At 34.8% G+C, this 127,802-nt stretch overlaps 18 protein-coding genes and 1 pseudogene across 22 annotated transcripts; 11 read left to right on the forward strand and 8 right to left on the reverse strand.

Moving 5' to 3' along the window:
* Window positions 1-1,334: 1,334 nt before the first annotated feature.
* Window positions 1,335-3,135, forward strand: LOC145635740 (peptidyl-prolyl cis-trans isomerase CYP28, chloroplastic-like). The gene is made up of 2 exons (XM_081687083.1): window positions 1,335-2,266; window positions 2,733-3,135. The coding sequence occupies exons 1-2, from the start codon at window positions 1,504-1,506 to the stop codon at window positions 2,939-2,941; spliced, it is 972 nt and encodes a 323-aa protein (XP_081543209.1). The 5' UTR covers window positions 1,335-1,503; the 3' UTR covers window positions 2,942-3,135.
* Window positions 3,136-3,782: 647 nt separating this feature from the next.
* On the reverse strand, window positions 3,783-4,208 carry LOC145636578 (uncharacterized). The gene has a single exon (XM_081688156.1). It carries the CDS (start codon window positions 4,206-4,208, stop codon window positions 3,783-3,785), a length of 426 nt encoding a protein of 141 aa, XP_081544282.1.
* A 699-nt stretch (window positions 4,209-4,907) lies between these two features.
* Window positions 4,908-12,202, reverse strand: LOC145635739 (RAF-like serine/threonine-protein kinase 24). 2 transcript variants are annotated; one of them, XM_081687082.1, is made up of 10 exons: window positions 11,777-12,202; window positions 8,921-11,536; window positions 8,657-8,835; window positions 8,473-8,541; window positions 8,240-8,392; window positions 7,989-8,152; window positions 7,716-7,863; window positions 5,837-5,959; window positions 5,664-5,751; window positions 4,908-5,236 (listed from the first exon to the last, which is right to left on the reverse strand). In XM_081687082.1, the coding sequence occupies exons 2-10, from the start codon at window positions 11,484-11,486 to the stop codon at window positions 5,034-5,036; spliced, it is 3,693 nt and encodes a 1,230-aa protein (XP_081543208.1). In that variant the 5' UTR covers window positions 11,487-11,536; window positions 11,777-12,202; the 3' UTR covers window positions 4,908-5,033. The 2 variants fall into 2 exon arrangements, with proteins under 2 accessions (XP_081543208.1, XP_081543207.1); XM_081687081.1 differs by having other exon boundaries at window positions 8,657-8,841; window positions 11,777-12,201.
* A 9,449-nt stretch (window positions 12,203-21,651) lies between these two features.
* LOC145634413 (putative inactive purple acid phosphatase 29) lies at window positions 21,652-23,203 on the reverse strand. Its single transcript, XM_081685833.1, has 3 exons — window positions 22,915-23,203; window positions 21,905-22,774; window positions 21,652-21,801 (listed from the first exon to the last, which is right to left on the reverse strand). The coding sequence occupies exons 1-3, from the start codon at window positions 23,201-23,203 to the stop codon at window positions 21,755-21,757; spliced, it is 1,206 nt and encodes a 401-aa protein (XP_081541959.1). The 3' UTR covers window positions 21,652-21,754.
* A 1,694-nt stretch (window positions 23,204-24,897) lies between these two features.
* Window positions 24,898-27,390, reverse strand: LOC145635741 (putative inactive purple acid phosphatase 29). Its single transcript, XM_081687084.1, has 3 exons — window positions 26,950-27,390; window positions 25,344-26,216; window positions 24,898-25,252 (listed from the first exon to the last, which is right to left on the reverse strand). Exons 1-3 carry the CDS (start codon window positions 27,263-27,265, stop codon window positions 25,206-25,208), a joined length of 1,236 nt encoding a protein of 411 aa, XP_081543210.1. The 5' UTR covers window positions 27,266-27,390; the 3' UTR covers window positions 24,898-25,205.
* A 5,896-nt stretch (window positions 27,391-33,286) lies between these two features.
* LOC145636579 (anthocyanin 3'-O-beta-glucosyltransferase-like) lies at window positions 33,287-36,268 on the forward strand. The gene is made up of 2 exons (XM_081688157.1): window positions 33,287-33,771; window positions 35,025-36,268. Exons 1-2 carry the CDS (start codon window positions 33,287-33,289, stop codon window positions 36,040-36,042), a joined length of 1,503 nt encoding a protein of 500 aa, XP_081544283.1. The 3' UTR covers window positions 36,043-36,268.
* A 4,617-nt stretch (window positions 36,269-40,885) lies between these two features.
* LOC145635742 (anthocyanin 3'-O-beta-glucosyltransferase-like) lies at window positions 40,886-45,588 on the forward strand. Its single transcript, XM_081687085.1, has 5 exons — window positions 40,886-41,399; window positions 41,536-43,085; window positions 44,606-44,757; window positions 44,845-44,975; window positions 45,061-45,588. Exons 1-2 carry the CDS (start codon window positions 40,915-40,917, stop codon window positions 42,560-42,562), a joined length of 1,512 nt encoding a protein of 503 aa, XP_081543211.1. The 5' UTR covers window positions 40,886-40,914; the 3' UTR covers window positions 42,563-43,085; window positions 44,606-44,757; window positions 44,845-44,975; window positions 45,061-45,588.
* Window positions 44,599-45,375, forward strand: LOC145636580 (uncharacterized). Its single transcript, XM_081688158.1, has 4 exons — window positions 44,599-44,757; window positions 44,845-44,975; window positions 45,061-45,205; window positions 45,325-45,375. Exons 1-4 carry the CDS (start codon window positions 44,599-44,601, stop codon window positions 45,373-45,375), a joined length of 486 nt encoding a protein of 161 aa, XP_081544284.1.
* A 2,058-nt stretch (window positions 45,589-47,646) lies between the features above and the next one.
* Window positions 47,647-49,678, forward strand: LOC145634414 (uncharacterized). Its single transcript, XM_081685834.1, has 5 exons — window positions 47,647-47,981; window positions 48,082-48,819; window positions 48,914-48,993; window positions 49,083-49,154; window positions 49,273-49,678. Exons 1-5 carry the CDS (start codon window positions 47,649-47,651, stop codon window positions 49,478-49,480), a joined length of 1,431 nt encoding a protein of 476 aa, XP_081541960.1. The 5' UTR covers window positions 47,647-47,648; the 3' UTR covers window positions 49,481-49,678.
* A 98-nt stretch (window positions 49,679-49,776) lies between these two features.
* On the reverse strand, window positions 49,777-54,610 carry LOC145635743 (uncharacterized). Of its 2 annotated transcripts, XM_081687087.1 has the most exons (7): window positions 54,272-54,610; window positions 53,053-53,302; window positions 52,331-52,965; window positions 51,862-52,023; window positions 50,538-50,680; window positions 50,325-50,435; window positions 49,777-50,177 (listed from the first exon to the last, which is right to left on the reverse strand). In XM_081687087.1, the coding sequence occupies exons 1-7, from the start codon at window positions 54,395-54,397 to the stop codon at window positions 50,096-50,098; spliced, it is 1,509 nt and encodes a 502-aa protein (XP_081543213.1). In that variant the 5' UTR covers window positions 54,398-54,610; the 3' UTR covers window positions 49,777-50,095. The 2 variants fall into 2 exon arrangements, with proteins under 2 accessions (XP_081543213.1, XP_081543212.1); XM_081687086.1 differs by having other exon boundaries at window positions 52,331-53,302.
* Window positions 54,611-58,014: 3,404 nt separating this feature from the next.
* LOC145635744 (transmembrane 9 superfamily member 11 pseudogene) lies at window positions 58,015-60,701 on the forward strand (annotated as a pseudogene).
* A 1,226-nt stretch (window positions 60,702-61,927) lies between these two features.
* LOC145635745 (adenylate kinase 5, chloroplastic-like) lies at window positions 61,928-68,377 on the forward strand. The gene is made up of 19 exons (XM_081687088.1): window positions 61,928-62,216; window positions 62,301-62,402; window positions 63,980-64,108; window positions 64,202-64,336; window positions 64,526-64,672; window positions 65,424-65,498; window positions 65,595-65,688; window positions 65,917-65,966; window positions 66,096-66,222; window positions 66,411-66,448; window positions 66,518-66,598; window positions 66,674-66,812; window positions 66,957-67,036; window positions 67,146-67,211; window positions 67,315-67,344; window positions 67,436-67,545; window positions 67,672-67,809; window positions 67,941-67,967; window positions 68,058-68,377. Exons 1-19 carry the CDS (start codon window positions 61,971-61,973, stop codon window positions 68,083-68,085), a joined length of 1,842 nt encoding a protein of 613 aa, XP_081543214.1. The 5' UTR covers window positions 61,928-61,970; the 3' UTR covers window positions 68,086-68,377.
* A 2,499-nt stretch (window positions 68,378-70,876) lies between these two features.
* Window positions 70,877-74,517, forward strand: LOC145635746 (sugar transport protein 7-like). Its single transcript, XM_081687089.1, has 4 exons — window positions 70,877-71,254; window positions 72,506-72,825; window positions 73,108-73,734; window positions 73,937-74,517. The coding sequence occupies exons 1-4, from the start codon at window positions 71,110-71,112 to the stop codon at window positions 74,366-74,368; spliced, it is 1,524 nt and encodes a 507-aa protein (XP_081543215.1). The 5' UTR covers window positions 70,877-71,109; the 3' UTR covers window positions 74,369-74,517.
* Window positions 74,518-76,440: 1,923 nt separating this feature from the next.
* LOC145636581 (uncharacterized) lies at window positions 76,441-76,911 on the reverse strand. Its single transcript, XM_081688159.1, has one exon. The coding sequence runs from the start codon at window positions 76,909-76,911 to the stop codon at window positions 76,441-76,443; it is 471 nt and encodes a 156-aa protein (XP_081544285.1).
* A 4,862-nt stretch (window positions 76,912-81,773) lies between these two features.
* Window positions 81,774-105,328, forward strand: LOC145635747 (protein ENHANCED DISEASE RESISTANCE 2-like). Of its 3 annotated transcripts, none has more exons than XM_081687090.1 (22): window positions 81,774-82,329; window positions 83,203-83,277; window positions 83,416-83,469; window positions 84,146-84,211; window positions 84,510-84,568; window positions 85,920-85,996; window positions 87,345-87,467; window positions 88,365-88,399; window positions 89,760-89,860; window positions 90,023-90,118; window positions 92,381-92,445; window positions 92,636-92,707; window positions 95,421-95,594; window positions 96,058-96,251; window positions 96,329-96,392; window positions 97,101-97,276; window positions 100,045-100,146; window positions 100,418-100,465; window positions 101,331-101,474; window positions 101,590-101,685; window positions 102,211-102,312; window positions 105,034-105,328. In XM_081687090.1, the coding sequence occupies exons 1-22, from the start codon at window positions 82,105-82,107 to the stop codon at window positions 105,118-105,120; spliced, it is 2,235 nt and encodes a 744-aa protein (XP_081543216.1). In that variant the 5' UTR covers window positions 81,774-82,104; the 3' UTR covers window positions 105,121-105,328. The 3 variants fall into 3 exon arrangements, with proteins under 3 accessions (XP_081543216.1, XP_081543217.1, XP_081543218.1); XM_081687091.1 differs by having other exon boundaries at window positions 83,203-83,265; XM_081687092.1 differs by lacking the exon at window positions 83,203-83,277.
* A 523-nt stretch (window positions 105,329-105,851) lies between these two features.
* LOC145634415 (uncharacterized) lies at window positions 105,852-106,987 on the reverse strand. The gene is made up of 2 exons (XM_081685835.1): window positions 106,243-106,987; window positions 105,852-106,134 (listed from the first exon to the last, which is right to left on the reverse strand). Exons 1-2 carry the CDS (start codon window positions 106,861-106,863, stop codon window positions 106,075-106,077), a joined length of 681 nt encoding a protein of 226 aa, XP_081541961.1. The 5' UTR covers window positions 106,864-106,987; the 3' UTR covers window positions 105,852-106,074.
* Window positions 106,988-107,474: 487 nt separating this feature from the next.
* Window positions 107,475-109,156, reverse strand: LOC145636582 (two-component response regulator ARR10-like). Its single transcript, XM_081688160.1, has 3 exons — window positions 109,042-109,156; window positions 108,396-108,548; window positions 107,475-107,887 (listed from the first exon to the last, which is right to left on the reverse strand). The coding sequence occupies exons 1-3, from the start codon at window positions 109,154-109,156 to the stop codon at window positions 107,475-107,477; spliced, it is 681 nt and encodes a 226-aa protein (XP_081544286.1).
* Window positions 109,157-110,896: 1,740 nt separating this feature from the next.
* Window positions 110,897-111,957, forward strand: LOC145634416 (uncharacterized). The gene is made up of 3 exons (XM_081685837.1): window positions 110,897-111,233; window positions 111,423-111,446; window positions 111,527-111,957. The coding sequence occupies exons 1-3, from the start codon at window positions 111,017-111,019 to the stop codon at window positions 111,826-111,828; spliced, it is 543 nt and encodes a 180-aa protein (XP_081541963.1). The 5' UTR covers window positions 110,897-111,016; the 3' UTR covers window positions 111,829-111,957.
* A 7,421-nt stretch (window positions 111,958-119,378) lies between these two features.
* On the forward strand, window positions 119,379-122,771 carry LOC145634417 (uncharacterized). Its single transcript, XM_081685838.1, has 2 exons — window positions 119,379-122,109; window positions 122,206-122,771. Exons 1-2 carry the CDS (start codon window positions 119,631-119,633, stop codon window positions 122,499-122,501), a joined length of 2,775 nt encoding a protein of 924 aa, XP_081541964.1. The 5' UTR covers window positions 119,379-119,630; the 3' UTR covers window positions 122,502-122,771.
* The last annotated feature ends 5,031 nt before the right edge of the window (window positions 122,772-127,802 follow it).

Genomic DNA, 127,802 nt, shown 5'->3' on the forward strand with positions numbered 1-127,802 from the left:
TGGACTAACTCAACCAAAAGCTTAAGCTGATGGTTGAGGCCCAGGAATATGTTTTATACTCTATCACTCCCCCTCACATGAAAGACCCGCGAATTAATTCCACTTTGAAGGAGAGGTGGATGAGATTCGAACCCGTGACCTTTATGTCACGCTGGCTCCGATACCATGTTAAAGGACCAACTCAACCAAAAGCTTAAGCTGGTTGAGGCCCAGGAATATGTTTTATAAACTCGGCAACTGTTAGCTATGTTCTAGGCTATATTCTAGGCTAGGATTAGGCTCAAGATATACACTTGCTAAACTGATTATATACAATAATACAAAGTCAATGAATATATTTCTAATATATTCTAACATAAAATTCACTTGAAATTCAAACTTAAACCTAGTTCGGAGAAATACCTATTCAACATTTCAATTGCAGAGAACTTATACTACAGAGAACTATATAGAGATTCAATTTACCAATAACAAATAAGAAATTCAAATCACAACACACCTAAATACATTTCTATGAAAAACATATTATATATATTCAATGATTCTCCAGAAATTACCTTAAAAATCGTTTCAGATTTTACGTCTCGATATGAAGAATTTCTGTTGCAGCTGTTCCTCGTCGAAAATGAAACAAAGATGCCCGATTTCCACCACAATCTTCGACCCCAAACTGGAGAATTTATCTTCCACGCAAATCTGGAGAATTTCTGTCAAAGCTGCTCCTCCACCCCTATCACCACCCCTAACAATTTTTCAGTTTAACTTTACCAACCCTTGGTAACTATAGGAATTACCGCCTATGGTAAAGTTAACAGCCATATTAACTCCGTCAAGTTACATATAAAATGCTTGAGCAGCTGGACGCTTACAGGGATCCACGTGAAAACACGTCACGTTTAGTAAAACCACTCACACCGACGATTTGACCATATTACCCTCGTGAGATACGAATTCTGTTTCTCACGAGGAGAAACAGAGAATTACCCATTATATATGGATGCATGTTTCTTAGCTTCAACAATTAAGATATCAATTTTGATTACAACAGTATGTAGCTATAAATCTTATAACGTGTAACCTGCAAAATGATTCATCTACTTCAAATTCTTGCTTTTTGGGTGCACGGTCAATTAATCTATTATATTAAACCAAAATTTTAATTGATATGTTTAAAAAGATTTTATCGATTTAATTTTTTAGTGTTAGCTCCAACTTGTAAAATCTTTTTGAATGAGACCAGCCAGATCTGGCCATTATAAATGCCACCTTTTTTTTTTCTTCATATTTCTAGATTCTTTAGGAAGAACCAAAGAAAAAGAGAAAAAAGCAAACGAAAATAGTAAAGTGGGAGGCATTTTTGGTACACTAGTTTAATACAAAATCTAAATAGAAATAGGGCCTACTTATCTTAAGTGAAAGGCTAGCAAAAGCTTAGAGCTCCAATCACCAATCTTTCCCTTTCTCTCCCCCACTCCAATACACAAATGTAAAGCTAATACAACAATGTTCAGTTTCTATTCTCCAAGATTTCTTCCTCATGTATTGCCTCCCCAACATCAACAACATAGGAATCTTACTTCTACTAATACTACCATTTCCTCTTCTTTGTCATCTCCTCATCACCAACGTAACACTACTATCCCAACCCCATACCGCGATGCTCAAACCACTCGCCGCTCCATCCTCCTCCTCTCCACCGCCCTCTCTCTTCCTACACCACCCTCCTCGGCTGCCAATGCTCCTCCACTAGACACCACCATCACGGACCGGGTCTTCTTAGACTTTAGTGTTTGTCCAAACTACTTTCGAAACCCAACTCAAGGCCAGGCCCAAGATGAACCTCTATGCGCCGATTCTGAGCTCATGGGCCGTGTTGTATTGGGCCTCTATGGGAAGTTTGTTCCCATCACCGTCTCCAATTTCAAGGCCATGTGCGTTGGGCCTATGGGGTACAAGAATACATTGGTTCATAAGATCCTCCCTGGCCAATTCTTAGTGGCAGGCCGGCAAGGGAGGAAAGATAAAGGCGAGGTGGTTCCACCTTCTTCTGGCCTAGTCCGGAACACAGAGACGGTTGACTCTCGGGCTTTTATGTTGGAGCATTCGAGGCCTGGTGTTCTTTCCTTGTGCTTGTCCGAAAACGATGATGAAGATGATATTAAGCTAGACCCAAATTATCACAATGTGGAATTCTTGATTACCACTGGACCCGGCCCGTGTCCGGAGCTTGATGGTAGGAACATCGTCTTTGGGAGTGTCCTTGAAGGTATGTTTTACTTTAACCGATTTTTGTTTTGCTTACTTAAAGCTAGCTAATAAACGGAAATGTACAAGTATCATACTACGGGTAGTAGTTTCTAGGAAGCATAAAGCATTAAAGCCTAACATGTTGTTTTCATATATATGATTCTTACGCAACATTAGCAATTAAAATAGACGACCATATACACTATCAGCTATATAACGCGTATAGGAAAGTAAAAATGAACAAAGGAAGTATATAGTAGGAGATGATCAAGAGATATATAGCATAAAAATAATCCTGTTACCTCCCCGCTCAACACGAGTGCTCGATCTTACCAGGGTATTTCCCATTCTTAGCCTTTCAATTCTCTCCTAAATGGACATTATTATACATGGTTTAAAAAGAAAAGAACTTGTAACAAAAAAAAAAAGTGTATTTGTTAAAAAAAAAAAAAGGATGTAGTTTGATGTTGGAAAATTGGAAGCAGGGATGGATATAGTGAGAGCAATATCATCTGCACCAACATACAAACCAGCTGAAAGGATAAGGCAATTGAATGACTTGGCAGGATTTCTTGGAGACGAAAGAGCCCAAATTGCTCGAACTTTTTGGAATCGTCCTCTTAAGTCTATTTATATCAGTGATTGTGGTGAACTCAAAGTTACTAAACCTTCACTCACTCCTTCCCTCCCATAATCTCACTTCCCTTTACTTGAGCTGATTTCAATACTATTTTATTGGACTGTAATGTTGGTGAGAGGAAGGCATAGTTTATACAAAGATGTGAATACATTGAGCTACCTATATATGGTTTGTTTGCCATTCATTACAGTGTAAATGAACTTTCAAATAGTTAAGTGGTATTTAATTCTCACTATATTGGACTGTGATGTCGTGTGTCTTATTCTTATATACCGTGATCAGTCTGAAGTATGCAAGTATCAGATAGACTATGGTGTATACTCTATATGACAGTGTCTTATGTAATTGATAAGGAAAGTTTGCATACATCTAGTTTACCCTGTTCCCGTTCACTCGTTCAGGGCAGGACCTTGATTAGTAGGAAAACGGTAGGATGATGATGTCAACGCGATACAACTATCTAATGTACAGTTTTGGATATATTTGCTAATTGCTTACCAGTCCAAGTCGTTGAACAGAAGTTAAAAGTCTACCCACTCTTGCTTATTTCATTTGTCCATTGCTTTAGATTAATTATTACAAACTAGTCAACATTTTGCAAATTTGACTAAACCTAATCAATACCAGAGAGGGGAACAATAATGCAAGGGCAGTTATGGGAATCAATTCTTATGGGTATTATCTATGTCATCGCCTTCAATCATTTGATTCATTTCTTAGTTTAAAAGCATGCTGCAAGAAAACAATGATTTCGTATGTAATAGGCATGAAATTCAAACATTGATAGAAGTGAAAGTCTTCCCAGCAACATAATATAGGCAAATTCCTGAATCCCCAAATCAAATTAATTAATTTTGAGCATATACATCATTCACAGAAGTCAACAAAACATCAATTAAGTAGATGATCTAGGCTTGTCATGAAGAACAACCGGGGGAGCAAACCTAGACGAGAAACCAAGGTTACCATCTTTATCATCGTCGTAATTGCCATTATCGAAATTAAGAGTATAATCAAAAGAGTTGTATTGAAAATCATTCCTCTTCTTGTTATTAAAGTAGCCACCAATTTTCCTAAGGAAATTCTTCCACTTGGGTCCGGCAACCAACTCTGACACCTCTCTTAACTTCTTTACCTGTCTCATCACCCATGACTCCCTCTCTTCCCGCCTTTCGGGCAGAAGATGCAGTCGATCACCGCTGTTTGTTGTATGATTATGGCTCGTAAACACCCCAAAACTTCGAAAGCAACCACATCCTTGTTCCTCTGACTCGAGCTCGCCAGCCTGCATCAAGAAAGCATTTTCTTGAGGTGTAGCCATCAAAGGATAAGAAGGAAGAAAATAAGAGAGAATATTGAGGTAGGATGAATGGAGAAGTTAAGTTTTTATATAAAAATTAGCGGAGAAGGAAAGAAAGAAGGGAGAGGAAGCATCAAAGAAAATGGCAACTTCAAGTCTAAAATGGCAAACGCGGGAGGGTTTTCATTTTTTCAAAGGGATGCTGACTTTGACTTGTGGTTTACGTGCTACAATTAAATTTTATAACTCTACAACTTGGTGAGTAATTTTGAAAGCAAAATTGGACATAATTTCTCCGAAAATGATAATTATTTTCCTGGTGCTGTCTGAGTGTTTTTATCCCTCAGGGCTGCTATTGTATGCACACGGCTTTACACGAGGATAACCGGGTATAACATGGCATAATACACAATCAGTCTTTTTCTTTCTTGCATTATGAGCCTAACACTTGATCACATATCCCTTTTCACGTTGCAAAAAAAAAAAAAAAAAAAAAAAAAAAAATGGAGACAGATACCTTAAACCCCCCAAACATGAGGCTATGTGTGCTATCCACAAATTAATAAAAAAAAAAAAAATCGGAAGGGGGGATAAATCAAAAATATATATAAAAAAAAAAAAAAAAAGAAAGAAAGAAAATGTAGTAAATCAATGCCTATTCAACAATTCTATTTTCTTCTCCTTTTTTCTATTTTTTTTTTTTTTTTTTTTTTTTGGTGGGGTGGGGTGGGGTGGGGTGATCCATATGGACCATATCCATAAGACTATAATGCCATGTTTCCGGAGACAAATATACATAATCCAACCATGCATCACCTAAATGACAACCAAAAAGATAAAAACCAACTAGGTGTTTGTTCTTGTAGTTGTAACTGGCGTTTGCCCCTTTGCTGGAATCTTGGCAGCCATACAGCGCAACTCATTAGCAATTTCAGTGAAGTTCGGCCTCTGTGATGGGTCTGCAGCCCAGCATCTCTCCATCAGTGATCTCCAATCTGGGTCACAATTCACTGGGACTGGTGGCCTCAAGGTGTTGCTCACAATTCCTCCTAATTTCATGTTACAAAACAAAATGGAGTCAGATATACCTACATTATTCAAACTCAAAACCCTTTCCAGATATAACTTTTCACAAGTGAAAATAATCTATGGCCTACCGAATTTTATTTTTTCTCTAGCAAACTTAAATTTGATGTCACAAATAGTTCCCTTCACGAGAGTCCTCTAACTATAATAATACACAAGAAAATTTTGAAACACTACGGAAGGCCAACCGAAATGGCTTGGACCTCATTACTTCTACTATCATCTACCATAAGCAAATGAGTAATTAAGTCACTCAATATCATTTTTTTGTCATGTTTCTCCTGCAAGTTATTGTCATCCTGACAGAAAGAGTTACCAATAACTCACAGAGAAAAAAAATCTACGAAACCATGCAACATTACTCACAGAGAAAAGATTTTTAAGAATTACCAATAATAGCCCCATAGTGCAGGTCAGCATATGGCTCTTCTCCAGTAAGAAGCTCCCACAAAACAATACCAAAAGAGAACACGTCAACCTAGACATGACAAATCTTAAAAATTAGCACTAGATTACTGCTGCCAGAAATTAATTAAAATCATTTGGTTATAGAAAATGACAACCTTCTCAGAGACCAGACTGCTGCTGCCACTCAGCAGCTCAGGTGCCATCCAAGGAAGGGTACCTCGTACTCCCCCTGATATTAATGTTTGACATTTCACTTTGGATAGACCTAAATCCCCGACCTGCAATCAAAGAGGGAGTCATATATTACTTCATAGTGCTAAATCAAAATCTCATTCTAGTTCAGCATACAGCAGCATGAGATACATCAAATTTTCCGTACTGTCCAGTAAAACCTTTCGTCCTCCAGTAGAAAAAAAAAAAAAAAAAAAAAACAATTAAACAAGACATGCCAACGAGGCAATGTTATGGTACAGCTATAGCTCTTAAGTCCTTAGATAACTGAATGGAACACAACCCAAGAGATGTTTTGTTTTTCAGCGTAAACTGTTCCCTGTAGCAACTTTACTTATTACCTATAGAGATTGTTAGCAGAGTAAGTCACAATGATGGAGCGCTCAGTGGCGCCACCAACCCAGCCAAAAAAAAAATAAAACAAATAAAACCTGCACCACGTCCAAGATCCCCACACTCTACTCTTCCCCACCCCTTCCCCCTAAACACACACACACACAAAATAGAAAGTCATATTAGTTAACATATTCCATATATTTTTTCTATTTGACATACGATGTCAAGTCAGCTATAACCAATTCAAAAGAAGAATCCTATCACTGCGAACCATGCATGACAAATTTGGTATAGTAAACCAATCATTTGTTGGAAAAGGATGTTTCAATAGTAAACCACACACCACCAAAAAAAAAAAATTATTTAGACCTTAACTTATGAAGCGGGGCGGGGGGATCATGATGAGGAATATAGCTTTCAGTGCTCCAAGCCACGGATAGTACACTGAACTGTGAAGCTATGGCAGATCACAAAGGCACCGCTAAGCAAATCTAGAAATGGAAACAAGAATGTTGATACAGTTTTTGTGTGTGATACTACTAATTAAGATTAGCTCTTTCCTAATAGTTTTACAAGGAACTCCAGACTTGCAATGTCATTAGAATAATAGAAGATGTCACATCACTAATAAGGAAAGCATAAAAGACTATAAAATCACAATTGTGAAGCAGCATCAACAAATCTTTCTTACTCTTATGCATAAACTCAATTTTCAACCAAAGAGTAACCTTGCATTATTTCAAGAAGTCAGGTTCGGACTTGAAATATAGAATCTCAGATGCCAAAGTCAACTGTTTACGAATAACTTACAAAAATCATTAGGTACAAGTGACCTCTGCATGCAGTCTTAGATAGCGTAAAATATTAGGGCTCAATGGCTCATGCTCTAATCATTATTTCTCAATCTAATTGCACATTATATATTTGACACCGACCTTTGAAATGCAACTGTGTTACGATAAATTGATAACAAGCATTTTTAATAGGCCATGTTTGACACGGAGCTCATAATACTTTCCGCTTGTCAAGTTCCATAGCACAAAGTAACAAGTTACAACAGACAAACAAGCTATAAAAAGCATAGAATTTTTATTTACTTATTTTTTTTTTTTTAAAAAAAAAGTGTATGCTCTTTCACTCACACACACACACACATTCCCCCCAAAGGCCCAAACCTGTATTACGAGATGAAGGAAAGAAAAGAGGAAAAGAGTTCTATATAAGGGTGGAAATATTAGAATCCATATAGCAAACATGAATGTATTCTTAGTTTCTTACTTTTGAGCTTTGTCACTTGACATTTTCCCAAATTCCCAAGCTCCAACACCAGGAAAGAAGAATAGATTGACACAAACAAAGACCCATAATTACTTTTACAACCTTGATCATAGATTTATAGTACAATCAACAAGAATATGCTAATCTAGAACAAATTTCTCATCGTGAACTCAGCGATAAGTAACTGACCTTGCATATGGGTCTATGTGGATCTCGAAGATTGACAAGCAAGTTGTCACTCTTAAGGTCAAAGTGCACTATATTTTTTGAGTGTAGATATTCCATTCCAAATGCTACATCCATAGCAATCAAATGCCGCTTCCTCTTGTCAAGGTTCCTGAAATGAATATAGTGTCAATATGTTGATCGGAGGATTGCGTGTGAGGAAGAAGCACAAGATGCCCAACAATATTACTAGTAGCAAATAACACAGGCTTAGAGTAGTAATGTCAGTACACTTACTTTTCATTCTTCTGCAAAGCAGTTCTAAGAGAACCATTAACCATGAACTCAGTAACTGTAGCCACAGATTCACCAGGACCATCAAGCACAACACCATAGAAAGCTACCACATTTGGATGGTGCAAGTCAGCTAGTTTAATGGCTTCATTCCAAAAGTCATCTCTCTGGAAAAAAAAAAGGTATTAAACTAAGCAAATGGAACAATACAAGAACATAATAACACATGACAAGAGTGATGAATCGCCTATTACCATGCGTTCTTGTTCGGGAGGCTTTCCAGCAAAACACCTGTCATTGATTCGTTTAATAGCAACATCAGTTCCTCTCCATTTTCCGTGATAAACAGTGCCAAAGGTGCCAGAACCAAGTTCCCGCAACTCTTCAAGATCGCCATTCTTAATAATCTGTGACATATCAGTAGCAAGATAAGTTTTCTAGTGGAATATTAACACCGCAAACAATGATATACTACTAAATGATTCACCTGTAAACGACCAAGGCCATCTGAGAGTGGAAACCCAAAGTTAGCCTTATCAGATTTAATATTCATGGCCTGTTGTAAAAGGAAGGAACACATACACATAGGACAAATGTTAACAGGGAAGAAAAGGTAATGATAATATTTGTACCCTTATCCTTTCTGTAACAAAATTCTACATATAAATCACCTCCATCTTAGTCTGTAGAGCAGCATCACTATTAGTCTGACCTTCAATCATATGGATCACTTCAGAAAAACTTGTTTCTTGTGATGAAAAGTCAACATTTGATGGCACAGAAGAGTGGAGAACTGAAGCCGCAACCCCCTCAGCCGTTGCTTGCAGCTGTTGTTTGATCCGCTCTTCAGCTGAGCCTTCAATAAACACTTAAGGGTCAACAAATGAATAATATAGACACAAAATTGGCTTAGATAAGTAGGCTAAATATCTAACCTTTGCCTGATTGAACTTGTTCAGTTGTCGATTGAACATCAACAAAATTTGCATCTGCACTTAATTCTCCATTTTGACGATTATCAGCAGTAGATGTCTCTCTTTTTGTAGCACTTTTACTAGGTTTAGGAGGGGGGAACTGAGTCTCATGCCGCATATTCCAAGGGTCTTGGTTACTAAACAATGAGTTCACAGAATCATTCCCAACGGCACCCCAGTTATGGGGGGATGTTGAAGACTGCATATTACTGTTTGAAGCAACAGTCTCAGGATATCTTGTAGCATCAGGTCTCAGATCACTACTGGGTGATATTTCATTACACTGATATTGAACTTCAGCAACGGAAGATGGCAAAATTTCACTTTGGTTCATCTGGCTTGCCTCCTGAAGTAGTGCAGGTCTAATGAAGGAAGAACTTGCCAATGGCTCTCTCCCTAATGTGTGAGAAGGCACCTGCTCCGAAAATTCATCTTCCCGAAGTTGATCAATATGGGACTTGCCCTGTTCATTACTAGGAAGAACATCAGCAGGTTTCCCTTGGAGATTCTCTTTTCTGAGATCCATTGGTCTAATTTGATCATTTGAGATAGCAGGCCTTATGGCATCATCCCTAAATGCCAAGCTCGAAACTTTTCCAGAATAGTCTACTGTCGTTTCAGGAACAAAATGTTCAGGAGCATGGTAAGCAACACCAGTGGGAGCAGTATTGTCACCATTGACAGGTTGACTCACTAAATGCTGCTGGATACCATCTTCAGGACATGACATGGGGGCGCTGAAAGGAGTCTGCGCATCACTTACTAACCCCATCAATCCCTGATTCTGTGCAGCTGCATGCAATCTATTAAGATCATCCAGACGAAGGCTTTGATAAATCAGGTTTGTATCAGAAACATTGGTTGTGTGACTATTGTTCTGGTCATGTACAACAGTGTCAGAATGTGCATGAGGCAGTGCCTTTTGGCACATATAGCAATCTGCTGTTGTAGGGACTACCTGTTGATGCGTCACCCATCCCTTTGAGAAGGTTGCATGGTCTTGTGGAGGGACTTGGGGCCACCCGTAACCTCCACCAACCGGGGCTTGATATGCATTATTATAGTTAGGTTGTGAAGACTGTACAATTGGCTGACGAATATTGGGATTCATGCTCATATGAGAATTAGTGGGAGCCATTGTCATCTGTACTGCACCAGGTACAAACTGTTGGTTCAATAAATGTGGGGAATCACGATATTGTGGATGAATGAGTATGGGTCTCGGAGTACCCATAACTTGGGGATTTGCATAAACCACATGTGAAGCACCACGGCTCAATGCATCTTGGCGAGGATCTATATACCCACCTAAATAGGGGGGAGTGTGAGGTTGAAAATTCATGCCTGGTTGCTGAAAATCATATCCCAGGGGCTGTTGTTGCCCATGTGCAGGTACAGGAACTACTCTCTCCACCTCAATCTCTGGCTGTGAAATTGCTGAGTGAGGAACTATCAAGGAAGGGGCAGAAACATCCAATCTAGGTGTATTATCATAAGAACCAGCAGAATCACTTTGAGGAGAGAACATGCTGGCAGATGGCGGTCCACTGACATCGTGACCAATTGCTGTCTCAAAGACCTCTGACCCACTAACATCAGAATTCTGAGTTGAAGCTACACTTGCAATGCTTTCCTTCCTTGTGATACCACCAACAATACCTTCTGCGACTCCATTGACGGCATCCACATATCTCTGCCCAGTATCTTGCAACCCCTGCAGGTGCACCACACCAGAAGGATCCAGCTCCGAAGCAGAGAACAAAAACACCCTTAGCTTGGCAGACCCATCAGGAGACCTCTCTTGCAACTTCTCAAACTCCTCCATCATATTATCAAGATCATCAGAGCAAGAAACCGAAACTAAGGCATCAAGATCTTCATCAGGGAGCTGATACTTGATCACCACAGGTTGCTCACATGTATCCGCCATCTTCTGAACCAACTCCCCAAAAGTTACATCCCTCCTAACACTAATAATCCTAGTTTGGCCACCAACATATCTAAGCATTCCATCACTAGGACGAGGGAGTATCTTCCCCCCAAAACTACACAAGAATTTAACTTTCTTCCCTGATACAGAATCATCCCCTCCATCCACATTCACTTGATCAAGACCCTTATGGGTTACATTTCCACTCCCACTCCCACTCCTACCCCCACCAACTCGGGCCCCCAAATTTGGGTTGTAGGCATACCCTGACGAGCTAATGCTAGCACTACTACTAGGAGGTGGCGGGCCCATGGGAGACTGCATTCGCGGGGCCCACCAGGTAGCGGGGCCCAGATTCGGCCCACCTGAATTTACAAACCCCGTGCCTGGGATCCCAGCACCAGAACTATCAGTGAAGAATACCGGCATTGAAGGAGGACTAGCTACGTCGACTCGGGTCATGTTTGGGTAAAATCCATCAGGGGGCCTACCTGAGGTGGTGACAGGTGATGGGGCAATGCGGGTTTCATCGGCAACACTACGAACTACATTTAAGGGTCTTAGATCTGCTGACATCGAGTTCTGATCAAATGCCATCTTTATTACACTAGATTTACACAAATCACCAGAATTTTCCCCAAATTAACCTACATGAGAAAATTTATGGCGAATTTTATTAATTAAATTAAATGCTAAAATTTTGAACTTTATCAAATTAATTAAAATAATAGTTCAGAGGGTATGTAAATCAACAATTGCCAGCTGAATTAAACCAAAAACTAACATCCAAAAGGGTATCTAATATTAATAATACTAGTAAGCAAGAAAATCCAAAAAGAAAAAGAAAAAAAACCCAGAAATTAATAAAGAAAGACGTAGGAGAATACCCAATTTGATGAGACAAAGGATGAGATATCAAATTAACAGCAACCGGCACCGCTTTGATTCTTGAATCCTTTCTGTCTCTTCTTGTTGTTCTTCCTCTTCCTCCTCTACTTCTATTTTCTGGGTTCTAATAAGATTTCAGTTCTTTGGGTAATTCTTAATTCTAAATTAATGTTAAAAATACCCTTTATTTAAAAATTAAAAATATGTCGAGAAAGAGGAAAGAAATTGGAAAAAGAAAATGAATTCGAATTTGTAGGAAAATTGAGTATGAGAAGAGGGTGTCGAAGGTAGTTAGGTTTTAAGGTAGGCAGAAAAAATAGAGAGAAGAATGAGGAGTGTTATTGGAAAATGAAGGCACGTGGATGGCTTAATGTACTTGTCTAATTGGTAATTACTCTTTATATCCTCTCTTTTAACTTCTTTTGGACTCTCTTTGTGGACCCAACTTTCTTAGTATTCAGCCCTATGACTTTTACTACTTTTGTCAATTCTAATTTCATTTCATTTTGCTATGTTTATCATCTACTATTGCTTTCATGCTCAAAACACCCACCATCATTTCTGCTCTTCAACAAAATTCCATTACTTTTTATCTCCTTGATCATATAATTATGTGTTGTATACATACACCCTCCGTTACATATTACTCGTAACAAAAGAATAATTTATGTCTCATAAATAATACTCTTTTGTTGCGAGTAATATGTAACGGAGAGAGTATTATGTATATTAGTCGTTCCATAAATATTACATAGTATTTCATATACATATAATGTTTGTCTTTTATTCCGTATAAATATTTCACAAAGATTGAATTATATGGGAATATATATAGGTAAATGTAAATTACAAACTTATAGTAATGTATATTATCGGATACATTCATTTTCTATTAAAGGTGTGCTCTATTGATATGAACTTATTTCACCAAAATCGATTTGACTTAATTTTTTTGTCATGTTTACACCTTATTGGGTCATATATATGAATCCTATTTAGGAGCGATTAACCATTTTTAAAGTTTATTAAGCATACAATGCTAGTTAATTCATACAAATCTACATCAATTTAAATTGAATTCTTGTCGTAAATAAATTAAAAAAAAAACATTTGATGAGTTTAATATTCTTTCTATTTCCCCTAACTTTGTGCATGTTTTACTTTGATTCATTCTAACTCTTACTCCAATTTAATCTACAATTACTTACCAAAAAATAATAGTAGTGACTAGTTGATCTAATATGGCGCGCTGGGCCAAATCTTTGTCATCGTATCTATTTACGAAGCAACTCAAGCTAGGCTCATTTTCTGGGGTCGAGTCAACTTTAACGTATCTAGCATACCTTTTTACTAATTGAGTTATATTGGAGTAGTAACTAGTAAGCACATGTGAAAGGTCCAACTTTCACATTGACCAATTGACCTTGGAGTCTTGGACTCACCTTGGTTCTTATTACAAGTAGTTAATACGGGAGTAACAATTTACTTTGTTTTTTTTCATCTTTGATGAAATTGAATTTTTACTACCTAAATATAATTGCACAAACTCTTGCCACACCAAGAGGAAGAAATTAAAATAAAGTGTAGCTAATTCATAGACAATAATAAAAGAAATGACCCACACGCATAATAATTATGCAAATATGGGTACGTACATGTATTAATTAAGATGTGCGGATAAATATATTGAGGTTTCTTTTTGAACTTTCCAACTGAAAGCTCATAATAGTGACTGATCGATAGCAACACTATGTTTTTTTTCACCAAACCAAATAAAAACAAAACCTAAAATATCTTCCATTTTCTCTTCTTGAACCTGCAAATTTAGAATAGTAAGTACTGTTTATATATTTACTTAAAACATAAGAACATAATTAGATGGGACCTTTAATTTACGTGTGACAAACACTTCAGAAGACCAATTTGAAAGCGTTTAATAATTAATGTTTTTAATTTGTACTCATAATCTCAAGGCTTTTTATATGTTATTCTAAAAGATGCAACAATGAGGTGTTTGGTACGTAATACGTATATATAGTCCCTACCATTAATCCATTATCATTATTAATCCATGATTCAAGGAAAATAAGATGTGTTAAATTTCGAAATTATATGAAATGGATCGGATTTGGACAATCTGAACAAAGAGGAGGAGAGTTAAGTCCACAAACAAGGCTTAGAAAGTTCCATACTAAAACCAATTGGCAATAATAGGAGTTACTCCTCTAGCTTATAAAGTGGAACCACCTCTTCTGTTTCTCCAAAATGTTACTATGCTTAAGTAAACTTTGAACTATCATTGGGCGCGTAATATAGTAGTAAATTTTTCTTCTGCTTAAATAAACTTAAAACTTTTATATTATTACGTAATAGAAAATTTATTATAAACTCCAACTCCTACAAGTTTAGTCAAGCTTGTATTTATTATAATCTAGTAATGGCTCTATTAATCAGTATACGATTCTTATATACACTTGGTTCAATGGTTTATTAGAGTCAGAGTCTCTTACTTTCGTGATAAGCTTAGTTTTAGTTTTCTTAATGATGATGGTGCTAAAAATTTAAGAAACCCACAAATTTTATCTAATCCGTGAAGTTTAGCTGCCCTTTAATTTACGTCAATTTTTTTTTGTGTTTCTATCCGGTTCACCCTTAGCTTTTGGCTAATTAATTCGAATTTGAGGCTCAATTCTAAATGGTTAGATTTGAAACCTGTCTCAATTGATGTGGGAATTGAACTTGTGTTTCTCTCTACTAGTACGGCCCTAATCACCAATACACCAACAACCAATTAGTTTAAATTTACGTCATATCTCAAAAGGTCTTTAATAATAGTATAATACCACCATGCCATGGAGTATGGAACTTAGAAAATTAATGATATAAACATTATTGTCAACAAATTCTTAAAATATACTCGATGAGATGCCAAAAATTGTGAAATTAAATTTGAAACTAACAAAATAGTGTGGGTGATCATGCTGCACTAGAGTGAACAATTGTTACTTTAACTAGAAAATAATATCAAAATCTTTGTAAAAAGATCAACGTTGACTACTTTTGCAAAACGATATAAAAGTAATATGATTATTCTATGCTTAAAAGGCAAACCGCGTACTAATAATTACTGATTAGGGGGGATAAATTAAGAGCGAATTTAAATGAAGAAACAAACAACGAACTTTATCTGATCACGATATTAGATCAGTTGTTAGTTGGAACAAGATTAGGTTAGTCGTTGCACTAATTACTTAATTAGTACGTATAACATGCAGTTACCTTTCTAGGCCGACTTATATAGATATATCACATTATCACTTTTCGTTGGCTTGTGGTCATTCAATTAGTTCCCATTAAATTATCACTCGTTGAATCCAGAAAATCATATTATTATGTTACTCAAATCAAATATAAAATTATTATAACGAGTCATGGGGTGCATTAAAGAGGCTTTATCGATCTAATGTAATTGTTAAACAACCCACATATAAAGTATTCTAGAAGGGCGGATTCAGAATTTATTAATAGATCGGGCCGAAGTTATAAGGAATTTTAATTAATAAAGCCATACAGAAATATAAGTATAATAAATCCACACGAAAAAAAAAAGTGCAAATAAGGGTAATTGAACCCTTAACCTTCCCACATCTATACATCAAGGGAGTGTTCGGCAAATTATAGCTGTGAAGGAAGTTGTAGCTGTGGAGGTAGTTGTTAGCTGTGTAGGTGGCTGTTAGCTGTCAACAAGCTGTTAGCTGTGAAAATAAATAATTTATATATAAGTGTTCGGTAAAGTAGCGGTTGACTAGCTGTTACATATAAAAATCAATATTTTATTTTTAAAACTATAGATTAAATTTCCAACGGCTACCTCAAATTTCAAAAGCTAATCTTTCTAGCTTTTCATAAAAGCTACCTTCACCACTAAAAGCTACCCTAACCACTATTTTGCCAAACACTCACATTTTTTGTTAAGTAGTGATTTGACCAAGTCAAATCACTAAAAGCTACCTAAAAGCTACTCAAAAGCTAGCGCCGAACATGCCCCAAGTAACTAACCAATTAAACCAACTACAAAACTTATAGTACATATATTTTACACAAGATTTTTTATTTATATGTATCAAAATCTGGGCATAGGGGGTCAAGGCCCGGGTAGATCACCCCTAGATCCGCCTATGGTACTCCCGTATAATAATAGACTTAAACAAAATTGTGTACTTAAACCATCCCATTTGATCAAATCTTATTGACTCGCATATTTGATTTAACAGTTGTACACCAATGCACCTAGTGTACAGTACCCAAAACAAAATTTGGAGATAGGGATGACAATCTATTCCGAATCCCCCCTAGTTCGATCCGATCCAGAAAAAAAAAAATTCGAACCGAATCCGAGAAAGCATAATCCGAATCCGACTTCATTTAAAAAATGCGACTTTGAGTCGGAGGAGGATCGGTGTAGGAGTCTACTTAGAATCCGACTTCTCCGATTCGACTCCGACTTTTCTATGTACTTATATACGAAGTATATTTTATTATTCAATTCATGAATTATAGGTCTTTAAAGTTGATTATATATGGGTTGCTATTGGTAATGGGGTTAAAAAATTAAATTTAAAGTCGGAGTGGGAGGTTGAGTCGAATATCAGAGTTATAGGGTCGGAGTCGGATTTTATATAATCCGATCCATTGTCATCCCTACTTGGAGATGTAACCAATTACAAAGTCCATGAAAATAAACAAATATTGGTCCAGTACTTGAGTAGTCCAACCCCTTTCCCAAAATGTAGACCAATTTTACGGATTTCCCATTTGAATAAAGGCTGGACTCGATCTCTTCATGCTTCGATTGCTTTGACGGCCCAGCGCTCCAACATACATTAACGATGTCTTTCCAATTTTATTTATTTATTTATTTATTTTTTAAACAAGGAAATTAGTCAACCTTAACATGGATTATGATTTATGAATTGATGATTGACAATAACGACAAGTTGATATCAATAATACGTGATGACAGACATGTGAGTGGCTTCCCACTTCTTGGTACCGTTAAGGCTGTAACTTTGGAACACCAATATTCTGTAATGCATGCCCCAAGCCTTGGGAGCTGTTGGCCGGGTTCAAGCTTAAGGAGTATAATTTCACTGTAGCAAAACTTAATTTGTTTCTAATTATATATACAAGCATGTATTTTGTTTAATGTAATAATTAAGTCAAGATAATTTTTTTTTTTAAAACAAGTCAAGATAAGTTAAACTGTACAATTTAATGTACTAGGTAGGTGTAATATTTGTGTGTATGGGGCTTGAGTCAACCATACATGGAGCAAATGCAATGATACAAGGTAGCTTAATAACTTAACTCCCAACTCCAATTCTTTTTATTGTACGAGGATAAAAGTAAAAGTCAACATGCGTATATTAACTAGTTTATTGGGTTAAAATTTGAGGGAGATATCGATGCTTGATCAAGATCATATACCGTCGAACTTAGTTTCATGAGTAGTTCTTTGGTTATTCTCCATGGGCAGAAGTAAACAACATATGCCTATTTCAAGATAAGATCAATCTAATCTTCCTCAAGAATATGTTTCTTTGAATGAATAACACATTTATGTACCAAAAGGGGAATAATTTAAATTGAAGGACAAAAAACTCAATACCATTTTCACAACATATTGATGACATACCATCTATTCAGATCAAACCCATTACTAAATCATAATTCTATCCACGCAAATTGAATAAAATCCCATGTAAATGATGTAATTAAAAAATAAAATAAAAAAGTCAACACAAACATTTCATCTCCTTTTTCCTATAGATCAACAACGTAACTTTATATTGCAATATAAACCAAAACTTGTTAATAAAAAAAATTAAAAATTAAAATTAAAATTTAGCTGTACGCAGTGATGACCCTGGGCGGTGGAGGAGTGGTGAGGGTCGTAGACGTAGAAGATGTTTCATCCTGATGAGAAGTTGCGGCCTTATCGAGCGCCCCATCAGAAATGGACCTTGTTGGAGGTTCCGGAGGCGGCGAGGGTGGCAACCTAGCAGAGAAGTTTCGATAGGGATAATCATCAACAAGAGTATCATCCTCATCGAAGTTGAGAGAATAGCTAAGAGGGTCGTAACGAAAATCCGTAGATTGAGATTTCCTATGATGTTGACCACGTGGGGTGCTGGTCCCCATCCTGGTCATGAGACTGCGACACTTATGTTTTAGATTTAGAAACTCTTCAGACCTTGATGATCTCATCCCACCACTACCCCCACCCCCACCCGCAGAGGAGGTTCGGGTGAGGCGGTGATTATTGTGTTTGTGGTGGGAGGTGGGGGAGCCGTCATCGGGCAAGTGGTCGTAGTCGACGGAGTGATGCTTGAAACACCCACATAATAATGTGTGTTTAAGCTTGTGTTTAAGCGATGGAGAGCACTCCAATCGCTCATTCATTTTGGAAAACCCAATCACAATCAACAAGTTTGGGTTATCTTGGTTTATAAAGGTGTGTTGGACTTTTTCTAATGATAGCGATTGAGCTTAGGGTACCTACCACCCCGAAAGCTCTTGTTCTAAGAACCAAATAAAATAAAATACTAATTTAGTAAGTATTTTTTATAAATTTAAAAGATTTAATTTTTATCATACAATAATTTCATGAGTTTGTTATGTGAGGAGGAGCGGTGAATGTGTTGATCCTCTACTTTTAGCAAGGGTTTGTTATCCTTAGCCGATATTTATGCACAACGTTGCTTGATATTTTTTAGTACGTGCTAAAATCTTGCTTTGTAGAAAAGCAAAAATGTAATTTGTATTATATACAACCGTGTAAATGTCAAGTGTACAATGTAAAGATTTTTAACCAGTCAAAAACATTTTATTTTTCTTCTTTTACTGAGATTAAGAAGAAAAATAAGAAAGTATATATTTATAGGTCATGCATAAAATGCGAGTGATTTGTTTAGATGATTTGATTTTATTGAATGGTGAATATTATTAGCAGAAATGGATCTATGGTAATTCCAGTTGGAAAGCCAAATAATGTAGTCAGATGATGGTTTCCAAGTAGATGGGATGTTCGAGGCACAACTACTGTAAGTATGATACATTTTAATAATGCACTATGGTTTATTATGTCTTTTTTTGTCCCAATTATGAATCCATATGAAATCTTCTGTTTATTTCTTTGATCAACCATCAAATTTTAAAATCAAATACTGGCTTCCTATGTGTTCTTAGACAATTGTTATTTTGATTTGGATGCTAAGATGATCTCAATGTATTGAAATTGTTGACACATGATATACCCAACTGAAATCAACCAACAGAAGATAAAGAGAATATATGATAGAGCGGTTGGGGTTGGCAACTTAAGTCTCACATGGAAAGAATGAGAAAGATAAAAGAGAATATATGATAGATCGGTAGGGTTGTTCAATTTTGGATATTGGATCTGATCAGATCCGATATCCGAAATTCAGAGAAATTATGATACGAATACGATTCAAAATTTTCCGATATCTGGATTTTTGGATTGAATAATCGGGTTTTCGGAAAAAAAAAAAAACAATTGTTCCATATTTGGTCCAGAAACTCGATTTTTTATTCCTAGCTATCCAAAATCTTAATACTAGATTGAATACCTTATAAAATCTCAGGTCGGATCATCGAATTTTTGGATTAGATATTTTTAACACCCCTATATTAAGGCTTTTTGAGAAGGTGTTTAAAAATAAATGTGCAGGCCTAGGAGGCTAATGTGGTGTGTGCGCGGCCCAACAAGAGCAACTTTTATTATTTGTTGAATTGCATTGTAAAACCCACAGCCCCAATCGCTTCAATTGTAAATTCTTGTACAATTTTGACAGAAGTCAGGCAGGAGTAGTGTAATTCTTAGCTTGTAGAATTATGACATAAGTCGTTGTATTATATGGTACGCAACAAAGTAATTTGAAATTCATATCATCACTTAGAATAAGGGCCGGGCCGGGCCGGGGTTACATCTCATATAGTATATAGTTTTGTATAGATGTAGGCTTAAGAATTCCTATTACCAAAGTATGGATTATTATTATATCTAATGATTAAGGAACCTCAAATCTAAGTCCTTAATCATCAATACAAGAGTACATGCATTGCTTTTCTTTTTATTTGATACAATAATCAAAGTAAGGTAAAATTTTATTGACAAACTTTTAAATAAAACGGATGTTCAGTAAATTACCGAACATCCGTTATAAAGTGACAATAAAATGTGCAAAATTTATACTAAAACGCACAAAAGTTACCCTGACATATATAAAAGTTATTTATGCTTCATTGATAAATTTGACAAAAGTGACTAAATTTGACAAAAGTGACACTAAATCTGACAAAAGTGTACCCGATGTACAATAAATTACTGAAAACCGGGTGTATACAAAAGTTTTCCAATTTTATTTTTATTTTAATTTTTTGCTCAGACTAAGCTAGTCAAGCATTTGGCGTCTGCTTGCTGGACTGCATCATAGCTCCATCAACATCAGCAAATGAAATAAGCTTATTCGCTCATAATCGGTTTAAACAAAGATTGAGCTCGATCTCCACCTGCATAGAAAATTCCCAATTGTAAATGCCGGCACAAATTTGTTTCTCATGGGGCATTTTCGTGAATAAACATAATAAAAGCAAAAGGTGGTAAGCAGTTAATGTATTGCAATTGTTGACACATGGTCGTATACTCAACTGAAATCAACCATCAGAAGATAAAGAGAATATATGATAGAGTGGTTGGGGTAGGCAATTTAAGTCTCACATAAAAAGAATGAAAAAGATAAAGATAATATATGATAGTTCGGTAGGGTTGTTCAATTTTGGATATTGGATCCGATATCCGAAATTCAGAGAAATTATGATCCGAATCCGATCCAAAATTTTCAGATATCTGGATTTTTGTGAATAATCGAGTTTTCGGAAGTAAAAAAAAAAATGATCCATATCTGATCCAAAAACTCGATTGTTTTTCCAGATATCCAAAATCTTAAAACTAGATTGGATACCTTATAAAATCTTAGGTCGAATCATCGGGTTAGATATTTTTAAACACCCTTAAATTAAGGCTTTTGAGAAGATGTCCAAAAATAAATTTGTGCGGGCCTAGGAGACTAATGTAGTGTGTGTGTGGCCCAACAAGAGCGACTTTGATTATTTGATCTCCTATACAATAAATATTTGGTGAATTGCATTGTAAAACCCACAGCCCCAAGGCCCCCAATCACTTCAATTGTAAATTCTTGTACAATTTTGAATTTTTGACAGAAGTCAGGCAGGAGTAGTGTAATTCTAAGCTTGTAGAATTATGACATAAGCCTTTGTATTCTATGGTACGCAACAAAGTAATTTGAAATTCATATCATCACTTAGAATAAGGGCAGGGCAGGGGTTACATCTCATATAGTATACTTCCTCCATTCTTTATTACTTAACCCGCTTTGACTTTTACACTATTCACCACCCCTCCTTTGACCGTCTTTTGTGAATAATATATATAAGGAAAAATATATTCATGTATGATCTTTTTGGATTCGTCTCAATAAGTACTATCATAATATATAACTCTTATAATTTTTACTTTTGGAGAATTTAATTTATTGATCGTTAAAGTTTTGCATTGGCAAGCGTGATAAAAGAAACATGTCAAGTAAAAAAGAACAGAGGAAGTATAGTTTTGTAGAGGTGTAGGCTTAAGCAAACCTATTACCAAAGTATGGATTATTATTATATCTAATGATTAAGGAACCTTGAATCTAAGTCCTTAATCATCAATACAAGAGTACATACATTACTTTTCTTTTTATTTGATACAATAATCAAAGCTAAGGTAAAATTTTATTTTAATTTTTTGCTCAGACTAAGCTACTAGTCAAGCATTTGGCGTCTGCTTGCTGGACTGCATTATAGCTCCATCAGCATCAGCAAATGAAATAAGCTTATTCGCTCATAATCGGTTTAAACAAAGATTGAGCTCGATCTCCACCTGCATAGAAAATTCCCAATTGTAAATGCCGGCACAAATTTGTTTCTCATGGGAGTATTTTCGTGAATAAACATAATAAAAGCAAAAAGTGGTAAGTAGTTACCGGTAGTAGAAGCCCAAAGGACTTCAGGATCAATAAGAGTGAGACGATCATCATGAAGTCGCTTCCAGGTAACAATGTACTTAACAGGACCCCAATTACCATCTTCGGTTTTATCCAACTTAACATTGATCACCCTTGCCCTTCTGGCCCAACCAGCTAAGCCATATCCATGGTACCCGAAACCAGCTCCGTAACATAGCTGTATGTCACGAAGCTTACCACAATAGTCGTTGATATGTCCATGTCCTACAAAAGCAGCCTTAATATCCCCTGCTGCAAGCATTGTGTCATAGAACCCCGAATTGACACCGGGGCAATACACATCCTCCTGTTTTTCACCCACCATATTGGACTCGGTAATGTTGCTGTATTCGGGTATAGGAATGTGGAAGAACACCAACCCTGGAGCGGGTCCTTGTTGTGCTTCGGGTGGGCTCGTGTAAGCTTGTTGGAGTTGTTTGGAGGTGCGAAGGAACCAAGATTGCTGAGATGGATGGATCCACTCATATCCCATGTAAAAATTGGGAGGGAGGCTGTAGGTGAATTCACCGGAATCAAGGAGGTAAAGGTTTAGGACAGACTTGTTTTGGAGAGGGGAATCTTGGACACCGGCGACCTCCAAGTTGTAATTACCCCATCCCCAAATCGACTCGTCTTGTTCGAGATTGGATGGATTGAGAAGGGATAGAGTGTTTTTCAATCCAACTATATATTCCATGACTGCTTTTCTTGGAGTTCCGGTTACAAGTGTATTCACGTCGTGGTTACCTAGTACAGCAATCCATGGGATGTTGGACTCAATTGCTGCTGCAAATGCTTCATCCATTGATCTATTATAGTTATACGCATCTACTGAATGGACGTTGTCTCCTGCATATATATTCAAATCATCGGATTATTGCTACAATAAGTTACACAACTGCACACTTGGACACGTACCCGAGTTGGACAAGGTCCAATCAGACTACAATTGTATTAATGTGTGCCCAATAGATTGAATAGATACGTACCAGTGAAAACGATGAGATCAGGATTCTCGGTATGGATGAAACGACGGAGATAATGAGTGGTGTTGAGATCAGAGCAGGTTTCCATTTGAGATGGCAAGACATCTCTACAAGCAGTGTCCTTGCCATTAGCGTAGTGCATATCTGAGATTTGCAATATTTTGAATTCTCCATTTTTGTTGAACCTTAACAACTTGTCCTTGTTTTCAACTTTTATATTTGTGTTGAATGAGCTTGCATTTTGGAGCATCAATGCAAAAACTCCCACTATGAGTAAACCCAAAAAACCCATTTTTTTAGTAATAATCCCACTTAAAGACTAATTGTAGTACCCAAGCGTATACTATACTTTATATCTGCCGCTAAGTACGATTATCATACTTTAAATATGTATACAGTATACAGTACCTCAATTGGCACATGTCACATGATCCACGTTGGGCATGGTCGTTGACTAACTCTAACGATTGGTTCCGCCGACTATGAACAATCTAACTGCTCGATCTGTAACACCGAGAACAGCCTGTGCCCCGTGGTCCTCATGCGCCAAATTTTATGCATTACTAGTCCTATTTAATTATATATAGCACTGCTATTCGGGTGATTTCCCACAATAATGTAAAAACGATACATTATTTTAAAAATAAATTTCCTAAATATCGTCCACATGTGATTTTAATTTGGTTCACCATAAACTGTTAAATAACAATAGCAGTTTTTGTTTTAGAACCACTATTCGTATTAGCGGTTTTAAAAAAGACCTCCTTTTATTAGTAACAGGTCTCTTTCCCTCCTTAAATGCATTAACCCTTTATATGTGCAAAAAGAGACCACATTGTGAAATAACAGGTTTATATTCCTTTTGAGAAAAAAAAAAAAAAAACCACAAACCCACTTTACTGTGGTGTAGTTGTCCTTTTCATAATAATAAGAACGAAGAGACCTGCTTTCTGTAACAAGGGTCTCTTTTAATTTATTTATTTTTTTTAAGAAAAAAAAAAACCTCCAATAAACCCCTATTGACGTCAACAATTCCAAGCTGAACCAAGCACCGATCCTACTTGGACAGTATCCTGAGAATTTATTTTTAAACCATTGTCTTTTGGGAATTAATTTTTGATCCTCCTATTCATGATAAATTTCCACCATATTGTAATTGAATAGTTGTCTCCTTTCTTACAACAATAATATAATAATCCTCACTTACTCTCTCATGCATGGTCTCAACTTGAAATAAATAAATAAATAAAAGGAAAATGCTATACATAGCCCTAAGGGCTACATATAAGCATTTAATTTACTTTTGAAAATTGTTTAAATTTAGAAAATCCTGACAAAAACACACTAATTACACCGATTTGCGCGTGTTTTTGTCATGAATTCCTAACTTTATACATTTTCCAAGAGTAAATTCAATGCTTATATATAGCCCTAAGGGCTATGTATAGCATTACCCTAAATAAAAACCATCCAATATCTCTCATATACATTCTTTAAAAAACACCTACTTGTTCACTTGCATAATACAATACTATAACAAATAAATTCTTTTATCTATTCAAAAAAAAAAAAAAAAAAAAAAATTCTTATAACTCCAAGAATATATTTAAGTGATGCATATATTTATGAACACGGGAGGAGAGAAGGTGTTAAAATATTAATTACTCCGTACTCCGTATGAGAAAGGGTGTCGTTAATTGGAGAGAGAAACCCCATGCCCTGGTTTGGCTCATCACCATGAATATTGAAATAGACAGGCCAAGGAATTTTGCCTCTTGGCAGCAAAATGTAGAGGGGTTTGCTTTATTATTTTATTTTTTTTCATTTTATTTAGAAAATTTTGTATTTTACCACCCAATAATACACGTATTTTAAAAAACTTTAAGAAAGGTACATGGCGTTAAATTGTTAATGATGTCCCCATCACAGACTTTAAGAAACTTCAATGATATTCATATATACTACGAGTACTTGGTAATAATGTAATATACATGGTCAGAATATCCCTCCTAATAAGAAACTTCAATCCCATGCCCTGGTTAGGCTCATGACCTATATATTAAAGTACACATTTTATAAGATACTTCAAATGGAGGCCCAAAACTGCCAGTCCAAGATTACATAAAACAACAATATAAAACAGTACAAGACAAATATGAGTTTGAAGTACAAGCTAATCATAATCATAGGCCAGATTTTATTCTTGCTTCATACAGCTAGCTATATATACTAATCTCCAAATACTCCTATCTAGTTTGTAACTGCATCTACATCAACATCATCAGCAATTAATCTTATTCGCTCATAATTGGCTTGAACAAAGATTGAGCTCCATTTCCACCTGCATATATAGATAATTAAATTAAATGCAAGCCCATTGATAATTTATTTGTTACAAACATAAATTAAAAAGTGGTAAGTAATTAATTTACCAGTAGTAGAGGTCCAAAGGACTTCAGGATCAATGAGAGTGAGACGATCATCGTGAAGTCGCTTCCATGTAAGGATGGACTTAACAGGACCCCAATTATTACCATCTTTAGTTTTATCCAACTTAACATTGATCACCCTCGCCCTTCTAGCCCAACCGGCTAATCCATATCCATGGTACCCAAATCCGGCATCATAGCAAAGTTGTATGTCACAGAGCTTACCACAATAGTCATTCACATGACCATGTCCTACAAATGCAGCCTTAATATCTCCGGCTTCAAGCATTGTATCAAAGAACCCTGAATTAACACCAGGGCAAATGACATGCTCCTGTTTTACACCCACCATCTCAGATTCCTTGATTTTGTTGAATTCGGGTATAGGAATGTGGAAGAATACCAACCCTGGAGCGGGTCCTTGCTGTGCTTCGGGCGGGCTGGTGTAGGCTTGTTGGAGTTGTTTAGAGGTGCGAAGGAACCAAGATTGCTGAGAAGGTTGGATCCACTCATATCCCATGTAAAACGTAGGAGCGAGGCTGTAGGTGTAGTCACCGGTATCAAGGAGATAAAGATTAAGGACAGACTTGTTTCGAAGAGGGGAGTTTTCGACACCGGCGACTTCCAAGTTGTAATTGCCATATCCCCAAATGGACTCACCCTGTTGGAGATTGGAAGGATTGAGAAGAGACAGAGTGTTTTTCATACCAACAATGTATTCCATTACTGCTTGTCTTGAGAATCCTGTTTGCAGTACATTTACGTCGTGGTTACCAAGGATAGCAGCCCATGGTATGTTGGACTCAATTGCTGCTGCAAATACTTCATCCATTGATCTGTTATAGTTATATGCTTCCATTGAATGCACGTTGTCGCCTGCATTCATAATTAATTAATTAATACAGTACAACATATCATTATGATCAGATCGAATTTCACACTTTTCAACTTGAATATCTTTGAGTTCATTTCTCAATAAAAACTAAAAATTAATCCATACTATGTACGGAGTATCAATTTCTACATAAACTAAATACAGTATCAATAATTTGAAATTAAAATTATCCCACACATTAATGACATGAGCTTATACCGTACAGAATAGTATTATTTTAATTTATACATTAATAATTAAATAAGAATGCGTTGATATGTAATACGAAGTATATATATTTGCATTGGAACAATAATCATAATGACATGATGACATAACTACAACCTACATGATCACTTGTAGTATTTTTTTACGCTTTAATATTAAGAACAGTTATAGGCTTCATTTTGGAGCCAAATATTGTTTTATTTTTTTTTCCCACACAAAAAAGCCAAGTTTGACAATTGATCATATACAATCAAGTTGAACATGCATGATCAGCACTCAAGTATGAGTAACATAGGGCCTGTACTAATTCACTGAACTGAAATGAAAATAATCTGAAGAGAATAGCTTCATAGACTACAAGGTACAACAATACTTTTAGTTTATATACCAAAAAAAATATAAATAAAAATAAATCATGTATATATATATATATATATATATATATATATATATATATATATATATATATTTTTGAAAGAATAAATCATGTATATATACATAACATACCAGTGAAAAGAATAAGGTCAGGCTTCTCAACGTCGATGAAACGGCGGAGATAATGAGTAGTGTTGAGATCAGAGCAGGATTCCATTTGAGATGGCAAGACATCCCTACAAGGAGTGTCCTTGCCATTGGCGTAGTGCATGTCTGAGATTTGCAATATCTTGAATTCTCCATTTTTGTTGAATCTTAACAACTTGTCCTTGTTTTCAACTTTTATATTTGTGTCGAATGAGGTCGCAGTATTTTTGGGCACCAACAAGAACACTCCCACTATAACTAAACCCAGAAAACCCAATTCTTTTAGTAAACTTGAAGCCATCTCTAATTTTGTGTATGTAGTTTCTTATTAAACCGAACCTGTGTCTGTTGTTGCATATATTTGGACTTACTTGGTACTAAAATAATAATACGGAGTAGTACTTTGTACTTTTGTAGGGTATTTTTTATACAACGTATTATGTAATGATTCTTGTTTGCCACATGATGCTCGCTTATACGTAGTATCCTTGGCCCTCGTGCACCACATGCCACATAGTATGTATACCGTATACGTGACGCCTTTACATATTCCTGAAACGAAATTTTTAATAAAATTTAAAGATGTTACACACACATATTTGAGATATAGTGTGTGTGTTTTTTTTTTTAATAAGATCTAACTAAAAAAAAAATATATGTTTTCTCTTACTAATCTGATCAAAATATATTGTCACGTTGAAATGAATATTATTATAGTTTGCCTAATTTTTTTGTTGCTTTGGGTTAATGGGGCTTTCATTAATTAAATAATCTGTTAACATTAATTTAATACAAAGCAATAGCTCAAAAGTAATCTGATTGATATGTTAGTTGATGACTGATATGATAGAATTACAGTATTTAATTTGATCCCGCAATTCTATAAAATCTTACCTGCTTGACGTTGTGCCTCGTGGCTCTCGTGACACCCAAGATGAAAAAACTAAGGAAATTCTGTAAAATAATCCCAATTTTCACATCTTTAGTTTAAATAATCTCAACTCTAAAATCTTACCTGCTTGATCAACTAGTGCGTTGTGCCTCGTGGCTCTCGTGACACCCAAGATGAAAAAACAAGGAAATTCTGTTAAAATAATCTCAACTTTCACGTATTAAGTTATAATCTATCTATTAAGTATTACTAAAACAGAAATGCTGATATCATCAATTCTCTAAAGTGTCTTATGTGTCAAATTCTTATTAAAAATTTTCCCTCCAAATTCACGTATGATGTCATCATTTTTTTTTATTTTGCTCTTTCATTTTATTTGCTATAAACTAGGACCAATTAGGTATGAAAATAAAAATTCGAAACTTGTTTTGGCATCAATATTGTTGTATACTCCATACTACTTATGGATCTCCCAATAAAACAATATTTAATAGATATAGATATAATAATGCAACATTAAATATAATTTGTCTAACCATCATTTTAGTATATTTTTAGTAATTAACATAGTAAATATTATGATGTAGCATTAGATAATAACAATTTTATAAAAAAAATTAAGGATTATGTAAATGTTATTTATATATATATATATATATATATATATATATATATATATATATATATATATATATATATATATATATATATATATATATATATATATAACAATTTTTTTTTTATTTATAAAAAAGCAAGCCAAGTCATGTTAAAATTTATGAACAACAAAAGATATAAAAGAATTATTTATTATTTATCACCACCGTGCAACGCACGGGTACTAAATTAGTATTAAATAATTATTAAATAATTCGAACTTTAAATAAATAAGGAAAATTTGATTCTAATAATCCAACCTTTGAACGGTCTTTTTTTACTAATTCGATCTTTCGATTATTCCACAATAATCCAAGCTTTGGGGGGGGGGGGGTCTTCTATTATATTAGGCCAAGATGACCTGCTACCTGGTCTTTAGGTTTTTTTTTTCATTTTCAGTTTTTTTAACTAAAAAATAAAAAATAAAAAAACTGAATATCAGCCATCCCTTCCCCATTGATACCGGCAGCACCCTTTTCCGACCACTCCCTCCCCCTTCGCACTGACCTCCCTTTTCCGGCCATTCCCTTATCTCTTCCCCTTTCCCTCTCTTTCAGTCGCCGCTCCGGCCATCCCCCCCCCCCCCCCCCCACCAGCCACGCTACACCCTTCAAAAACCCAAATTCCAAATTAAAACTGAGAATTTTAAATCAAAACCCTTCGAGTACAAATTAAAACTCAGAATTTCAAATCCCATAGTAAGATCGATTGATTTTTTGTTGAAATCATAGAGTACTTAAGGAAATTCATTCTTGATCTTGCAAATCCCTTATCAAATTGGGGGTAAATTCTAGGGTTTTGAAGATTGAAGATTTCTTGCAAATGGAGGGTAATTGAAAAAGAGAAAGAAGAAGGATATAGGGCGTCGTGGGTCGAATTTCTGGGTTTGGTGGGTCGAATTTGGAAAAAATCGATGGTGGGATAGGGGTTTGCGATAATTCAGTGGTGGGTTGGGGTTTCTGGGTTCAAGGGTCGAATTTCTGGGTTCAGTGGGTCGAATTTGGAAAAAATCGATGGTGGGATAGGGGTTTGCGATAATTCAGTGGTGGGTTGGGGTTTCTGGGTTCGTGGGTCGAATTTCTGGGTTTGGGTGTCGTGTTTCAGGTGGTGGCTGGTTATTGGTTGGGGTTTGTGGGTCGCGTTTCCGGGTTTCGACTATGGTGGTGGCTGGTGGGGTGGCTTGCTGGCGGAGGTGGAGGTGTTGGGCGAAGGTCTGGTCAGAAATTGGAGCCATTCATGGAGGTGTGGAAGGGAGGATGAAGATGAAGAGGAAATGGAAAAAAAAGTTTTTTTTTAAAATTTTATTTTTAATTTTACCTTTTTTTTTTAAATTAAAAATATTTTGGACAAATGAAAATGTGACATGTGGAAGATGACTTATTATTGTAGGTTAAGTGACCTGCTTGGCCTGATAAAATAGAACACCCCCCAAAGCTTGGATTATTGTAGAATATTTGAAAGGTTGGATTAATAAAAACAAATCGCTCAAAGATTGGATTATTAAAATCAAATTTTTCAATAAATAATTATTAAATAATCCCAAATCTCAATAATTATTAAATAATCCCAACTTTAAGGTGTATTCGCTCAAAACAGGCCCATGTGACCAGGAACCTGTTAAACAGGTAATTTTTTTTTTCAAAGTTAACTGACACGTTTCATCGTGTTAATGGTTGAAAATATATTAAAAAAATTAAAAACAAAAAACCCAACCCCAAGCCCCCAACCCACGACAGTCGCGCATCCATTGTCGTCAGGTCTACCACCGACCTAGCCCAAGTTCCCAGCCTCAGCCCGCTGCAGCCAAACCCCCTCCTTCATGCGGCCATGCTGGCACCACCCTAACCAACGCCTCTTTCCCTCAAACAACCAATCCCAAAACCCTCGCTTGAAATCCTTAAAATACCATCTCCCATCGCATGAAACCCCAGCCGCCCCTCCACCACCATCGGAACCCTATTGCTAGGATTTCGATGGCGGTGGAGGGGAGGCTGATGGTTTTTATGCAGTGGGGGAGGTGTTTTAGGGATTTTGGGTGGTCGGGTGGGTGAGTTTCCAGGGGTTTTAGGCTACAAAATTGGTGGTTTTAGGGGAAGCTAAGGGAGCTACCGGCGTAATAGAGGGGATTCTGGCCGGCGCATAGATGATGAAGGGGAATCTGTTGCAGTTGTTGTGGGGAAGGTGGTTTGTGGGTGGGCGGAGTTGGGCTACTTTTTTTAAAAAAAGTTTTTCTATTTTATTTTATTTTAGGTTTTTAAACTTTTTATTTTTAATTTATTAACCAATCACATGGACATGGTGACACGTGTCACCTTAACCAATTACTAGTATAACAAGTTAGTAATCGGTTTGGGCTTGTTTTGAGCTAATACACCCCAAAGTTGGAATTATTTAAAGCGAATACGTGAAAGTTTGAGATTATTTTTAACAAATTTTCCAAAAAACAATGTGTTTTTTCCCCCCCAAATCAAAGGGATAAATTTGTGAAGTAATTAACTCTATTCACTACTTTTGGTGTACTTTATCCGTAATTATTAACAGTATATGTAAGATATTTATTACAGTAGATGAATTGTTTGAGTTATACTTCCCCCGTTTTCTTTTAGATGCAACACACCCTTTAGCGCGGTAATTAAGAAAGGTCGGGTTTACATGATATAATAACCTTTAAAATAGGATGAGTGGTTGTTAGGAGTGTAATTTAGTGGGTCATGTGCTTTAAATAAGGAAAATAGTATAGTTTTTCCTTAAAGTAACTTTCCTTTTATAGTGTGTTGCAAGTATTGTGACATTTCCTTTTTAGGGAAGTGTTGCAAGTAAAAGAAAACGGAGGAAGTATTAATATTCTTGACCAATAACTATAGCCTACAAATTAAAGAACATAAAACTCTACCATCCTTATGAAAACTTTTCGGTGCTTAAATATTTACTTCAAATTGTTAATTTGATGGCTAGTTAACTTTTAGTTAATTAGTTTGTGTTAGTGAAATTATAATAGTAGTGGCTGGGTTTAGTGGGATAATGTTAGGCATGATGTAGATAGATGATTATGACCTTATGGGATTATGTTTCCCCTCTCCCTACTCCCATCTCTTTTATTTATAATCAGCAGGTTTTGTGTGTGTTTTGTGTGTGGTTGGCCACACAGTGTGGCTAGCTAACACACAAGTAATCCCTGATCCTCTTAGTAATCATTGACTAAATAACCCTTTCGAACTAGTAACCCCTGACCTAATAACCCCTGATCGAACTAGTAACTCCTAAAGTAACCCCTAACTGAACTAGTAACTCCTTTAACATTTCCTGAAGATAAATCTTTGCTATTAGAAACATCATAGGCAGAAGTAGCCTTCATATCACCAAATCTAATGAAATTCACAAATTTTTATATATGGCTAGTCACACCATGTGACCGAAATTACTTATTCTGGGGTTATTCGGTAGGTTAGTGGTTACTTATTTAAGGGGTTACACGATCGGTCAGGAGTTAACTCTCACACAAAAGCACGCTAACTGACCTGAGTAAATTTTGAATAGAGTAACCTCTGACCGACCATATAACCCCTTGAATAAGTAATATTGATGGATGTCACAGCAGAGTTCGTAGGTAATTATACTAGGTATACTGTATGGAATAACTATGATTTCTTAATTAAGGCCCCGTTCACTTCACCTTATGTATGCTGAAATGAAATTATTTTTAATGAAACAAAATTATACTGTATTTGCTGAACTTAAATTATTTTTACTGAACTAAAATTATTTTTGTTGAACTGAAATTATGTTTACCGATTTTCTATTATGATTCTTCTTTAAGAAAACTAAATTTTACTGAATTGAACTTATTTTTACTTAAATAGGAATTATTTTTACTGCAATGAAATTAATTTTAATGAACTGAAATTATTTTTACTGCAATGAAATTAATTTTACCGAACTAAATTTATTTTTACTAAACTGAAATTAAATTTACTTTTTACTTACTCCGTCCCTTTTTTATAGTCATTTTTGGTAGAAAATCACGGGAATTTAATAAACATAAATAAGAAGTAGCAAAAGTACATTGAAAAAGTAAATTTTCATTGGGTATGCAAAAAAGTAGAGAGAAAAAGTAAGTAAAGTACATGGGAAAGTTAAATTTGCACAAATCCTTTTACAAATATGAGAGAATTTTGGTAAAAAAATATTATTAATGGTACTAAAAAAACAAATGTGACTAATATTTTGGATCACCAAAAATGACATAAGTGACTATCAAAAGGGGACGGAGGGAGTATTATTTTTTTTAAAGTGAAGTGAACATGGCCTAAATATTGATTCTCAAATACATTCAAAAAGAGGTAAATCAATAGTCAATTTTTTTTTTGACAAGTAAATAAATGAGGATGCCCCTGACATTTTCGTAAATAAACCAATAATTTTATTCAACTGTCGAGTCCACAATAATGAAAAAGTTGTTGATTTATTTACGAAAATGCTCAAACAAATTTCGTTTCTCACTATAAGAAATAGGGAATTTCCCTAAATGAATAGCCATTGACTTCGCTTCGTCACTGTCACAATCTTTTGAGGAATCATAAATGATAAATACGGAGTACGAGCTCATCTCGTCTCAGATATTATCTACAGTCGCCGTTCCTCGAGGAACACGAGCACCCAGTTTCCAGTCTTTCCACCCTTATACAAAAATAAGTCTTTCCATTACAAATAACGAGTTCAAGTCAGGTTGATATATACACGCACTAAAATTTGTAGGAAAAAAAAAAACACAAAATGGAAGAAAATGGAAGCAAAAAAAGCAGTCTTACAGCGTACTTTATCCCGTACTTAACACCAAGTCACTACTTACCTCTCTTCCAAATTGCAAAGTTGTTTGCATCCCGGGGGGTGCACGTAACATTCCTTACCACCTATCACAACTCCCTCTCTTTTCGCGATTCAATCGATTCCCTCAACAAACTTGGCCTTGACATCAACCTCGACTATGTTCACTTCCCTAGCAAGGAAGTCGGCTTGCCCGAGGGGATCGAGAACTTCAGTGCCTCTCCTAACTTGGAAATTGCCGGTAAAATCTTCCGAGCTTTTTTCATGCTTCAAGCTCCCATCGAAGCTAAGGTTCGGGCTGCTAAGCCTGACTGTATTGTCGCTGATATGCACTGTTTTTGGACCACTGAACTCGCTGCCAACCTTGGTATCCCTCGTTTGATTTACCATGTTCGAGCTGCTTTTGCCCTCTCAGCTGTTGATGCCATTGATAGGTATGTACAACCTATATAGTCATTTATTGTTGTATCGTCTATTGATTTGTGGGATGCTCCACTTTCTCATAGTAAAAAAAAATTTGGTTTTTCACATGGCATTTTCGTAAATAAACCAATAATTTTATTCAATTGTGGAGTCCACAATAATGGAAAAATTATTGATTTATTCACGAAAAAAAACAAATTTTATTTCTCTCAATATCCCATTAATTTGATTTGAGGTCAACAGGGAATTTCCCATTGATTAGAGGTCAAAGTATAGGAATTACATTTAAATATCTAAATTAATTTTTTGTCTAACATTTATTGTAGGCCATTTGACCATATTGGTATAAAAGTTAACACCCGTGTGACAAATTGGTATAAAAATTATTGCCGGCGACATATTGGTATAAAAATTAACATGTGGCGACATATTGGTATATAAGTCAACAAATTGCGACATTTACCCCTATTTTCTCGTCGGAGGATATGCGTATGATACACGCGCTTAATTTTAGTGCTAACAACTTTTATTTGACATTTTGTTTTTTGTACTTTTCTCTACGTTTTATATTAATTTAAAAAAAATATGAAGTAAAAATCCAAAAAAAAAAAAAAGGTTGAAAGCCCAAAAGTGATGAGAAAGAAGCTAGGGGAAAACGAATAGGAAAGCTTGAGCAAAGGGATATAAGCTTGAATGTATTGAAGGCGTTGGAGCCGTTAGTCATTGAAGCATCACAAGGGTAGATTCTTCTTTTTTTTTAAAAAAAAAAAAAAAACACTCATATATATGTATTTTCTTATTATATTGTTGATTTACAAAGTTGTGGATATAATACAAATGAAGTAATAATGAAAGTTAGCGTCTACTAGTAATTGGTTTTGAAATTTAATAACTAATATTGAGATTTTGTCTATTGTTTATTAGTTCTTTGGGGTTTTATCGTTTGATTGATTTATCAAAGTTATTGTATTGGAAGGGAAGAGGGAAAAACTATTATTTGGTGCTGAATAAGTATATTATGATAATAAATAAGATTGCAAAAGTAATTAAAATAAATTTTTGAAGTATACAACACGCTCTTTCATCCGAAGAAAAAGTAGGGGTAAATGTCACAATTTGTTAATTTATATACCAATATGTCGCCACATGTTAATTTTTATACCAATATGTCGCCGGCAATAATTTATATACCAATATGTCATAAGGGTGTTAACTTATATACCAATATGGTCAATTGACCTGTGTCCTGGTTTAATATATGTAGGTATACTCCTTATGAGGATGTGAAACCTGACGACGAAACCTTCCTACTACCGGGACTCCCACATCCAATATACATGACCCGCTCAGAACTTCCGCAATGGATCCAAACTCCGAGTCCCTACACCATATTTTCCAACAAAGTTAAAGAGGCTGATCGCAACTGTTATGGTGTTCTTGTTGATAGCTTCTATGAGTTGGAGAAAGACTACATAGATTACTTCCGGAACACCTTGGAACGTCGTACTTGGTGTATCGGCCCTCTTTTCCTACACCATGATCTTGTTCTCAAAAAACTCAACTCCGGCTTGGACGACAACAACAGCAAAGCAGAGGAGACCGATAAACACCCTTGTTTGGAATGGCTGGATAAAATGCCACAAGGAAAAGTTGTGTATGTAAGCTTTGGAAGCATATCAAGGTTTAGCTCAGCTCAGCTGTTTGAGATTGCTGAGGGACTTGAATCTTCAGGCCAACCATTTATTTGGGTGGTCCGAAAAACGGAGGGGGAGTCCAAGGAAGTGGCGGATAAATGGCTACCTGAGGGATTTGAGGAAAGAATTTCTGAGAAAAGTATTGGGATGCTTATACAAGGATGGGCACCCCAATTAAAGATATTGGAGCACCCGGCCATTGGTGGGTTCGTGACTCACTGTGGGTGGAACTCATCGGTAGAGTCCCTTTCCGCGGGGCTACCTGTGGTGGCCTGGCCTCTTTCTGCTGAACAGTTCTATCATCGAAAGTTATTTATCGATGTATTAAAGATCGGAGTTGGGGTTGGGAATATGAAGTGGAGCTCCATGATTGATGGACCGGATGAGTTAGTGAAGAGAGATAAGATTGAGAATGCTGTGAGGGAGTTGATGGGAGATCATGAGGAGGCTCAAGAAAGGAGGCAGCGCGCCAAGGAGTTTGGCATCGCCGCTAACAAGGCTGTTCAACAAGGTGGTTCTTCTTATGATGACTTAACTGCTGTCATTGATGAACTACAACGTCTCAAGACATCAAATGATGTTGCATGATTCCAACGTCTCAAGACATCAAGTGTGAAGCAAGTTAAAATTGTGCTCAATTATATACACAAATTAAATTTAAATAATTATGATTATGGAAATTGTGCTTGTTTTAATTTCTAAGGGCTTGTTTGGCATTGTTTTTGGTTTTCAGTTTTCTGTTTTTTTTTTAAAAAACAAAAAACCAAAAACAAGAAACAAGAAAAAGGTGTTTTCACTTTTGTGTTGTCAGTTTTCAAAATTATCATGTTTTTAATAAGTTTGAATTTGATTCAATTTATGACATGTATCATATGATTTTGAAAAACAAAAAACCAAAAAACAGAAAACCACAACAATGTCAAACGAGCCCTAAATTAGTTATTTACAAATCTTGATAATTATTGTAGATGTCAGATGACATAATCTTTCATAAAATAATAATCTTCCTTTGTTCTTTTCTAATGTAATGTTTGAAGATCAATAAAACAAAAATTATATTGGAAGTATTTTTTTTACAAGGTAATAGAGAAAGGAAGAATCAGGAAAAAATTGAAAGAGAATTTCGTAGAGAGAGAAAGAAATCTTTTATCAAATGTTAACTTAGTTTTTTATGTGATGATTGCAGCCTATTTATTTATACAGCAAATATTACAAGAGATTCTGTAACAAACTTGTAACAGAATTGTCCTAGTCAGCATAAGCATAACAAACTAATCCTAGTCAGCTTATAATTTAAATATCTATTATACATCTATAGCTCAACAGGTGAGGATCGAAGATGAGTTGAAATTCATGTTTCACTGAAACTTCAAAACTGCCACGATGACATGCAAGGATTTTAGTCAACTAGTGTGACCAATTAGTGGTTTATACACCCAGGTGTACCATACATGGTACACCTGGATTAAAGCGGAATGAACATCGAATATAGTTATAAACAACATCATGAATTTATAAAAGAACATATTACTAAAATATAAAGAACAAAGTAATTTCTGATAAATGAAATTTAAAAAAAAGTAAAAGATAATTACTAATTGAGTTTTACCAAAAATTTAATGTCAAATCATTTCAAAATATTTAGATATGAAGAATTTCTCTATCCAAAATTATTTTCACCCAAATATGATTCAAAATTTCATTTTTAAATTTCAAAAATTCAAAATTCAAAATTCAAAATTTAAGAACATATTATTCAATTGTAAAGAACATACTTGAAGAACATTGTTTGTAATATAAAGAACATATAGTTAGGACTAAAAAAATATATTGATTAGACTCCAATACATATTTGATTCCATTTTTAAAAAAATGATAAAAAAACATTCATCAGAATATGAAGAACATCATCTTCTTGAAAATATTACCAAAACAGAAAAATAGATAAAAAAAAAATATTGAAAAATTTTTCTCTTCAAAAACGACGTCAATTACACCTTTCAATTATAAGATTCATGGGAATGATTTAAATCACTTCGAAATCCAAAATTTATCATTGCTTCTCTCTCTATAAAAACTTTATTTCTCTCTTAACAAAAAAATGAAATTCTATATACCAAAAATAATATTGAATGTAAATAATAAATTAATTTCATAAATCAAGGAATATAAATCACAAACCAATACCTTAATTAAATCAAGGAGAGAATCGTTTTTTTTTTCACTCGTGTACTTTGTATTTGCACACGATGTTCTTTCCGCGTTTATATAACTCTTGTATTCTAAGTGGGTGTACCATGAGCATGGTACACTTGGGTGTATGATGAAAATTTCACTAGTGTGACTGTGTGACATAGATGTTTGGTTGGTGCATTAATTATTGGCATAGATCCAAAATCAACTACTGTAGTTAGGTCGGATATGGGTCGGGTCATTTTGTGTCCAGTTTGGCCTGAATGGGTCAAATTTGAATTTGAGATGTTTTGGTCAAAAGATAATCAAGTTAGATGGGATTTCAAGTTTAGACTTGTAGTCAAGTTTGAGTCATGTACAAACCCGCTACGTGGCCAAAATCGAGTCCGGTCAAAATTTTAACGTAAATTGAATTTTTGGACTCCAAACTCATTTATTTTTTTTTAAAATTTGGGCTAGGCTAGGACATGCCCAAAAAAGTGCCTAAAATTGGGGGTTTTTTTTTTGGGGCCAAACTTTGTTTGATTACGTCTACAAAAATCATGTACTCGTTTCTCCATTTTTTTATTTACTTGCAACACTGCGTTTTTACACGTATTTTAAATTATACAATTGACTAGGTAAATAGACAAATCTATAACCAAATCTATATCTATAGAATACTCTATATTTTTAGTATTTAAAAACACTAACCATCATCTTCAACATGCCACATGTACATTTTATTTTTCATCAATACCACATGTTACCTCATTTAACCTTTTTTTCAATCCCCTTTCTCATATTTAAAAAAAAAAAAAAAAAAAAAAAAAAAAAAACTACATTTAATTTAATTCAAAACATGCATGAATGTTACTTGGTTCACTTTTCCCCAAATTAATTTCTTCTACAATTACATTTAATTTTCACTCCTTTTTCTCCTTTTTAAACTATTCATTTTCCAATAAAAATTTACAAGTATATTATATACCTATAAATAACCCGTGCATTGCACAGGCCATAAGGCTAGTTAATAGAAATAATTTTACCATTGATAAGGAAAAAGTAAAGTGCAGATTATACGATTTAAATTGTACACGGAGTATCTAATTTCGTCAATTTATCTATTTTACTAGAAATTATCTTTTTAAATAGTGTTTCAAGAAAGTGTCTTACAAGTAAAAAAAGTACTACGACTATTTATGAAATTATGAGTGCGTAGTCCATCTCATTTTCTAAGGCCATGTTTAGTAATTGACTTTTTAATGACTTTTTGGTTAGCTTTTGGCTTTTGGCTTTTTGGTTAGCTTTTGGCTTTTGGTTTTTTTAGGTGGTCAAACAGCCAAAAAATGCGTTTGGTAATTGGCTTTTTAGTCAGCGAAAAAGCTGGCTTTTAAGACAAAATGAAAAAGCTGCTTTGAGTAGCTTTTTTGTTGGCTTTTGGCTTGTTGGTTCACAAATTATCTAATAAACAGCTAACAACCAACTATTAATTTACCAAACACTTTTATAAACAGCTAGCTTAAACAGCCAATTTCAAAAGCCATTATAAACAGCTAAACATTCCAGCTAGTCAAACAAGCCAAGTGAACCAGCCAACAGACATTTGTCAAACAAGGCCTAAAACTAAACACATCCTTAGAGCATTGCCACTAGTGGGCATTTTTTTGATTGCTCAATCTCTCTCTAACCACTTTCTCACTCCTCCTCCCCATGGGCATTTTCTTGGTCATTTTTACTCTACACCAATGGTCATAAATTATAATCCCCACCATTCTCTCTCCTATTTTTAACCCTATACCCCACCAATATTTATCTCTCCTACACATCATTAAATTTGTAATTTAGTATTTCTTAATTTTATTGTTAACAAAATGTATGTATTGATTAAATTATTTATGAATAGTACAATATTAATTATTTTTAATATTAATTTTTGCAAAATGTATTTTTTAATAAAATAATAATATTTATTCTTAACTAAATTTTTTTATTGGTTAAATTATTTATGAGTACAATATTAATTATTTGTGTCATTATTTTATGTGAAATTTCATTTTTCATTAGTACAACATTAACGATTACAACATTGGAACATAATGATCGTACACCAATCATACAAACCAAATAAATTAACGATTACAAAACTATTTATTCATTACGACCGTATTTTTGCCAAATATGCTCAACTAAATCATCTTTCAAAGAAAAATGGGTTTGGCTATCACGCAGGGTAATTCTTCTTTGAATATACGCGTCAAAATCAACGTTTGGTGGTCGGCCAACGTCAAATTCGAAAGGCTCGTTGTTATTCACTGTGGCACTTGTACTCGGACCGGACCTTGCTATATGAAGCTGAGGGCGATCTTCTTCGTAATACCTTCTCAAAACTTCGGCACGAGTGTAATTGTGTCGTTCATCCTCGACAATCATGTTGTGCATAATGATACAAGCTTTCATTATGTCGCTCAAAATGTCTTCGTCGAAAGCAAGTGAAGGTTGTCGTAATATGGCAAACCTAGCCTGTAGAACTCCAAACGCACGTTCAACGTCTTTCCGAGCTGCAGCTTGTTTATCTGCAAATAACTTGTCCTTTTTTTTTTTTTTAATTTTATAACCACAAAATAACCGTTACAAATTTATTACCGTTGCAATTAGGAGAAATTACGTGATTGGTCCAAATACCCTGACAGGACGCGTGGCAGCGCCTGATTGGGCGTGCTGACGCGCCTGTCAGGGCTGCCAGTATAATTTTTTTTTGCTTTTCGAACCCTCAAAACGCAGCGTTTTGAGGTGAAGCAAAGCGTAAGCTTCCTCAAAACGCTGCGTTTTGAGGTGTGCTTAGCAAAAAAAAATTATACTTGCAGCTTGCACGTGGGGCCCACTTCTTCTTGGTCAGTTTTTTAATTTTGCCCAAACTTTGATCAAAAACTGATTTGCCCATGGGCATTTCTCATTTTGACCATTGGTGGGGAGTTATTTTTTTTTATTAAAACCCAAAAACACCCATGGGCATTTTTCTCCCCATTGGTGAGAGTGCTCTTAGGGGAAAAAAACAGAGTACGTTACTCTGAATTGGAGATAGTACAGACTACAGAGTACTCCATAGAATTGAATGAAAAAGTTACTTTTAAGTAGTTTTTTTTTATTAAACTGTCCTAGTGTAGCAGGTCCTCGAGGAACACGAGCGGAGAGTTGCGTGCCCATCCTTGTTCACTTTCTTTCGAGTACAAATAGCATGCTCAAAATTGAAATAAATAAATTAAAAAAAAAGTTGGAGTATTAAAAATGGATTCAAATGCACGCAAAAAAAGCAGTTTAACAGCATACTTTATCCCCTACTTAACACCAAGTCACTACTTACCTCTCTTTCAAACTGCTAAGTTATTTGCATCTCGCGGGGTGCATGTTATTTTCCTTACTACTTATCACAATTCCCTCTCTTTTCGCGATTCCATCCCCTCTCTCAACCAATTAGGATTACACATCGACCTTGAGTATGTCGACTTCCCTAGCAAGGAAGTCGGCTTGCCCGAGGGGATTGAGAGCTTTAGTGCCGCTACTAACACCGATATGGCCGGTAGAGTCCTCCAAGCATTTTTCATGCTTCAAGCTCCCATTGAGGCTATGGTCCGGGCTGCTAAGCCTGACTGCATTGTCGCTGATACTCACTGTTTTTGGACCACTGCTCTCGCGGAAGACCTTGGTATCCCTCGTTTGGTACATCATGGTCAAGCTGCTTTTTCCCTCGCAGCTATTGATGCCTTTGATAGGTATGTTAGCAACAGCTAACTAAAGTAGCTAGCTATTCATTTTAACACATTTTAATTTTTTGGAGGTCCTAGTTTAATTATTTAATTATTGTCTATTAACAATGTATGTATCTATGTATGTCGTATGTATGTGTAGGTATACTCCTTATGAGAATGTGAAATCTGATGACGAACCCTTCCTATTGCCGGGCCTCCCACATCCGATCCACATGACCCGTTCAGAACATCCACCATGGATCCAAAGTTCAAATTTCTACACCACATTCTTGAACAAAATTAAAGAGGCAGATCGCAACTCTAACGGTCTTCTTGTTGATACCTTCTATGAGTTGGAGAAAGACTACATAGATTTCTACAGGACCACTTTGGACTGTCGTACCTGGTGCATTGGCCCTATTTTCCTACACCATGACCATGCTCTACACAAAATCAACTCCAAGGACAAGCTCAACCACGACAATAACAAATCGGATGAGAACAACCCAAGCAAACACCCTTGTTTGGAGTGGCTCGATAAAATGCCACGTGGAAAAGTTGTGTACGTTAGTTTTGGAAGTTTATCAAGGTTTAGCTCAGCTCAACTATTGGAGATTGCTCATGGACTTGAATCTTCGGGCCACCCATTTATATGGGTGGTCAGAAAGAAGGAGTCAGAGGAAGTAGGGGTGGAATGGTTACCCGAGGGATTTGAAGAAAGGATATCTCAGAAAAGTATTGGGATGCTTATAGAAGGATGGGCACCCCAACCACAGATATTAGAGCACCCTGCCATTGGTGGGTTCGTGACTCACTGTGGGTGGAACTCTTCGGAAGAGTCCCTCGCAGCAGGGCTACCAGTCGTGGCTTGGCCTCTCTCTGCTGAACAATTCTACAATAGAAAGTTATTTATTGATGTATTTAAGATTGGAGTTGGGGTTGGAAATATGAAGTGGAGCTCCATGATTGATGGAACGGATGAGTTAGTGAAGAGAGATAAGATTGAGAATGCTGTGAGAGAGATGATGGGTGATCATGTGGAGGCTCAGGAAAGGAGGCAGCGCGCCAAGGAGTTTGGCATCGCTGCTAAGAAGGCTGTTCAACAAGGTGGTTCATCTTATGATAGTTTAACTGCTGTCATTGATGAACTACAACGTCTCAAAAATTCATCAAAAGTTGCTGCATGATTCCATTATATTGTTAGTTGTTATTGGCCTGGGAATAATAAGAACATTGATCATGTCAAGCTTGAAGCCGGTTGATATTTGCTCGATTAGTATGCATAGTTTAAAATTAATTATGGGAATTGTGTTAGTTTTATAAATAAGTTATTTACGTATTTTGATAATCATTAGTATTTATGAGTAATTACTATTATAATGCAGGCGTACATGATTAATATTAGATGGATTTTAGTCAATAAGTGTGATGTTAGATATTTTGTTTGGGCATTAATCAGTGGTATAGGGTTTAGGGTAGCATCATTTTTCTATTTTACTAGTCTATCTACAGAGTACTAATTAACAAGGAAATAATGATTACATTGATGAATTAATATTAACTGATTGTTTAGTTGGGATTAAATTTCAGGAATAGTAGTAATGAAGAGAAAATGAATGACAATAGCCGCACTATAATTGTAAGAGAGCAGTTGAGAAGAGAGGTGTTTGGAAGAAGAAAGAAGAATGGAGAAAGAGGAGCAAAAAAGAGGTGGTTGATTGCAAAGCTATTAGGTTGCAAAGTTTATTTATTTTTAATTTTTTTATTATTATTTTTGTGATTTAGCTATCTTTATGTCTCGCCTACCGTCATCTTTATTCTTTCTTATAACAAACTTTTAATTTCTTGTAAAACACTATTATTATTAGAGCATAAGCTGCACGAGGATCTTATATTAATCAATAATGCGATTGCACCAAACAAAATAAGGATTGAACATGGGAAACAAACCATAATGTTACTCATATAGTCACATGCATTCATGCAAAAAGTGGGCAATTATCGAATTCTTCAAAGGATTACAAGCTGGTTATTCTCTCATCTTTCGGATTCATGTAAATGAAATATACTTTATTCAGTAATAATTATATATCAATTATTTAAATTATACGAGGAAGATGAAATACTATTATGAGACGGAGGGAATATTATCTTTAAAAAAGAGATGAAGTATTAAGAGATTGTACAACACATTACTAATTAGAACCTCTTTTCTCTTTAGTAAGTTTTTTAATTAGTAGGTGAGATTGTGAGATTCTTCCTCATGTGACTGATTAGATATACGTCTGATTGATGAAAATAAGAGAATGACAAGTTGTTCATTTGCACCCATTAAACAAATTTGATTAGATTGTATTGTTATGTATCATGTCACTTACCCACTTTAGAAGATCCACATGCCTCCTAAGAATGTTATTTTATTTTCCTTGACATGATGTTTTTTTGTTTTCATTTTTCCTAATAAACCCCCCCCCCCCACCCCTGCTTATAATTCTTTTGTGTGTAAACAAATTGTAATCAATATCATCGCTTTGAAAATGGACGTTGTTAAACAGAGTTAATTAAGGTGTAGTGGTGATTGGGACTACACTTGGTAGGGAGGACTCGTATTCGATCCCCCGCAACAACAATCGGGAGGGGACTGGAACCTAACCACTTAGAACTGATCCCCGAATCTGAATTAGCCCAAAAGGTGAACCGGGTGGAACACCAAAAAAAAAAAAAAAAAGCAAGTGAGAGGGACAAGGCAAGGGCAGGGCAGCAGTGAAAATGATGTAGCTAAGTGGTGGGGTGAGCGGTAGTGATTGAAAACATGAGTAAATTTAGGTTGAGGTGTGCATATATCATACGTACTTGCAAATTTGCAATCATGAAATTGGAATGAAAATTTGAGTGATCAACAATTAGGTCAAACCGTCAAAGTCATAGAGTAATCAAATAAGTAGTCGTAAGAAAATTTGAAATTCACAAATAAACCAAATCAATGATATGATTAATAAATAATGAATGAAGGAGCCATGAAGTTTCCCTGAATATTTCCTTCCTCTTTCCTTAATTATTAAAACATTTTAGGAAATATATAAAAGTGTTTCGTTCAGCAATAATTCAGATTTCAGACCAACCATTCAAAGTATTGGTCTCATCATTTTTTAATCTCTTTCTCGATCTGTGTTTATTATTTAAGAGTGAAATTAATAATTAGAAAAAAAATTTTAAAAAAAAAATGGCAGGGATGCTACCAGGAGTAGAAGCAGCAAGAAGAAGGAGAGTTCATCAAAGCAGTAGCATTAATAATAGCAATTGTTCATCTCCTTCCTCGAGACGCCTTTCTTTCTCTCTCTTCTCCACAAATACCTCTACCACCTCTGCCTCTACTTTCTTGGTAAGTTATTGGTTTTTTATAAAGTATGTATGTATGATCGAATGAATGATTAAATTAAAGGGTTATATGTGTCTCTGTACTGTGCAGGGGCATACGACAAGGAGCAGAACATCCTATGAAGATGAACACGAAGATGATCCAAAGTTAGGAGCTTTGGCTAGAGAAGCCAAGGTCAGACTTGATGCCAAACTCAGATCAACACCCTTCAAATCTACCAGGTTACTCCATTCTACTTTTATTTTCATTTACTTTTTATTAATTCATTGAAATTGTTTGTTAATATAATAATACTCCTAATTTCAGGAATAATAACTGTGAAGAGAGAATAGGAAGATTCCTGAACAATGAAAATGAAGTGACAAGAAAGAAAAAGAAGAATGGAAAGTTTAGTTGGAACTGGAAATCAGGGGATCAATTACAAGATAAAAATAAAAATGAAGAATGTGCAGTATGCTTGGATGAAATGAAAGAGGGTGATGACATCATGAATTTAGAATGCAACCATAGTTTTCATTCAAAATGTTTGATGCCTTGGCTTCAAACCAATGCCCACTGCCCCTGTTGCAGGTTCAGGATCCAACACCTTTAAACTTCATTTTTGTCACTCTTTCTATGTGAATTGAGTCATTACAATGTTCATCGGCTTCCTTGTGTGTATGTAATGTAAATACAAGATTGGTGTTAATTTTAAGTTTTTTCAGGCCAGTTGCCAACCCATATCATGTGATTCAGCTACCTCCTTATTCTCATCTACCCTCGCTTGTTTTTATTATAAATAAGTGTTGCGGTTATTATAAAAATGGAGAGGGTTAACCTCCTTATTCTCACCTACCCTCGCTTGTTTTTATTGTTAATAAGTGTTGTAGTTATTATAAAAATGGAGAGAGTAACCACTTAGTATAAGTTTTTATCAGTTTTTATTAACCACTTAGATTGACACCCCTCATCCTACGCGCTATAGCTAGAAGGTGGCAATGGATCAGAAAATCATGATCAACAATCAGGACCTCTTCTCAACTAATCAAAATTTCCATCCATCACTGTGAGCAGATAAGGCATGTTGCTTTAGAACTTCAATTAACATCAGGACACAAAAAAAAAGAAAAAAGAAAAAAAATCTATGCTCCACTATTTTCAAACATCTGGCAGGGAAGATCAGAATCCAATAGCCACCAGGACTGCCATATCAGTCTTTCCAATGCATGAGAAATTTTGGCGTTCATATCAATTTAAGTTATCAAAGTACGGGAATGCTGCTACAAAATTAAACACATAGCAATCGTCATATTGTAAAAAGAAAAAGTTAACAATGTACCTTGAGCCTGAATAATCTGGGAGAGTTTACTTGAAAGAGTGGAGGCACGCCTACTATCACGAGTAGCACCCTCCAAAGCCATGGCATCATCATCATAATCATCAGTCGTTTCAAGCTTTCTGTTAGTTTTACCAATGACACCACAACAAAATCATATACAAGTATATACACAAGAAAGGTCTATCTCACATAACATATACATCGTATGTATGTTCATAACTGGCAAAACAGAACATACCCAGGAATTTTCTTTAATTTCATATTCTTGCTGTTGAAGGTTTTGGGCAATTGGGCGCAGCAGAATCAGCTCTCTGCTTCAACTTTTACTGAAGTTCAGCTCGATATTGCAACATTTGCACACTCTCTGAGCTCACTGCCTGATCCTGCCATAGAACAATTCTCACATCATTACCCTTAACTTCTAAAATTAAAATGCAGACATGAGAAGACGCCGCTAGAAGAGATAGAAACAAGAAAAATTCTACCTGGTCTTTTATCATTCTAAGAATTTTCTGATTAACCTCCACAGATTGCTTCTGAACTGGATCAGCAGCTTCTCTTAACTTCACATACAGCATAGATATCGGAGACATTAGAACAAACGAAATCAATCAAGTTGAGGAATTAAGTTTAAGATAGAGATCACCTTAGATGGTTTATATTTCTCAGTTGATGACCCTGTGAGCTCATCAAGTTTAGCAAAAAGATCAGATTCTGAGCACTTGCAATATCACTTGTTTGGACCAACAAGGGCATCTGGAACATACATGCACATCAAATTCTTTCATCTAACCAAGAGCAAATTAGAAATTCAAATATGAGCATAGACGAGAGCTAGATTTCAGAGCACAAATAAAAACATGAACTGATAATTGACACTTAGCAGTTACACTAGACAAAAGGCATGATGCATTTACTCTAGGCAACATAAACACAAACAAACATAACCAAAATGTTGGTCAAGATTTGAGTATAGCAATTAGCAAGAAAAATAGAATCCATGAAAGGGTCAATTAATAAATTGATGGTATATCATAGTTGAATCCTAATATTAAAGGGTTGTGACATACATTATCAAACAAATTAGGTTCAATTATCACATAATTTTAGGGAACCCTGCACTCAATTAAATAAAATTAGATGAAATTGTGAAATTGATATGATGAATACTAAAAGAAACAACAACTCACCTCGAACAAATCGTTAGTAATGGAGGATGTCAAGTGCGATGTTGTTGAGTGCGCGCGCTTCAATGGAGAAGGAGAGGAGAAAGAGGACAGAGGAAGAGGAGGCGGTTACTAAAAATAAAAACTAATAATGGCCCATTTCTACCAATTACTGGGCCAAGATTACCCAATTTGGGGCCCAAACTTCAAGGACGTGGTGGGTCCCGCCAATGTGAGACCATTGCATACAACGGCTACTTCCATTTTTCACATAGCCGTTAAGTGGCCAAACTGAAATTCAAATTGGTAACAAACAGGAAACAACTTCACCAAAAATCATTCATTCATAACATCTTGTAATAGGATCAAAGATTAGATCTTGTAAAAAAAAAAAGAAAAAGAATTGAAAAATGGGATACGGTAATACATATGCACCTGCATACTATTCATCTCTTCAGGATTCCATCACTTCAATCTGCAAATCAATCCTTCCTTTCTCTTTAAACAAGCGAAGATTAACAGCAGCTGAACAGAAGCTCTCCAAACAGCAATCTGATAATCTTAAATGGCAGCAGAATTCATTCCATCAGATCCTCAATTTGATTGGTCTTCACAAAGAAGGCCTTTTACCAGATACCGAGGTTTCCGCTTTCAGAACCCATCTCCTTGATACCCTCATTGCTTCCAAAGGAGCCGATAAGGAGCAGCCCCAGATTTTGAGGGATAAGCTCCTCTTTCTCCAGGTTTCTCTTTTTCAATTCTATCATTGTTTCCGAAATTGAATTTTGTTTCCTATTACAAGATCTGAATTTGCATTCATATTAATGTTTGATGAATAAACAGGAGCTGCTGTATGCAAAATGCATATCTGCAGAGGAGTATCATGCATCAAAAAGGCCATTGCTTCAGAGATTAGCAGTACAAGGGGCTGAGCACGAGGCTAGAGACGTGATCGTTGGAGAACGAAAAGAGGCAGAATCTCCGGAGGAAGAGGAGTGGTCGGTGATCGATTTGAAAGACGATCTGAATTTGATAAACAAGGATAATTCTAGGTCCAAAAACAGATCTAAGCATGGGTTGAAACACATCAAAGATGCAGCCTCAGTTTTCGGGTTAGGGTCTTTACAGAAACTGGGAAAAACAAGGCAGCAGAAGAGCATATTTGATCAATTGCCAGTTGATAATCCAACCATTTCGAACAAAGAGAATGAACCAGTTGATGAAAACCCATTTTGGAATAGCAATAATCACAATAACACTGAAAGTGAAACTAAGTCTATTCTTATGTCAGCATCAGACTCTGATAAATTTGGTAAACAGGAATGTCATGGAAGTGGAAAAGGGAAGAAGACTGCATTCAGAAGTCTATTCCAGACAGATAAATCGGAGGAAAAAGACTCGAAATTTACGAAGAAGCAATGGGGGTTTGATGGGTTCAAAAGATGGAAGAGGACTAATGTGGAAGATGAAACAACTACTGCCCCTCTAACTGAGAGATCAAGTAATGATGGTCCTGATACTAAGCAGATCAAAAGAAAGCTTCTTTCTGATAGTTCTTCATCTGGTTTTTACATTGATAAGGTAACTGACACTAAGAGATAACATGATTGTTCTCATTACAATAAAAGTTGAAGAGTGAAACAATTTTCATACTAGATATGCTATGAATATGCAGGTTGTAGGGGATAACATAAGGAAGGAGTTGTTGCGAATTCAAACTGAACTGTCTAGCACAAATCCCAACTTTCATTTTTCGTATGTGGTGTTTTCGAAATAGGCTCCTTTGTACATTAATTTGTTGTCTTGTTCCTTGGGATTTGTTTTACTCATACTCATTGCTGTAGGAATGATGAAATGGATGTTATCTCCACAAAGCTGCCAGTTGACAAGTCTGATCTTAAGCAGTACTTTCCCAAGTAAGGCTCAAGAGCAAGCAATACTTCCTTCTGCATTACTGATATGCATGAATTATCACATGAATATATCCTATCTTAACAATAATGCTCTCTCTTCTGCGCTTGTGTGCTGATGCAGGTCCTGGTGTGAACGATATGGTGATGTCGTGTTGGATGTTGTGAAAAAGGAATTCAAAGATCATGTCGGGGAGATGGAAAATATGCGTCATGCTACCTGGGAGAGGAGGTGCACTAGCTCCAAGAGATGGACAGCTTTCAAAGATGATGAAAATTGCCATCCTAATCGCGTCTCTCCTGCAAACCATAAACCAAAGTCCATTTTCTAATGCATAACAAGATTATTATTTCTGGTCTACACAAGGCCATGTTTGTGGAAGGGTTTATCTGTACAACTCTTTATCCTATTAGTAAAATATGTATATCAACTATTTTATGGAATTCATTTGCCTCAATTTAATCTCTCTGTAATTGAGGAGGATAAGTTAGGTAACACCCTAATTATAGAAGGATTTCTGAATTTGTAATTTTCATTTGTCCTTTGAAGTGTTTTGGACCTGGTATTTCTTGAAATTCACATTTGTAGGACAAAATTCACAAAATGATGAACAAAAATAGATAAGGATTGAAGGAAGCACATATACAATAACGAATCAAAGTGAAATTAAACAGCAGAACCATTATGGCTTTTGATGTACACATTACATGACTGCAAAGGAAGATATTTGTTTACATCGGACTTCACTTTTAAACAACCAACATTATTGATAAAAACAGAAAATTAAATTGTGTACATTTGCTTATATTTACATGAAAATGTGAGTGATAAAATCGTCGATGGTATATAGTCAGACTAACATTTGATTTAGGTATAACCAAAATTTGGTATGAAAGATTTTGTCTATAATAGCTTCAAGTAATTAAGCAGTTCTTTATACAAGAATTTATGAGAGATCTTCATTTGAGCTGGATGCAGCAACCTCTGTAGCCCCTCCTCGAACATCTCCACGACAGAGTGGACATACCCTACAATGGGGCAAGTTAAACATTAAGTCAAATGGACAAGAAATACAGTATAATGAGTTGAAACTGGATGGGGGAAGAAGAGAGATTTGTGAATATATTAGAGAATTAGTGACGTTCCACTACGAAAATATGGAAGCAAGGAAATACCCATGAATCTCTTTCAGCCATTTATCAACACACGACATGTGATATGCATGGTGACAGGGAAGAACTCGTATTTTATCACCTTTCTCATACTCCACCAAACAGATATAGCACCTAAACATATCAGAAGTTTAAGAAAAGATCGTTCATCATCCCTCTCTAGTCAAAAAACAAGAAAGCCGATCAAAAAGAATATATGAAGAGACTGCAACTTACTGATCTACATCATCTCCGTGATCAGCTGTAATAGGTTTTTCATACGTTTTAATCGAAAGTGAGTCCACAACCGATTCAGGAGCAGGGACTGAAAGCATAGACAGGGAAAATGACTCTGGCTGGCGGTGAATTTCATCCAAAACCTTGTAATTTTACACAATTATATTAAAAGTATGTCAGATTGTCAGTCATAAAGAGTACATAAAGCTTCACACGTTCACACTGCAGCACATAAGTTATATTAGAACAGACAGAAAATTTGCAATTTGTTCAGCTCCAACAGTATGCCACCACTCTTGTCATTTTTTGGAAATCATGTAAAGAACCAGAACAGAACCAGGGGAACAAAGTCAAAATATCAAACAGGTGAAGAAAAAGTTCGGCAACTGATAGTGTGGTACTCTAGATTTCTTTGATATTTTGCAATGCTCATACTGCAATGGAAACTAAGGCAATATTACCAGTTTTGATATGAATAAAACTATTTACTCTCTTTCATAAGGCCCCAAGGCTTTACGAGATTTCAATCAATCACTTATTCTCTCAAAATATAATTATTTAATAAAAAAAGTACCAGTATGCTAAACTAATATCATATCGCCATTTTTTTAGACTCTTTAAATATATATTTTCTGATAACTATAGGTTCAAAGATCTTTCTCATAAATAGCATGCTAAGTCAACAATCTCCAATGACGTTCACAAACAAATTGCTTTCATAGCTCATTTTACTCTGCCAAAATTAGAAATCTGCCTCAATGAAAAATCATATATCAGCTATGAATTAGTCAAGCATCGATTTTAACAAACAGATCTCAACTCTTACAACAGAAAGACTTCCAATTACTCTAAGGTAAAAACAAAGATGCAAGGTAGCCTTACATTCATTAGTATCGACACAATGAGTGTGAGACGCATAGCATAATCTGAGAAAACAGTGGGACAGTTTGGTGCAGAACAAAATTTAACAAAAGGCAGCTCAATTTAATTAATGATGATCAGACAGAGCATAAAGTGATAAAGACAATGGGACAGCACAAATTGTTGCAGAAAAACATACTTTGTACTTTAACATTAGGCAGCTCAAACAAGTAAATGACCATATCAGCATCATCATGTAAGCAGAAAACAATTTTATTCAAAATCTTACTAACGAAGATATAAGATATCTGCAGTAAGAATATACTCCTGACCTCTCCCAACGAGTAAAACAGTAGAAAATATCAGTAGTTTTAGATGTTGACAACATGAAATGTCAACCAATAAGGAATATATAGACATATTTCAGTCGCAACAAAAAGAAAAACATTATAAACAAATATACCTCAAATAAAGCCTCAGCAAGCAGGATAATTCTAGATATACTTGAGAGTGCATTAGCCTCTTCATCCAACTCACATGTGCATGAACCATCAGAATGCAAATCAAGCGGACAAAATGTACGATGACTACTCTCTGTAGCAGTACCTCGCAATCTGTCCCAGAACTGCAAGGAGGTTGAAAACAATTGTTGAAATAACTAACAGTGGGAATCCCAATCACACTTAAGCATGTACTGAACACAAAAAATACGAAATAAACAAAAAAAAAATCGGGGTGGGGGGGGGGGGGGTGTATGATAGCATAAATATATCCTTACAGAAAATGTCTTTCATAATAAACATTAAGTAATAAACCCGAAAAATCTCCCTTTTTTGGAGGTTTGATAGTTAAATATCATTGTACAGAATTCAGAAGTCGCAAATCCAATACAAGCATGTCTTTCATGAGCAAGAGGGGATACAGATGCTCACCTCAGATCTTGAGTTCCGTCTACGATCATTTGTAAAGCGACTTCTCCGACCAAAGCGCCAAGGCTCAGCACCAACACCGTCATCAAAAAAGTCATCACCAATATCAAGAAGCCATCTGCGATGAGATCCTGCTAGATCAGAATCCTCAGTTGTAAAAAGTATGGCTGGAAAATCAGCATTTCTTCTTGAACTGCGACTTGTAAAGGCATCCCTAAACATCCTCCTGCTGTGTCTTCTTGCTTCACGGGTGCTTATTTCATTGTTGATGTTGGGAAAATGATTAGATGAGGAGATACTCACCACATCAACATGAAGTACGTTTCCTTCTGGTTGAACTTCAGCCCTATCTGACACAAAAAGCTCTAATCCTGAGGGTATCACCTCTTGAATGACTTCATCTCCACGAGCATGAGAAGCTATGCCAGGGTCAGAAATAACTGGAAATGGACCAGATTCAGTACTTTGGCTTCCAATAACCTCACTAACATCCTCAAAAATGGTGGGCTGTTCAAGCTCCACGTGCTGCAAACTAGGAGACAAGACCTCATAACTAGTCTGAGGTGCATCGTTGATAAATTCATCAATCTCATTGGTTGCATGCCTGTTGGGACTAATACTTATGTGTTGTAGGTGTCCTGCAGAAGAGGACTTTACAGAATCAGCCAATCGCTGTTGATGACATTTGCTTTCAGCATTTACATCACAAGGAACAACTTCATCACCTTCTGAAAAGCACTTCCGCTTATTAGATGATTCTACATTTGAATCATCATGAATCAAGGTGCACTCACTACTTAGAGTACTGCTCTCTGATGAGGCTATTAGTCCAGATCTAGGACTGGAATTGCTGCTAAACCCGGTTCCCGCACTAGAAGTTGGAATGGAATCATTTGTGGGGATTGAGGACTTGTTAGCTTTCTGTTGACTGTAATCCCTAGAAGTTAATACAGATCCGGCAGCACAATCTTCCCACTAAACAATGCAGCAAAAAGGTTGAGTTATCATCTCCACCGTGATATATAACACACATCTTAGTCTAGAGCATGAAGTATAGAATCAAAAGAAATATATGCAAAAAGATGTCAAAAAGATCAAGATCATAACGGCCTATGACTAAGAATAATACCATCGCCCCAGAAAGCTCACAAGGTAAAAAATTGTGAGAAGATAGAACTAAACTCCTAAATTAAAATCGGTTGTCATGTAGTAAGCCAGGACATAGCCGTACCTTTTTCTGTGCATCGGCCAGCACTACAGCAGTGAAAGAATAACGAGGCCAAACAACTGAACTCAAAGAAATAAGCTTCAAGGCATGCAGCAGATAAACATTTATCCCAAAAAAGGCTTCATGACCTTTAGGGAGAAATTTCAAATACCTCAGTTAATTCAAGGAAACTTGAAAAAAACATCATAAAATGACCAAATAAAGCAAGATGCAATAAAGAACACATTCAACATCTTCAATAGATAATCACAATATTATATTTACAGTTTTACACTACACACCATTTTGAGCTATAAACATGTTATCCTAGTATTAATAAAGCTAGAAATAGCACAATCATCCATATCTTCTAATCACAACATCCTATCAATTTTCAATCTTTCCTACAAGTATGACTTTTATACTGGATTACCCAATTCAACATCCAATCAAAATGATAAAACCAGCTTAAATTTGTACGAAAACCTCATAAAAAATTCTCGACCCACAAAACACTCCAAGAAATGGATGGTAATGGTATAAAATCCCATCAAATAAAAAACTTAAGATTACAAATTAAGGGATTCTTAAACTATAAAGTTACCATCTTTGGAATAATCTAAATAATCAAACCCACCAACATAGAGCAAAAAAAGCAACGATCTTGCTAAAACTTAAAAACAAAACAATTGAAACTCAAACAAAAGGGGGTAAAAGTAAAAATTAAAAAAAAAAACCTGAGGAGAAGGAGAAGAAGCGCCGCAAAAGAGAGAAGCAAGCCTTTGTTTGGTACGGTTGACTTTGCTGCGTCTACCAGTTGCAGCTGCCGGAGGAGAACCCAGATTACTGCTGCCTGAACCCATTTTCTTTTCTATGAGAGCTGATTTTTAGGAGAGAGAAACTAAACTAATCTAAATTATTTATTTAAATTGACAATGAAACTGCAACGAAATGAGCTGAGCACAATCTAGGAACAAGCCGGTCCCTTTTTCTTTTCTTTTTTTCTTTTTTGTGCTTTTCTTTAGATACAGTAATATTTCAGACATTTTTTATTTCAGTTTTCTTTTTTTTTTATGGGATAAGGTTTTGTGCAATTGTGCGTCTCATTTCACTTGATTGAATAAAGGGTGTAAGAATTTCAAAACATACCATTCATTACTTTGTGTGATTTTTTCTAATTTGCCTTCTAACTTTTCTTGGGTGTTAGGGACTAATTATGGTGAGAAGTTTGACTATTTAGCTTATGCTATGGCAAGAATAATACGAAGTATAATCTAGTGGAGCTTACATCGGTCTTTATTTGGTTATAATAATTTCTTGATTGGTTGAGTCATTCATTTTTTATTGATTCGTGTTTTGTAAATAATAAACGATCTTTGTCATACACATGTGAGTAAAATTCATTAATAATTATCCTAAGAAGTTTATTTAAGGATAAGAGTAATAACTTTTTAAATTACATACACTATTTAAATAGATGGTTTTAAAATAAAGATATGTACTTTGTACTTTTAACAAGCTCATTGACAAACTTACTTCAATTTAGAAATGTAGCTTCAATTATTATTAAGATGGTAACGGTGAAACAAGAAATCATAATATTGTATTCTTTATATGTAAATACTAAATAGGATTATAACACAAATGATACATGCTTAATATGCATCCCTTATTATGATAACAATCAAAATGAGTGGAACACAAATGAGACACGAAAAGTGGGACAGAGGATTTTTTTTTTTTTTTTTTTTCTCTCTCTCTCTTATTGAGTCAAGGAGTTTTTCAAAGTTTGGTAACCGCTTTCCTTTGCTTAATCCTTGCAATTACGGTGCTCTATATTATACTAATATAATTTAATATGTGTATTTATATTTTTTATGTATATTGTCATGTTATAATTACCGTATAATCTTATTTAGTGTTAAATATTAAAGAATTACCCCGTAATTGTTTTTAATATGACATAAATATCAATCATAGAAAATTTTATATTATATTTACTTAGATATAAACAAATAAATAACAATAAGAGGATACTAATGACTTTGATAAGGCTAAAAAAATAGTGGTTTCAAATGAGTAGTGACGTGGTTAGGTAATTGTCCTCTTTGTCAAATAGATTTGTACTGTATGTCCTCTTTGTAAAAAAAAATAAAAATAAAAATAAAAAAAATTTGTAGTGACGTGATTAGGTAATTGTCAAATTGAAGTAGTGAGTCCCCACGATAGTCGCGCACGAATAGAATACAAAGCATCTCATTCCTCGAAGCTGTATAAACAAGTAGAGCCACACCCACACGAATGATATTTTATTACTTCTAACCCATAATTTGATATTTATAATTATTTTTTGTTTTTTTATTGATTTTTTTATATCTTACAAATAATGCATAGAACTTGTACATACTCAGTAATATATGACGGACAGAGTTGATATATATTAGGTAATTGTAACAACTTTATTATTAATCCCTAGTCCACATCTTTTGGATTTGAGGTTAAAAAAAAAATATCAAATGAACTAACACTTTATTGCTATCATTACCTTCTTAATTATAATGCACTCAAAGTATTTCTTTTCCGTTTTTATTTTCTTGTATTAAACAATCAGCCTAAAGTATTATTGCCTTTTATTTTCTTGTATATAATAATGTATTATACACATAAATACATAATACTCCGTTCATTATTATCATTTGTAGTTGACTAAAGTTATGTAGTAGTATTTGTGAAGTCGTGATCTGCACTTAATTTAGTAACATTATTGAGCAAACATCCCAAATAACTGTACTCGTTCTTGTAATTATACAGCTATGCAACTAGTACAACTGTACAAGTAGCTTAATTGGCTATATTATCGTAAAGATCTACAAAGTGCATTATTTTGACACTTTCAAATTTCAATGGAGTTAGGTTTACAATGAGTTTGACAAAAGAGAGAGTTTAGAGTGGTCGATGTTTTTTTCTTCTAGTTTATAATTATTGTCATTATATAATTAATTTGAAAATGTCTCCTAAAATTCACACTACTTATAATTTTGAATCATCATTTCTTTTTTAAACTTTTGTTACAATAAATCATGCATTAGCCTCGCATCCGAAGGTATTAAAAATTGAATCAAATTAAGATTTTTTTTTTTTTATTTTGAATAAAATATTATAATATGTATTATAAAAAGGATCTTACTAACGAACGCCCCCGGGACGTTGGATAAACATTTAAAATATTACTTAAAATGGTATTAATTTAGGAAAGCATGACAAAATCACGCGTCGACCAATATAATTAATGTTAATTTTAATTTAATCTTTTACTTTTAGCTAGTTTATCCAACACCCCCGGAGCGTTCAGTAGCTTTTGCCTTATAAAAATCGTCCTAACCCAAAATCCCTTTAAATTTGTAATCAAACTACCATTGTGTTAATTACTTTTACTTCAATTTTATTTTTTTTTTTTTTTTTTGGAAAACATTATAGTATGTATTTAAAGTTGTAAACCATGCATAAGACCCAACTCAAACGGTGGTTATCAACTTTCTTAATACAATAATAAAAGGTGGACTATCTTTTTAAGGTCAATGTCATCAAATTGTAAAAAAAAAAAGATAAAAAAAATTGTAAAAAGCTATGAACTATTAGCCCTTCTATACTTGTATAGTTGTATGTATATATTTTGTTTTTATAGAAAATGTGGACAAAAAAAAAATGGACCATTTTTCTCAAAACTATTCTCAAGCTCATTGATTAGAACAGGATAATTACATGAGATATTGTTATACACACCCGGGTGCATTGTATATTCTTGAGTATTTTGTTATCATTTTTATGATTGTTTTTCATATAATAACCAAATAAAGAACAAAAACCAACCTCAGAGCAAGATTAGCCATAGGTCTTAAGATTCTAGATGACATTATCATTTTCTAATTTTGCGGTCTTAAGACAAGACTTTATTAATATTAAGCATTTATGAAGTTTGTCTTTATAAAATCTAAAGTGGAGTCTTGAAATTTCAAGACTCAATTTTAGACTCAATTTCACACTCAAATTTTTATTTTTATTTTAAAAAAACTTTAATAATTTAATTTATAAGTAAAAAATGAGTTTGAGCAATTGAAGAGATTAATTTTATCAAGTCTTAAGGAGTCTTAACATAATTATAAATTAGAAAAATAATTAAATTTAATCTAAATAACTGTTGTGACAATGGATTAAAGTCTTAAGATGAGACTGCACTAATCTTGCTATTAGGTTAGTTAGGTGCACGGTGCATCCAAATGTATATACTCGATGTATATACTCGATATAATAACCAGTAGAAAATGAAGATTGGTGAATGAAGAATCAATTTTCCCCAAGATGCCCTTGGATCTACTAAAGAAAATGAGGACATTTAAGTAATTGTCCAAGTCGAAACAAGTCCTAGAATGTGAAACACGTCGGTGGATCAAAGATGCAAAGACTTACGTTATAAACTGCGCCCCGACTCACTCTCCCTCGCTCTCTCTCTTTCTCTATCTCTCTCTCATCTCATCTCTGCGAATTGTATTCAGAAAATTCGCATGTTTCTCTTAACATTTCTTCCTCCATTCCCTCGTCGGTGCATTGCTGTCAAATTTCAGTCTCTCTAAAGGTCAGTTAGATCTGTTATTTTCTCCTGCATTTCTTTCTTCTCCAAATCTCTATTGCTTTCTTTTCTTTGCTTAGACTCTATTGATCTGATCGTGACCTAGGATTTCATTTTAGGGTTTACATCATTAGATCTCGAACCCCTAATCTCGCTGCTTACGAAAACCCTTATCAATTTTGATTAATTAGTTCCAATTTCTGATCTGGGTCTGCCAGATCCGACGAAATATGGGGTCTTTAGGTAAATCAATGATCTGGGTAGTTGTGATTTGCTTGATATTTGAATCTGGAAATGGGTTTTATCTCCCTGGAAGTTACCCTCACAAGTATGGAGTTGGGGATACACTTTCAGTGAAGGTGAACTCTCTGACCTCAATTGATACTGAAATGCCGTTTAGTTACTACAGCTTACCCTTTTGTAAACCCCAAGAGGGTGTTAAAGATAGTGCTGAGAATCTTGGTGAGCTTCTTATGGGTGATAGGATTGAGAACTCACCTTATAGGTTTAAGATGTACACAAATGAGACTGAGATCTTTATGTGTAAAACTAGCCCTCTTTCTGCTGATGAGTTTAAGCTCTTGAAGAAGAGGATTGATGAGATGTATCAGGTTAACTTGATCCTTGATAATCTCCCCGCCATTCGTTACACCAAGAAAGATAATTTCTTGCTGAGGTGGACGGGTTATCCTGTTGGGATTAAGGTGCAAGATGCTTATTATGTATTCAATCATTTGAAGCTTACTGTTCTTGTTCGTAAGTACGAGGAAACCAATGTGGCTCGTGTGATGGGTACTGGCGATGCTGCTGAGATGATCCCTGGAGGCAATGGTGTTGGTGGATCTGGAGAGCCTGGTTACATGGTTGTTGGTTTTGAGGTTGTGCCCTGCAGTGTTCAGCATGACATGAATGCGATTAAGGATTCTAAGATGTATGATAAGTACCCTGGGAAGATTAATTGTGATCCTGCAACCGTGTCAATGGCAATTAAGGAAAGTCAACCTATTGCTTTCACTTATGAGGTCTCATTTGTGGAAAGTGATATTAAGTGGCCATCTAGATGGGATGCTTACTTGAAAATGGAAGGTTCCAAGGTTCATTGGTTTTCTATCCTCAACTCCTTGATGGTGATCACTTTCCTTGCTGGTATTGTTCTTGTGATCTTTTTGAGGACTGTTCGCCGAGATCTTACTCGTTATGAGGAATTAGATAAGGAGGCTCAAGCTCAGATGAATGAGGAATTGTCCGGATGGAAACTTGTGGTTGGTGATGTCTTCCGGGCTCCTAGCTATCCGTCATTGCTCTGTGTTATGGTTGGTGATGGTATTCAACTTCTTGGGATGGGTGTTGTGACAATTATGTTTGCTGCTCTAGGATTTATGTCACCTGCATCTAGGGGAACTCTTCTTACAGGTATGGTGTTTTTCTACTTGGTTCTTGGTATTGCTGCTGGGTATGTGGCTGTTCGATTGTGGAGGACTATTGGTTGTGGGGATCACAAAGGATGGGTTTCTGTCTCTTGGAAGGCTGCTTGCTTTTTCCCAGGCATTGCCTTTTTGATATTGACCTTCTTGAATTTCTTGTTGTGGGGAAGTCATAGCACAGGAGCAATCCCATTCTCTCTCTATGTTATCCTTATCTTGCTCTGGTTTTGCATCTCTGTTCCTCTCACCTTAATTGGTGGTTACTTTGGCGCAAAGGCCCCTCACATTGAATACCCTGTGCGAACTAATCAAATTCCCCGGGAAATTCCACCTCAGAAATACCCTTCATGGTTGTTAGTCCTCGGTGCTGGTACCCTTCCATTTGGAACCCTCTTCATTGAGCTTTTCTTCATCATGTCTAGCCTTTGGATGGGCAGAGTTTACTACGTTTTTGGGTTTCTCTTCATTGTTCTGATCCTCCTTGTCGTTGTGTGTGCTGAAGTCTCACTTGTGCTAACATACATGCATCTCTGTGTTGAGGACTGGAAATGGTGGTGGAAGTCTTTCTTTGCCTCCGGTTCAGTGGCCATATACATTTTCCTGTACTCCATCAACTACCTCATATTTGACCTCAAGAGCTTGAGTGGACCTGTGTCTGCTACTCTCTACTTGGGATATTCGCTCTTCATGGTTTTGGCCATCATGTTAGTCACGGGAACTGTTGGATTCCTCTCCTCATTCTGGTTTGTTCACTACCTTTTCTCCTCAGTGAAGCTGGATTGAAGCAATTTGTCATGCCATTTCAAGGTTTCTTGCAGATTTTGTAGGGGTCTCTTTCCTGGTGAAAGATGGATGTTCAAACTGCTCCTTTAATAGATACTAGTCATATTACCCTTTTCAGATTTACTAAATTTCTAGGGAATTTGATGGAAGATTTGTAATAATAACCTTAAGTTTGATTTTTTTAATTACATGGAGATACCTGCATGAATTTACATAGTTTCCTTGCATATTTAGGGTCTATTTTGCTTCGTCTAGCATAACATGGGACACTTCCATGTATTTGAACTTGAAATTTAATAGAAATGAGGAAGTTGAGTTGTTTTTGTTTTAAAATTCTGTTGTATGATCGTATTTGTCTCATATGCTGGGTCTACGTATGAAGCTATAGTTTATATACATGTTGGGACAATTCTGTGTCAATTAATGTGTTGTTGTCTCCATTACCCTACTCTTGCTATTGTGTGCTTCCACAAGCGTGCATGTCTCGTGCTCTGACGTGTGGACGTGCATAATGTGCTGTGCTGTACTATGGTGGACAATTGAAGTGCTAAGCTATAAATGGATCCATCACCAATTAGCAATATTCTAGCTATCATTTGCTTGAAAATAAAACAAATTGTATCTAATACTCACAGGAACTTATGATCTATTATGCCAGAGAAGATGCACTAGAATTCCTGGTGCATTGAATTTGAATGTTGTTGGCTGAATACAAAGTAAATTAGGTTTGGCATTTACTATTACTGCTTGAGATTGTAAGTTGTGGAGCGCGTACAATTCTAGTTTTCGATTCTGCAATGTGAAATAATCAGTACTGGTCAAAAGCTTGTAAATTAATCAGATTGAATTTGTCCAACAAAAAAAGAGAATGATATGTATCTAATTCCTAATTTATCATATGCAGTAACTTGCAAGCCAAACTTGCTTTAGGACTTTCTACCTATTGAAAAAAGTAAGTTAGACTTGCAAGTTGCAAGATTGCAACCTACAATGATTAATTGCACTCAACTTTGATTGGGAAGTTGGAATCATATCTTCATCAGATGAGAGTCTGTGAATAATTTTATCTGGCTGTTAGCTTGTGAGGGAAATATTATTGCAACGAATTTAAATTAATCATGCTCAGAAGTGAATGATTGTGGGATAAATGCAGCATCTTTGCATTATATGGATTGATTAATGTGTTCTTTTCGAATTATGTGGGACCAAAAATAGTACTACCTCTGTTTCATATTTTTTGCAACTTTCCTATGTGAGAGTTGGATGGTGATAATCTTACTCTCCATTAAAGTAGCGGTATGGGGTTGGGGTTAGTGCTTTAATTCACGCGATACGTGAGAGAGTGAGAGGTAATTATCGCCAAGCAGACTCACACAGCCTCTTGGTTAAGGGTTAATTTTCTGTTATTAAGGCTGCTTGATAACAGCAATAAAATATCATGGATAGGATGAAACAAAGTATAAACAGTTAAATTATCTGGTGGTCGTTTTCAGTTAATTTTAGCCACTCCTATCCAGCTATCCTCCTCTTCTGTCCCCACCCTCTTTTTTATTGAGTAAAACACCATAGCCAAATGTATTCTGAGTTGGTGATTGATTAGCTATGTTGCTGAAATCATTACCCTGTGCTTCTCACTTGGATGCTACAAGAATTACTACTTGTCAAACTCCATCTTCTTCTTCTTCTTCTTCTTCTTCTTCTTCTTCTTCTTCCCTCTTCTATACTTGTACTTCTTCCTCCCCTTCCCACCTTTCTCTTTCCTTCTCTGTTTCTTCTATTTCAACCTCTCTTCCTATTCGAAATCTTCGTTTCCGACATGAGCCTCCTCCTAAGAAATGCATCCAAAAGGTCAGAATTTGCAGCTTTTTAGTTGCTCACTGACATTTGAGTAGCTTTTTCATCATGTTGACTCTTTTTGTATGCCTCTTACAGAAGTTGCAGGTTAATTGCGCCATCAATGAGCCTCTTAAGGTTATGATTTCGGGAGCACCAGCTTCTGGTAAAGGAACCCAATGCGAATTGATTGTCCAAAAGGTGAATCATATTCCTGCCTCCGTTCTTAAAGCATCTGTCTGAAAAAATTATTATTTTTGCAACTTTGATGGACAATTTTACTTATTTTTTTTTTTAATGAGTTGCGTGTATGTTTTAATCATTTATATTTATATTATTATTGTTAACATACAAGTATATATTTAGATTGGGGCAATTATGCTGTTTTAATTGTATTTATCAATGTATCAATCAATCAATCAATCAAAGCCTTAATCCCAAAAGTGGGGTCGGCTAACATGAACCAAATTTGATTATTCCGTGTAGTCATCAACATAAATCTTTCTCCTCCATCCCTTACGATCCAAAACTTCATCCTCACGTAAATCCATGCACTTCATATCCTTCCTCACTCCTTCCAACCAAGTCATCTTTGGTCTCCCTCTTCCTCGTTTAATCCCTCCATGGTCCCACTCTTCCACTCTTCGCACCGGTGCACCCTCGGGTCTCCGTCTTACATGTCCAAACCAACGCAGACGATTTTCCCTTAATTTATCTACAATGCCCGCCACACCTACTTTCTTGCGAATAACCTCATTTCTGATTCTATCTCTTAAAGTGTTTCCACACATCCACCTTAACATGCGCATTTCCGTAACCTCCATCTTTTTAATATGCTCTTTCTTAGAAGCCCAACATTCTGTACCATAGAGCAACACTGGTCTTATGACAGTCCTGTAGAATTTTCCCTTCAACTTTAAGGGAATGCTGCGGTCGCATAACACTCCCGTGGCCGCTCTCCATTTAAGCCACCCTGACTTAATCCTGTGGGTCACGTCTTGATCAATGTCACCATTCTTCTGGATGATCGACCCTAGGTACTTAAAACATTCACTCATGGTCAAATCCTTTCCATCCAAACTCACCACTTCATTGCTTGTCCCCCTCTGAGTGCCAAAACGACATACCAAATATTCAGTCTTACTCCGACTTAGCTTAAACCCTCTAGATTCCAACCTTTGCCTCCATTGCTCCAACTTGACATTAACCCCATCCTTAGTCTCATCCACCAAAACGATATCATCTGCGAACAGCATACACCATGGAACCTCATCTTGAATTGGTCTAGTTAATTCATCTAGAACCGTTGCAAAAAGAAAAGGGCTTAATGCAGACCCTTGATGCAATCCGATTGTAATAGGGAAATCTTTTGTCAACCCTCCGCATGTCCTCACATTTGTTGACACATCCCGATACATATCCTTAACTAGGTCTACATACCTTCGTGGGATACCTTTCTTCAACATTGCCCACCAAAGTATCTCTCTTGGCACCTTGTCATATGCCTTCTCTAAATCAATAAAGACCATATGAAGATCTTTCTTCTTTACCCTATAAAACTCCATCATTTGTCTTATCAAATGGATTGCCTCCATAGTAGATCTCCCAGGCATAAAACCAAATTGGTTATCTGAAATGCTTGTGCATGCCCTCAACCTTTGTTCAATCACCCTTTCCCACAACTTCAGAATACTACATGATAAATTCTATAATGCTACATGATCCTAACTTCAGAATACATTTTTTTTTATTTTTTTTTATGGTTGTTTCATTTATAGTTTGGACTGGTTCATATATCCACTGGAGACCTCCTGAGGGCAGAAGTGGCAGCTGCCACAGAAATTGGGATCAAAGCAAAAGAGTATATGAACACAGGCCGCCTAGTCCCCGACGAAATTGTCACAGCTGTATATGCTTTTATTCCAATTTTTAAGTCATGGATTTTTACCTGAGTTATAACTTGTTATTTAGAGAAGAGAAATCATTACACTTGTTGATAGATGGTTAGAACGCGACTTTCCCTTCAAGATGCAAAGGAGAAAGGTTGGCTTCTGGACGGGTATCCACGGACCTCAGCTCAGGCTCAGAGTCTTGAAGATTTGGGAATCAGACCAGATGTCTATATTGTGCTAGAGGTATAGCTTTGCGCCATACTATCCTAACAAGATCATCATCTTTTTAAGAATGATCCCTTAATAGGCGTTCATAAATGAACACTAGATTATGTCTCATGCAGATTAGTAATTTATATTACTAATGACAAATTGTTGTTAACACATAAGATATAAGAGAGAGTTTACACAGATTTGGTTCCTGATACTCAGGTTCCTGATGAAATTCTGATCAACAGATGTGTTGGCAGACGGCTTGATCCTGTGACAGGGAAGATCTATCACATAAACAATTTTCCTCCTGAAACAGAGGAAATTAAAGAAAGACTTGTCACTCGCCCTGATGACACTGAGGAAAAAGTATGCACCTTTACCCATTTCATCTCTTATTAATATGAAATATCTCAATTTGTCAGTTTCAATCATCTTATTGAAGGTAGTTAGTCATGACAAAGTATACATTGCTGTTAAGTTTTAAGGAGTTTGGTTTGTGATTATACTATACCTAATTTGATTCACAGGGGGGAATTCTAACTTATAATCATCTTCATCTCTCTTGATTCATGAAGTGTAACTCTCACAGGTATATTTGAGATATCACATAAATTTTGTTAGAGAGCTTACAAAAAAAAAAAAAAAAAAAAAAAAATCAATCTTGCCTTTTTTTTCATTATATGAATGATTAAGGCAATCACTCAATTTTTTGTAGTAAATTGTGTCCAAAAAAAAAAAAAAAAAAAAACTCCTAGCACTCACAAGGTTTGTAGCATATAACTTATAAGTGTCCATTTCCATATTGGAGTATGTACCCTTGCTGGCATTGTGCTTTGAGGTGAAATTAGGTATCATGTAATATATAACAAAATTTGGAGATCCTAAATTGGGAATGTCTATAATGCCTACCACACCTCCTTAATAAAATAACGTTAAGTATGCACGAATTTCACACTGATTTGATTGTTCTGTTCGGCACATTGAGAAGGAATATCTACTGATTTTACTCTTTAGAATGGACTTAGTGTGTGCCAAAGTTTGTCTTTGTAGTTAATATTATCTAATACACCCTTCACTATACGTCTATACCCAACAGACTTATGAATTCCCTTTCCAGGTGATATCTCGTCTGGAGATATATAAAAGAAATGTGGAGGCAGTCTTAACAACATATATGAATATAGTGAAAAAGGTACCTCAATTACTGATATCATGTAATTTTCTTCTCTGCTCAAAGCTAAGAGCTTTCTGTACTGAAGTTTATCTAAGTTATGTTTGGGAAATTTAGATTGATGGGAATCGCCCAAAAGAAGTAGTTTTTGGAGAAATAAATTCTTTATTGAGCGAAGTAAAGGATGAAAAACTGAAGGCTGCCACCACAGGTGAGATCTTGATTCTCTTTTTCACAGCAGTGATTTCTATATCCCAGCAAAAGCTTCTCACTTGTTATTATCAGTTTTGAGGGTGAAACATAAGGTTACAAAATATGTATTATGAGTGCTACCTTAATGATTCAACTTCATCGTGACATGTATCAGTCGTGTGAGCTGATTGCTGTTTCAATTTAACACTGGAGAATTATTTAACAGTCATGGAGCATTTTCATGCAGGAAATGCAGTAACTAAGAGCAGCAATTCTAATCTTGCAACTCCAAACAAGGTAAATGCTCTGAAACTTTTATCCCTCATCATCTCTCCCCTCTTTTAGGTAATAAGAATACAAGGAATAGATTAACCCCATGTTTGAACTTATCTGTTACATTTGATCCCTTAGTTTAGCCTTTTACAGGATAAGTGGAGAGGAATCCCTACAAGGTTAAATAATATTCCACATTCCAGAGAAATCAGAGAATATTTCTATGAAGATGTGCTGCAAGCTACACTGAGAGCTGTAAAAGATGGAAAAAGGAGGCTGAAGGAAAGTTGTTTTGTCCAATCCCTTTCATTCTACAACTTTAAGAAAACCAGAAAACAATGTGTGCACTTTCTAAATTATATTGAAATTCTGACCAATGACCTCTTATTTTCTCCCTTGAACTTCAATTGATGATAATGGTTAAGTTACTAAACTATGGTTTTTCCTGAATTCTATCTTTAATCTGACAGGTGGAGATCAGTATTCCAGAGCTGGACCCATCCACGGTAAGCAAGTTTCTTTCTAAGCATCTTTTTTAAACTGTGAAAATTGATCATATTTATGTGATTTTGTAGGATGTTTATAGAATTGGGACTCTGATGGAGCTTGTTCGAGTCATAGCCCTTTCATTTGCTGATGATGGAAAACGAGTGAAGGTTGGTTTGCTTTCAATCACTCATTTTATAATCTCTCTTGTTCTAATCCTTTTTCTAACATTCACCTATACTTAGGTTTGTGTCCAAGGATCAATGGGTGAAGGTGCATTGGCAGGAATGCCATTACAGTTGGCAGGCACTCGAAAGATTTTAGAGTTCATGGACTGGGGTGATTATGAGGCCAAAGGGACTTTCATCAACATAGGTTCCATAGGTATTAGCAACATCAAAATTAGTTTTTTATGAACATATAATTCACTGTTATCTGGAGTTGCAACAAACCGTCTCAGTAACCCTCCTTGCTCCCACTTATATGATGTTTGTAAGTTCAATGATTTATAACATGGATAACTTGTAGGTGGCAATGAGGTTGATGAACAGGATGACATGTTTATTCTAGTGGCTCCTCAGAATGCTTTTGGAAATTGTATCATTGATGTAAGGACCTTCATTTTCCATAAATTTCTAATATTAAATTCAATGCCCCATGGTATCATCCTGTCCCTAAAATGATCTGTTATAATTGTCTGATGATATTCCTTTGCAGGATTTGAGAGCTATGACTGATGCTGCAGGGAGTCGTCCAGTTATTCTCATAAATCCGCGTCTCAAGGTTTAATTTCCTAATGCCATATACATATTGCATGTTCTTGAGAGGATACTTTTCAAGCTAAGAGTTTGCTATAATTACCATTGATTCCCCTCTTCTGATGCAGGACTTGCCTGGCTCAAGTGGCATCATGCAGGTAATTAAAAAGACCTCTCTTTTTTAAAATCTGTTTCTTTTTGCTTATTATTTATCAAAATCTTAAATTTTCACTATTCTGTTCTTCAAAGACAATGGGTCGTGATAAGAGATTGGAGTATGCCGAGTCATTTGAGAATTGCTACTCCTTTCGGCTTCTCTACTATGCAGGAACTCAGTACCCAATCATGGGTGCTCTCAGGTATTTTTGCCATGAACTTGTCATTTTGAATTTTGAACTAAATCGGAAAACCAAGTTCATGTTCTTTGCCAAATAATTTTGCATTATGTGGAGCAAGAAAATCATATGAACATGTTAATTCCACAGAATGTCGTACCCCTTCCCATATGAAGTATACAAGAGGGTAGACGAAGCTCCTGGAAAAGAAAAGTATGTCATGCTGTCCACATTTGAGAAGAAGCCAACTTCTGATGACATTAACAATGCATTCCTAGGGAAGCCAAGGTAATTCTGAATTTATCTGAAAATAAATTGTAACATTTAAATTTGATGATTCAACTTAGTACATAATTCGTATTATATTTTGCAATATCCCGGTCACATTGGCTAATTACATTCTCATTGTTGTGTTGCAGAGAACTGAAGAATTCGTCTGGTTTTTGGTAAGATCAGAGGATAGCGCGATATTTAACATAAAGTTTGTTTTTGTAAGCCCCTTGATACTTACTTTTTTATGTTGTATTTTGTTACAGGGGTTTCTTGAGTGCCATTCTGAGTTAAACATTAAACATATTGTAGCATCTTGCACTGTCTTATCGCGACCAATGACCTCCTCCACTTCATTGCCATATCAGTGTTCTGATTTGGCAGAATACTCGTCTATAGAGGAAGGATTTAGTGTAGGGTGATTATGTAAATGATGCGCCGCCCTTAATTACTTCACAAAATCATCTAGAATTGAGGGCATTTTTTACAGTCTCATATACTTGTTATCTTATGCAGGGACTTGTACCTCGTATTACATATACCAGTAGATTTCTTATTCAAATTTAGTGAATAGTGGCAAATTATATGTTATAGATTTCTCTATTCTATTATCTGTCCTTAGTCCAACGAACTGTGCTGGCTTAGATGATCATCCTAGGATCATGTAACCATTCTCCAATTATGTAGTGCTTCAATTCCTAATTTAACTTTTGGAAACTAATTTCACTAATTCTCATCCAATTAGGAATTAAAGTATTTGAAATTAGCAAGAAAGACAAATATGAATTTCTAATACAAGTATATTATTTAAAATTGTATTTAAATATCATTGTTGGTTGACCAACTTAAGTGTTGGTGCAAAAGTGCCAGTTTGTGCATATGCTTATAGATTAGTAATCAAGTTAATTAGGCCCCTTTACATTTAGAGGTGATGATCTAGTTTAATTTCATGGTTACGCTTATGCGTAGTTAAAAAAAAGGATTATAATGTAAAATTAAACACAAGTTGAAAGAATAATTAATCATTTAAGTTATTCTAGGTAAAATAGTAAAATCATCTCATATAATCATACTATTGTAGCTGTTCATCGGTCCAAGACCGGACCGGACCGACCCGGATTGGACCGATGACCGAAAATTAGAATTTTAAGAACCGAAAACCGGGCTGATTAAACTAGGGCCGGACCTGAACCGGACCGAAAGAATCGGTCCAAACCCCAGACCGGACCGCCTTGGACAGATTTAAGAATTTTATTAATAATTTTTTTATAAAGTTATGGAAAACACACAAAAAAAAAAAGGAAAAACTATATTTTAACGTCATTTTTTTTTTTTTTGTATGTTTAGTACAAAAAAACTTATAAAGTTAAAGTTTTCTAAGCTTTTAAGGATAATTTTAACCATCATTTAAGAGTTCATGCATAGTTTTAATATAAAAAATTTGGTCCGGACCGGACCGAAGACAAGAAAAATGAATTTCAAGACCCGAAGACCGGACTGGATAATTCGGTCCGGTTCGGGGTGGTCCGGTCCATTTTTCTGTCCGGACCGATTTATGAACACCCCTAATTATACTAAGATAATATATTAATATACTCTGTATTGTACACCAATAATACCATATTATTATCTCAATTGACTAGTTCCATCGCATTAATAAATATACCAAATAGTAAAAATTAAGAGAGTGAGGGATAACTTAAGTGGTTAGAGCCCTCCTTCCGATTCCAAGAGATCGATTCTCATCACCTGCCCTTGCGACTCTTTAAACACCTAAAAAAATAATCCGTGGTAAAAATTAAGGATTTTACTCCATGCTATTTAAGTAAGAGATTAGAAAAACTTGGCATGTTATAAAACTATGTACTGTACTTGGTATGAAGTATGAACAAATTTAAGTTGACAATGTGGCTGAGTATTGCGCACGTACATTAGAAAAAAATTGATTAGCTCGACTTAGGACTTACTCCGTTGAAACTTAAACTCTTTGTTTACGGCATCTTCAATCTGCTATTGGCCTATTGTTTATTTTTCTTTCTTTGACTTTTCTTTATCATTCTAATTTCTAACCCTATTAACACGTCAACTTAGGTCGGCAGATTTAAGGTTTTATGACTTGCTATTTTGTTTTTCAGTTGATATTCATTTAATTTCTTTTTAATGAATATTCTATATCTTAGGTAAAAAATAATTGCATCCCATACCCTATATCGCCAGACAATCTAATTGATCAAGTAATTATTGGTAGATCAAATTTTTGGGTAGAAACAAAGACTTCTGACCACCAATATTATACTTCTTGTTAGCAATTTGACATCAAAAACTCTTGTTTTTATAATAAAAACAAAAACTTGTATTAGCTAGCTTAAAATCCATAGTGTATGACGTAAAAGAAAATGAGTATTGCTTCTTTTAATCACTAAAGTTCAAAGGCAAGACAAGCTTACACGATTTTCTATTTTCCTTCACTTATTAATGTCATTTTCCATCTCAAAAAGTATTGAAAATATTACGGCAAAACTACTACAAAAACAATAGTATTGTACTCTTAAAATAGTACATTAGCTGTAATTTAAATTTTGTTGTGGATATAAATAATGACGATGATATGAGTATGGATGTATATACACTCATCCATAATCTTGATTATATATAACTACAAATGGTAAAAAAAAAAAAAAAAATTGACAATTAGCTGTACTTTATCCTATTAAAAACATTTATCCTTGCAGATATATGTATGAATATGTAGTTAGTCATTATTTTGTTTTAATAAATAGAAAAAAATAGTTTATATAACTAGTCATATATGTAATAAATAATAATATAAAAAAAAATAATAAATATGAAAAGGATAGAAGCAAAAGGTTGGGAAGAGCGAAAACGGATTCACACTAGGAAAAAAAAAAAGCAAGGAATGAATAATGAATGATTGAAGTTAGCTAGCTAGTGTAGTCAAGTAAAAATGATGTCCGAAGATAATAACAAGAAACTTGGGGTTGTGATTTAGGAGTAATTAATGAGTAAGGATCGGATAAAGACAGGCAATTAAGGAAATAATTATAAACAAGTACAAATACAAATACTAGAACGAACCCATTCAATTCAATTCTATCACTTGCCTACCACCAACCTTCCTCTTCTATTCTCTCCTGTCCTCCTATTTTCTCATCTCTTATTTGTTTGTTTGTTTCTTAGTAAGTTGCTCACATATATACATATTACAACAGAGAAACAGAGAGATATATACCTATACATATACATATACATATAATTATATATATCATTCAATTTCATAAAGAAAAAGAACGCATCAATATGGCAGGAGGATCGATGGGAGCGGTGGGAGTGGCCAAGGAGAGAGCAAAGGATTACAAGGGAAAAGTCACTTCTTATGTTATCATTGCTTGTATTGTTGCTGCTACCGGTGGTTCCTTATTTGGTTATGACATTGGCATTTCAGGTCTCTTTTCTTCCTTTGCTTTTTTTTTATATTATATACTTTCATTATTTTATTGGAAAATTTGACGACAATAATCAAACCTTACTGTCATTATTTATGATAATGATGATGATACAGTACATTAATCCAGAATTATTGAAGCTTCAAATTAACTTATTGGATCTAACATAGCCAATACTTGTATATATCAGTATGTATATTACAGATACAAGAACAACGTGCATCCTGCCTAATTATTTGGGTCTTAATTAACTGTACCACTTATATTTAGTTATTTTTCCATAACACCATAATAAAACACAATTATGTAAATTAATAGCAGATGAGTACATGTTTTTCTCCATTTATTTTGCTCTCATCATGTCTGATCTAACACCTTTTTGGGTAATTATTAACTCAGAGTTTGTTGGAGTGCCTTTTCTCGTCAACCACTCTAAAAATAAAGTTGTTCCGTACTTATTTATCAATTTCAGGGTGGGCTTTGTCATATGTTACAACTCAATTAACAAAATATAATTAGCAATAACACACTTTACATTACTCACTCTGTCCCTAAATTACATTCCTACTTCTATCTATTAAGTGTGGAATAAATGATAGAATTACGAATGTAATTTAGGGACGGATGGAGTACATTACATGACTAAGTTTCTACAAGCTTATCTTATCCATATATCATTAGCAACATCATTAAATTCATCAACTCATATTATTACACTTACAAAGAAAAACTTGATAATTCTACTAATTTCTTATTTTGGACATAACTATTATTCTTTATTGTTTTTTTTTAAAACAAATACAAGCATCAAATTATATGCTTTAGCTTGAACATCAAAGTTCAAATAATTTGGATTTGTTATAAAAATATATAAAAAAAAAAATCAAACATTGTAGAAAAATAAAATGGTTGCATATAAGCATTAATAATACTTCCTTTTTCAGTATTAAGTTGAAAATTTATCGACAATTTACGAGTAAATCGGTTAATAAATGTTTATTTATTGTCTTTTCTTTCCATTTTTAGCTTCTTATAAGGTTGCATATATATTTTTCCAAAAAAAATTATAATACTAATACTAAATTAGAATATGAAGTTCATTTTAGCATAACTCTAATTATAAACAAAATGACATAGTCCATTTACTTGTAAATTGTGAACTCATGTAGCAACCTCAATGGGTCGTCATATCTACAACTTGGTTTATTTTGTATCGGTTGTTAAAATATGTTCATTTGTGGAAACTTTAGGTGGAGTGACATCCATGGATGGATTTCTAAACCATTTCTTTCATGGGGTATACGTGAAGAAGAAACATGCCCTTGAAAACAACTACTGCAAATTCAATGATCAGGGCCTTGCTGCTTTCACTTCTTCACTCTACCTAGCTGGCTTGGTTGCCTCTTTGGTTGCCTCCAATGTTACCAGAAACTATGGCCGCAAGATTACCATTATATGTGGTGGCCTTTTCTTCCTTGTTGGGGCTGCTCTTAATGCTGCAGCACTCAACCTTGCCATGCTTCTCTTGGGCCGAATCATGCTTGGATTTGGCATCGGATTTGGAAATCAGGTTCACTCCCTTGTTTTCCTATTTATCTTTGTAAACTGGTTGCTTCCCACAAAATTATAGTCAGCTTGTAAATATTTATATTGAAAATATATCACTTCTTAACTTAAGCCAAATGGAAGATTTTGTGAGATACAACAGCACATTAAGAGTGTTATACTAGTATATAAATTGGCTTTATAGGGCATAGAGCACAGCATCCTGACAAAAATTTATACTCTCACTTACTTACCATCGGTCCATGGCATGCAAAAGTATGACTCGAATTCAATCATTTGCTTTCAGGCAGTTCCTCTTTATTTGTCTGAAATGGCACCAACACATATACGAGGGGGTGTGAACATGATGTTCCAATTAGCAACCACCCTAGGGATTTTCACAGCAAACATGATCAACTATGGAACATCAAAACTCGAACCATGGGGATGGAGGCTATCACTTGGCCTAGCAGCACTTCCAGCAACTTTGATGACAATCGGAGGAATACTTGTCCCTGAGACACCCAACAGCTTGATCGAAAGAGGATTGACTGAGAGAGGGCGCAAGGTTCTAGAAAGGATCAGAGGGACAGAGAATGTTTCTGCAGAGTATCAGGACATGGTTGAAGCGAGTGAGTTTGCCAAGTCAATTAAGCACCCTTTCAGAAACATCTTACAGCGGAGGAACAGGCCACAGCTGATTATGGCCATCTTCATGCCAACATTTCAGATCCTTACAGGAATAAATTCTATTCTGTTTTATGCTCCTGTGCTATTTCAGAGTATGGGATTTGCTGCAAACGCCTCTCTTTATTCCTCAGCTCTAACAGGAGCTGTGCTTGCTTCCTCGACATTGATTTCCATTGCAGCTGTTGATCGATTAGGAAGACGGGCACTGCTTATCAGTGGAGGAATAACGATGATCACTTGTCAAGTAAGTCTTTATGAATCCACTCTGTATATGAATTCCCTGAAAACAATTGTAGAGTTAGACTTCAGTAAATTATGAAATTATGACTTAGAATAAATTCTATAACTTTTAGCATAATATTCTTTACTTACATTAAGATGTCTGAACATATTGTCTTCATCATACACTACTACAACAATTGTTACAAACTTGCATCATCAAACAGGTTATTGTGGCAATTATCTTGGGAATAAAATTAGGAACAGCAGGGGAACTATCAAAGGGCTATTCCATTATAGTGGTGATTGTGATATGCCTCTTTGTGCTGGCCTTTGGGTGGTCATGGGGACCCCTAGGATGGACCGTCCCTAGTGAGATATTTCCGCTGGAAACCAGATCAGCAGGGCAGAGTATAACAGTAGCAGTCAATCTTCTGTTTACTTTCATAATTGCACAGTCTTTCCTATATCTGCTATGCCACCTCAAATTCGGGATTTTCTTGTTCTTCGCTGGCTGGGTTACCGTCATGACCATATTTGTACTCTTGTTCTTGCCTGAGACTAAGAATGTACCGATTGAAGAGATGATCCTTTTATGGCAAAAGCATTGGTTTTGGAAGAGGATAATGCCCCAGGAGTCTGTAATTAATGGTAGCTAAGTTGAATAGGTGCTGCTAACACAACTGCATAGCTGTTGTAGAATGTATTTATACTTGTTTTTTTCTGGCCCTGATAATTTTTGTGTGTACTCATACAAGAGAGGCTTGGATACATATACATAATATGAAATGAGAGCATTAGGCCTGAACATCTTTCCCGCAATTGCTATATCCTAAGTATCTACATCTTCAAAATCACAGTTTATTCCTTTCCAATATGGACTTTTGTGGAGTGCAATTTCAGCACAAAACTTTCAAGATAAAATCACTATTAACCATTGCTTTGTCAACATTAACTACATAAGCTTAAAGTTGTAATGTGACAGTATGAAATTATAAGTATAACACATATTCTTGACCCTAAGAAAGTCTAAATGCACAAAACTTAACTCCTTCCTATAGAGACACTCTCCATAAAAAAATATATATAAAAAAATAAAAAAACAGACACAAAAGTAAATTACCCTGTTGTAAATTTCACAAATTATGTGTGTAATGGTACTCACAACTTCACAAGTCACAACAAAAGTCAAATTTGCTCATTAATCTGCCTACCAAAAGAGTTCAGCTATTTGCCTACCTTCACCTCGAAATAATGTTGGATATTCGCTTCAGGAAATAAATCAGCAACAACAGGAAGCTCATTGAAATACTTCCCTCTTCACAAAGAAAAGAATATATCTCAAAACATATCGCCATATTAAAAAGAAAGGTATCTTGACATCTTGTTCCCTTAATGACAATTGGGACACATTTTAGACAAAGAAATATGAAAATTACAAAGAAGTGACACAGCATAGCAGCTGAGACATTGTCAATTGCATCACCACATAGAGAGACACTACCATATCGATTTTCTAGAAACTGGAATAAATGAAATCATACCTCCATGGCTCCATTGCAACCTGTAAGACTCAGTACACCTGCTGGGGAAAATGGTATGGTTTTAAATGATTCATCAAAGCCTTCCAAAATTGAATAATGAAACCAGAATGCACCATGGTTTCATTACTCTGTGAATGTAAAAATAAACAAATGAGGTTCATGACATTTAAAGAAGTTATTCAGGTACCGCAATAAAGCTAGATACATATCTCATCAAAGATCTTCCTCTAGCTCCAATCACCAAACACACAAAATAGAGAATGGCATGTACAAAATTCAAGTATCGGTAGCTAAAAGGACAGTGACAAGCAGAAGAGATTGCAATAAAATAATAAACAAACCTTCATCAAAGTGAATGTTTGCTTCTTACAACTCTCTGCTACTCAAGAAGGATGGTAAAGGCGCCTAATGCCTCTGCTACACCCACTCCTATAACTGGTCTTTCAAGATCAGTTACGCGGCAAGAAATAAAAGGGCATCAGCACCAAATCCTTTTACCACTACACAGTCTAACCATCAGAGATCACACAATATCATCACACAATATCTTGAGTAATTGCAGATGTTATATTGGTATGCTCTATAAATCTATAGAGCACTGACATGAATCATGAACATCTGCAACAATCCACAGACCGATATGCACTCTTGCCATATAAATCTCATATGTGCCGATCCACAAACTTTACCATATCTAATCCTCATTGATTAGAGCCACTTGAGCAGTTGAAACTTGCAGGTGATTATGTTCAATGACAACAAGCAAAACTAGATTACGCGAACAATATACAGCATGATAGATTGTAAAAGATTGAATTGAAGCCTTCTTTAAGAAAGAAGCATACAACTTTTATTCCAATACGTGAACGAAATACATATAAAGATAGTGTTATTTCTTCTAAACTTGACAATTGATCATCATATCCTACTCCATAACAACTAAACAACAACTTCTGCCCAAGAACCCTAATATTACCCTACCTCCAACATAGAACATTACTCGTATATTACAATAAACTGCCATAATTCTGCTACTAAAAAACATTTAGAGTACCTAAGCTATGATTTCCTTCTGTAAAAAATATCAAGGAAACCATAGAACACCAATGACGGATCAACTACATCTTGTTGGCATCAAATTCTGAGCAACTACCTCAAATCGAATTCGTAATTCTTGGACGGTGTAATCAAATCTTGAGCAACTTTCTGAGATTATTCTCCGCCTCGCTTTTCCGGACCAAACTCGCCGGGAAAGGGAGCGCGCTAGGGTGAGGAGAGGAAACCATGGAAGTAGTACCAGCGTAAAGATCCGGAACCCTAATTTGATTCTGTACAACATCCGGATCTGGACCTAATCGATTTGTGGAGCACATCTGTAACCCTAAATCAAGATTTTCTCCGCCGAACAGCACTCTTGCCTTTAATTCTTCGCCTCTCTTGAGGATCTTGACCTGGCCCATGACAGGCGTCTTTAATGGCGGCGATGAAGAGAGAGAATCAAGATTAGGTCGGCGATTTCCGTCGGAAGGACTTCTTTTGCGACGACGAGAACGAAGAGAGTTGTGATTTCTAGGGTTAGGGTGGGTGTTTCGGAAACGGCGAGAGGAGAATTGATCTTGGATTAAGCTGGGAGGTTGAAGAATCGCCGCTGTTGCCATTTTTAAAGGAGAGGTTAGAGAGAAGAAAGAAGAGAAGGTCTTTTGGTTGATTTAATTTTAATTGAGGAGCAGATTTATGAAGGAGAATTAGGTTATTTATAGGCGATGTTATGATTTTATTTCGAGTTCAGTTTCCTTTTTTAAATTTTCCATAACAACCGCCTTCTTCACGATTTTTTCATCACGCGCGCTATCATTGGCCTAGTTTACGATATCTATGTTGGCTGACGTGTCTTCTTACGCGTGTTATCGAATTAGCTAACACTTCTATTCTTCAACTAATGAATTGTTAAAGTATGGCTTGTTTGGCATCAGTATTGGTTTCCAGTTTCCTTTTTTTTTTTAAATCAAACGAACCCTAGTTATTGGCCTGAGCGATGCCCCGATAAATCGTAAATTTATAATTAAATTTGATCAAAATTAATAAAAAGGATTAATGTTAAACAATACGGATTATTAATGAGTGAGTGAAATATATACAGAGTAATTATCTACATGATCTTTCATTAATATATATTTAAAATAAGCATGTCAAATTAAAATTTGGAGGTTATGCATATGAAGAGTTTTTGATGAAAATTAAACATTATTGTAGAGAATTAAAGTTATAGAATTAAATTTGGAGGTTATACATAGTTTTTTGTTTTTTTTTTTTTTAATTAAAGTTATAGAGTTTTAATTTATATTGGGGAAAGACGTGACACGTAAGATGCCACCTCACACACATGTGTCGCCTAGTCATGTTGTGGGAAGGGTGACACAATGGCATGACCATGTTGTTCCCTTAGGTTTTAATAATACTAGATGAAGCCCGTGCGATGCACGGTTTGTTAGTATTTTTTTAAAAAATATTTTCATATTTATGTGATTAAATTGTTATTATATTAGTTTTTAGAATATTAGATAAAATACCTAATCTCGCTCTAAAAATAATATTTTGTATTTAATTAATTTAAACTTTAAAATCTCATTCGTCAATTTTTCGTACGTACCATTTGAATTATTTAATTGTAAAAGAAATTAATAATCTCTTATTTAATTGGCTACAACTTAAATTTATAATCCTACATGGTGCGCTAAGAAAATTAAATCCTAACTCGGGGAAAAACTCCCCTATATATATATATATATATTAGATTATTATAGATATTACCTCTGCACCTGGTTATTGGGCAGGTCGGGTCATATTTTTAAAGTCAATAGTGGATCGGGCTTATGTAGATCACGGGTCAATAATGGATGGGTCAATAAAATATCAACTAAAATAAATATTGAACAAAGTCATTATTTTTATTTTTTTTATTTTTATTTTTTTATTTTTTGTTTGAAACAACAAAGTCATTAATCAGTGTATATGAATACAAATTTATCTATGTAAGTATTATTATATTATCTATTTTGTTTGTCTATTAAATTGGAAAAATAACCTCCCGGTTTCAGGAAATTCTGAGATCGATTCTCACCCTCGCCCTTGTGGCTCTCTAAACACCAAAAAAAATTGGAAAAATATTTTGGCTCTATATTGACCATATCCTATAAAGGTCATGTCTGATAAAAACCCTTTAAACTTGGCCCAAACCCTATTATTATTGGGCTACCCTACCCAATAACCAGTTCTAATCGCCTCTAACTTTTCACTACAATCTTACCAATTGACCCATTTGACCTTCTCCTACACTTGTCACCAGTTCACCACTCACCACTACCGCCACCACCACCACAAATGCCTACTCTTCCACGGCATAACCTTGTTTGATCACTTGTCTAATTACACCTCTCCTTCACGAAAATTCAAGTTAATCACCTAGATAAATAAGAAATGTTTTCCTAATGACAATTCAGTAAATTAATAGATAAATTAAAAGAATCTTGATATTTGTGCTACCATATTAAAAAAAAATAATAATAGTTTCACACTATGGTGCATTGTTGGCTAACACGAAGCAAGTTGACGACGTCTAGTAAGAGGTTCGAGTTAAGGGAGAAAAAAAAGGGGAAGAAGGTTAGATCAAAGGAGATTTCCATAAAAGGAACGAACTTACCAAAAAAATTCATGAAAGCGAAAACTATTTGTCATTATTTTTAAAACATTTATAAAACTAATTAAAAATTCACATAAAAATAAGTGTTGATTTTATTATATCTCTTTATACAGTCCTATTAATAAGTCGTCATATCATTCTCTCACTCCATGCATTGATGAAGCTTTATCATCCTTCATTATTGAACTTCCTCCATTGTAGAAGCTTTATTTTCCTCTCACGGAAAACACCCTACCTTAAAGGGGGATAATCATTCCCTATATTTTCACAAATTTTCTTAGGGTTTTCTTCAAGTTCAGATTTATGCAATGTTAAGTATTGTTGAACTTCAACCTTCCTCCACTTTTACAGTTAGGTGTATACATGTAAAAAAACTAGAGAGTATAACATTACAAGTTAGGATAACGTCAGTTAGAAACTTGACATCTACTGTTATTTCCTTATGACTTTTGTAGCACCCTCCGATAACCACATAAAAGTACTTTTTGATTCTTAATAAACTTTATTTGTTATATCAAAATCCCATCAATTGACTTCATTTTATTGTCAGCAACTATACCAACCACTTCCATTTCGTGCTAGCCACTAATTCCAATGCACCCAACCTAATAACCCACAATAACACATACATAAAATAACACAATTGTATTCAATTGTCATATATGAGTGATTTTATCATGCACACACCAATCTTATAGTAACACCTTCATTAAGTGTCATATCCTAGTGGCGAATAAAGTAATAAATATCAATGTTAAGGTATTACGGATACTGGATCCAAATTAGCAGCAATCCACATCAGCACTAATTTAGTTTGTTTCATGGTCGTCTTAAACTAGTTAGGGCCCTGTGCTATTAATAAAATTTATATTTGTACTTGCTACTTTTAAGGGTATAAAGTTAAAAAAAAAAAAAGGAAATATTAAGACTAAACAAATTATGCCAAACAACAAAAGTATAGGGAATTAAAAAATAAATACTACAAAACTGAGCCAAATATGTGGGGAAATGAGAATCAAACATAAAACATGTTTGTTTGAAAGGCTGCACTCATTGAATATTTTGCATTACTTTATCCAAAATTTAGATTTTGGGGCTCCAAATAATGCAAGGCCTTATGTTGTTGGGCTGTTTGCACTGCCCAATAACCGACTTTGATTTGTTATAACAAATTTTTTTGGCTGTTAGAAAGTGGGTCGACCCTGATTTATTATAACAAATCTTCCTGGTTGTTAGTGTGTATTGTAATAGCTTCCTTTAAACAGTTGCTTCAGTTTTAATTGATCAATCTATCTATCTATCTATACTATATACTAAAGTAATCACCAAAGTTATCCCTTAAGTACACATGTGACATTCACAACAAAAATTTTCCCGCCCAAATATTTTTTAGCTTTTTTTTTAAATTTCTTTTTTTCCCTTAAAAAATAACATGATAAAAAAAATTTAATGAAAAAAAACTTACAATAATTTATAAAATATTTTAAATAATGTATCTAACATGAGAATTTTAAGGATAGACATGATATGAATTCAAATTCAAAAATAAAAAATGTTACATATAAGCCATTTCATTTAAACTAACTCCATTTTAATTGAATTTTATTAATTTATTTATTTATTTTTATTTTCAAGTCTTATTATTATAAATCCGTGCATTTGCACGGGGATAAAACTAGTTATATTAATGAGAATTACAAATTCTTCTTTTGATTTTTTCCTCTTATTTCTCTTTCCCTCTCTACCTTTTCTTTTTCTTCCTTATCATCTAAAAAGTTCAGCTGTCATTAATGGAAGCACAAACTATTTAAAGCTGTCGACTTACTTCTTCTTGGTATCGAAGCCTAGATTTGTTGGGCTATTTATGACTGGGCATTTGTCAAGCCACTAATTATTTGGTTAAAGGGTCTCTATTGGATAAATGTTCATTCCCAATGAGGATTATATTGTATCTTTTGGTGTTCTATAATTCTAAGGACATTCACAAGTGAGGGGGAATGTTGAAATCCATTGTAATCTACTTGTGAGTGTCCCATATTAGAAAAGAGGGAGATAGTTTCACTATATAAGGTAGAGGATTTTTTTTTTTTTTTTTTTTTAAAGTATATAAGGTAGAGGAGTTTGGCCTACTGTATTACACTTTAATATGTAATCTCCTTAGTCTTATTTGTGGACTAAACTCTCTTCCTCGTTGTTCAGGTTGCTCAAGTCCATTTCATATCATCTTAAAATTTAACACAATGTCTTAAGAACTATTCGTATAGTTTTATACCTTGTAATCCATATTGCATACCGACGTTATTGAGATTTAGGCGGCATCATTTAATCCAATTTCAATTACTTTATCTCAATATTTTTTTTTCTATATATACGTGAGTAAAGTTGTAAATTGCCTTTCCCCTAAAAAAAAAAGTTGTAAATGCCTTTTGCTATTCAAATTAGATTTATATAGCTTTTTTTTTTTTTTTTTTTTTTTTTTTTGCTATAAATTTAGTTAGCTAGATTGTATTATACCTTTTCTCATTTATGAACCCACACCCTCAAGTTTAGATACAAGGTTACAAGGTACCAAAGTGTGTAATCACTAAATTGTTAATGATATTAGTCTTTTGAGGTAAAATATAAGTAAGGATTTTATACTTTTTATCATAACATTTAAGCAATAATGTCTCAACCCTAAACTATTTAAGGCACCTCATAAACGTAAGTTTATATAATACACCGAGTTTAAACTATTCAGATTTTAAAACTAAATAAATAAAATCGTTTGTATATGAAAATACATATACTCGATCGACTTATATATTGTTCGCACGTAACTCATTTAGATTTATATACTCATTTATAATCATCATACATTCCAAATCCGCCACCTCAATCAATTATTGATCCCATAGTGAGTGCATGAAGAATCAAGAATGTGTAAAGTACTAATCAACATCAAAAGAAAGGGAATCAAGTTTTGCGTCTAAAAAGCAAAAAAAATAAAATAAAAAAATAAATAATGGTAGGTTAGCAATAAATAAAGAAAACATACTCCTTCCATCAAAGAAAGACACAAATTAAGCGGAAACCAGCCACGTGTCGAATGTAAAATTGTAAAAGCAGTGAATGGGTGGGGCTGAAACTGAGAGAACTGAGATCGGCAATCATGTCGCGGCCAATGAGGCTGAGATCCCTGTCTGACGGAGATGGATCATCCCTGTTATTAAGCGGAGAGTTGAAGAAGAAGAGACCTAAGTTCCAGTATTCTGGTTGGGTATTTCATCTTGGTACTAATAAGATTGGCCATGAATATTGTCATCCTCGCTTCTTGTTTGTTCGTGGCAAGTATGTCGAGATGTACAAGCGTGATCCTCATGATCATCCTGCCATTGTCAGTTCTTTCTTCTCTCCTTTTCTTTTTATTATTTTTGTTTCTATTACAATTTGATGTTGGAGTTAGGATATTGCTCAATTTTCAAATGTTTTGAGACCTGCATAATTGCCTTCTATGAGTATGCACTTCACCTTGAAGAATTGAGCTAAAACCTTTGACAAAATGGTGATGTTGTTCAATTATTGGCTACTCCCCCGTTCCACAATGATTCTTGTTTGGAAGCTTTTTTAAAAAAAGAGAGAATCTTCTAAATCAGTAAGAACAAATATGGTCATGTGGGATCTAGTTTTATTCGACTTGGTAGGTAGATTATTAATATCCAACTTTTATAATTTTTGCTAGCGTGGGATTAAAAATAGTTGCAGTCAAGGATGGGTAAAAATTTGCATCAATTTACGAAAGAGGAACATCATTCTCTTCTGAAACGGAGGGAGTATTATTTCAATGATGATGGAATTTGTGTGTAGATACAGGATGAATGTGTCCCCTATGGAACTTCAACTTCAAATGAGTTTCTGTTTCCTAGGCTGTTTAGATTAAAACAATATGTGGATGTAACCGAAGCATAGAACTGGAGGGATAATAGGAGTTTAACAATGGACAATTAAAAATGGTTTTAGGCTGATATTAGATTTTGGGAAAGATCATTGATAGAGAGAGCCTAAACTCTTCTGTTTAATTATGGATAACGCCAAAATTATTGGATCATAATATCATATTCATGGATGCACCATGATAAGTTTGTGGGAGTCACCAAAATTAATGGATCATGGTTAAACACCTTTATTTTAAAGATGACTCTATGAATTTTCTATCTTAATAACTAACATAACATAAGCATCATTTGCACTAATTGTATTCTTGTTGCAGAAACCTATACGGAGAGGTGTTGTGGGACAAACTCTTATGGTAGAAGAGTTGGGATGCCGAAAGGTTAATAGTAGTGTAAGGCACTTGGGTTTGAATATACTTTTTTTATATTTTCTGTCCTAGTTCTAGCTCATTATCAACTTCTGAATTAATTTCTGAGGATTATTATAAGCACTCACTTTTCTTTTGTTTTTTTTTTTTTTGTTTTAATAGGATCTGCATGTTCTTCGATTCTACAATCGATTGGATGAATCAAAGAAGGGAGAAGTAAGTGAATTTATAAAATCTTTGCACGATTCAATGGAACCTGGTTATGTGAACTTTCACAGTAATGGATCTTGAATTCCTGATGGTGTGTTTTGTGGCAAGTATAGCCATATAGGGAGTTAGAAGAACCCTAAAAAGTTGTAAAATTGGCATGTTTGATTTATTAAATTACTCCATTTTTAATGTCTAGAGGATTTTGCTTTAGTAGAGGTTATATGGTATTGTCGGGGTTTATTGCTATTTCTTCTCTTTTAGCTCATCTGCAGATTTGTTATACGAAGTTCAATAAGCAGGAAGGACATAATATATTGTGGTTGATTTGGCTGGAAAAGAATGACAAAATTTTCTGTAGTTTGGAATCTTCATTGATTACTTTATGGGAGTCAATGATGTTATTAGCTTTTCTTCAGTCTCACACTCTTGGAGCCTTTTTATTGATTGCCGCTTGTTCCTTATCGATGGATTTCTGTTTTTTGGTTCTTCGGGTTTTTTTTTTTGTCCTAATTTGACAGCAAAGTATAATGAAATGTATTGTTTATCATGGAATTGCCTCTGTAGTTGCATTCATATTGATTACTTTATTGCCTTTGTATATTCTGAGTTGCCTTTTCTTTTTGGGTGGGTGGTAGTAGAACTGGAATTTCTTTGAGTAATTTGATTATTTTCTTTGCTGAAGATTGCTTGTGCTACAGCTGGAGACGCTCAAAAATGGTTGGAAGCTTTTGAGCAAGCAAAGCAACAGGTATTGAATTAAAACTTGATGTTGATTTTAGCAAGTTCTTTCGTGCTGTGAAGATTATTACTTAATTTACACATTGTTAGATGATATTAAATCTGATTCTATTGTAATTATTACTTTCTCATCCAATATATGTTAATTATTGTTGAAGAATGGAAACTCCTTTCCAATGCCCCTCTTAAATATCTGTAAAAGCTGATTTGGTGAAAAGTATGATGCTATGCTCTCTAAGGTGGATGTACCACCCATATGTTTATTAATTTATTTATTGGTTATCACAATGTTTACTTCGTTTACACAGGCAGAATATGAGCTTTCAAGAGGTGGAAGAGCCAGAGACAAGCTGAATTTGGAAGCCGAGTATGTCTACTATCCATGTAATATTGATTCTTGTATAGATTATTGATCTAGTAAGCTTAGGTTGTTGTGGCTCAAAGAATACCTGTTTCTACTAACCTGCTAGAGTTCTCTTTCTTGTAATTGTAATGATTTATGGATTGAACTCATTGGATGGTTCCATTTGTCTTTGTTCCTAGGTATATCTTGTCTTGGTATAATAGATTGGATTCTGTTTTATGTGATCTTTCTCAATGCCTCAATAAGCACATTCTTGCTCATAAGTTGTGATGGCACACCTGTTACCCCCCCCCCCCCCCCCCCAAAAAAAAAGGTCACATCATCATTGTATGTTCAACTGTTCCATTTACTTGTCCCATATGATCAATATTAAGTTCAAAAGTTTAGGCATTGAAGGTAGTTGATATATTCATTAGCTTACAGTTAGTTAGTAGTTAAAAAGTGGGCCTGTCAAATATTGAATATATCACTTGGAATCTCAAATATATATCCCGATCCAAATCATGCCAAGATAACTGTGAGAAGTACATTTGTAAGTTGTTGCTGATGCTTGATCGGTGTTGGAAGACTAGTTTACTTTTTGACCCTTTGACAATTTGTGCAGACCTTTCTTTTCTTGTTTCATTTTGCTTATTTTTTGCTTGACCGTTTGTTTATAACCTACTGTTTGATTTGAGTTGGACGTATCTGAAGTTTAGTGGTGACTTTTAGCTTTAGAGTTTAGATTACTTCTTTTCAATTATACTTGTCTATTCTCCTACTAAAGATGTACTTGAAAGAAGAGATTCCTTCTTGCTACTAGGTGATTGTGAAAACGATGATCGCCATCTGCAGGTGTTTTAGTTTGGGGCTATGCCTAAGGTCACTGGTGCTGGTAGAGTAGAAGGTTGAAAGTTCTTTTTGCCCCATCTGGGTATTTTTATTTTATTTTATATATTTTTTTTCTAGCTTGTGTAAAGTCAGAGAGCTATACTCTGCATGATGACTGTAATCTGTCCTTTCTCATTCCAGTGTATAAGGTCATGCAGGATCTCTAGCTCTATTAGTTTTTTCCGGCTCTAATCTGCCTTTTTTGATGATTCTATTTGTTTGAGGGCATTGAACCTCTCTTTGTCTAGGAGATAGATTCAGTTAGTCTCTTTATACATGCAACAGTTTGTCAAAATTGGAACATATCACTAATTGACAGACGGCATTGATTGAAGTGTGCTCCATAAACTGTAGATTTCTCATGCTTTCTTATAGTTACAATGCCTGTTTATTGACCCAATATCTCATGCCTTACATGTTTCCATTTTATTGGGTTGTTATCAATCTTTTGAATAACTTATAATCTTCTCTCTTCTGTGGAAAGGATTGATCTTGACGCACATCGCCACAGGGTGAGGAAATATGCTCATGGCTTCATAAAACTTATAAAAATCGGACAAGGTTAGTTGTTGTTAACTGGTATAGCAGTAAATGGTGATTCCATCTTCTAAAAGCAAAAATTGAAAAATATATGGTGGTTAGGGAGCAGGGCACTAGGATGGCAATTTGTACTGTTAAAGTGGTTTCTTCTAAAACAACTAATGCAGTACTTTCTGAAATGAGATTCCATCTTTGGGTAGAACAAAAGAAGCTATTCCTGCTCCAGTGCAATGTATAAAACTTAGACAAGCTGCTCCATATAGTTTGGGATATAGTTTGGGATATGCAAGTACTCTTCTTGCGCCTAATATTTTTCAATTAACTAAATCTTATATTATTAAGATGCTGTACGATAAAAAAAAAAAGCTATAGATCAGTGCCCTGTGTAACCTGTGTTAATGTTTAGGCCTCATCATTGGTAGCGATGTAATTGCTGGAAAATGAGCTGATCCCTTGCCCTGGACTCAACAAAAAGCTTGATGGGTTTAATTAACACTTTTAGTTTAAAGCAGGATCACCTCCCTATTCAACTTCAATGTTCTTTTTCCTTATTTTTTGGAAGTTCTTTATTATGTTTTTGTAACTTGAACACTGACACGAAAAGATCTTCACTTCCGAATTTGTGGTATAAGATCTTCACTGCCTCTGTTCTCTCCAAACCAACATCATGCCCAATGTCTAATCAACACTACTCTTTTTCCTGCTACACATTAAGGGACCAACAACAGTAGAAATCACATCCTTTCTTCTTCTATGTTAATTTTAATGTCTTTATATTTCAGTAAAAGAATTATTGATTCCTCATGACAACAAGCGTGACCTTCTAAGTTCCAACACACTTTGGGTACTTATTTTTGGCTAATTTAAACTACTTATAGAAAGGAAAAAAAAAAGGAGAAAAGCTTAGACAATAAACAGAACTACCTGGTTTTTTGTGCAGTTGTCATAGCTTATATTAGTTTTGCTCTAAATAAATAAATTGAACCTACTTCATTACTTTAAGTCTCATATTTATCAAATCCAAACAGGAAAAGAATTGCTCTTCCTTTTTAAGAAGAGGGACAGAGAGAGGGTTGCCACTTGGTGAGTTGTAGGAATATGTGAATGGCTGGTCAGGAAAGTAATAAAGTTTTCCTTATATTCACTAGAATTTTAATAAGGTAAATCTTTGAAGTGTCTATGCGTTCGGATTCCGTATGGCTTTATATTACAGATATACCTATGTTGTGGAAGTATGTTGCTTCTAATCAATCAGTCAATCAAAGCCTTAATCCCATAATGTTAAAACACTTTTAGACATATAAGAACTTCTCTGGAACTTGTTTCTTTTAATGAGGAATAATTATTCATTTCTCTATTATCAATCCAGAGCCACTTTTGCGACAATCATCATCCTTGGCAGAGAATGCCCGGACAGATGGCTATATGGGAGTTGATGGAGATGCTGATGCAATTGAAGCACATACATGGAAATGCGTATGCACCATGAATGGTTAGTATTTGTTATTAAGGTTGTAGAGTTCTAAGTTCTGATTGATAAGTTGTTCTTGTAAATTATTTGGCTCTAAGTTTCCTAGCTTCTTTACTGCTTTGTCCAGTTTCCTTGTGTGTCCATATATCAAATCAGCTATAGAAAAGGTTTTAAGTACTGTAGTATCTGTAATTCAACATAGAATTACTATAGGTTGATATAAGATTGTTTCAGGCTTTAGATTATTAGCCATAAATTTTCTAATCTTGACTTTTTTCCATTAAATATTCAGTGTAGCTAAGAAATTGTAAGAATTAATATTCATCTAAGCATTAGGATGATAAGCGGTGGTTAGCTCTCCACCTCTGAACTCTAGGACCATGAGTTCAGGGCTTGTTGTTTGGTGTTCCCTCCAGTTAAGAATTGGGGCCTCACTAGCTAAGTAGCTAGCAGTTTCCTGCCTTATCCCCTCTTGTCAGTTTATCCCATATTTCCAAAAAAAAAAAAAATATTCAAAGAAATGAGGAACACACCACTACAAATTTGACGATCTAATTGAGGAGAGATGCATACAATAAATCTGACTGAAATAGCTTTTTATTTATTTATTCCTCTCCATTTTTCTTTTGTGAATTTGTTCGAGGGGGGAGAAGCTTAATAGTGAAGTTTTGTTTATCTAAAAGGTAATGGTGAAGATTTGTTTAGTAAATTCCAACTATAGTAGCAGGTACATTCCAAGCTTTGTTGTTCTGCATTTTTACGATCTTTCCAGAATATATTCTATAATGTTTCAATTTTTCAAGGACAAGCCTAATCTTTGGCAACAAATTTACAATGATATCCTTTTATTGATTCTTGTGGTGCTTTTTCCTTTTTGTTTTGCTTTTGGTTGGTTATACTTTGCTTTCTCATTTGCAGGAATTAGAATCTTTGAGGATGTTGTAGAGTCCAAGGTATCCACAATGTCATATTGTTTTCTCAATACACTTTATAATTTTTACCAGTCTTGTGGTTATATTTGCTCATACCCCTGACAATGTGAAAAAGGGGGTTTTTTTTTTTCCCCACTTAATTTCATTCCTGACTCTTAACAATCTTGCTTTTCCATGCTGCTGAACTTGCATAGGAAAAATCTGTATTGAATAAAATCTAGGAAGCAGGGGGGCATGCTTAATGTGAATGAAAAACGATGTAGTATGGGAAGCAATCAACCAATTGCTGTCATAGTGGAATACTGAAAGCTCTTGGTAATTAATACCAATGCAGATATCCTCCCTGTATGCATGTGCACCCTTTCTAAATTTGGAAATGGGATCATGCCATGAAGAAAAGACAGATTGTTATTTCCATATACTTAGGCCCTGTTTATTTCACCTGATTTTTTGCTTATCTAGTCTGATGTGGGCTGATTGATCTTATTGTCTGATTTGACCAATCTTTGACGTTAAGTGTACGATAATATGTAAGGTAAAAATATATCAAGTGAGATCTTGTTAGATTCGTAATAATGTGTATTTTATTAATATGTAATTTGCATAATTTTTTTCATTACGAAATTAAAGATATTTAGCGATAAAAAATTGCATATAAAACGATGATCTGATCTGAACTTATTTTTTCTGAATTAAGTAAAAATAAGGTGAACTAAACAAGGTTAGCTCATTTTTCGCCAGATTAATTTTGCTTCTTTTAGAAAACCGAGTCTAGGGCATTAAAAACCAATTTAAAGGCCCAATTTTATTATTTAGGTTTTCTTTTTTGTTTACTTCTCCTTCCGTCCTTAAATGCAATCACCAAATAAGTATCCTGTTACTTAAAATGGATAATTCACCCTGCTTATCTCATCCATCCCATATGATGTGGGTTCCATCACTGCCTCTCTATATGTAATGGATGTGCTACCCCCATCAATCGATTTCTTTTCCTTACTTTTCCACTATATACCAAAAAATCTTGCAATACTCTACTATAATTAATATGCATGCTCAAGCATGAGAGGACAGTAATCTGAAAATGGAATCCAATGGAGGGAAACTACCGAATTTATTAACATACCAATCATGGTTGGACCTACGGAGTTCATTTGCCAAGAAATTTGTGACCTTTTTACTTGTTAATTTTTGTGGAGGATCATTATTTCTCTTGATTTTAGTTACTTTTAATCTGATATCTGATTGCAAATTTTTTTTATTCCTATTTCGGTTATTTGCTGCTCACTCCCTTATTTTAGCTTTTGGAATAAGGAGCTGTAATATGCTTCCTGTTTATTTTCTGCCAAAGTTTCATTCACGCTTTCTTTTGTTAAAATACTAGGCTGGTAGAGGCATTCTTGTGAAGTCTGTGGGAATAATTGATGCCAAATCGGATACTGTCTTTGAGGTTCTTATGAGCCTTGAACCCTCTAGGAGATATGAGTGAGCTTCTTTTCTCTGTTCATCCTTGTCTTTTGTTTTTTTTTTATAAAATTTATTGAGGGATATGTTAATTTTGTTTTCTCTTATCATTTTACTTTGAGAATTTATGAGTATGCTATACATTTAAACTAATTATGGGGTAGCATCTGTGCATCATTACAGGTGGGATATGTTGACTAGTGACTTGGAGCTTGTTGAAAGCATAGATGGGAATTATGATGTTGTATATGGAACATATGATCCGAAATATTTCACTTGGTAATATATTTGTCTTTTCACCCTATCTCATCTTGTTTTGTCACTTTGTGTTGTGCTGCTAGAAATTACATTCTGGTGGCTAAATTTCTTGCATTTTCACATTTTTCTACATAGTAATTTCTAATCTACATTTTTCATAACTTTTAGAACATTAAAGCTAGAATGTTTCTTTACACAAGCTGTATGTGGAATATTAACTTTGGTTCATTGCATTTATCCTCGCTGTTAGCCATTTATGAAAGGAGTACGACAACAATCATTTACTTTCTTTTTGTACCCCCCTCCATTTTGTTTTTTGGTTTAATATGAAAAGGAAAGGAGCTCATCTCAAAAACATAGGTTTCTTCCAGGAAAATAAAAGGAAAGAAAAAAAAAAATCAAATTGGCCCTGGTGAAAGTTTTAGGAGGAAGCATATTCTACAATGTAGCTGGTCAATTTCACAAACCTTGAAAAAGGAAGGGTAAGGAATTAGTGCTTAGAGAAACGATAGCTCTATGTATGAATATTCATATTTGGAGAAAGAAGATTTTTTTTGTGGAAACCTCTGAGGGAAATTTCTCATGCTTCCGATACACCAACTTCATTTTTTGATTTTTTTCAAAATTAAAAAATACTACCCATCAGATGAGGTAATTTCAGTGTAAATACCAATATTTTTTTTACTACAAATTAAAACACTCTGCGGAGAAGTTCGAATCCCCAGGACTAGTGGCTATTACCCTTCTTGAGAAATTTACATTGTAGGTGAAGAAGGATGTTAGTTGGCATAGGTACTGATAACATACTATAAATGTTCATAAAATCTCATATTCACCTTTCATGAGAACAATTTTTGTGCAACCGACCCACTTCTATAGAATTTACCTTTTTATTGTTAGATTTAGTGTTTTGATGCTTTGAGTTGCTCTTTTAATTAGGGTTACTTAACCCGTATAAGGAACTTTACTATATTATAAAAAAAAGGGTCATTTTGAAGAGTAGCTTCAACATGGATGCATGCAAAACAAGCTGATAAATATTTTGAATTTCTCCAATATGAAGTTAATACGAGTATTTTGTTTTTTTTTGGAAACAAATCAATTCATTAATAAAAAGCCACCCGGCATCTACACATGAAATCTAAATTAACAAATACATAGAATTGAATCAAATTAGGGTTTCCTTCATCAAAGCTACGATCGTTGAAAAGATCTTGCACTGTGGTAGATCTCTTGCACACATCGCTGGAACATACAGCCTTTTCGGAGAGACGGTTTAACGATATGTTGTAGCCGTAAGGATGATTTTCATCTGATTCGCTTGAACACTTGAAAACTTTGACAAACGTTGTTATCCCGAACAAATCTTTACCAACGAACGGACAATAGGGCAAAAGATGATTACCTTTTTGATAAACCCTAACACGCAAACAAACCCTAAACATAAACAAACTACTAAGGGTTCGTTTGGCATCACCGTGGTTTTCTTTATTTGGTTTTTTAAAACCATATAAAATATGTCACATAACGAGTCAAAAATTATTCAAACTTATTAAAATCATGATAATTTTGAAAACTGGCAACAGAAAAGTGGAAACACCTTTTTCCTGTGTTTGGTTTTTAGTTTTCAAAAAAACTGAAAACTGAAAACAAAAAACGATGTCAAACAAGCCCTAAACTAACAAAAAATAACGACTCCACCATAGGGAGACGAACGAATATCTACACTATTCATGTACCTTTATTGAAAACCTAATTAGCAAAACTAAAGAAAATTAAGGGAAAAGGGTTGGAAATAGTCTAATTTCCAAAATGACCAAGATTATGGAGAAACCCTAGAAGAGAGGAGGAAAGAGAGAGGCGAGTTGGATTTTTTGTGTTTAGTTAGTTAAGATTATATGAAGTTAATATGACTCAACTAATAATGTACTGAGATTTGTCCACAGAAAAACTGAATAGAGAGTTGCAGTCTAGGTATGTGTTTGGAGAATATTAGGTTGGGTTTTAGAAGATATTGTGATGTCTAGAACTGTAAATCAATATAAGAATCCTAACACAGAATAGGCTATAAATTCGTTACCCCTGATGTGGTATATACAATATGTGCAGTGAATTGTGAATACTCTATGTCAACCAAATTAAAACAATCGAATTTTACACACTGCTAATTGCTCTTCATTCTTCTTTAAGTTAGTACTTTCAATTGTCCTGTGAAGTCTTTATCAGCAAAATTCCTGATGGATAATGTGTGAATAATATGTGTGCTTGCTATTCCTCACGTAGGTGGAGTTCCAGAAGGGACTTTGTGTTCTCAAGGCAATGGTTTCACGGACAAGATGGAACATATAGTTCGTAAATCTTTCTCAAAGCTTCTAAAATTACTTTTTTATGTTTTGACCATAGATATTAGAATTTTATTCCAAGCATATCCTTGCTGTAGAGCGTTAATAGATAGGGGAGTATATCTAAATTTCCTATTGTTCTCTAAGTTTATCTCTTTTATTAATCCCGACTGACTAATTTTATTTATGGATGCAGCAATTTTACAATTCCCAGCAGTACATAAAAAGTGTCCTGCTAGACCTGGCTATCAACGAACAAAAATAAATCGTAAGCCATTTTCTTCTCAAGTTTTATAGCTCCTTTCTACCGTGCTACACATTTTCTTCCTCATCCTTTCATTTTTATAACATTTAGATGTAGCAATTACTATCCAAATTAATAAAAAATTGATGGTATTATAGTGACTCCCTTTAGCTTAGGGATTGCCTAATGCACAAGATTGATTCACAATTTGAGTGCTGATAGTATTACATAATTCGTTGTTTAATTACATGAATACTCCGTATAATACAGGCTCGATAGGGTTTAAATTTTGCGTCCTGTAAGAGTTGGATTGACTGTATAGTAATAAAATGATGGAGTACACATGTAAAGATCCATTCAATTAGAATATAAATACTCCCTTCGTTTTATTAACTTGCAACATAACACTTTGGCATGCACTTGATGGAGGATGTTAGACTAGGTAAACAGACAAATTAATTGAAATAATTTTACCATCAATCTTAGTTTTAAAAAGCGCACCTGAGGCGCGCCTAGGCGCACGGCACAATGAGGCTCAAGATATGGCGCCTTAGCTATGTGAAGCTTAAAGACCTACAAGAGACGCACGCCTTTGTGCTTTTTTTTTTTCTAGGCTGCTTCTGGCGCCTTTGCACCTTATGTTGTAAAGCATCAATAGCTTTTTTATAAGTTGTTATATTCTATAAAACACTATGGGACTTTGTGACAGGCAGGTAAATTCATTTCTAGAGGTGAGAGAAATCCCATATCCCCCAATTTGATTTGAAGAACTCTAGCTATTGATCACACGGTCCTTTCACCTTTTCACATTATTCCAATTTTACACTTATTTAATAGAAATTATAATTTCTTTTCTATATGAATTAAGTGCGCTTCACCTACAAAAGGCGCGCGTCTTTGCCTTGCGCCTAAGCTATAAGGACTTTTGAGCCTTGGTGCACCTTGCACCCTTTAAAACTAAGCCATCGATAAGAATGGTGTAATATGCCAGGTGAAAGTGAGACCGTGAGCCCACTAGATAAGTTGCCTATGGCTCTCCCACGTTGGAAGTTGAGGAGAATTGAGGAAGCATGTCATTCCTATTTTAAAATTGCTCAAATAGCGTGTCAAGAAGGTGTGTTGGAACTCTTGGAAATATAAAAAAACAGAGGAAGTATTCATTACTAATTCATACTTGCTTGGCTTAGTTGTCTTTGAGTATTTATTGGGAGGAGCTCAGTTTTCTAATGGTTTGAACCTCTCCAACTCAAATTTTAAATACATGCAGTGCAATTTTACTATTTCTCTCTTCATACAAACACTAAACAGGTTTTTTTTTTCTTAGTCTCATAGCATACAGAAAACAATAGACATTTAATGAGGAGCAGTTACAGAAGGATTTATAGCAATTGCTCTGGCCTGCTCGATCACATGTGCATATATAAATTCAGAAGATGAAAAAATCAAACTTAAATGTGACAAAAAATCACCATAAATCAACGCTCCTGAGAGGCTTTCAATACTGAATATGGAAAGGATTTGATGTTGCCTTATGGCCCTTATCCATGCATTTATGCAATAGAGATTGCTTCCATTTGCTCCCTAGTTATTTTGTAGCTGATAACCTAGAAAAAGGATATAGAAGGAAATTATGCACCTAGCTTCAGCAGATAAAACAAAAAGTAGTAGGGTTACCCTCATGTTCCAATATAGTATATGACACTTGACAGATTTGGTGACATCGTAGACTATGCTAGAGGTGATTACCAAAAGTGACACAAGTTAGTAGAACTCCACCAATCTTTGTTTGAGGTGATGAATTTCCGAAAGCCATATTGTTGTGGACTTGTGGTGTCCAGTATGTCCACAAATCTCCATAGCTTTACAAATTCTATCCACAAAATCCTTTATTATTTTATTTCATTTTTTTTAATCATTTTAATTTGCAGGATTATGCCAAAAGTAAAAGAGTTTAGGCGCCTATTTTGCACCCCTCTCCCTCTCCCAGCCTCTTCTGCATCACGGGTCATCAATTTGGTTGACTACACTATGATGCAAGTTTACAGTGTTGTAAGCTTGGTATCCGTGATTGGACTGACAAAATTAATGGTTCAGAGTTCCAGAGCTTCTTGTGTGAACCTGTGACGGAATTTCTGCTAGCTTTTGTCCTTAATAAATCCTGCTCAAGAGTCTTGCTTGGGCTTGCAGGGGAAAGGTTGATGGGATTAGCTAGTGCTTTACATTTAATCATTCCTCCTTATGTATATAGCTGTTCAACTTTCCTTTTTAATGGAGTCCAACGCGGTCATTAATGTATATAGCCTTGAAATTAAAAATAATTAATGTATATAGCCTTGAAATTAAAAATAATTAAAAAAAAGTGATAACAAGTTGATAATTTAAAAATCACCAATCGAAACAAATTTAACACGATCCGATTGATTCATTTTGATGTATATATTAGTAAAGAGAATAACTTATTTGAAATGGAGGGATTATAATTGAAAGAGAGTCAAAGAGAGTAGTAAAGTTATGCCTACCTTCCATCATTATAAATTGTTCTGGATGGCATTCTATCCGTAAGTGTTTTATCTATACCAAATTCTTATAGATTTTTTTATTTTTTTTATTTTTTTTTTATTTATCTTAAGGTGCCATCCATTCCTCAGGTTTAAGAGATGCTACTGCATAGATTCCTGTAACTTTATTGCTCTTTCCATATTGTGAATAGCTTTTTTATTTATAATTTTTTGTGTAGCTTCTACTTGGGAGATAAAAGGTTTGGACACATCTGATGCCACAGCCGAATCTCCAAGATGTCTAGTGACACATATGTTGGAGATACAATCTGATAGCTGGGGTTCTTGGAAGAAAAGTCGCTCTTCAAAGTTTGAGAAATCTATCCCTTATGCATTGTTGTGCCAAGTTGCTGGTAAGTTGCTTCCTGTGATTTTCAAGTATTGTCTTGCTTGAGTAGCAACATTGTAAAGCAGTTAATCTTATTATGGAGAATTATTTAAAGAGCGGTGACTTTTAATTTTGTGGCAATTCCGGGTTTCTTATTGTTCATGCTGCAGTTATTATCTATGATAGCCTGATAGGTTCTCAGTAATAATGCCATTATTGTATATTTGTATTAATCAAAGCATGTTGCCTAATTGATCAGAATCGGGATAGCTATGTTAGGATTTGATATTGGGATCATTATATGCATAATCATCGCAACACATTCATAGGAAAGATTAACTTGTGTGTTTATAATGATAGCAAGAGTCGCAAGACATTGATTATGCAATCTTTAATGCAATGCCTTTCGGTGGATAAAATGTGCTTACATTCCATTTTTCATGGGAGAGTGAATGGCATGTTTTATATTCTTGTTTTTCATTGTATAGGTCTGAAGGAATATATTGGAGCAAATCCAATTCTTAAAAATAATTCAGTTACAGCAGATTTTTATTCAAATTCCTCCAGTGATAGTGTTTCCAGCAGTGAATGTGACGACGTTGCAGAAGAGTTTTATGATGCGATTGCTACAGAAACATCTGACGGTGAAGATAGTGATGATGATATTGAAGTTGACAAGAAGGTGTGAACTCTTCTGTTTATGTTTGGATAAATACAATAGACCCCTCTATTATAAATTAAATCAATAAGCTGTGTCAGGACTTTGTGACGCTGGAAAATGTATCATCAGACATAGCAAGCTTGTCTTTGAAGAAGTCTCCAGGTTCCCTTACTTACTGTTTTCTTAATATCTTTGTGTAACTTTTGACTGTTACTCCACCTACTTGAATTTATTAGTTGATATTTCATGAATATCCTCCAATTCAGTTGGCACGCTGCTAGTACTAGTCATTTTTCACAAATAAGATTTAATAATCTATGACTCTCTTACAAGGTACATCAATTGTACTAGAAACTATGCTTTCCTTCAATCTGTACCTCTGTAGAAATTAAACTTCTATCACTCTTTTTTTTTTCTCGTTAACAAAGAAATATCTGCTCAGCTGCTCACTCACCTCGTTTTGAGGTTTTGTTAGCACAATTGGGGATCAGCCTTTTTATTTTTCCTTCAATTTTTGGTATTTTAGCCATGAAGAAGACAGTTGCATCATCTCATATTTTCTGTTCTTCTACTGATAAGGCTGTGATATTCGTTTTTACTGTAGCATGTCTGTTGAATTTGGTTTGCTCCTTGAGTATCTTGCTGTTTTGAAAGGGGAAAGTACACCTAGTGCCGAGCTATACTGGAAACAATAAAGCGGGAGGGAGGATTTAATAAAACTTATTGTTAGAAAGACAAACCCTTGCTACTTCATTTGTGGCTCAGTTGCTACTGATATGCTTTATGTTGATGTGCTGTTTATTATAACCCCATATTATGCAGTGTAATGCTGTAATCCATCAATAATTTACTAGCTTTCTCATCCTGCAGCTAATGATGCAAGCAAAGTACTAGATTCAGCTATACCCCCAGTGTCAATCGATTCAAGCAAGTTTAATGGTTCACTGCGTAAAGGAAAAGATGATGATGACACAAATTGCTGGACAAATCCAGGTGGCGCGGGATTCATGATTAGAGGAGATACATACTTGAAAGACTATGTCAAAGTAAGTTTTATTATTCCTAACTTTCATTTACCTTTTACTCATCATTTATATAATAAAAAAAAAAGTCCTTAGCAGTCATCTTTTAGCACTTTAGTGTTTTATGCATCTGTTGTTTTGCAGTAACAATTTAGTATCCGTAAGATGCAATGGAAATAACAGACAGTGAACTGATATCAACAATCCTTGTTCTATCTTGCTGAATTATTTTTTGTCTCATTCAATGCTACTGATTAAGATTGTGTTGCAGTTGATTTAGGGCACTTCTTACCTGTTAAGGATAGTTATTAGTTTCTTTTGAATCCTTACTTTCTTTCACTGTGAGAGCCACAACAATCCCGCCCCTAAGGCCTTGTTTTGTTCACCTTATTTTTGCTGATGTTATTTGATCTGGTTGTTTGATTTGACCTAACTTTGACCTTTATGTGTATATTATATATAAAGAGAAAATATATTAAGTGGGGTCTTGTTAGATTCGTAATAATGTTTATTTTATTAATATGTAACTTTCATAATTTTTTTGATCTTGTCTGAACTTATTTTTTGTGATCTAAATTTATTTATTCGAAAATAAAGAAAAATAAGTTAAACTAAACATGTCCAGGAAAAAAAAGAAGTCAAACTAAACATGGCCTAAGTTCTTCTGCCTTCGAGTCCTCCTTGTACTTAATTTACATTGTTTGAATAGGGTTGCCTGCCTTGGCGCCTTCTTGTCTTTCCACTTTTTGCCACCACTTGATTCGGCTACCAATTTCTCAACGTGGATGGATTTACGATCCTCCTTGCTTCATAAATCTCTCCGCCTTGATTAGGGCTACCACAGTATCATCCAAAGGCAACCACAATATCCTCCTTGCTTCATAAATCTCTCCGCCTTAATTAGGGCTATCAAAGTTGTCTTCCCTACAAGTAAACTTGTTATTACAAAATTATACCTTTTAGGGAGAGAAGTCAACAATATAATTTCCTTTTCCTAAATTTTCTCATCTAAACTCTTTAATTGGGAGATCAAGCCGTTTAACTATATTAGATGATTATGTAGTGTGCCACCATCCTCCATCACAAGTGTATATAGATTTTTCTTCAAGAACTACTTGTTTGCTTGCTCCCTAAGCCTAAATAATGCTAGATTGATTATATACCTAAATTCTTCCTAGTTTCCTAATTACAAAACCTATCTAGCTAGGAAAGCATAATAAATAAAAGATATATGTATTTTTCAAATGAAAACACTCTACCTCGTTGGTTTTGGTAAGTTTAGTTTATTTCCTAACATATCCCAAATGAGTTCCAATTTTCTTGTCAAGTTAATGAAGTACACAAAAGGGTCCATATATGCATTTTTTTTTTAAAAGTTGTACTTGTTGGTGTAAGAATCCAAATGAAAACACTCTAGCGCAGACAAAATTTTAATGGCATTATTTAATTATTTTTCCAGTCACATGTGCAAAGAACAAAGGGAATACCATTTGCAGATCAATGGTTTAAATTTCCTGCCTAAGATGATTATTGAATAAGAATATGCTTTTTATTTTCATTCAGCAAATTTTTGTCTTTTTCCTTTGGGGTATTATAATCTGTCACTTTGTACTGTGAATTTTACCAGACACGAGTTATGTTTCTGATAGAATTTGTAGTTCTGATGGGTTTATTTAGCAGCTGCCTTGTATCAGCTGTATACAAGTCTCTCTCTATTTTGGGGGTTTGATTGTATAATGCAGAAATCTTACCATATTTCTCCGTATCTATTTAAAACAAAGATATCCATTAGGATTGAAATTATTTTTTTTGTGAAGATGGCTAGCTTTGATTGAAATTGACTTGGGTTTTTGTCAATCACTGGCCCACCTCTATCATCACGTTTAATTCTATCATCATCATGTTTATGGGTTATCAAATGTGAGAAATCCTGGTAAGAAAGAGTTTAGTCCACTTTTTGTTCATGTTGAGAAAGATACGCTTCTTCCCCATTCTATAAGTAGGTTGTAGTTCAGATTTTGAAGCAGTTAGATTGAAATAGTTCTTTTTGTTTACTTGCAGGAAAACAATGTTTCATAGAGATTTAGCCTTTGTCGTAAGAGGAAAAAAAAAAAAACACACACACACACACACAGAAGTGGTTAATTCTTGATTTTATGTCCAACTGTTTTTTAATTACTTTCCTTCTCAGCCTCATCTGTTAAAATAGCCTTTGACCTTTCCCTTTCTTTCGATTTGAGCTTTTCTTCCTGACGGACTGGGGGGTCAACAGACAAATAAACATATTTTCCACAAGATGTATATTTCACAAGTTAGCCAATCTTGGTAGACGTCTACAAGGCTTATTATTGTAGAAAACCCTTCAGTATCCTGTCATAGTTACAAGAAGTCTATCATCTGATAGAAGGAAGTTCATGCATCATTGACATTTAGTGCGTTTACTGGAGTATTATGCCATATGTTACCATTTCCCCAATTAGCTCCTGCCCTGAGCAGGTTAAGTGGTAAGATATACATAACGTCATGGCTTTACTACACAATAGCATAGAATCTCTTTTAGACTTATACCTACAATGGGAGTTTCCATTAGATCCTTAATTCCGGCAATTGACTGGATACTGATTCAGACTTTCATAGCGTATCTATATACAGCAGATTGGAGTCCATTTTACTTTTATTCATGCACACACAATGATATTATTTTTATATGATGTATATCTTACATTTAATTTTGTTGGGTTGTATTTTTTAATGAATAGCTGAACAAAATCTTGATTGTTTTTTTTTTCAAGGTAAAAGGTGGAGATCCTCTTTTAAAGCTCATAGCTGTGGATTGGCTCAAGGCTGACCAGAGCATTGACAAGGTTGCATTGCGTCCATCCTGTGTTGTTCAGGTAATTCAAATACCCCTTGACAACCCACTTTGCATCTGACATAGCAAATAGATTCAAGTTAGCTTTCAGCTCAACTTTTAATTGTTGATTTTAAACCCCCCCCCCCCCCCCCCCCCCCCCCCAACCCCTCTACTTAGTTACTGTAGGTATGAAAACCAGAGGAAAGGGGGTTTGAGTTTACCTAGTATGTGTTTTAACTCACTATGTTTTAGTTTCTGTTTAATTAAGGCCTTAGAATTCTGTTACCTCACCTTTTCTTCTGTTATTTCAGTCAGAAGCTGGAAGAAAACTTCCATTCATTCTCGTTTTTAATCTCCAGGTATGTTTGTCCAGGTTTATTCTTCTGTTCCCCTACCCTGATCTCAAGATTAGTCTTTCATGAGCTGCGCATTCGAGAATGTGCCTCTTTGATTATAGGACTTTTTTTTTTTTTTTTTAAATGTTCATGTTAGAACATCTCTTATTACTAGTTTTTCTTCCTATGCTTATGACTCAGATTTATGTTTATCAAGTAATCATTACTGTTCTGGAAAATACTTTCTGTTGGCTACTTGGCCAAAATAAATAAGAATGATCTACAATAGTCAACAGGTGATGCAGTTGTTTCAAAAAAAAAAAAAAAAGACACAGGTGATGCAGAAGCTGTCCTTTTATTCTGTGCACTTGTGCCATAAACTGAGAGTGCTTCTCTATGCAGCTGAACAGTGCAATAACTCTCTTCTTTCATAGGTGTAGAATTGCGAGTGTCAACTTTTTGGTTGTTAATACTTGAAGAGTTTCCTGCTTCCTAATTAGTTAAAAAAAAATAGTAAATTTCATCTGTTTGAATTGAGCGGAAAATAATTCATTGAAAATGTAGGATCTTTTATTTAACGATACATTTAGATGTATCTTTAGCTTTAGTCTTTTAAATGTTTCTCAAAGTTTTGACGACTAAGATTTTGGTACAATCAGAGAATTGAAGATCTACTGGGATGCCTAGGAATTTGGACTTTGATAATTCTAAATATTTATAAGGGTGGTAGCTTTTATTTTGACGAGAAGATTCTATACAGATAGACTGCTAATAGGTGTTATTATATGCTGAATCTTTGGAATACAATCATGATGTTATATTCTTCTTATTTACTTCCATATTAGTAGTTCCAACCTCAACTAAATTAGAGTTGCTCCTGTTGTTCCAGATTCCAGCCAAACCAAACTACAATCTGGTTTTTTATTATGCCTCTGACAGGCTTGTAAATAAAGATTCATTATTGAGCAAATTTATTGATGGGACTGACGCATTCCGTGATTCAAGGTTCAAGCTCATACCAAGCATTGTGAAGGTAAATACAATATAGGCTCATACAATGCAAGTGTTCGTTGCATGTTCAGTAAATTTGGGAAGCTTATTGACTGTAACTGACAATACTCAGAAACTAATTTCTTGTATTGGTTCAGGGCTATTGGATGGTTAAACGTGCGGTAGGAACAAAAGCCTGTCTGTTGGGTAAAGCTGTGACCTGCAGATACCTGAGACAAGACAACTTTTTGGAGGTGATTAAGTTGTTATTTAAATACGTTGAAGGCAGATGCACTTGACACACCTTTTTGGTTAGATTAAAAAATATCTGATGCTTATTCCATCTCTGAGCTGCACTTCAAACACACTTCAAACATCATTAATGTTTGACATAAGATGTGCCTTTTTCCAAGATGCGTTCTTGAAACTGAATTGGGGTGTATATATTTGATTTGGAGTATATAGAGATTTAGCTGATTAATATTTTGCGAAACTGATTCAGGGGTCATAAGTATTGTATTTAGAAGTGATACTCTATGTTTCTGCATAGATTTGATGTGTAGTTCAACTGGTCACTGATTTTCTGAATTTTATTTGGCTGTCATTCAGGTATCCTTAATTTTGTTTAGTTTTTACTAAGTCCAAATTGATGTGTGTATTGTGTGAAAGCTTTTCTGACAGTAATAAGAAGAATGTTATACTAGCATGTGATTTTTAAATGAGTGGTACTTATTACTTACGCAGTTTTCATTTTCCCCCTTTTTATGTTTATATGGCAGATTGATGTGGATATTGGCTCCTCGTCAGTTGCTAGAAGTGTTATTGGTCTTGTCCTTGGATATGTCACAAGCTTAGTGGTTGATCTTGCAATTCTGATAGAGGTTAGTGCTTCTGCTTCACTTGTCAGTTGTTCTTTTGTTATTATAATCTTGTTGACTCGGAGTCTGTTTCTTTCAGTTTTTCTGCCCATTTCAATGTTGCATACTAGCATTTGAAATCTCTCTCTTTCAGTTAGTCCTTCAATTAGCGGTTACTTTCATGCTTATTGTTCGTCATCCATGCTGATGTGGATCTAAATAGACCCATAAAGTAATGATGATAATACTCAATTGTTGCAGGATTTAAGAGTTTCTTGTTAATCACAGTCAACAAGATGAACACAAATCGCAATAAGTGTTTGGTTTTAACAAAACCGAATAAACAAGCATAACGCTTATCAATTTTTATAAACTTCAATCTGTCTAATTTTACATCATATGGCTTTATATAGCTGAAAACAAAACCCTAATGTAATTCAAGAATAATCCTACTAGCTTAAAATAAAAACAATAACTAATTAAAATAAATCTTAGTGGAATTAAAATAAGACCACAAAATATACCCATTACAACCTTGATTTATAAAATAACCCAAACCCAAACATAAAATAACCTGTAAGATAATTAATATTTAGCTCCCCTTCCCTACCATATCATTTTCCTCTTCTTTGCAATAAATTTTCCATTTTACGAATTCAAATCACATACAAGAACCATGGGTATCTTCGACTTTATAGTGTCTTTGAGGAAGGAAGAAAGTTCTAATGAACATTCTTTTTTTTTTGAGGGAATTCTACAAAGAACATTTAAAGTAGCTTCCAGAGGTGCATTTTTATTCACAGCCTCATGAAAATAAGATTTATATTACCCTTCTCCACCCCAAAAGTATGAACTAACGGACTAACCTATCTAGTAGTGGCTCATAAATAGTATCAAAATCTTTCACATATAATTTTCTATGAGATATTTCCACCTTGTACAAAATCAGTCGAAGGGTCAAAATGATTTTTTTCCTTTTTCCAGTAAAATTTCAAATGTTGTATCCTTTGATTCTATTTCATCTGTTTCAAACTCTTTTCTCTCCCTTAAAAGTAACTCCAAAGATTCAATAATATTTGTAAGATTTTTGTCATATATTTTGTAAGATTTAAAATTGACCGTTGTTTATCCCGTTCTCAACAACACAAATCACACTAACAATATTCTGTGCAAGTCTTTGACCAAAGTTCATGCTCAAATTCTTGTTTCAATTTAAACCATGTATCATAGATTTATAGGTTAACCTTCATGAAATCATTTAAGTATTAAATTTCTCCACCACTTCATAGCACAATTTGTGAATGACGAAATCACAATTGGAATAAAATCCTGAATCAATAAACTTGAAGATGCTATAAGCTTGATCGATTTCTTCAACACATCTCTTAATTACATTGTGACAAAATAATCCATCAAATTAAAGAATTTTAAGCTTGAATTTATCCTCATCCCTAGTCTCACACCAGAAACCCATATATTTCCCACCAATATTTAATGCTCCAATCAAATTTGGATAATGCATACAATGAACAAGATTTAACTCCAACAAAGTCAATATCAACATAAGCAAATAAAACAAAAGCCTCCAAATTTCTGTTGTGCCCAGAAATGTAACAAATCTCACAATGCTATCTCACTTAAATTAATATAGCACTTTCATATGTAACTCCAGCACTCCAACAATTTAATGAGATGAACATGAAACAAATTAACAAGGCAAAATCTCACGGCAACATTACTAAAGAGTTTTTAAAAAATATTACCAAGTGAATAAATTCAACGCAGGGCGGAAGGATTCACAACCTTATTCTGATATGAATTTAATGTGGATCTAAATAGACCCAATAAAACAGGAACGATGATAATACTCAATCCTCACAAGGTTTAGGGTTTCTTGTCAATTGCAGTCAGCAAGATGAACACAAATTGAGTATTTTTGGTTTTAACAAAACTGAATAAGCAAGCATAACACTTATCAATTTTCTGCCTAATGTTAACATAATCAATCAATCAAAGCTGCCTTAATCCCATAAGTGGGGTCGGCTACATGAACCAAAAGTGATTATTCCGTGTAGTTATCAACAAAAAATCTTCCTCCTCCATCCCTTACAATCAAATGCCTCATAGTCATGCAAATTCATTATTTAATATCCTTCCTATCTCCTTCCAACCAAGTCATAATAAAAAACCAAAAGTGTTTTACATAATATGGCTTTATATAGCTGAAAATAAAAACCCAAATATAATTCTGGAATATTCCTACTAGATTAACATTAAAACACTAACTAATTAGAAATAAATTGTAGTGGAATTAAAACAAGACCACCAAATATACCCATTACAACGGTACAACCTTGATTGTAATTTAAGTTATTTAACACAAACCCAAATATTAAAAGGCCCAGCATGATAATCAATATCACATGCTTAGATATATCTGCTTTTTTTGTTTCTCGTTTTTTTTTTTTTTCATGGATAATTGCCTGTCCTTCAGTTTTCTTGATTGGCTTATCTGACATTCCCAGACCCTTTTGTTGACGAGGTCCATACCAGGTTACTATTTTTAAGTGTAAGATTCTGTTTTGCATATGCCAATATAGAGAAAATTGGGATACTTCTCGAGAGATCAAAATGCTAGAAGAAAATAATTTGTGTTATTATTTGTTCATTTTTTATGCTAGCTAGCCTGGGTTATAGTTATGCATGGGAAACTATAGCCTATATTGACTTTAGTCATTTTTGCAGGCAAATGAGGAGACTGAACTTCCTGAGCATCTTCTTGGGACTGTACGGTTAAGTTGTCTCGAACTTGACTCAGCTGTAGAAGCTTGAGGCGGTATCAAAAGAATTTTTGATTCAGACATTATTGATCTCCATTCAAAGCATAGTAATACATTCTTTACTCATTTGCGTCCCCATTCTCTCACGCAACTGAGTTGGCTTAAAATCATTATTGTACTGCTTAATAGCTTTATATTGCTCTCAATTGAAACTTTAATGTATTCTTCCATGCTCATTGGTTCAGCTTTTATCATAGAAAGTGCGGCAAATCCTAGCTGTTGTTGAGAATGATTTATATATCGCCAATATCGGCCTGTGTATATGTACTAATATACACTATAATATACAAAGTATATACAATTTGCCCAGGCATAACTCCATAGAAAGAACACAACAACGATCTAACCAAGTGTCAAGTAAAAGAAACAAGCAGATGAATCTACCGTCAAGGTTTAAAATTGAACTCTGGAATTCCAGAGCCAGATTAATATGACTGTTAATTAGTAATGAAGAAGAAAATCTTGTTCAATAAATGTGACAGAGAGTAACTTGAACGCCCCTTTTAATACTAATGTCATTATCAAGAACATTAGGAAGCAACTTGATAATTGCATGCTGCTACTTTGGCAATTAGCTTGTCGATTCAAATGCTTTTCTTTATCCTGTTAATATAAATAGCTGCTTCTGCACTGTAAAATTATTCTTTTGCATCAGAGATTATGAGTCTACTTGAAAGAAACTGATAATATCATCTAACATATAAAACAATACAATAAAAAAGGTGTCCTCCAAAATAAATTAAGTTTAACATAAAATAAAACATTACAATAAAAAAGGTGTCCTCCAAAGTAAAATAAGTTTCACATAAAATAAAACATTACAATAAAAAAGGTGTCCTTGAAAGTACACACCCATAAAACATCACAATAAAAAGGTGTCCTCTAAAGAACACATGCATAAAACATTACAATAAAAAAGGTGTCCTCTGAAGTAAATTAAATGGAACTACTTCATGAGGAAAGGATCAAGCTCCAAGTCTGGTGCTGCTGCAGCTTCACCATTTCCCTACATACCAACACAATGACATACATGATCAAGTTAAGAGCACATGAATAAATTATGGAGATTCAAACGCGTTAATAATGTTGTCTTGTTAGTAAAAATGGGTGATACCTGTTTAAGAAACCTCCCCACGATATCATCCAAGGATTCAGTACTATTCTGGCCAGTTGAGTCATCAAAAGACTTGTGAGCGTCGTTTTGCTGCTGGGATTGTGGAGAAGCATCTTCCAATTGGCTCAAGGATGGAACAGCAGTGATGTTGTTGTTATTCTCTCCTTGTGTTGGAGCTACAGCCGGGATCAAGGAGCTTGAGGCATTGGAAATGTTGCATAAGTTCATAAAATAATTCGGCTTTTGAACCTGTTGTCCCTGTGCTGGGATGTTAAAATCATTGAGACTACTTGGACGGTCTTGGATTTGTGCATTTGGATGACCCATAGATGAGGTTCCAAATAAAAAATCAAGAGGATTATCGTTGTGAGTTTGAGCATTGGGAGGAGTTATGTCAGCAGCAGAGACATTATTATTGGCTGGAATAGGAAGCAAGTTTTGTGGGGAAGAAAGTGGGTGAATAACAGGCTGAATAGGATTCCCCCAGCTTACTTTGGCACTAGAATCCAACGACATATTAATCCCAAGATTCGAAGATGATTGGGTGTCGAATTCTCTTGTGTTTAACATCATGGAGGAGGTTGGTGGAGTAAGGAGAGGAAGCCTATTATTCATTTGCATGGTTGTTATTGTAGGATTGGCTTGCAACAAATAAGAAGCATTTTGGTTTGCAGGGAAAGGGAATGGATCAAACCTCCCAGTAGCAGCATTGAAGGAGTTTGGAAATTGGGATGTTTGAAGCAACGGAGAAGAAGATATGCCTCTGAAACTAGCTACCCCAGTAGCAGCGTTCAAGCGACCTAGAACTCCTCCTGCATGATCTGGTAGGGATGAGTAACCTGGATAGCTTGCTGGCCCTGCCAGGCTGCGGTATACTCCATAGCCTCCCCCTATATGCGCCAGCGAATCCTCAGTCCCTACAGAAACAAGTCTACTTCCACCCGCCTGCAGATTCGAACCAGAACTTATCTTTCGGAGGTAAAGCCTGTATTTCTGTTTTTTTTAAAAAAACATTATTAGGCCTTATGTCAATTTCATACATGTATTAAGATACAGAAAATGAAAGAAATTAAATAAGATCGAGGCTAGCTTATAGATGGATGGACCTGCAAATGGCTTGCAACTTTTTCTCTTGTGAGTCCTTCAACGTTCATTAAGTCAAGAATTTTCTTAGGAAAGGCCTCTGCAAAAAGAAAAGAAATTACTAGTAAATAAGATTTATGCATTATTTTTTAATCAATGAACAAACTAATAGGAAGTATGCAGTGGTACTTACTATCAAGACCTAATTGGTTGACAGCATCAACAAACTTCTGGTGTAGCTCAACCGACCAGAAAAGCCTAGGCTTCTTTTGGGTTGCTGGGTCTTCGTTTCCTTGACCACCCTCATCCATATCATCATCGTCGTCGTCATCATCATTGTTGTTGTCACCTCTGGAACCTTCCTGAGGGCCATCTCTCCTATTTCCAGATGCATTGCGACCAGGACCACATTTACCACCGCCTGCTGCTTTCTGCTTCCTCCTAACGATATGCTGCCATATATTTTGGAGCTCCTGAATCCTCACGGGTTTCACCAAATAGTCACAAGCACCATTCCTAACGCCGTCCATCACTCGTTTGGTATCGCTATAGGCTGATAGCACTGTCAAAGTTGAAAAGGCCCATATCATAATCCTCGATAATAATAATAATATATCTAGAGGGGTGGGGGTCTACATTGTATCTCGACTTCTTACTGAATTCTTTTAAAATATATGACTTTGTGGTTTAATTTATATTATAATTATTATTATTATTGTTATTATTATTATAACAACGGTAACAATAAAAATTAAACTAATGTATGAGGGGGTACGGTGGCTAAATTATAAGTTAAACTTCAGCAAATAACATCAAGAAATGATATCTCTATAGAATTTATAGTGACATGTTTTGATCATGATTGAATGTATTTACCGTGACACTTAGCATATATAGATTCAAAGAAACAATGATATCCAAATTAATTTGGGTGCATGGTACCAATAATTAATTTATGACGGTATGTTTATGACATTAAATTAATAATTATTACATTATATTTATTTTAAAATTTTGTTTCATCAAGGTTATTGAGATAAGAAAGCTAAAATGGGTTAAGAGGATCTTACTGATGACGGGCAGATCCATTTCAAGACCCAAGATCTGAAGGAGTTTGATACCATTCATGTCCGGCATTTCAACATCGCTGATCACTATGTCATACTTATTTTTGTTTGCTTTCAAAATGCGCAGTGCCTCCTTTGCTTGGTTGGTTGTAGTAACTATTCAATACAAAAAATATATACAATAAATCATTAGGATTGAAAAAAAAATAATAATAACAATCTATGTTTCTTAGATTATAATTGATACCGATTTATCTTTTAAACCAAATCTAAGACTAAACAATTGATAATAGAATACAAAATTACACACTTTATATGTCTTCGTAGCGTGATTATATATATTTTTTTTGGGGTTATTAAGAGTTTCTTTTGAAATACACTAGATTTTCTAACAAAAAGTGTACGTACATATATATCTTGCATCAATACTAGCATTCGCTCAAGCAGAATGAAAAAAGCATACAAAGGATCAAAAGATTTAAAACTACAAACCCTCCATTTTGTGTGTGTATGTGTGGGGTAGGGTGGGGGTGGGGTTACTTCAATAGGAAAAGGGTTTGAAAGTAACAACACAAATATATCAAAACAAATACAAGTATATGAATTATGAATATAAAATTAAAAGGGGGCGGGTGAAAGAAATACATACCATGAAAGTGACATTTTCTAAGAAGGTTGTCCATCAACTTGAGAGAAGTATTATCATCATCAACAACAAGAACCCTTAATCCTTTAGGAAATCGCTCATTTTCTAATGAGGCCATTTTCACACACTAGTTTGGAGAAAATAAAAAGGGGAAAGAACTGGTGAATGAATTATTAAAGAGAAAAAAGATGTGAGTAATTGATTGGTGAAAATTTTATGGTAGAATAGAAGACAGTGGTTTAGTATATATAGGCACAATGTATATGTACTTATAATGTGACTGAGACCAATAATTACATTAATTATTTCAATAATAATAAAAAAAAATGGATAATACTGATAAAAAAAGGTGATAAAAGAAATATAGAAAAGATGAAGAATAAGTCGGTTATATACTAATTATGAAATTTTGAAATGAGAAAAGAGTTGGATTATTGTAAAATTCAGCGGGGGAATTGAGGTGAATGTATTGTGTACAAGAGAATGACGGTAAATGACTCGTGTTTAAATGTTTATGGTTTCTTAGACGGTTTTGTTCTTATAGAATTGTTATTAAGGTGAATTATCTCACATATACAATTTCTTAATTGTTTTTTTTAATGCCCTTATTGTTTCCATTTTCTTCCTATTTCCACTTGTTTTAATTACCTCTACAGTAATACTAACATTAATAATTTAGTATTATATATTAGGAAACCTATCCAATTTGATACAAAATTATTATTGATATTATTTAATTCAATGAATCCTAAATGATACAATACTTAGATGGATGGATATATTAGTAATAAGGGATATGATTATGTCCATTTTATGACTTATTTGCTTCCATAATAAGAAGATATGACAGTATCAGAAATAATCTGTATGGGTACAATAATAATTGAGAGTCTCCAATAAATATGTATGAGCTTGCAAATAAAAATGAAATAGTTGTGGTAATATCAAGTTTGATACTCTCTTTTTTTTAAAAATAAATAAATAAATAAATAAAATCAAGTTTGATACTAGACCAAAAAAAAAAAAAAATCAAGTTTGATATGTTACTGGTGTGGATATGAATTAAACACGTGGCATATGTATCACTCTTGATATGTTGACTAGGTTGACTATTTGGATTTTTTTTTATTCTTAATTATATAATATGATGTTAGGGTCTGTTTTGATTGATTGAATTAAGCTGAACTGAACTGAACTTATTAGAGCTGAACTGAACTGAATACTCCCTCCGTTTTTAAATACTTGCTCCATTTCTATTTTTTGCAATATTCATTTGTCCTACTTTGACTAATGTTTGTTATTTATACATAAGTTTAAATATAGTCTTGTGGGTACTTGTTGGAATCATCTCAATGAATAGATTATTAAATTTCAATTGTTAGAATTTATACTTATTGATAATTAAAGATATTAATGATCAAAGATTAGCATCGGCATGCGTGTCCAAGAGAAATGGAGCAAGTATTTAAAAACGGAGGGAGTATTATATAAGAGAAGGAAATTAGGAGCTGAAATTATTATAGTTGAATTGAACTGAAAATAATCGTATGAGAACAAACCCTAAATCTAGTAAATAAAAAAGGAAGTAAAAAGAAAAATAGATGGAAGAATGAGTAATAGATAAATGGGCCTATGGGGTGGTAGGCAGCATGGTATGAAATGCAAATGGATGGACATGGATATGATAAAAATAAAAAAAAGCCCAATATAATACGTGTATTAAGAAGGGACGCCCAAACTAGAACAATAGCCCAATTGGTTTATTAATGAAAAAAGTGATAGGCCGACAGAGTGGTAGACTGGGAAGTACTCAGTAGTGTGTTTGTGTGTGACAGCAGTTACTAGTTAGTGTTAAGTACTCGTAGTTGGGAAGATGGATCTACAATCTAGTCCGTAATCTGTCTTCCTGTTCCCCTCGAAATCGTCTTCTCTGACTCTGGTAAGTAGTTGCAGTTGAAGCAACACTACATTCAATTCAATGAGCGGTTCAAGTTCAAATTCTCGGGCAGCAGGCGGTGGCTGGTTGAGATGGTGTTTGGTGATGTTTGCAGTGACCTCCGCACTGTGCGTGTCTGCTCCTGCTCTTTATTGGAAGTTGAATCATCATCATCAACAACACTTGTCTTCTTCATCTTCTTGCCCTCCTTGCTCCTGCGATTGCCCTCCTCCTCCTTCTCTCCTTCAGATTGCTCCTGGTAACTTACTTACTTCCTTAATCAATTTACTATCTACATTTCATATTATTTGCAACGATTAGATATTTTCCTCTTTAATGTCAATTCGTTGCAAATAATATGAAACGGAGTTAGTATCACTACTCTTTCTGTTATTTCACTTTCTTTCTATTTTTGATTCAACTCTCTTTCTTTCTTCTTTTGTTCCAGGATTGGCCAATCTTTCCGTCCCAGGTATTCATTCATTCATTCGTATTTCGTAACCCTAGACTCAATTGCAACATTAATTAATTATTTTAAATTGTCTCCGGCAGATTGTGGGCAGAATGACCCGGATCTGAAGAAAGAAATGGGAAAGCAATTTGTGGATCTGCTCACAGAAGAGCTGAAGCTGCAGGAGAGTGTTGCTGCAGAGCACGCGCATCATATGAACTCCACATTGACGGAAGCAAGAAGAGTTGCTTCTCAGTACCAAAGAGAAGGTGACAAATGCATTGCTGCTACTGAAACCTGCGAGGCTGCCAGGGAACGCTCTCAGGATTCCATCAGGAAGGAGATCAAGCTTACTTCTTTGTGGGAGCGTCGCGCTCGCAACTTAGGCTGGGAGGACCACTAATTCTAACTTACCAAATGTATCACCTTCATTCCTCACTTTCTTTTTGCTGCTTATTCATACCGCCTTCCTATCTATCAACTTGCTTTGCATTTGTCTATATTCAAATCAATTCAATGTGTTATTACAATATACTACACTTGTCTTATGGCTCAAGAGTCTGACTCTTGCCCAAACTACGTGTTGCTTGGTAGACTGATGAGAGAAGTAAAATGATGTTCATCTGCGAACCTGTTTTACAATCACACAACATGTATTCAGCTTAACTTTTACTCAATGACCAAAGAGTCAAAATATTTCATCATGTACTACTGTACTTTCCCTTCCTTGGCTTGTCTTGATTATTTGTGCTGGTCGTTTAATGTCCCTTTTTTTTATTGCTAGCCTAGGTCATGGTTGGAAAATATTAACTTTTGGATAAACAAAGGGGCAGCTATCAGAAGGGGAGGGACGAGGGAGGGAAGGAAAAGGGAAGAATGATGATTTTTCCTTCCAAATCTCTCCATTGTTAGAGACATCAATTTCTTACAATTTAATCCCTCTGTTCTCCCCTCTAATTTCCTTCATTTCTCATTTGCTATCCAAATGAAAGATGCTTCATTGCTCCATTTCCCTTCCTTTCTTGTCCTTCCATTTCCTTCGACCCAAGCACACTCCTGCACTTTTTTTTTTTTTTTTTTTTGTAATTATTAGCCTAAATTAGATAATGTAGTTAATAAAAAATTAGTAATAATGTATTAGTCAATTTTTCTGGAAAATTATGAGACTATAACTTCCTTATTACTTTCTTGGGACTTTAAGGATAAATTGTCTAGAACATGATTCACCCACAGGGGCTGAAGCCGTAAGGTGGGTTCAATATTTAGACAATATGATCTCCATTCAAACCATAATGTATTCCTTACTCATGTGCATCCCCATTATGTGAGTTGGCTTAATTTTATCACTGACTGCTTTCTAACTTTATATTGCTTTCCATTTAAACCGTAATGTATTCTTCTGTGCTGTGCTGATTGCTTTAGCTGGATCATAGGAACTGTGATAAATCCTAGTCGTTGTTCAAAATGATTTGCAAATTGGTATCTGTATACATACTAACATACTTATATATTGTACTATATAAACTGGGGGCACATTTGTTAAAAGATAACGCAGGTGTCCTAAGATGAGTTCAACGAGAACAAAAATTTTGTGAGGAACAGAAGGGTAAAAGCTTGTTTGATTCTGGTTTTCAGTACGAATACGAACCGTGAATGCGTGGTCTAACAATCCTTTAGACCTTATGAATTAAAAGCTAGAGGTGTCAAGAAAAGTTTCCACGGGGATAACTGGCTTGTGGCAGCCAAGCGTTAATAGCGACGTTGCTTTTTGATCCTTTGATGTCGGCTCTTCCTATCAATGTGAAGCATAATTCATCAAGTGTTGGATTGTTCACCCACCAATAGGGAACGTGAGCTGGGTTTAGACCGTCGTGAGACAGGTTAGTTTTACCTTATTGATGACAGTGTCACATTGGTAATTCAACCTAGTATGAGAGAAATCGTTGATTTACACAATTGGTGCTTGGTTGAAGCCAGTGGTGTGAAGTTACTGTGTGCTGGATTATGACTAAACGCCTTTAAGTCAGAATCCGGGCCAGAAGCGACACATGCGCCCGCCGTCCAATTGTCGTCCTACAATAGGGGCTTCGGTCCCTAAGGGCACGTGTCGCAGGCTAAGCTCGTGCGGTGAATCATGGTTCGAAAATGCGGTTTCGGTTACGATCACGGGAACGGTTGCGGTGTCGCGGTAACGCTTATGATGCGTTGATCGCGGACTATGTCACGGTTGTCTCGATGCAAATTTGATTTCAAGATAGTAGAGGATTAGAGCCATTAGTGAGGTGATATGGGGACATAATAAAAGATTTGAGCCATAAGTGGGGAGATATGGGGGAATCTTTCACTATATCTTTGAATAGAAAGTAACTTTTGTGGGAAATAATAGATGTAACTTTCAATGCGGGGTGAATTAGGGTTAAAATGTTTGATTCGGACAAAATCGCGGGGTTTTTTAATACCCCTTGTTGATGCGGACAATCTCGGTTCGGTCAATTGAATTTCCTTTACAAAACGGCCCAACCAAGACGTCGCGGCCTTGTTTTTATACCATGCGGTGAATGCGCCGTGAGAGTCGCCTTTAAGTACAATTCTTATCGAGCGGCGGGTTTAATCCTTTGCAGACGACTAAAATACGCGACGGGGTATTGTAAGTTGCAGAGTGACTTTGCTGCCACGATCCACTAAGACTAGCCCTATGTCGCTTCAATTCGTCCCTTCCCCCACCCTATTCCCTAAAAACCACCTATATTTTGGAAAACAAGGTTAGCGATGCTTCTTATATGCTAAAATATGCTAGCAACTGGATCGAGACAAATCACAGTGTTGAAGTGTGGGATGGTGCAAGGGGGTGTGTGGCATGTGAACCCAAAGGCAAAGCATAAAAACAAATAGCTTTTTTCGTTTGAGGGTATATCATCTTTGCCTTAAGACATGATGATTAAGGATGAATGAGATGGTTCTGGGCATTATTTATGACTGTGAAGGCACTTTGGGAGCCCATGTAATTACCTGTATGGATGAAAAAAATGATGTACGGAAGCCAAATTTGAAGGTTATAATACACGAAATTATAGCAATTTAGAAGGTGTCAAGACCCGGTGTTAGAAATTCACGGAATTGTACAGGATGCATGTCGGAGTCATATGATGTTGTTTGGACCCATATACGACCATAAGTCAGCTACATAAAGGCCTCGTTGAAGCTTATAGCTAATACTAGAGACGTGTACGAAAGCGGATAAAATTGGATGCTGAAAGGCAAATTGGATGGTTCTACCCACCCAATTGGACCCCCGGAGGGTATTAGGGTCTATAGGTAGCTTCTTGGCAATTTTTGTTTTCGGATTAAAAAAAAAGTCAAAATTTGGCAAAATTGAAGGCTATATAATACACGTTTTTTGGCCAATTTATGAGGTTTCGGGACCCGGTGTCGAAAAGTGTCGAGATATTAGGGGATACATCCCGGGGTTATATAATGTCGTTTGCAACCATATATGATCATTATATGTTGACTTAAATGTTCGTGGTAGCCTCGAATTTATGAAATCAGTGCAAGGTGTAAAAGGGTAAATTGATAGTGTAAAGGCATATTGGATGGTTTTACCCACCCAAATAGACTCCCGAGGTGTATAAGGGTCCATGGGAAGCATCTTGGCAATTTTTGTTTTCGAGTCTAAAAATGTGAAAAATTGTACAAAACTGAAGACTATAATACACGATTTCGGGTCATTTTTTGACATTTTTTCAAAAAAATGAACTGAATGCATGGGGTGACTCTTAGAGTCATATAAGGTGGTTTGAAACCATAAACACCTATAAAGATGTCTATAAAAAAACAAGAATGAGTTATGTTTCTATTTTGAAATTTTAAAATATAATGATGTCATATATGTATAAATGTATAATGATGTGATGTGGCTTGATTATAATGATGTCATAAAAGTATACTGAAGTGTGACTTGATAATAATGATATCATATGAAGCTAATGATAGCACATAAGTATAATCATATCATATTATGTAATTATGTTTATAATGATGTGACTTCATAATATGATTATGTTTATAATGATGTGAGTTCATAATATGATGTGACTTGACAATAGTGACATCATATGAGTATAATAATCTTATATAAGTAAAATGATGTCATTTAACCATAATAGTGGCGTGATGTGACTTTATAGAGTTAATACTATGACTTGGAAAAGAACACATGTTATGATGTAAGTATGGATAGTAATACTACTATTCACATGTGTGTTGATTTTTGTAATGTGATGTGTTAGATTGATAGACTATGGATTATCATAATACAATTTATGTTTGTAATCTAAGTGTTACATCTTATCTCATATTACATCATCAATAAACACAAATTGTCCCTCAATTACCCTGTAGCGGGGTCAATTGGCATCCAAAACAGCCCTAAACCTCGAAAAACGCGCAATAAGGGTAATATGGGATGTACCAAAGTGTCAATACCCCATCCCTCTACTATTCCAGACTTTTTCCCCATCTTTTGGGACTATTTCAGCAACTTTTCCTGTTTTTCTAATTACCGCCTTTTTTCCCGTATTTTTCATTTTCGGGGCCCACAAAAAATATTTTTTGGAAAAAAAGTGTCAAATGAAGATTAATACCCATTCTTTGGATTCCACCAAAAAAAACTGGGTGTTATGATCACATTTTCACAAGTTTTGATCCATTATTGTGTTAATATCAGTCGGGTATTCACTACAATTTCACAAGGAGTTCAATATAAAGCTTTTTAGGGGAAGGTAGACAACTCAAGCTTGAATAACCAAAATTTAATTATTCAACCTTGGGGCCTTCTTAGGACCTCATGTAAGTAGTGTGCATTGCTAGACGCTAGTAGAATGCACTCAAAAATCTCCACCCTTTCTCTTCTCATCTTTTCCTTGCATTTCCTTATGTCCAAACAATGTATTAGTCAATTTTTCTGGAAAATTATGAGACTTTAACTTCCTTTTCACTTTCTTGGGACTCTAAGGTTAAATTGTCTATAACACGATTCACCCATAGGGGCTTAAGCCGTAAGGTGGGTTCAATATTCAGACAATGATCTCCATTCAAACCATAATGTAGTCCTTACTCATGTGCATCCCCCATTATGTGAGTTGGCTTAATTTTATCACTGAACTGCTTACTAACTTTATATTGCTTTCCATTTAAACCATAATGTATTCTTCTGTGCTGATTGCTTTAGTTGTGATCATAGGAACTGTGATAAATCCTAGCTGTTATTCAGAATGATTTGCAATTTGGTACCTGTATGCATACTTGTATACTGTACTATATGTACAAGGTGTTTGCCCTGGCATAACTCCATTAAAACAAACACAGCATCTTGTCTACTTTATCTCGTTTCGCTATACAAATAAAACTGATAGTGTTACTTGAATGCCCCTTTTCTCATTTCGTTATACAAAAACTGATACAGTGTTACTTGAATGCTCCTTTTTGTATGCCTTATTTTCCTCTGTTTTCTTTTGCTTTGCTTGATTTTCCTTTGCCTGTTGTTTGATGTATTTGGAATCAAATGGTAAAGGTGGGTGACCCTTTTAAGTTTACCTCAAGTGGGTAAATTACCGGTAATTTCCCACCCGTGTGACTGATGGCTTGTGTTTTCATTTTTTTTTTTTGGAAGAAAGTTAAAGTGTAGTCTTTTCAGTTACAGAAATTGGTACACTTTTATGGACTAGACTCAGAGCAATATGCCCAATGTTATGTACAGTAATGTACTTAGGAGATAAACAAGTATATCAAGAACATTATTATGAAACGTGATATTTTCATGCTGCTATTTTGGCAATTAGCTGTCGGTTTGCTGTTTTACTTTATCCTGATTAGTGATTATATAAATTGCTGCTTCTGTACAATTATTCTCTTGCAGGAGTGCTTATGGAATTAATCCTAATCACTTAATTATTGCTTTGTCCTGTATTTCATTTGTTGATATTGTGGTGATTAGATTCTGTAATAGTGTAATAGCTAACTGGCCCACGCTATTGTTGAAGTTTACTTTAATTTCGTCCTGATGGAGATATGAAGGCCCTCTGTACTCTTTAAGCTGTACAGCTTTTGTTTTAAAAATCTTGTTTTGATGCATCATTTTAGCTACAAGTTGATCCACCTAATAATCTAATATACCTGAAACTTGAAGCTAAATTTGGATGTATCCCCCCAGAGTCCTCGCGAGGCATTGGAGTCGGGTTATATTTCGAATGTTGTTTTAGGGTAATCGAATCTGGCTCAATTTAAAGACCTCACAGCTGAATCAATGGTAAGACGTTGAATAAAAAGTGGGTAGAGATTGATAGTGTGGTAGGCTTTGATACAGGCACTTATTAGCTATGCTATGTGGGTTGAATATAGTGGGCTTTGTAGCCTCCTACCACTAACTGATTTGTAGAACTAAAATCACGAGTTTAAGAAATTGGATGTTATTTTTCAACCCAGTTCAAAATTTCTGCTTTATTAGTCAAAAAATTGAAAAAAAGTTGGAAATGTTAAAGGGTTGTTACTTGTTAGGTGCAGCAAATATAAATGCAAGTGCCTGGGTTGGTTGAGTAGACTGTACTACTGTAGGGAGTGAGTGAGCGAGTAAGAGAGTAGCAAAGTAAAATCATAAATGCAATGCATTTTACAATCTCCAATCTGCCAATAACATGAATGCCATGATTTTGATGTCCTCTTGTATTACGAGTACATAAATAAATGTACGAAAGAAATTACATTAAATATCATTACTGTTGCTATTAAACCGATAACTGGTTTATCACGCCAAAAACCCGTTGTTCATTTAAACTATTCAGGTTGATTGTTTATACACTCTACTACACTACAGTCTACAGACTTGAGCTGGTTACCTGTCTCTAATCACATACAATTACTTACTATCATTTGAATGCAATCATCCTAAAAGCTGTCTTTGTTTAAAGGATTCTGGTAATCCTGTAAAGGTTGCTATTATCTAATCTTATCCCCTCAAAATATGGAAACTGCTGTCACTATCTAACTAAACCTCTTTCTTTTACAATTTGAATAACAGAATTTGATTTTGATTTTGAAACCAAATAACATGGAGTTTTTGTCATTTAAATCCTACACTATTGCCCAATACCTCACTTTTACTCATTTTAAGGTGACCATTAAATTTATTTTTCAATTACTAAATTCATGGATTTGATTTTTTTATCATAAAAAGCAGTGGTTGAAATCTAAATGCTGATTATAAAGCAAGTTACTAAAAAGATGATTCTTTATTCTTTACTCTTTAGTATCACTATCCTCTGCTACTTGCCCTGCCACTCCTCTCTAATTTTCATTCTTCTTTGACTAATTCTCTCACTTTTAAACTACTACTAACTTAAACTAGATTAAGTAATAGCATTCCAGCTAAGATTATGGAGTCTTATCATTTATTTAAATTATTACTACTAATTGTACATTAGCTTAATTTTCGATTAACATATTATTTTCCCCGGTTTTTGTGCACTACTTTCTTCCCCTGTTTCTTCCTACAAAGCTTTGTATAGATGTACCTCTTACATTAGATTATATCATTATAATACGGAGTGCTAATTAAGCTATTAAAGTATTAAACATTTTGATGAAATCATGGCACTATTTTAAAAATGAATTAGCACCTTCTCCGGCAAGCTTCTGCCATATGACTATATACTCTATGTTTAATCATTGATTTTGATGATGGGATGGAAAACACATCCTATAAATTCATTCATAATATATAAAATATATAATGGGCCTTCTTTTAAAACTCCAAAGCAATGCAATTAGTATTATTATTAGTATTGGATTCTCATTAAAAAAAATGAAAAAGGAAGATAAAGATGTTAATGATGAAGCAACTTTATACTAAATCACCCAATAAGTCAAGATTAAATAAAAGCAAGAATGGTCCCCGTTTGTTCCCTCCTTTATTTGTTACTGATGTTGAGTAGTGCAATGAGTAATACTACTAATCTCTGTTTCCCATGCAATATGATTTATGATCTATGATTCTTTCCTCCTCATTCACCCCACACAAAGTCTCCAACACTATTCCCCATTTTTGGTTACTTTGAACTAATTGAAAATAGCTACTAGTACACCACTCCACTTCACTCCCCACCAAAAACTACTCTTCTCTCTCTCTAAATATTGATAGTCCAAGTCCCAATGGATATCTCAGCAACCTTTACCTTGTTGTTTCTTCTAGTTGCTTCCATTGCTGCTGTAGCTTCTGCTGATGTCTTCTCTGATGCATTGTTGAGCTTAAAATCTGAGTTTTCAGATAATTATAATGCCTTGGGTGATTGGTTTATGCCTTCCAACAAAAACCCATCTGATGAAATTACTGCTTGTTCTTGGTCCGGGGTTTCTTGCAACAGCAACTCCACCATGGTTATTGGGTTGGACCTCTCAGCCAGAGGCCTCGCCGCCGAACTTTCTGGTAAACAGTTTGCTGTCTTTGTTGATCTTGTTAGCCTCAATTTCAGCCATAATCTGTTTTCTGGGAAGCTTCCTCCTTCAATCTTTAACCTCACAAACCTAAAGAATTTAGACATTAGTAGGAACAATTTTTCTGGCAAATTTCCAAGTGGTGTTTCAGGGTTAAAGAAGCTTGTGGTGCTTGATGCCTTTAGCAATGGCTTTTCAGGGCCTTTGCCAGCTGAGGTTTCACAGGTTGAGTCACTCAAAGTTGTCAACTTTGCTGGAAGTTACTTCAGTGGGCCAATTCCTTCAGAATATGGGAATTTTAAGAGTCTAGAGTTTATCCACCTAGCTGGGAATCTTCTTGGTGGTGAAATTCCTCCAGAACTAGGCAAGCTTCAAACTCTGACACACATGGAAATTGGCTATAACTCCTACCAAGGAGGCATCCCCTGGGAATTAGGTAATATGACTCGAATTCAATACCTTGATATTGCTGGTGCTAATCTCTCAGGTTCAATCCCAAAAGAGATTAGCAATTTGGCTAACCTTCAATCCCTTTTCCTCTTCAGAAACCAGCTTAATGGCTTTATTCCTTCACACTTCAGCAAGTTGGTTTCTCTGCAAAGCTTGGATCTTTCTGACAATCAGCTTTCTGGGCAAATCCCAGAGAGTTTCTCAGAGCTAAAGAATCTATCTTTGCTCAGCCTTTTTCAAAATAAATTGAGTGGCACTGTTCCCCATGCCATAGCAGATCTTCCTATGTTGGATACTCTTCTACTTTGGAACAATTTTTTCTCTGGGTTGCTCCCTAATAGCTTGGGGATTAACTCAAACCTGAAGTTGGTGGATGTTTCATCAAACAATTTCAGTGGAAGCATACCCCCTAATCTTTGTGCTAATGGCATGCTCTCCAAGCTTATTTTATTCTCTAATTATTTTACCGGCGAGCTTCCTCCTTTTCTCTCCAATTGTTCATCTCTGGTGCGAATTCGCTTCGAATATAATTCACTATCAGGTCCAATCTCATTGAGCTTTGGCAGTCTTTCTGATATTTCATATGTTGATTTGTCAAGCAATAAGTTAACAGGTGGTGTGCCTGATGATATTACTCAAGCTTCTAAGCTTGAGTACTTGAATGTCTCCAACAACCCGGAGCTTGGAGGTAAACTCCCACCAAAACTATGGTCCTTGCCACTTCTTAGCAACTTCTCAGCCTCCTCTTGTAACATATCAGGCAGTATTCCTCCTTTCCAATCTTGCAAATCCCTCACTGTTGTGGAACTTAGCGCAAACTACCTGTTAGGGAATATGCCAGAAACTATTTCAGATTGCCATGGCCTTAGTATCATAGACCTATCTCATAATAACATCAGTGGTGAAATCCCTGAAAGACTAGGTCATTCCACAAGTTTGCTGCTACTAAATGTGTCATTCAATGATATATCTGGCTCAATTCCAGAGAACAGCCATTTTAGATTGATGGATAGCAGTGCTTTTCAGGGCAACCCAAAGTTATGTGGGGTGCCGTTGCAGGCATGCCGGAATTCTAAGGAAATCCAAACTGAGTTATTGTGGGTACTGGTACTTTGTGCAGCAGTTGTTGTCTTTATAGCCCTTGCTGTCTCTGGGGTATACTATATTCAGAAAGAGAGAAAAAAAGGGCAATGGAAAATGATATCTTTCGCTGGATTTCCCAACTTCACTGCATATGATGTCTTGAAGAGCTTTAGCTCTCCAGAGTTTATGGACACATTACAGTATCCGTTAGTATCTTCTCCGATTTGCAAAGTCACCTTGCCAACAGGCATAACAGTTTCAGTGAAGAAGATCGAGTGGGATCCACAGAGAATGGAAGTGATGGAAGAGTTGATCATCCAAATGGGCAATGCAAGGCACAAAAACTTGACTAGGTTGCTAGGTTATTGCTACAACAAGGATCTTGTGTACCTTCTGTATGATTACTTGCCGAATGGTAACGTAGCTGAGAAGATATTGGCAAGGCAGGACTGGACTTCCAAGTATAAGATAGTGCTGGGCATCGCAAAGGGCCTATGCTATCTTCATCACGACTGTTATCCAGCCATTCCTCATGGCGACCTTAGGCCGAGCAACATTGTGTTTGCTGAAAGTATGGAGCCCCAGTTGACTGAATTTGGTTTCCGGTTTTTGATGCAGCTTAACAAAGGTTCATTCCCAGTCACAGCATCCAAAATGCAACCAGGTATGCTTCTCTACGTTTTCATAGCTTCTTTCAATCGTATACTCGTAGCAGTTAGTCATCTGGTGATTATAAATCTCATTTAAATCCTTTTTCCAGGTCAATACACATCAGTTAATGAGGAGCTGTACATGGACATATTTAACTTTGGAAACATCATCCTAGAAATCTTGACTAATGGAAGGACACAAAATGTGAGTAAAAGTATACTAAACAAGCCAGCTGAAGATCTTTTAGAGGAGATATGCAGGGAAAATGAAGTGAGTCGTCAAGATACTTTGAGGAAGGAACTAAGTTTGATGCTTGAAGTTGCTTTACTCTGCACCAGAAGCAGGTCATCTGACCGACCGTCGATGAAGGATGTCGTGAATATTTTATCTGGGTCGAATAGTTGAATGTAAAAATCAAAAGAGCATACTTTAGATTATAGAAATTAAAGTACATACTAATATACACAGGCAACAGCTGCAGTGACTTTGCAACCAATCATATGCAGCTAAGATTGCTGATGCATTTGATGGCTATAGTTCTAAGCCTTTTCTTTCCTTCTGCTGTGTTTTTGTATTTCCTTTTCTTGATTTTTGTTGTGATGTAAGATTGCTGCCTGTTAGCAGACTTGTGACCAAAAGACATTTTTAAGAAGTGATGAATTATTTTTGTTGTGATGTTAGCTCACGGACATGTTAAATCTAGCTCGTGATTCCTTAATAATTGATACTACAGTTTCTGATCTTTCCGTTGCCTTCTTCAAGCTGTATTCAAAGTCTAGTGCTCTCCTTGTCAAGTTCTTTCGGCAAGTTAGGAATATGTTTTACACTTCTCATATCTAGTGCTTATTATTCCCCTTGAAAATGGGGTGGATGAGATTCAAACCTGTATCCTTTGTGAAATATATATCTGTCAATTTCTTCACGAGTTTGGGGACAACGATCTCATTGGGGTTACGCATAAGATCAGTCTCCACAGTCCTATAAAAAAGACTAAGAGCATCATCTAAGGCCGGTCCCAGACCAATAATACCAGAACTATTATTATTGTGTACTATACTTAGTTAAATGAAACGGGATTTTTATAACATTGATTTGATTATAATGCAACATAAATGAAAATGAATCTTGTTATTAATCACTTTGTAAAATGAATTTTATGACTTAAAAATTATATGTAATTATGTAAAACACTAAAAGTTATATTCTATGCAAAAACAAAAACAACAACCTACGCATGTAACTTTATGGAAAATAAAACTCCAATATAACTACTTAACCTTGGACGTACGAAGGAGGGGCGGATCCAACCGGGGGGGTTTCAACTGAACCCCTTTGGATCCGGGTAAAAAAGTTGGAATTTTGTTATAAAAAAAAATAAAGCAGAAAACTGTATAAATAATATTTGAAACAATTATATAAAATGTTTTGTGTGTAGCTAAGTTGGATAGGTCAGTGTAGAGTTGGGCAGTTCGAGTCTGCCAATACACATTTTTAGTGTTTTTTTATTTCCTTGGTTGTATCACAACTGTCTCATTGGAAGATGGGGCAATCAATCGTACTCGTTACCATTCCATGGGTTCGCTTCCCTCTCACCTTTTTGCGACAAATAATAGGTTTATCTCACCTCCTTACCTAAACTCAAGGCAAGTCTTCTCAAAAAAATGAACAACCTAAGTTAGAGAATAGCAAAATAACCATGTAGATGTAATACCCCCGTATTTTTAAATCTAATATATATATATATATATATATATATATATATATATATATATATATATATATATATATATATATATATATATAAAGGGGAGTTTTTTCCCGAGTTTTTAGAGAGCCACATAGGATCTAATTTTCATAGTGTGTCATGTAGGATTATAAATTTTAGTAGTAACCAATTAAATAGGAGATTATTAAAATCTTTTATAATTAAATAATTCAAATGCCACGTAAGCAAAATTGGCGAATGAGATTTTCCAATTTAAATTAATTAAATATAAAATATTATCTTTTCATATTAGCATTTTTATCTAAACAAACAACAAATTTTAGCACATAAATATATGTATAAAAAAAATTATTTATAAATGAAATTTAATTTTATTTATAATATTGTTTTGTATTTTTCCGTAATTTAATTTCAAAATATTCAAATTATTAATTTGGGTCAAAAATTATTTTGGTACAAATTATTTTATGAGTCTTCATTCTATAATTTATTTCAATACAACTAAAGCTTAGTCCATTTCATTCATTTGGCCCATTAATTTTATGAGGCCCAATTTTTCTATTTACCCTACAACGTTCTCTCCTATAAATACCTCATGAATCGCCAAAAATTTCCCAAACAAAAAGGTTAGTCTTATTTTCTTTCTCCTTTGTTTTATTAATTTGTGTAATTATAATTATTGATTTATGATTTTTAATTTTATTGTTTGAAAGTAATTTAATTAGTATCAAGTTGTATTTTGATGATTAAACTTTATGATTTCAGATTTTATAAATGTCATAATTTTCAGATTTTGTAAATTTTATAACCTAGGGTTTTTAATTATTGAAAATCATGATTTTAGGGTTTTTATGAACAATTGATTTAGGGCTTTTATAGTAATGATGTTTTGAAATTTTGGTGATTATAACTACTGATTAGTTTAACTTAATTCTAGATTATTTTGAACACGTAAATTTGTGTTTTAATTTTTAGATTTCCGTTCGTTAATATTAATCCCGTTTTAATCCCGATCAGGTTCTGAACTCATCCGATTTTGATAAAAAAAAAGTACAGTTTTCCATGTAGAAACAACGTTTTAAGAAAGACTCGCTAGCACCACCCTCTCGTGGCCAAATTCAGCCTCTAAATATGATTTTCGGGCAATTTTTTATTTTAACGAAGTTTTTTTATACTTAAAATATTATCTTTGAGTTTGATTAATAAAATTAATTATGTTTAAAGTTAATTAAGCATAAATATATGTTTTTATTGAAGTTTTAAGTGCTGGAAATAGTTTCTAAGTATTACTTTTGATGTTTTATAAAGAGGGTTTAATCACCCATTAAAAAGGGAGATTATTAGGGGTTTTTAAATAATTTTAAGATTTTTATTAAACTTTAAACTTGTGAGTTTGTAATTTCATGTATAAGAGTGTATTTTAAGGTTTTTATGAAGAAAATTTAAAGGACTATATATAAGCCTTTAATTTTAACTAAAGGGAAGGTTTTTAAAGTGTTGTTTGATTTGGATTTTAAAGGTTTTAAAGTATGTTAGTATTGCTGTAAATTTGATTGATTGGGTATTGATTGAGATCATATTATTTGGTTGAGGAGAGGAGTTTATTGAAGGTGATTTCTAGTTAGTAAAGTGGCATACCAATTCGTTTATTCAAGGTACGTACAAGTTACGAAACCTTGCTTGTAGGTGCATGTTTAAGGACGGATCAAGAACTTAGTATCATGTATAGGATTGACTGGGTTAAATTGTTTGGTTATACATTGTGAATTTCAAATGATGTGTACTAGTTTATAATGCAAGTATTATTTGTGCTCTAATTATGCAAGGTGCGCTTAGAGGCAAAGGTATGTGATTGGTGTAAAGATTAAATTATTACTCATTCATGATTATGCAAACAGGATGAGTAAAGGAGGAATTCAAGTCTTATAAGACGAGGTTAAGGTTTTAGGGTGCCTTATGCACTCAAGGTGTTTATACACCGAGGTAGTAAAGGAATAATTAATAAATGTTGTTTGTCACTAATAAATCAAGAATTTAAATTGGGAATTTGCCATGTATGGTGGGATTGTGTTTGGAATGTTTTTATTGTAATGTATATGAGTCATCACCAAGTCTAAACCTGCAAACATCATAAAATAAGAATCTATGAGAAAAAAATAAAGTTTTATGTTTCAAAATTTCTTTCACAGGCAAATGTCGTGAATCAATTCCACATTTAATTGCTAAATGTAAACATTGTAGCGTGAAAGTAAGGAGCCATAACTTCAAACCAGTCCTGGAGGTCACTAAGAGGCTACTACGAATACTTTAACATCAATCCCTGTTCCAAATGAGTCTGTTCAAACTTTAAAGTTATGTATTATTGTATATGATCATTTTATTTTGCAATTTATTGAAATTTGGATTTGTTATGTAGTTGTGTATTGGTATTTATTTGAACACTCTATTTTATACTTGAATACCCAATTTATATCCGTGCATTTAGATATTGGGTGTTTGATGAAGTTCGAACCTTCTAGCTACAATTCTTGGATCCGCCACTGGTACGAAAGACAAATCTATCAAAAATTCGCTTGTCATGTGTGTTGTGTGCATGTTAATGTTCAGGTTTTGTAATACATTTTTTTTTGGAAAAATTGTTATCTACTCTCTCCTTGTTTTAATAAGTGTTATTGTTTGACTTTTTTCACTATTCACATTATGACTTTGACTTATTTTTCTAATATATTAAAAAACAAATGTTATTGTATACTCCCTCCGTCCCCGATTAATATTCACTTATGCCATTTTTGGACCCAAAATGTTAGTCACGTTTGCTTTTTTCAAGTACCATTAATATTACGGAGTATTTTTTTACCAAAATTCTCTAACATTTGCAAAAAAATTTGTGCAAATTTAATTTGTCAATGTAAATTTTACTTTCCCATGTACTTTAATTACTTTCTCTCTTTACTTTTTTTTTGCATACCCAATGTAAATTTACTTTTAATTCTCCTTAATTCCCGTGATTTTTCTTCAAAAGTGACTATCAATCGGGGACGGAGGGAATAATACATTGTTGGATTCATTATAATGTATACTTTCATAATATCAAATTTCATATAATTTTACTAACATATAATTAGATATATTAATGGTCGGTCGTATTTCAATATGCGTATTTGGTCAAACTGTAACATTTAGAGCAAACACAATGGTTAACCACAATCTTTTGGTTATTATTTATTTTATTAATTTCTCCATCTTACACCTCACATATAACCACTTTTATACCTATTTGGTTATTAAGAGAGAGAAACTAGGAAAATAATAAAAAATTGAGGAGAGAGAAAATTTTGGAGCAAAATTCTTGTAACCAGGTTATTGTTGTAACCGGTTATGAAGTGTGGTTATTGTTGTAACCGGTTATGAAGTGTGGTTATTGAATAAAAAAAAAACCACCTTTTGAGTTTAAGTTTTGTCCTTGGTGATGTGGCACAAGGAGATTGAGACATCCATTTATTTGTTAAATGGTTGAGATTTACTCTGAATTTATAACCGTTGTAATTTTTGTAACGGCCATATTTTTTAAAATATAATTCTAAAAAAATAAAATAAAAATACTATCGGCTCTATTTTATTTTCCTCTATAAAATGAGCCCAATATTGAGGTATTTTAAAACAGTTTTATGAAAGTGAATAATACTCTTTTGTAAATCAAAGTGAATTTTTATAAGTCATTTTATCTAATTAATGTATGTTAATAAATAATTATTAGTGTTGATTGAATATTACCAAGTGCATTAGTTATATATGATAGAATTTAAGATATAGATTGTGTAGCGGGGTTTGGTAAAAGTAAGAGAGAGAAAATGTACAATCAAAAAGCTGTGGTTAACTATTGGGATACATTGGTTATTAAATGGATATAAGAATGGTTATGGATGAGATGGAAGATAGAGAAATTAATAAAATAACCTATAACCACAATGGTTGTGGGC

Source organism: Chenopodium album, chromosome 6, assembly GCF_948465745.1.
Source record: "Chenopodium album chromosome 6, dcCheAlbu1.1, whole genome shotgun sequence".
In the NCBI taxonomy this organism is placed as follows: Eukaryota; Viridiplantae; Streptophyta; class Magnoliopsida; order Caryophyllales; family Amaranthaceae; genus Chenopodium; species Chenopodium album.

Bases quoted from the DNA above. Each gene is read 5' to 3' on its own strand.
- LOC145635740 (XM_081687083.1), top strand. From the start codon at position 1,504: ATGTTCAGTTTCTATTCTCCAAGATTTCTTCCTCATGTATTGCCTCCC. The intron at 2,267-2,732 runs GTATGTTTTACT...AATTGGAAGCAG, and splicing joins CTTTGGGAGTGTCCTTGAAG to GGATGGATATAGTGAGAGCA.
- LOC145635742 (XM_081687085.1), top strand. From the start codon at position 40,915: ATGGATTCAAATGCACGCAAAAAAAGCAGTTTAACAGCATACTTTATC. The intron at 41,400-41,535 runs GTATGTTAGCAA...ATGTATGTGTAG, and splicing joins GCTATTGATGCCTTTGATAG to GTATACTCCTTATGAGAATG.
- LOC145636580 (XM_081688158.1), top strand. From the start codon at position 44,599: ATGGCAGGGATGCTACCAGGAGTAGAAGCAGCAAGAAGAAGGAGAGTT. The intron at 44,758-44,844 runs GTAAGTTATTGG...TGTACTGTGCAG, and splicing joins CCTCTGCCTCTACTTTCTTG to GGGCATACGACAAGGAGCAG. The intron at 44,976-45,060 runs GTTACTCCATTC...TCCTAATTTCAG, and splicing joins ACACCCTTCAAATCTACCAG to GAATAATAACTGTGAAGAGA.
- LOC145635739 (XM_081687081.1), bottom strand. From the start codon at position 11,486: ATGGCATTTGATCAGAACTCGATGTCAGCAGATCTAAGACCCTTAAAT. The intron at 8,542-8,656 runs GTGATTTATATG...CTTTTACAACAG, and splicing joins CTCTACAGACTAAGATGGAG to GCCATGAATATTAAATCTGA. The intron at 7,864-7,988 runs GTAAGTGTACTG...TATTCATTTCAG, and splicing joins GCTTTGCAGAAGAATGAAAA to GAACCTTGACAAGAGGAAGC.
- LOC145634416 (XM_081685837.1), top strand. From the start codon at position 111,017: ATGAGCGGTTCAAGTTCAAATTCTCGGGCAGCAGGCGGTGGCTGGTTG. The intron at 111,234-111,422 runs GTAACTTACTTA...CTTTTGTTCCAG, and splicing joins TCTCCTTCAGATTGCTCCTG to GATTGGCCAATCTTTCCGTC. The intron at 111,447-111,526 runs GTATTCATTCAT...TGTCTCCGGCAG, and splicing joins GGCCAATCTTTCCGTCCCAG to ATTGTGGGCAGAATGACCCG.
- LOC145634414 (XM_081685834.1), top strand. From the start codon at position 47,649: ATGGGATACGGTAATACATATGCACCTGCATACTATTCATCTCTTCAG. The intron at 47,982-48,081 runs GTTTCTCTTTTT...ATGAATAAACAG, and splicing joins ATAAGCTCCTCTTTCTCCAG to GAGCTGCTGTATGCAAAATG. The intron at 48,994-49,082 runs GTATGTGGTGTT...TCATTGCTGTAG, and splicing joins AATCCCAACTTTCATTTTTC to GAATGATGAAATGGATGTTA.
- LOC145636579 (XM_081688157.1), top strand. From the start codon at position 33,287: ATGGAAGAAAATGGAAGCAAAAAAAGCAGTCTTACAGCGTACTTTATC. The intron at 33,772-35,024 runs GTATGTACAACC...TAATATATGTAG, and splicing joins GCTGTTGATGCCATTGATAG to GTATACTCCTTATGAGGATG.
- LOC145636582 (XM_081688160.1), bottom strand. From the start codon at position 109,156: ATGGCCTCATTAGAAAATGAGCGATTTCCTAAAGGATTAAGGGTTCTT. The intron at 108,549-109,041 runs GTATGTATTTCT...TGTATTGAATAG, and splicing joins TAGAAAATGTCACTTTCATG to TTACTACAACCAACCAAGCA. The intron at 107,888-108,395 runs GTAAGATCCTCT...CAACTTTGACAG, and splicing joins AATGGATCTGCCCGTCATCA to TGCTATCAGCCTATAGCGAT.
- LOC145635743 (XM_081687086.1), bottom strand. From the start codon at position 54,397: ATGGGTTCAGGCAGCAGTAATCTGGGTTCTCCTCCGGCAGCTGCAACT. The intron at 50,681-51,861 runs GTATATTTGTTT...TAAAATTACAAG, and splicing joins TTGCTGAGGCTTTATTTGAG to GTTTTGGATGAAATTCACCG. The intron at 50,178-50,324 runs GTATTTCCTTGC...GCCCCATTGTAG, and splicing joins TGGCTGAAAGAGATTCATGG to GGTATGTCCACTCTGTCGTG.
- LOC145635745 (XM_081687088.1), top strand. From the start codon at position 61,971: ATGTTGCTGAAATCATTACCCTGTGCTTCTCACTTGGATGCTACAAGA. The intron at 66,813-66,956 runs GTATTAGCAACA...GATAACTTGTAG, and splicing joins CATCAACATAGGTTCCATAG to GTGGCAATGAGGTTGATGAA. The intron at 67,345-67,435 runs GTAATTAAAAAG...TGTTCTTCAAAG, and splicing joins GCTCAAGTGGCATCATGCAG to ACAATGGGTCGTGATAAGAG.
- LOC145636581 (XM_081688159.1), bottom strand. From the start codon at position 76,911: ATGGCAACAGCGGCGATTCTTCAACCTCCCAGCTTAATCCAAGATCAA.
- LOC145634413 (XM_081685833.1), bottom strand. From the start codon at position 23,203: ATGGGTTTTTTGGGTTTACTCATAGTGGGAGTTTTTGCATTGATGCTC. The intron at 22,775-22,914 runs GTACGTATCTAT...ATATATATGCAG, and splicing joins TGATCTCATCGTTTTCACTG to GAGACAACGTCCATTCAGTA. The intron at 21,802-21,904 runs GTAACTACTTAC...TTTTCTATGCAG, and splicing joins CCTTTGGGCTTCTACTACCG to GTGGAGATCGAGCTCAATCT.
- LOC145635747 (XM_081687090.1), top strand. From the start codon at position 82,105: ATGTCGCGGCCAATGAGGCTGAGATCCCTGTCTGACGGAGATGGATCA. The intron at 84,212-84,509 runs GTATTGAATTAA...TCGTTTACACAG, and splicing joins TTGAGCAAGCAAAGCAACAG to GCAGAATATGAGCTTTCAAG. The intron at 100,147-100,417 runs GTAATTCAAATA...CTGTTATTTCAG, and splicing joins GTCCATCCTGTGTTGTTCAG to TCAGAAGCTGGAAGAAAACT.
- LOC145634415 (XM_081685835.1), bottom strand. From the start codon at position 106,863: ATGCAAATGAATAATAGGCTTCCTCTCCTTACTCCACCAACCTCCTCC. The intron at 106,135-106,242 runs GTATCACCCATT...GTTGGTATGTAG, and splicing joins TGGGGAGGTTTCTTAAACAG to GGAAATGGTGAAGCTGCAGC.
- LOC145635746 (XM_081687089.1), top strand. From the start codon at position 71,110: ATGGCAGGAGGATCGATGGGAGCGGTGGGAGTGGCCAAGGAGAGAGCA. The intron at 71,255-72,505 runs GTCTCTTTTCTT...TGGAAACTTTAG, and splicing joins TTATGACATTGGCATTTCAG to GTGGAGTGACATCCATGGAT. The intron at 73,735-73,936 runs GTAAGTCTTTAT...ATCATCAAACAG, and splicing joins TAACGATGATCACTTGTCAA to GTTATTGTGGCAATTATCTT.
- LOC145634417 (XM_081685838.1), top strand. From the start codon at position 119,631: ATGGATATCTCAGCAACCTTTACCTTGTTGTTTCTTCTAGTTGCTTCC. The intron at 122,110-122,205 runs GTATGCTTCTCT...TCCTTTTTCCAG, and splicing joins AGCATCCAAAATGCAACCAG to GTCAATACACATCAGTTAAT.
- LOC145636578 (XM_081688156.1), bottom strand. From the start codon at position 4,208: ATGGCTACACCTCAAGAAAATGCTTTCTTGATGCAGGCTGGCGAGCTC.
- LOC145635741 (XM_081687084.1), bottom strand. From the start codon at position 27,265: ATGGCTTCAAGTTTACTAAAAGAATTGGGTTTTCTGGGTTTAGTTATA. The intron at 26,217-26,949 runs GTATGTTATGTA...TTATGAATGCAG, and splicing joins TGACCTTATTCTTTTCACTG to GCGACAACGTGCATTCAATG. The intron at 25,253-25,343 runs GTAAATTAATTA...CTATATATGCAG, and splicing joins CCTTTGGACCTCTACTACTG to GTGGAAATGGAGCTCAATCT.